This window comes from Mesitornis unicolor, unplaced genomic scaffold (genome assembly GCF_000695765.1).
Source record: "Mesitornis unicolor isolate BGI_N332 unplaced genomic scaffold, ASM69576v1 scaffold2269, whole genome shotgun sequence".
Taxonomy (NCBI): Eukaryota; Metazoa; Chordata; class Aves; order Mesitornithiformes; family Mesitornithidae; genus Mesitornis; species Mesitornis unicolor.
In genome coordinates this window covers 1-124421 of record NW_010206366.1, presented here as the reverse complement: position 1 = coordinate 124421, position 124421 = coordinate 1, and the positions used below count along the sequence as shown (strand labels likewise).

At 38.7% G+C, this 124421-nt stretch overlaps 1 protein-coding gene across 2 annotated transcripts; it reads left to right on the top strand.

Annotated features, from left to right (window-relative positions):
- The first annotated feature begins 6061 nt into the window (after positions 1-6061).
- On the top strand, positions 6062-70858 carry DCLK1 (doublecortin-like kinase 1). 2 transcript variants are annotated; one of them, XM_010191707.1, is made up of 14 exons: positions 6062-6201; positions 7125-7219; positions 24771-24855; positions 26179-26287; positions 31151-31208; positions 31869-31988; positions 38698-38844; positions 43970-44103; positions 44778-44855; positions 45501-45597; positions 47783-47863; positions 54997-55110; positions 60770-60843; positions 70173-70854. In XM_010191707.1, exons 1-14 carry the CDS (start codon positions 6183-6185, stop codon positions 70228-70230), a joined length of 1269 nt encoding a protein of 422 aa, XP_010190009.1. In that variant the 5' UTR covers positions 6062-6182; the 3' UTR covers positions 70231-70854. The 2 variants fall into 2 exon arrangements, with proteins under 2 accessions (XP_010190009.1, XP_010190008.1); XM_010191706.1 differs by lacking the exon at positions 60770-60843 and having other exon boundaries at positions 70173-70858.
- The last annotated feature ends 53563 nt before the right edge of the window (positions 70859-124421 follow it).

Here is a 124421-nt window from a genome sequence, read left to right as displayed (position 1 = left end):
TCAGGTTTGATTTTAGAAGAGTTATTTAGGAGTTTCAGTTATTTAGTGCGGCAGGTGTTAAGTGTAAATGGACTGATACACACCTATTCTGAATGACAAAGTGAATGTATGTGAAGAATGGGTAGAGTAGGCCATATTAACAAGGGCTGTTTGCTTTCTAAAAAGCTGCACCTAGGCAAGGAAATTGTGAAACTCCATGTCAAACTAAAGCCTGATCAGAACTGTAGATGTTCCCTAAAGAAAAAAAGTGGTTTAGGTTATAAAAATTGGATCTTACTGAAGGTTTCTCTAGAGCAGATGCTTGTGCTTTTCTCAGCTACTTAGAAAAAAAAAGAAGTAGATGTGTTCCTCCGCAAGATATGTTTTCATTTAGTTTGATAGTTCATCCTTAGGCCATTATCCAGAAACAGCCCTTCTTTAGCCACCTGACTCAAGAAGATCTTTTGGATCCCAAAGGAAGGAACACGACGTATCCTATTGTCTTTGGTAAGGTCTCGTGTTTTTATTCACACTGTTATAGGTACTCAGCTGACAGATTTTGTAATAAATATGCTGAAGCAAAAATCTCCTGAAGCCAAGAGCACAAACCCATGGGAGTGATGGAGTCATCCTACAGGCCCAGAGATTTCCAGATGATTTTTACTTTGATCCTGGCTTCCTTTTAATTTTTTATTTATGGTGTTTGTATTTGAAGCTAATCATTAAAAAATTAAGTTTTATCATTTTATAGCCTGTAACTAAAACCAAGACTTAGTAAGAGAAATAGATTTAGTTAGACTGAATAGTTTAACCCTCTTAAAGGATTAAAAAGTTAAACTCTGAATGAAGAAACATCCTCAGAATTAGTACTCCATTCACAGGGACTGATTTGAGAATCCTGGTCTTTCCGATTAGGCAAAGAAGTTGAAAAGAGAGATTTTCATTAAATCTTATGTATATGTAGATGCTCTCTCAATTAGGTACTACATGAAATTAGCAGCCAAGGTCATAGCTATAAGCTGTACTCTGATGAAGTGCAGAGTAAAAAACAAGAGGCATTTACCCACCTTCTAAGATTAAAAAAAAATACTTGTGGATTCCAGGGAATTGCATTTTCAAGGAAGTCTCCTGTCTTCTGAGATACTGGGCATGTCTGCAATGTCTATGTGTCTGCAGCAGTTCTGTGCTTGATAGTGCAGGCATGGCTGACTTCAGGTTGAGGTAGAAGTGCTATCAGAGCAGCCACTCCATGAAGATGGGTGTGGGCTGAGCGTGGCAGGGTTTACAGTCCCAGCTGAGCTCTGCACTGCTGAGGTTATGTTCTGTGGCTACCACAGGTACCAGTGACTTACAAGGACTCAGGTATTGGTGGCTGCTGGGAAGGGAATGTAAACCTGACCTGAAGGTGAGCCTTTCTGCTGATATTTTGAATCTGTTGATCTGCTGATGAGGTGAAAGCTCTGTATGGGTCTGTCAAGCCTTGTCTTCAGTGGCAGAGAGATGTTCTTGCATGTGCATAACTTCTTTACGTAAACTCTAGAAAAGATTGAAAGTAAACAGGACACTTTAGCACTAATCAAGAGAAATGCAGTGCTGGTTATTTGGGATTTTTCTCAACCAGTTACATGCTTAGCTAGAACCTACAAAGCCTTGTCTCTATTGGGGATTGTTAATGAGGGCACTTGCTTATTGGGATGCTTTGGATGAATTCTGTCTTTTGGAATGAAGGAAAAAATGACAAGATGTATACAAGTAGAATACAAAAGCAGAATGAACAGAAAGTCAAGGTATGTTTTGTCCCCTAACTCCTTTGCAACTACATAATCTTACAAAGACAAAAATCTTATTTTGGAAAGGACAGTGACAGTAATTGAGACAAGGTCAAGTAGTGATCTCGCATCAGCATTTTCTAGCTAAGAGTTCCACAGTATGACCTGCACATGATGTTGTGTGACTTCTGTAAATAATTTTTTAGTTTAGCCTATTCTAGTAATGAGTAAGTTGTGGCTACACAAAGCCTGCATCATTCCTTTCCTTTAGTCTCCTGTTTCCTCTTCACGCACACTCTTGTATTTGGCAAACCACTTTTGTAAAAACGCAGTCATCTCTACATGTTTTATAGAATACAAGACACTAACACAATGACAGGCAGTTTTATAGAGGAATATTATTTTAATATAATGCAGTGCCATTGACAGCTTCTCAGACTGGCACTTGATACTTTAATTCAGCTTTTCTCACTTTTTGTTTTTATTACTTAATAAAAAGATGCCCTGTCAAAATCTATTTATTGGAATGCCAGCAAAGTACTTTTTGTTTATAGCATTTTCACAAGTTTATAAACATCAACATATGAAAACCTATTTTGCATTTATCTCAGTAGATGATGCTATCTGGCTTTAGTGTTGTATTTTGTGGGGGTTTCTACCTTCATGTGTGTGCCAGGTGCTGGAAAAACAAATGCAAAGACAGATTCTTGCCCTGTTACACATTCTCAGCAAGAGAGGACAGTAAGGAAAAGAATTCACCTCTAAGCAGCTGCATACATCTGCACAGAGCAGCCACAATAATTTTGTTATTATTTCAGCTTTTTAATACATATTTCATCTGTGAAATTTTGAATAGATAAATCCTTTTCATGAGACAGTGGGAGGGTGCTGTGTGTTAAGCTGAAATCTCTGACTCCTGCCATTTTATGAATAGAAAGTGACAAGAAACCTCTTGTCTCACTCAATAACATGATTAATCACAACAAGTGATTTACCAGTTTCATATGTCTTTATCTACATCAAGATTCCCTGTAGAAACATGTGCTGTATCAGTTAGTGAGAATGTAGTACAGATACTGGATGGGAATGCAGTTTCAAACCAGAATACATTTCACCTTAAAATGGATTTTAGGGCAGTTTAGACTATATTCTTGTACTTACCAGGAATGCATTATTATTACATATTATAGATCTTATTTTCATATATGTTGCCATGTTATCTGGTCATGAGTGGCATATATAAGAATGGTATAATGACTGTAAATGGAGTTCAGGTATGGGATCAGAATCAGTCCTGCTACACAGCGCCTAATATCAACTGTATTTGCAAATTCAGTGTAATGACTCACAAGGAACTGGAGTCAGAGGTGGAATGGCCAACAAGTCATAAGTATGAAGATAAAAAAGGAGGGCCCCTGGACATTTCTTCCCTGTTGGCATGCATATCTTAAGCATTACTTTAATAATATCGGTAGCAATAGTAACATATATCTTCAGGTATGCCCAGCATCCAAAAGTCAGACAACATGATGTATGCAGAGAGTTCATTCTGCCAGAACTTAAAGCCTAAGTAGAAAAGCAGTAGAGATGACATGACTTCTCTGATGTTGTACAGATGCATATAGAGACATGGGAACAGAACCCATGTCACCCAAGCCCCTGTTCAGGTTGACTTTAGTGCAGACTCTGTATGTCCTTCAGTTATCAAAGTTTATTTAGTGGAGTTCTGCTTTTGGAATAAAATCTACCAAAATTGGTAGGTGGGGAGAATTTTGATAATTTCGCTTTATCTCCAGCATATCCCAAACTTCTAGGTGTGTGGGTTTGGATTCATCTCACCTAGGTTTAGAAGTCTACACTGCAGTGGATGCTCCTAGTATGTTGTTCATCAGGTCTGTTTTAGATGGTTGCTTGGGGATGATGCAACTGATGCTACAACAGCAACTTGGTTAAAGTAAGTTCTAGAAAACTACTTCAGATGTAGAAGCCAATACGATAGGTACCTAAAGACAGGTAAAAGGAATCTCATCCCCAGTGCTAATTGTCATCTCTAGAGTTTCCTAAGCAGCTCTCCATAGGAAGTCCTTGTATGTGTTTTAGGTACTTAGCACCTTTGTATTTTGGATATGGGTAAGGAGATGAGTGAACTCCATTTAAACCTTCTGAGGGCCTTGATCCATTAATTGTGCTCTTGATTTCACATATTACAGACAGCCAACACAAGCACAACTATTGTCAATTTCCTTTTAAAAAGTGCTGTTGGGGAGAGCACTGAAGCTTATCTTAAATGCTATGGATACTCTGGTGGTGGCAAGTGAGTAATCTTTTAGGGTTTATACTACTTTGGTTTTTAATCTCAAATAGATACTCATCAACATGGTACACAGGGGAAATACATCAAGAGTCAAATACACCATTGCATCTATTTGTCTGGTTCCACTTGGTAGACTAAAGTGCCTTCAAGACAGAATCATTGCAATAGTAATTCTAAGAAAAACTATTGTTGCAAGTTATGGGGAAGGAGTCAATCCATAAGGAACAGGAACTGGTGCCCAGTGCTACAAGGTTCATTAAAGTGTATCTGTTATCTTATATTTTCTCATAATAATAAGGCCTAGGAATATCTGCTTGATTTAAAGAGAGTTGTCCTGGTTTTTCTGGCATAAAGTCATAGAATCGATTTTCTATTCAGGAAAGCTGCATTTTTGAGAAGATTACAGCACTTGATTTAGTGGGAACAAAGTTGACAAGACACTTTAGTTGAGTTTTTGGCCAGCACTGGTATGCAGATTGCCATAGCAATCAAGGTCTTTAGCAGTTTTGAGTTAGCCAGGAGGTTAGGAGGAATGAAAGCCAGGGCAGATGACCCAAGCTGGACAACAGGAGTATTTCTATACCATAAATGTCTCACTCACTATAAACTGGGGAGTTTGTGGGGGATGGTCCTACTTCCTCAATGGTTGTCATCCCTGGAGGGTCTCGCCAATTGTTCTTCTCCCAAGGCCTGCTCCCTGGTTTGGAGTTACCATCACGCTCTTGCTGGAGCAGTGATACTCACGGTGTTTATCATGTGGCATTCACTGCTGGGAGTGCACAGCTCATGACCACTATGGGGGCTGAGTATAACTTTGTGTATTTTATATTAATACTGGTATTAATATTAGTTTCTTATTATTATTTTATTGCATCTGTTTTTATTTCAATGCATGAATCTCCTTTCCTTTTCCCAATTCCCTTCCGTGGGTGAGGAGGACTCATCGGGTGGTAGAACTGCCTAAACACACATAAGAAGACAGAGCACTAGTCGTTACTTAGCAGTCTTGAGGACTAGCTCCATGTGAACAGTAGTAGTAGTTTAGTATTACTTTCTAAATAACACCATATTTGTTTGTAAGAAGCCCTTTAAAACTTTAGAAGTTTGAGATTCCAGAAAGTTTATTTTTGATGTCCTCATCTTGCCCTTTTCCTTATTTGATCTCAGAAGTATTGATAATAACTTTGATTTTAGTCATGATTGTCCAGACCTATGGGGTGGTATTTTGCTGAATACTGTATGAACTTCAGTGACTGTGTCCATATGCATGTGCTTTCCCCCACACGCTTAGTACAGCATTTGAGTCAGTGCTGATATGCGCAAACCATTGTCCTCTGTACAAAGAGAATTCAAAGCCTAGATGAGTGGAATGGCTTTCTAGAAAAGCAGCCTATTTAAATCCAATTAGTGGATCTTGTTTTTTCTATGGTTATACAAATACATTGTGCCTTTACCTTAAACAATGCTTTGCACAAAGTGATGTTGAGATTTGATCACTCATAGAACCTAAACACTATTACATGATCACTATTTTATTCATGTATGTGGTGTGATAGGTATATGTTACTTCCTTATAATGAGCGGGCCCAGTATTAGGCAGTGAGAACAATGTATTATGTAAGAAATAAGAAAAACCTATTAAAAATGCCTACTGTATTATCCAAAGGAATTAGCATTTGCTAGATTGCCAGTCAGCCAAGGTTTTACAAGAGTTATTGTCATTTTGATTTTCGTGTGAGTCATTTGGTATATTGCCCCCAAAGGCACCTTATTATGATTCAGTGCACAGCATATAAAATTGCTTAGGCTTTTGGGGCTCCATGGAAAGCAAGTGGGGGTTGCGGTGGCTCAGCGTTGTGAAGCAGCAGCATTATGCTTAATTGACACCTTTGATGTAGCCCTAAGACAGCACCTGCACCTCCCACTGCTGCTCTGAAGACGTCAGCCTTACGCAGAAAAAGCTTCTGCTTATGAATCCTGCATCGCATTCAGCTCACTCTGAGCAGCCCCAGCTATCCTTAACTAATCCCATTGCTTCACAGTTTGGCTACAGCTTGGCTTAGTACAGAGCAGGAATTTTGCTGCTTGCTATTATTAGGTTAAACAGTAAGGTTTTGTCCATGTTAGAACTCATAGAAGGTAAGTCAAATGCCTTGTTGATATCCTAGTGTGTAGATATTCTCCTAAGATTCAGAATCTGGGAATCTGATTGTCGATTTTTTCTTTTCCTGGTGCTGACAAATGTGGGCTGTGATATAACAGTTGATTGTTTAATATTTACTTATGTATGTGATGCATGCTTTGTAGTGTTTCTATCGGTGCTCCAGTGTGAACAGTACTGATAGCCTCTCGTGTGATTACTTTGTAGTAGAATTCTGTCCTCTGCTGGTATTGTTTCGTTAATTTAATGGATAATGTCACATGCATGCAAAAGATACTTCTAAAATTACAGGCACTGACATATATGAAGGAACTTACTTCTTTGATAAAGTGATGCTTTGCTGTAAGTCTGAGTTCAGGGCTTACGTTCAATTTATTTGCCTCTACAAACCCCTACTGGGTTAAGTCTGAGGTGATATTTGGGTCAAATAGTATTGCAAAAATCTTTTCACATGAATGAGTGGGGAACAGCAAGAAACTGATCTGTTCTTGCAAGAAATACTGCTTTTTATTTTTGGTGGGTAGAGCTTCAAGCATTACTAAATGGAATGAAAAGGTTTACGTATAGCAAGTGTCTGCTAAGGTTAACAAAGCACCTCGCTCCTCATCACTTTAAAGCACAGGAACAATACAGTTTAAGAAAACATGATCATGTTCTCTGCCATTGAGTAAACAGTCTTTTCAGGTTCGTTGATTATTTGCTTGCACTCTGTATAAAAATAGGCTTCCTGAGCCAAAACTCTCAGGAAATAGTTCTTTTGTGCATTACCTTATTTAATGTTTAAAACATTAAGCAAAAGCAAATTAATCTATTCAACAGAGAATTGAAATATGTTAATTTAACTATTTATTTGCTTTTAATAAAGCCTTGTGTTTATTTTTTCAATTTATTGTCCTTTTAGTGAATGGAACCCCTGGTAGCCAGCTTTCTACTCCCCGCTCTGGGAAGTCTCCAAGCCCATCTCCCACCAGCCCAGGAAGCCTACGGAAACAGAGGGTAAGGAAATAAGGAAACTAATTTCTGAGCGTGGCTGGGGAGATTCTGGAATAGCCATTACCTGGTTGCCTTCTCCCCACTGATTCCTTGTGTGTAGAGTCATAACGTGGGAGAGCCTGGCTTCAGTCCTTGCTGTGTTTGTGCAACACTCTGAAGTGGAACGCAACTGTTCTGTGTCTGTCAAAATGTTAAGTATGCTGGGGATTGGTTTATCCTTGAGAGGAAAGCTAGGAGTCTCTTTCTCCTTCTTTACAAAACTTTTTTTGTTGTTTCAGTTTCTTTTTCCAAACCTTTCACTACTGGAAGGAAATGTTCATGTTGTCAAAGACTTTTTTTTTTTTGCTCCTAATTTGCCATGAGCATTATGTTGCTTGCAAAACCTACAAGGAGCTTTGATTTTGAAACAAGGTGAAAGAGCGTGCTGTGGAATCTAGCTGTGGCTTAGCTGTGATATCACAGACTTGTGCAGTGAAGATGCTATCAGTAGCAAGGCAGCATGAGACTTGTCAGTCACTTTGGTGACTGGAGTTAGTAGCTGTAGGTTCTCCCTAGTTATCATGTGTAGAGGAATCTACAATGTACCTAAGCATCCAGAATTAAGGTAGTGCCTGTGTTACTGCTGTAACTCTCTGATAAAATATTACTCGTTCACCCCAAAAGTCTCTACATGCTGATATAATTAATTGTATCTGTTCAAATGCAATGGGGCAGATGTCTATGTATCTTCTTTTCTGCTGTTTTCTAAGCTGTGATCAGTTCTCAATGAAAGCTTCCCTAAGGCAGTACTCTGTATCTCAGACTTGTTTATGAACACAGTTTGAACACATGCTTCTTCTGCCTTTTCAGTTTTTAAATAAAGATGTAATTTGTGTCTCAAAGTAAGGTGATTATGTACAAAATTGTCAGTGCTTGACTTTAGGCGCTGGTGCCAACCTGATTCATCAGATATCCAGATCAGGAATAGCTGTAGCATGGCATGACTCCCTTCAAGGCGGTGTACCCTTCTTCTTGTCCGGTGGATACCAGGGAGCTGAGAAATTGTGCATGCCCAAGTCTTACCTCAGGCTGGGACACAGCTATGGGTTTCTACCGTGACTTGTTTATAGATATGGAAGCCAACTGTGATTTTGCAGTATAGAGATAGTCAGTGAGTGGCAGCTTGAAGCCTCAGGGTAGTGTCATGGTTTTCATCATCTGGAACACAGAGAGTAAAGATGCAAGTTTGAGTTGGATAAGCTTATACTAAAATCTTAAATGCAATGTCTTCCACACCTGTTTGTTTTTACTCTTAAAGCTTATTAATGAATCATTAATAAGTCACTGAAGAGGGAGCAAAGAGTATTCCAAATGAATTATATACTGGTGATCTAAGGGTGTCTATTTAGTTGGTTGATATCAGTATACAGTGGATTTTCATTTGCTGTGAAGCTGTTCCTTTTTATTGGTAACTTTCCTAACTAAGCTTCCTTCCCTGTCACTAATGCTTCTCTCCACACAGTGAATAAAAGTTTTTCTGTTAACATTTGTGGATGGGTGAGTGGGAACCATGCGGTCAGCACTATTAGACACAAGAGATTTTTGGCCACAAGGTTTCTGACTTTCAAATGTGAAGAGAAGAGCAGATGGGCTTCTTCTTATCCAGGTTCCCTATTTGGAAGTGTAACAGGATCATCGAGTGTCAGTATTATGGATGCAAAGGGCTGTGTAGTGGTAACACAATCACATTTCTAATTGTATAGAAAATAAATACTGAAGTAAAATGCAGGAGAGATAAGACATTGTTAAAGAGTTTAAATCTGTTCTCAGATATTCATATCCAGTCTCCTTGACCTTGGTAGGCGTCTTTTCATGCTTGTCTGGCTTTATTTTAGACAGACTTTTTTATCTGACGAAACATGGAATACATTCATGTAAAAATAGATTGCAATCATGTAAAAATGCATTGCAATAATATTATTTAGATTACAAAATGAACCACTCAGTTCAGGGATGGAAACTTTACAGTTTCTCTGAGAATTTATTTCAGCTCCTTTCATGTTTAACTTGTGAAGTGAATGAGCTAGAAGTTCAGTGTAAAAACATGATTGTGTCATTTAAGTTCATAATGTGTATTCCAATGACTAAATTAGTTCTATAAACAGCCATTAAATGGTGCTTATTAATCCTAATTTTCCTGTTAGCAGTATAAATGGTGTTCTGTTTTGTTTTAGTACAATCTTTTGTATGTTGCCATTTAAATTTTATTAAGAGGGCAGTTTATATTATGTACCATATTGTCATTAACCAAAGTTGAACCCAAAGCACTTCAATGCCTTCAGCTACAGGAGTGACCAGCCAGCTGCAGGAGGTTTATTGCCCAGGAGGTTGTTGAAGTGTTGGTATCATGTGATAGATGTACAAGAGAGAAGAGGAGGCTGATTTCAGTGTTCACCTTGTCACCAGTGTTGCAAGTTGAGGTATTCCTACCCCAAAATAAGGATGTTCACTGCTAGAGCCATGGCCTGGGGTTGAAGGTGATGGTTGGAATTCTGCCTGGTCTGAATTTCTCTCTTTATGTGGAGTATGAGAAAGCTGATGCTTTAGAACTGAAGTAAGATGCCGAGTCCTGGAAATGCCAGCTCAGCTGTGTTATTTGTTTTTTCTCTGCCCCTCTCTCTGTTTAGTTAGACGAGTGCCTGTTCCCTCATGCCATCAGGTACATGGGACGCCAGTGATATGTGCTGGGACTGGAAGGTGATAGGGAACGTTGACTTTAGCAGAGCCTGATTCCCCTTGATGTAACTGATCCATCAGCTCTTCAGCATCCCCATCTGAGTGCTATGAGGGAGTTTTAGGCTTGGTACCTCAAAACGCTGAGGGGTCTGGGCAGGCTTCCAGTGTTTTTCATGGGAAGTATAGGTGAGAGGAAGTCATGCTTTTGGATTCAGAGACACAAAAGTGAGGTACTTCCACAAACTGAAGGATTTCTTCCTGTGAATAGTAAAGACCTGTGAAGGTAATAGGGATGGTAGAGTTTTCCAAATAAAATATTCCTTCTAATTACATAGGGCATTAGGCAACTTAAAATAGAGATCAACGATCTTGCTTACTCACTGTTCATTGCTCACCTTTTCAAAAAATAAATTCTGGCCTTTGATGGAAGACTTTTCATTGATGTAAATAAAGCCAAAAATGCTGCTGTGGTACATACTAATGAAAACTGTACTCTTGTAACCCTACAGATAAAATTTTGTACCATCAAAAGCCAGAACATAAAATAGTAAAGTTTTATCCTTTCTCACTTGCATACGTATGTGGCTGAGTTATTTCCAGAAATTCAAAAATCAGTGAAAGTTTTCTTTTTATAATCTGGATGAAATTCAGTCTATATTTGAGAAAAGTAAGATTTGAAAGATAAATTTCATGTGTGTAATACAAGGACTTGAATGTGAACTAGCAACCATTTAGCAGCTCTGAGTTAACTATCAACCAACTTCTAACTATCAACTTCAGCTTTGGAGTCTTTTAACTTGCAGGCTGTGTACTACAGTTATCCTTTCTTGTAGTTTAATTCTTTCTTTATATTCATTCTTAAAAGGAAATTAAGATTCTCATTTTTAAATTGTTATGTACTTGGTTGTGTAATTCCACAGAGGATTAAAACATCTGAAATTCAGGTTTATAGCAGTTGAAGTAGAGATTTATTTTTCTGCACATGTATATAGTCCCTACCACAGCAGAGTATGGTTAACGAAGCAGACTCAGCAAAGGTGACATGGAAATCATAACAATAAATATACATAATAACAACATCCACATTTTATCTAACTTGCCTTTATAAAGGTTTATGAGCTTGTTTTCCCACTGTCTTGTAATTAGTAATTACTTCAATTAAGGTGGACGCATTCTATATTTTATAGCTGATTTTCTTTCACTTGCTACTCTTTTAAACATTTTTTTCTACATCCCTAGAGGCTACAACCTGTAGCATAATAAATAATTAGATTTAAGGTACTTCTTGACTAATGAGACAAAGAAGTTAAATTCTGTCTATATAAGGACTTTGAGTTGTATTTTGCCAAGAAGTCTTATTCATTCAGCAAGTTTTGTCTTTTTATTACTCTGTGCAAAATGATAAATAGATTCTTCTCATACAGAAATACAGCTTTTTGGCTAATTATAGGCAAGGAAAATTTCTGCTGAAAGGAAAACTTTTAAAAAGTTTCAGATATTTAAAAGTATATGAAAAAGCAGAGAATATGTTCCTTACATCTTGTGCATGATTTTACTTTAGAACAACCACAGAGTTATTAAAATAAACACAAAAATCTTCCTTAAATATTAGAAGTCAGTTCTCACAAATATCTTCTTTGTAAGTTCTGAATGCATATATTTTTTGAGCAGCCTGGTCTAGTGGGAGGTGTCCCTGTCCATAGCAGAAGGCTCGGAACCAGATGATCTTTAAGGTCCCTCCCAGTTCTAACCATTCTCTGATATTTTATGTTCAGAGGAGTGAGCAGTCATCTAGAAGATGCTGTTTGAAAGTTTGGGGTGTTACCCTCCCTGGCAAATCAAAGTATTTTTTTTCTGTACTACATATTAGAAATTCCCAACTGTATGTGCTCAAAAGAAATTTTAATAATTAACTAGTTGGTATTCAGAATGAGATGCTATCATCTGTTTAAAATTCTTTTGTCTAGATTGTTCACAAGAAAACAGAAATGTATTTAAGATCTGATTCTCACTCTGCCACTGTAACACAGCTGCTGTTGTACGTACAAATGCCCATTAGCAGAATAAAAGCACAATAAGCATTCTAGAGAATGAAAAAACTGTTTAAGAGGCTTAAATCCCCTTGATGTCATGCCTGCAAGTAAAACATAAACCTGCATAGATTTTTGAGATCCTTTTAAATGTGAATTTTGTAAAGCATTCATTCTATGTAGTCCTTGCTTTATAGTATAATTTTTAGATGTGTTTATTTTTTGTCTCAGTTATCATTCTGTGATTAAAATTAACAAAAAAAAAAAACCCCAAACCAAGGTCAATGCCAAAACCTGGCTCCATCAGCCTTCCCATTCTCATGTGTTCCTGTTTTTTTGTCTTGTAGTTGTATTGTTGTATTTCGTAAAGATGTTTTAATCTTAAAGGATCCTCCAGAACACCTTAAAGGTATCAGCGCTTGGCTCTGAGGTGTGCTGGGCAGCTGCGCACTCAGTGCCCTTCTAAACCATCAGTTCTGCTTAATTCACCACTGCTTCTCTTTGTTGAACTTAGTCATTTATCCAGTGTTGTTGTGTATCTTGGTGAGCATTGTTGTGCTGTGTAGGCTGGGTAGGGCAATGTATCGTCCCCTAACACTGCTGGCATTCGAGGATTATCTGATCCGTCAGAGGATGCTCGGAGTGGGTGTTGAAAAGTGGATTCGTACACTCAGACTCTCCCTCTGGTGTCATGAGCTGGTTGCTTGGCTACCGTCAGAAAGAGAGGGTGACGGGGGGATTTTACATGCTGTCTTTTTACACATACACACAGACACAGAAAAACTGTGGGAGAGAAGCACCATTGTCTGTGCAATATAGGTAGTGGCAATATTCAGTGTCAGCCTACTGGAGCTCAAATGTTCCTGGATCCATGCTCTATCACCAGGGGGTGGTAAGTTTTGGTTACCTTATATCAGGTAAGCACTTACTGCTTACTATTTGCAAAACAGCAAAAAGGGAAATATATTTTCTTCAAGAATAAATTCCTATTGCCAAGTTTCCAAACATTAAGGAAACTCTCCAGAACAGACAAATATTATTTTGATAGCGCTTAATAGGAAAGAATCAAAGAAAAACTAAACCTGGAATATGGTGTATGTTAAAACTCCAGCTTTATTTACTAATAATTGTTGATTAAAAAATAGTTATATGATATTAAGCCAAAAATCTGTGTATGTGGAATATGTGTATTTTATGTTAAACAGTATCTTCTGGTCCACTGTAGCAAAAAGAATATAAGACTGTTGCAATGCAACAAGTCAAACACAATAAACAAATCTATACTGCACTTCATCTTACAGGACCTGTATCGCCCACTCTCTTCGGATGATATGGATTCAGTAGGAGACTCAGTGTAAAAGAGAAAATGGAACAATGTTTATGGTTTGTTATTTGGTGAAGGTTTAACATTTTTAAAGAGAATAGCTGCTAATTTACAGTAATAGTGAATTGCACAAAAGAGTTTTGCATATTTAATATTAAAAACATGGGGCCAAATTAATTGTAGTGTGGGGGTATTTTTGGCTTTACCACTGCATTTTAATGCAAGAATTTGTAATGAATGAGCCATTAAATACAAGACAGCATTGTGCACGCTTTAAGGAACAAAGATTGGATAAGATTAATATAACGCACAAATCCATAGTTGGCACACTTATGAATAGCGCTTTTTTTGCCATCTAAGGTACTGATTATATGTTCTGTTTTTAACATAGGTATTTTTATTCATTTTGGTATGAACAGTTAATGAATACTTTGCTTTTACCAACGAATAGGTAAATGCAGAAAATAAGAAAACCTACCATATTAAACTGCTTGCACCACGCTGTCTGATCCCGACACGCACATTTGGAACACTCTAATTTTAGTCTTTTTATCTGAAGAAATCCTGTGTGATCACAGGACAAAAAGTAAATGCTTTGAAAGCAGTGTTCAAGTTCTCTTCACTGCATTGCCATCTGATGACTGTAAACAGAAGGGTGTTCACAGACAACGTGAATGTTTTACCTGGCAAGGGCTGTTAATACTGGTCAGCCGTGTGTTGCAAGTAAATATGGACAGATTTCTAAATTAGGAAATATGGGGGCCTGCTGGCTAGCAGTGTCATCTGACACACATACGATGACACCTTTGGGAAAAACACATTTTGCCTCAGAAACCAGTGATTATTTTCACTTGTGTTAAGGACAGGAACATCATTTTTTATTTGCATAAGACATTATGCATTTTAAAATTATAAAATGAAAGCCTACAGAAATGGTGGTACTGTAAAGCATCCTCCTATTGACCTAATTTCTCTGTTTTTATAATTTCTAGAGGTGGTCATATTGTACAGCATGAATATGCAAAACTCCTTTAGTGTTAAAGTAGGTCACCCATTATAACCAGTTGCTTAACAAATACCTACTAATTTTATTTGTTTTCTGCTGCTTTATTGTGAGAATCTTAGTCTGCTTCAATTTACATAATAGCAATATTTCCCTCTGTATGTTGCATATTGCTTTAAAATTTAGCTGTTCTTTTCAAGCCCATAGTGTAGTGATCACACTCTTCTACTGTCTTATACCTTTCCTTTCAGCATCTCAAATACTAATGATTTAAGAAGTATAAAATAGTGTGATTCTCATCCTCAGCAAAAACCTATAGAGATTATATTTTTGAGCTATATAGTGATGATTCAATATATTTTGAAATCAGGAAAATTCACTTAATAGCAGAAAATTTTCAGCTGCCACATGTCAACTTTTAAATGTAGTAAAATAATTCCTTTATGCTGATTTGTCCACAAGAAAATTCAGCAGCTGGAAAATGTTGGCATGTGATGTTATGGCTTCACTGTATCAATTTTATTTTCTTTTTGGAGGATATTTGCAAAAAGAAGGAAAAGGGCAGCAGAATGCAAAACTTACCTTCTCTGTTTTCAATACTTGGTTCCAGTATCACCTGGAGAGAAAGTCACTGATCTGGCAGGTTTGCTGAAGCAGTTAGGTCATTACATTTTGAAATGCATGTTTTGCCATTCGTGCTTCAGACTTCAAACCTAAAACCATTCCCAGAAACAGGAACGGTCCTCCCCCATACCCTGATCCTAAGGGTGTCCTGTTCTACTGAAACAGTTCACAGCTGTGAAGTTACTTGCATTTTTGCCTGTTGTGAGGAAATGTATTACTTAGTCCCAAGAAGTGCATATCATGTAGAAGTGCATTGGGATCAGTTTCCAAAATTTCAGACAACTCCACCAGACTAAACAAAATACTTACTGGTGTTTTGAAAATTGTTTTTTCCTGTAAAGGAAATAAATTCCAGGAATTTTATTTTTCTTCCCCTCTCCCATATAGGCTACTGCTGCTTAAGGCAGTTTATTGAGAATGTTTGTTCTGCGCAGTGAGCACAGATTGCCAGCAAACCTGAATGCCACGGCTTTGCTTAGCTGTGGAATAGAAAAATGGTCCTTATATCAGTAATTGTTATCATAGCGAGTTCCCCATGAAGACCTTTTCAAAGAATATGCTAGTCCATAACATTTAATCATTTCAACATATGACTTGTATTAAGGGGCTATTCAGGGGCAATATGTATCATTAATATTTCATTTAAGGAATGGAAGTCCCTTAGAGATTGAAAAGGTACACTGTTTATAGACTTCTGAGATCCCTTTTGTGTGGAATGTAATTCCCATTATACATGAGCAGAAATGAAATGTTTCTTTTGAGCAAGACCAGAAGGTTTCAGTTTATGGGTGAAACTGAAATTGTGTTTCTTGATGCTGTAGTTCTGCTTGCAGCAGCACAGGTTTTAGTTTGTCCCTAGGTTTCCTCACCTTCATTAAATAACAGCGTAGCTTAAGCAACTTTATAGTGTTTGAACCTCTTATAGTTCTCTGTATGCTGCATTATTTGTGCCTATTTTAAGGTGATTATGATGTAGCTAAAGAGTCATGTATAGATTGTGAATGCTTTCTTCCCTTTGAGCTTTATGAATACTTGTGATTATTTCCCTAATGCTTTCTGAAACTTTCTGTTGTTTTTTTTAATCTCTTTTCTTCTTCTTTTATGCAACAGTTCACATGTGAAGCACAGAATGTGTATGTTTATACACACATACATAGATTAATGGCTTTGAAACCCATGCATAGTTATGTCACATTTGTGGCTTTAAACAAATATGTGGGGAAAATGTATTAACAGGAGGATGTTCATCCAGTGGGATTTGCTATAGCTCTGTATAGCACCAACCTGTGCTTGCTAAGCAGCTTTCCCGAGGAAGTCTGTACAATTTTAAAAGACCTCATGTACAACCAAGGGCTAAGTTCTGCTCAGTTTAAAGTTAGTGGCAAAATCCTGATTGATTCCAAAATGGGAAGGGCAGGATCTTAAGCACAAACATTAATCATAAATTAAAAATGTTATTATTTTGACATGTCCAGACTTGTGTCTCCTCTTGAACTGCACTGTTCTGCAGTGTATTAAGTCATGTAATATTAGAAGTTAACAGAAGTTCTTTTCTTGAAATCAGTAAAATCTTTAACTTTCATTATCCGATGTAAAAGTTGCTTTTCAATTTGTAAAATAATTCAGAGACAGCACATTATATTTAGGGGGTTTTTTCCCATTAAACCATTTTCACAGGGCATATATGGCTGTAAATTGAAAATTCTGTGGCATTATTATTGTGGCTATAAATGTATATTACAAGAAAGGATACATAATGTTAAACTGCCTTGAAGAACACCTGGGTCGAGATTGTGTGGTATAACAATTGAAATAAATAATAGTGTTTGCTTTTACAGTTTCATACTTCACACTGCAATGTGAATTTTATACAGTGCAGTATATTACAAAAAATGTACTCCAACTCTAATTGTTAAAATGCATTAACAGTAATACAGAAAAGAACCTCTGAGCAATCCAAGTTTACTCTTTTGTCAAAGATAGTAGAGAAATGAACAAATGGAAAATCTTTATGGTGCTAAATTACCTCATCACTTGATGAATACTTAGATTAATGTTGTGTGTGCTTTTTTTGCATCCAATTAATGGTATACAACTGAATACAGGATTGTTCCTTATCTAATCTTCACTTTCAGTTTATCTGTTAGTGATGGGACAAGAACTTGTAACTACGAGTGATCAATAGGAAAGTAACCTGATATCGCGCAGCCAGCAGTAGCTTTACATGCAGAGCAAAGCAAGCAAGGGCTTGTCACACTCTGGAAGTGGGTGTGCTGCCTCCCATGAAGCCCCTTTGCTCAGAAAGCAGGGCTTGTTGAGCAGAGCAGAGGCTTTTTGGAGCTGTGTTTGCCGTCATAACACCTTTCGGCTGGCTCTGTTTGCCTCTTTCACCAGGCACCTGATCTCAGACTGAGTTGAACCCTAACTCCCCGCAGAAGGCAATGGGTATGTAGATACATGTGTTGTGTATGCACACCTTAGTGAAGGGTTACAAACACGTGCAGTGCACACATACATATTCGTATGCAGTTTAGTGTCTGTATTTGTGCATGTTGGTTATATACAAATTTGCTTAAATGAACCCTCAGCAGTGAAATATGAAAAAAGCTGTACTGTATTCAGTGTGTACTTGTTGTCTGATGTTCTCTGAGGTAATTAGTTTGTGGTTTGCCCTGCAATACAGTGTTTTGGAATTTGGACTCTAGTGAAAGAGGAGCTAACGATGTTTGTGCTAAGGCCTCTTCATTTTGTTAGTTGCACTATGATATTGTAAATATTGGCACATTTACAACATGAGTTTAAGATTTTACAAAGTTATGCATACAATTATTTTTTTTAAAGAAAAGTGCTTGGATATTTGCTTTTTAAAATATACCATTTTTGTATTAATGTGACGCAGGAAACCAAAAAGAAAACTGTTGATTTATCAACAAAAAATGTAACACATACAAAAATAAATGCCGATGAATGTTTTATTTCATATAATCAGTTGAAGAAAATCACCTTCATTTTTGTGCCATTGTTTCATCATACTGTGTTGTACTTGTGTTTCATATTTGACCATGTCATCCTGGTTGCAATTTGTTGTTCTGCTAGATCTAACATTACTGTAGATTATTGTAAGCGATGTAATAAATATATTTAAAAAATACAGACTGTTCAGTGAGTTTATTTTGCAAACGTGATTAACAGGCTTTAGAAAAACACTTGCAGTTGGTATTTCTTGTTCATTTTGGATCAGCACTGTCCATCTAAGAGTTCACTTAATATAAGCATATTCATAATCTCAATTCAGGCATCCTAATGGGTTCCTTTAAATAATAGATGCATTCAGAGCTTTTTTAAATAATAAACTCTGGGCTCTAGCATGGAGTTGCAAAAGATCCTTCAAGGAAGAATTTGGTTTCTAATGGGTCTTTTGGAGACAGTAATATACCTGCCTTGAATTGCTTATGGGTAAGTTTGTGTGCATGCCATGGAACAGATTTGAAGTATGAAGTGGGAAATATGTAGGCATCCAGAGCAAGGTATCAGCTCCATCCTGACACCTCAGCTCCAGCAACACTCCTCTCAAGACAGGTATTGGGAAAACACACCTCTAAAAAGCTAAGAGTACTGAAACATACCCACAGTGTTTTAAAATCAGTACCTTGTTTTCTTGATATATCTCTCCACTCTTAAAAATACATCTCTAGTTTTATTTTTTGTTTGGCGGGGCTGGGGGAAGAGAGGCATTACAATTTCTGACGTGTCGTCTGCCAGTCTGCTGCTTCAGCTGATGTTCAGACACTCCTGTGTGAGCCTGATAAAAGTTCTAGTTTTGAAACCTTCTTGGTTCCTAGTAAATAGGTCTGCCTAAAAAGGGTGTACAGACATAGAAAGGAAACAGTCCTATACAAATGAGGAAGAGTAGATGCAGAATAATTGAGATTTCTGTCTCTACCAAGTAACAGTTAAGAATACCAGGAGAGCTTTTACAGTACAACTCAAATAGATTAAAAATAGAAGTGGTGATTGTGTCATGCTCTTAATTAGGTGGAAAAAATAGAAACCTCCTTTACTGGCCTTACAGTTTGTATTCTTTAGTTGAGACAAAATTGTTACCTGTGTGTAACTTTAGAAAAGAAAAAAGGAAGCCTTCACATAGCATCACTGCACATGTAACTTTTTACATTAACCGCAGTATGGATACAGTAATGACAGGTCAACTTCCGATACCATGAATCTGATACTTTTTATTTTTCTTAGCTCATCAATCTTTTCTGGATGAAGCCAAAGGCTGAGTGAGCCCACTGTCTGAATTATGGCTCAGCTTTGGAAGCAGCTGTTAGAAGCTAGTGGAGGTTAGATTTAAGTTTACTGTTAAATACCATATAGGAAACTATGTTGGTCTTTCAGACTTGCCTTGTTATACAAATCAGATGAGTGTATGAGCAGTCGATGCTGCAGCTTAATAAGAAGATCCTAATAAAACAAAGTGCTTCAGCTTGAAAATTTAACTTCAGTCTGTCAGCTCCATTTCCTTGCAAACTGTCCCATTTGTCCCTCTGTCCCTCAAAGAAGAAAACCAGCATAAGTTCCTGAATGGCACACACCAGATTATTGCTTGTGTCATTTGAATTTATCTCTTCTCCAGGCTGTGTAAATCCTGAATTGCATAAATGAACAAAAAATATAATTTCCCTGTGTAGGTGCTCTCTTAAGTCAAGTGTCTAACAAGACAGGGCAGGATGTAGAACTGTAGATAAGTAGCAGGTTTGCATACATTTTTTATTGTTCCTTTCCAGATGAAGCAGTTTATAAATAAATTTAGATTTTATGGTTCGGTTTAGGGCAATGTTCAAATTTGAAAGGGTAACAATTGCCTCATTTCTTTTTCTATGCATTGAATTCCATTGGTTTCCATTCTTTCAGCATGAAGATTGTGGATTTGATTTTTCTCCATGAAGTAATTTTTTGCCAGCTCTGTACTGTTTACATGAAAACTTTTTCCCCCATTTCAGTTGGCTGGGTCAAAAAATGTTAGCAATTAATCAAAAGAAAATCAAAATAATTTTTCACTGGAGAGTGTTGGGAGAGGGAGTTTCAGTGTAACCTTTTGCTTCTCTCTAAATTGAATAATAAAAAATGAATTTGCCCTCTTGAAAGTTGCATCAAAATATATTCTTTTACTGTTTTAAACCAGCTCTCTCCTGCTGTATCTTTAGTACTCTGGAGATGTACCATTTTGTTGTATTGACTTACTTATTTCTTGCTTAACACTGTTACATACTACAGGATTTTTCTGAGCCTTTCAAAGTCCTTCAGAGCTAATACCTACACTGGACTGTTGTCTGTTTTACCAATAACCATGATGATTTTAGGCTAAGGAATTGACTTTGTCAGGAATTCCTGACCACTACTTTGCAAAGGTTATTTATACCCAGACTGAACACCAGTATGGGCTCCAAAAGAGGTGAGCATGGTTGTTTAACTGTTTTGTTTTAATGCTTTTTATCCTTCTTGAACTTTACGTATATTACTGACACATACAGCTTTTTGTATGTTTTTGAAATTGTGTAAGATTCTTTGGAATAGGGAAAATCTTAGGAGGCATCGTTTAAAGACATTAATAATTCCTCTATTCTGAGCCTCCTTCCTGAATTTACACTTTGTTTACTAATTTTAATCTTTGCTTCATTAAGCCTGTTTCTAAAAGAGCAGAACTCTGCATGAGATCCAAACTTAGCATTACACCTGTGTGCATTTATGTTACTCACATTTCATCCAGATGCTTCCTTCATATTGGGAAAATACAAAGAAATCTATTGTTGAGAGACTTTGTAGACTCCATATGTACTAATAAAGGTTTTGAGAGGTTTGGAAAATACAGTGCAGTGTTCGGGATCTGAACTGCAGTAACAAACTTCTTAGTCATACTTGTTTAACTTTTCATAACTACTGATACTGGTAGTCCACAAGAATTACTCATTCTGTTTAACTGTAGTGAGATTTTAAGATTATTTCAGGACAAAGGTGAGTATGGGGAGAGAGAAATTACAGTACTATTTATTTTACTGCCTTTTTTTCATGGATTTAGCACAATTTCCACTGAGATACATACTATTTACAAAACAGTTGCTAAATAAATCTCCCAGTGAGATGTGGATGAAACTCTATAGCGCTCATGTTTCCATTCACATCAATGAGGTGTGTGGTGTGCTGGCCATCTGTTACATAAACCTGAATAGTACCTGAAATCCTTACACCAAAGACCTGATTTTTTTATGCCATCGCTTTTATGGAGGTGTGCCATAAAAATGGCCATGTGCTGGCAACCTGTGCAACTGGACCCCTTTAAATCTGTGTAAAAGTGATGACATTTCAAGCACCTCAGCATCTCTTAAAATTAAAACAACTAATTGCATTAAGGTCTGTGTGTTGAAGAGATTATACTTTTGTTTAGAGTTTGTTTCCCTCCCCCTTCCTGCCTGCAATATCCCTGATGGGGTCTACAGCTGTGAGAGCAACAGTGTGCACGACAGACTGCCTCACGATTGGCAAGCCAACTGGAAGGAACACTGAGACCCACAAGGATTGCTGGACCCGGAGGGCTTTCAGCTTGTGAGAACAAAGAGCTAATTAAAGTCTAAATAAATGGAATATCCTGCTAGCTGAAGTACAGATAAATAAATAAATGCCTGCGTGTTGTTCCAGAGGATTGAATAAAGATGGAAATATTTGTTTCATGTTTAATTGTGAAGGGGGGTTGTCAGCAAACTTGGTGAATATATGCAAATGTACAGCTCCTGATTTCTCTTTAATCTGTTGTTTTAATAGGAGACGTTCAGCAAAGGTAATGAAAAGTATGTTTTATTCATATTTTTTAAAAATTAATTTTAAAATTTTAAATTTTAAAGTTGTAAAAAGCCCACTATGTATTTTTAACAAATGTCTTCTTAGCTACTGCTTCCTTGTTACTGGTGAGTTGTGCTTCTGCTCACACGCTGGTGCTTCACACACAGACCCCACAAAGGGATTGTATGCTTTGTTTGCACATCTATGATACAGCATATGCTACTAATGCATCACTTTAGTTCTTCCTTGGTTATGAATATCATCTTAGCCTTCCCATCCTTGTATAGTGTCAATAAGAAAGGAACTAGGGGCACTTGAAAAATTGATCTCATATTGATGTTTTATTTCCTTTAAATTTTCTATGGCCCACTTTTTTTTCAGTTTGTTTAACTAAACCTTGGCTAAATGCACAGTTAGGGATCTATACTATACCGTTATTTAGGAGTGAATTTAATTTCAGTCATGTGTAGGCCATTAAGAGAATTTTTATTTGAAGCAAAACACTTCCTGAAGCACTTTGCTGAAATGAGCCCTCAAAAGTGTCTAATTCTGGAAGGACTGAGCAGTCGCAGTTCTCAGCTGAACCTCATCTCGAGGGTCCTTGAGAAATTAGGTTCCCAAATAGAACTTTGAGTCTCTCTAGACACCCATTCTGAGAAGATGTGGCCACTGAGTTAGGTCTCAATTTTCATATCTCCCATTCTCAAAAATGAGAACAGTGGGTGCAAGACTCTGTAAAGAGACCATCAGACTGCTAAAGCAAGCTGCAGTGGTGCATAGTCAGCAGTCTTGACCTAACATCTGCTGAAAAGTGTAATCTCACTTTTTAAAAGGCAAAAAAATGAATAAAGTAGTTGTTTGATAATCTAGGGAAAATCTAGCACTAACCTTTTTGTGTTGTACGCCTTAAATGTTGCAAGGATTCATTCTGGATTGTATATGTAACAAGTATTAAACACATTTGAATTGTAATTCCCTTAAGAAAGTACTGTGGAGTGGGAAAACAAGTAAGAAATTGGATGCCAGGTCTAGGAAAACAAGCAGACACAGCAAAATGAATAGAGAAAACATGTTTTTCTGGTTATTTTACAAGCAGGAGTGTAAAGAAAACAATTCTCTCATTACATGTGTATAAAAATAGACTTCTCCAGGCATGAGAACTCCCAACATTTTCCTGTTACCTTGATCCTCATCTGCTCATTTGTTCAAAAATGAACAAGAGGTAAGTTTTTACTGAGACATCCCACAGAGTTTAGCACAGGAATAGCACATACATAAACACGTCCTGATCATGAAATGAGGGCAGCGATATCTTGGCAAACTGCATAAAATCAGTCAGTGCTGACTTCTGTTGTCAAGAGACAGCAAAAGCAGTCCAAAAACTGATTAATGCAATTTTTAATTCTGATCAAAGCTCAGAAGAAATGCTTGGATGGATGGATACAATGAGCTGTGGTTGATTAAAAGAAAAAAGGGGCAAAGAATCTCCTGGAAGATGGGATGTGCAAACTCTTGGGATTATTTAGTGAAAAATAGGCCAAGTTCAACCTTTGTCTTAATCATCTGACCTTAATCTATTGTGGGAGAAATTAAAAGTCAGTCTGCTCAAATGAACTCAGTATACTGGCCAGTGTTTAACTCTGCTGACTGTCTTCTCCCTGGCTCTATGCTCTGCAAAATCCCCAACTGCTGCACCATTGGTTATTCTTGCTCCAGTCATCAGATTTGGTCTGTGGTGGCAGTGGAGGGACATCATTCTAAGGAAGCTGTATTGAGTGTGTAAAACAGATTGGCACCCTCATTGTGGGCATCTAGATACCCTGCAAACACAGATAAGGAACTGATAGTGTTAATTACATGCAGTACAGCCTGATGTTATGTAATATATAGATTGAAGGAGGTAATTAAATATTGCAACATTTTGCTACCTTTCAGTGTGCAAACTATGTGAACCCCAGAAAGTTTTAGTTTTGGAAGTCCTCTGAATACTTCTCACATATGTTGGAACAGAAGGACTTGGGGAAATGCTCAGTTTTGCTGTAAGTTTAAAGGACCACTGTTACATTTGTAGTTTCTTCTGGTTTCCTTTGAAGATGGGAGAATCCTGAAGATACATTTGTATAATTACGCATCACAGGTTAAAAGTTTTGGGTGAAATCCAGTTCGTCTCATACAGCTGTGTAGTTTCATCCATCTAGATGTGCAATGAATCAGTCTTCCTGAAGCACATGCCTAGAGTCCATAGGTAACTGATAGACTCTGATAGGTGCTTTGGAAGACTTCCCTGGTGAGATCCTGCCTGCTACACTTTTGGCATCCAGAGTGGGTGGCTCCAAGTCTCCTTCTAGAGACCATAGAGTTACCATTGTCCGCCCATTAACCATATAGGCAAATGTAGACACTAGCTGTACAAATGCTTATAAACAAGGTACAGACTCATGGCTCAAGTGAGTTATACCCAATCAAATGCTTTTCAAAAAAAGCAAACAGTATTCACCCTGTCATTTTATTTTCTTTGTAAATTACCGTAATGATTTCTCCCTTCTAGAACACAATTGGGAAGGATTTCACCAGAGGGAGGTTTGCAAAAGTGAGGACTTCTGCCTGTTTAAAAAGCCAACTTCCTTCAGAACAGACTGTGCTTCTGGTGCCTGCTGGGTTAACGATGTCACTGAGAAAACAGACTCCTGCCTGCAGAGGGCACACAGCTCCTCAGTTTTCCCTGACAAAATGTGTGGGGAATAAGGAGAAACTAATGGACCATACATAAAAGCATTGCTGCATATTGCTACGCATGATGAATCAGGGATATCTCCATATATGTGGGGGCACCAAAAGTGTAATTTCAGTGGAAAATTTGGACTCTTCCCAAATGTACACATATCCTTCCACCGAAGTAAAGTGATACCTTACATAGGGAACACTGAGGCCTCTCCAGGACGTGTGTCCAGCAGGAACGTGCTGTGGGTATCCGTGCTCCTTAAAAATCATCTGTTTTCATTTCTGTCTCTCCATTTCCAGAGCTCCCAACACAGTGGCTCCTCTACCTCATTAGCATCCACCAAAGTCTGCAGCTCTATGGATGAAAATGATGGACCTGCAGAAGGTAACATTTGAAGGCTGACATTTCAAAGCAGTCAATGTAGTGATAACAGCAGCTGTGTAGGAAATGAGTCATTCTTCCTGCCGGAGAAGGTGGCAATGCTGTGGGCTGCATGGCTCTCTGTGAGGAGGCTCGTCAGTCGTAGCAAATCAGTTGGGTTCACGCCAGATCAGATTTGATCTGGACCTCGCTACTCGGAACTGTTTTTGTTGCAGAATACTCTGGATAGGAGTTCTGCAGGTGACACAGTGCTGACTGGATTATTTCACTAATTTTTTGTCCCATCTAGCATGGTACTAAAGAAAATGTTGCAGTCTTGGGTCTTTACTCAGAAATTTTGTCTCATCCTGTGCTAAGGCTTTGAGCAAGTTGGCTAAAGGATAGTGTCTGCTCAAGTACTGCCAGTTCACACGCATATACACGTGTGTGTCTGTGTTCCCGTCTGACAGTGACTCTTCATGCTGCCTGTGATTTCAGGCAAGTCCAGCGTCTTTGTATCATAACATTCACTTTTTACACTAAGCTGGAACAAAGCACTGTCTTAAAGAGTGTAAATTCAAGTCACATTTCTGAGAGGCACTTTTTTAATATCACAATATTTATATAGTAGATTGTATCAGCTGCAGTTTACAGTCAGCTTTTAGAGGCATGTTAGGTATTTGTAACAGGCTATTTCAAATACATTTTAAAATAATGGTACATGAATGAGCACTAAAACACATGAAACTACAAACTTTCTTATGCTTAAACACTGTAATGCAATTTTACCTAAACATCTGGAGCCCAGGTTGCATGTGAGGTAGTATTATTGAGAACATTTGTTTGAAAACTAAATATTTAATAATGGGGGAGGGGAAGAACTAGCACTTAGCACACGAGGAGTTTTATGGATGTCTCAGTTTACAGGATGTAATAAAATAAGTGCTTGAGTGTTGGACTTCTTTGGTACATATATTTAATCATGCTGTGTCAAGGAGTTCCAACCCTTTCTGGAAGCTGGTCTGCGCTTGTGCAGATCACAGAGGCCTTTTCATAATTAAAAAAATACAATTTTGGTTTTGTCCTGGGGGCATACTGCAATGGGAATGGTAAACTATGTAGCACTCAAATGTGTTTGAGCCCCCAGAAGTCTTATTTTTCATTATTGTATCTGTGTGAAACCTGTTGAGTATATACAATGTCAGCAGCACGGTTTCACTGTACAGTAAGTGAGATACTGACTCTGAATGGTTTCCAGGCTCCTAGACTACAGACTTAACGTGCATGTTATGTGCAACATCTGTGTTTCCTTCACTAACAATAAAAATGTACTAATGATTCTTTCAGAAGTGTTGGAGGAAGGTTTCCAGGTTCCAGCATCGATAGCAGAGCGATATAAAGTTGGAAGGACTATAGGAGATGGAAATTTTGCTATTGTGAAGGAGTGTATAGAAAGGTGAGGAGGATAATATACTTATTACTGTAATATTAATGTCATGGTTTTCCTTGATCATTACTTTATTTGTAGAATATAGGACATGTAACCAGGTAATGTTTCAATGCTGCATAGAAAAACTAGACTAATACCCTCTCATATGAAAAAAGAGTGAGTCCAAGGGACAATCTATTAATTTAATTTTTGTGGAGTTTATATGTTGTTTTTTTTTCTGCTGCAGTCCACATGATTTTATCAGTTCTTTGTTTAACATCTTTCTTGTTGCACTGACATAGCAACTCTTCCGGCAGTATATTCTTACAACTTTCCCTTGACAGTAGACTGATTAACCATTTCACATGTAGAAGCATTCTGTAAAGATGTCAAGAAGTTTTGTAGTTGTGGTGGTCAGCACAAAAAGCTGACTTTGGATCCACCTATTCTGCTATCTGACATTGAGTAATAACCTGTTGCTTGTTTATATTTAATTAAATGTTTATCTCCTCCTTGCTTGTTTTATGCAATTATATGAGCTCCATCCAACTTTAGGAGCCTACACTGTAGGCATCAAGATCTAGCTGCTTTGGTGCCCTTTACTGTTAAGAAATGAGAACAGTCATCCTTATAGACTGCCTTTAGACATCCAGTCCAGGTTAGAGAAGTCACAAGTCACCAGAAATGTCACTGTTGCTGAAAGCGTCCAGGTTGACTAACGTAGGTGTTGGTTTCTAAATCTGGTCAGGCAGGTCATGAACCAGGTTTGAACTGGCTCTACCCAACATTAAAAGTGTAAAATAAATAGGGTACAAAGATAGAAATGCTCTGAGCAGAACTGCAGGTGCCTTTTGGTAGTATTGTTAAAAATAGCAGAATGTGGGGTAAAAAAGACAAGGTGAAATGTTAAATAATTGTAAGACTCCTCATGTTAGATAGTAGCAGTGCAGAGAAGACAAAAAAACACCAGAGCCAGAGATGTCCAAAGGAAAGAACAACAGAGATGTTAAGGTCTGATAATGAAATTCCATGAGTGAAGTTTTGTATCCCCTATTACCCTATTATATCCTAGAGAGAAGACTCTAACAGAAGACTATAACCTGCTCACCTTTGGGCTTAAAGAAAAAACTTTTGCTCTTCAGCCAGTAAAAATGTGATATCAACCCTAGAGAGTAAGTCAAGATTAGATCTTATGTCAGATTATGATAAATTAGCTTGGCTGGTTTTACACTAGAGTCTCTTTGGAAAAAGACAGGTACCACTCTGCATTGGAAAGAGTCTGACAAGTCGGAGGCCATGAAGGGGATAGAGTGGATTTTGTGTCAGCTGACAGTGTGCTTTAGTCAGCTTAGTGGCCTTTAGAGCTCTGTCAGAGGGAGTTCATGGTGGAGCTGGTCATCCAGAGGGTGATAGATGTTCATATCAAACTCCGGAGTCTGAACACTAAACTAGGAAATAAGAAAGCCTAAAGGAAGCAAAGCAAAACAATATGAAAACAAGAAAGCACTGTAAAACTTTATGGAGGCAGCATAACTGATGAAAAACATGGGTCAAAATACTAACTAAAGAGAAAAGAGCAAGCTAAAAGTAAAATGAGTAGTGACTGAAAGAAGCAGCTTAGAAAGCAAAATAGAAAAAGGTTGAGGCTTTGATATTCTGTCATTCAGCTGAAAATGCCAATTGTGCTGAGAGACAGTTCAAATGTGCTAGTTGGCATTTCACAACTCTTTCTCCAGCTGAGAGAAAAAATATGAACAAAATTATAGATCCCACCATACCTGAAAATAATACTGATTACAATGTCCTCGAGAGCTTAAATGAAAACTGTTTCCTGTCCACTCTATCCTCCTGGTCCCAGAAGTATCCGATAACACGATGATCAAGTGAATATGTGTTCAAATAGCATGATTACTCAGGTATTCCCAGATACACACTCTTACGGTCTCTAAGCCATACCATTTCATAGATCCCATTTATATCAGAGAGTGACTACTTTGAGAGAGCTTAAAAATTGAAGTAGAATTATTTCTGTTAGTTTCTGCTTCTAAAGCAGTATACCCTTGCCATCACAAGTGTGGAAGGAGAAATTAAAGGGTTAGAGGGAAAATTAAAGCCAGTACATGTAAAACCCCTTCAAAAACATTCTTCACAGTCTTTCTAGGCAGAAAACACCTCACTTAGAAGTCTGATAAATCCGTCATTTGTAGAGCAAGAATTGATGGGGTGGTACTTGGGACAGAGGACTTTTCCATTTCTGACTTACAATTCCTGTGTGCCTTAGACTTCAAAGAAATAACACCGTGAGGTGTTTAGCAAGTAGGAATGGGTCTTGTTACACATCTTCACTGATCACATGGATACTTCTTCTCCATAGCCGTGGAGACCAGCCTGTGTGCACGAGTTGGCCACTCTGATGCTTTAAATGCCTTCACAGGCATTTTCCTTTGTCAACAAACAGTCTGAACAGAAATCAAATACTACCTTCAAAATTTTCACATGGGTACTTCTAAATCCCATTCTGTGCATCTGTGAATGCACAGGCACACGCACACACACACACAAATACATTTAATGCACACTGAAAACTAATAAAGATAGATTTTTGTCTTCAATCTAATGGAAATCTCTGTGAGCTTTGCAAAAGGTTAAAACATCCAGGGACTGTGGCACAGAGTTCTGTTATGAACTAAGGGTCTAACTGTGTGCCCTGGAGTAGTGCTGTGACTCCAGACTTCTATAGAGCCATAATATGTTTCCTACTTTGTGTGGCACCTTTTTATAGTTTTGGTTGAGTGATAGGTGAGAGGTGATATGCCCATTTCACTGAGTTCCTGGCATGGCTGTGCATATTTTTTGGCAAGTATGTAAGTTGCAGCACTGCTGACAGCATGCGGTTGTGCAGCTTTTTAAGGGAAAGGATTTGCATTATCTTAGCTTCAATTTTCTTTTTACCAAAACAAAAAGCAGTCAGAGTTGTCATCTGCTCATTACATATCTGCTCCATTGTATGCGCAGTTTGTCCTGTGGTGTTTTTATATGTGTTCATTTAAAACTTTCAGATACTTCCAAATTCTGATATTTCCTCACTAGCTCAGATTTCCCAGTGTTATGAAGTACATGGAGTCTCCCATGGCCAACAAAACCCGTCAATTTCCTTTCTTACAACTGAAAGGAAGCATTCCTGGGGCAACTGAGCAGCTTGAAAGAGACTCCTATTGAAAGAGGGCATATTTTGTCTGAGTTTGAACTACAGATATTGTTATTTTTAAGATTCCTTCTCCTATCTCCTCCTTCCATTCACCAAAAAATAGTGTCCATATCTCTGCCTGTCCCCTCACTGAGCTGGGACTGTAGCCGCCAAACAGCAGCACCGGGAATGGGTACCCCACATGGAGTGTGGCCCATTGCTGGGGGCTGTAACTTTAAAACCCTTTTTAGGGGAGTACCGATATAGAAAGTTCTTAATTTTTCTCTGCATAAATCTTCAACGCCCATGCTGTACTTTTGTCCCAAGTCATAAATGTCATCATCCAGTGCGATTTCTTTGCACAATCTTTTAACTGATGTCTTAATAGAGACTGTCTTTGCTCCCTGCTGTCCTGGGAACTCAAACAGAATTATTATTTTATGGGTCTTTTTCTTTTTACTGAAGTCCTCATTTTCCTTTTAATTAATACCTAGTAATACATCATTGCCAGAGGAAGTCTCCATGCTTAAATATGGCAATGAAAATGCCCAGTCGTTTTCCTAATGCAATGCTTTCAGTTTATGACTCACTCTGCATGTCCTTCTTGACAGACTGTGCACACTTTTAGGCATGTTCATTTCTCTATTTAAATAGTTATATATCAATTTACTGTATCGATTCAACTATGATTTGCTAACTGAAGAATGAAAAAAAAAACACCCCATGTGCTTGAGAGGTCATTTTTTTCTTTATTTTTTTTAATCAAACATATGCCTAAGGACAACATATTAGGCTTCTGTAAAGTCTTTTGATTATTCTTTTACAAAATGAAAACATTGCAATAAGAGCTTTTTCTTATATTATTCATTCTTCATTTAACCTTATAGTGAAACTTGAGCTTGTGAACAGAGCTTCTTGATATCATCCTTACAGCCATCATTTGGTTTTGTAACTTGGTTAAGAAACAGAAGTTGTGAACTTGTCTCCAAGCTTAGTTTTCTATGTTAGCATTCTATGTAATAAATATCTATGTATGTGGTAGTGGTAAATATTACATGGTTTCCAAAAAACAACACCTAAAAGGAAATGTCTTTTCATCCTGAAATAATTCTTTATAATTTCTTGTTGTCCAGAACCTTTCTCCAGAACCTTTCATTTTCTGTCCCATAAACATCATATTTAACTATGCTAGATATCTTACTGAATACATAAAACTTTATTCCAGTGACTGACTTTTTATCTTAGCAGTTGTGAGTGCTAATATAAAACAATATAGTCTTCATTTTAAGTTAAAAAAGTATTTTTCATGGCTTGTATTATTTTTGTTTAATAGAAAACAAAACTTTTTGGTTTTGAGAAGATTTGGATCTGTAAATACTATATAATACTTTTACATAAACCTGTGGAAGAAATAACAAATACCACTATAAAATGGAAAAAAACAAGTGATTTTTGTTTCAAAAACTTTGAAATGTCTTCATTTAAAAAAAAATGCTTAATGCTTTTTTCTTGGGCACACATATTCAATAAATTTGGCTCAAGTTCACAGTCCCAGACAGATCCAAGCTTCATTTCTTGACAAAACAAATACTTGAATGGAATTCTTGCCCAGACCTACTGTGCTCAAATGACAAATGCAAACTCAACTGAGAAAAATATTCAATGTAATGGAACATACCATTTCTTCTTTTCTCCTTCCTCAGATCAACTGGCAGAGAATATGCTCTGAAAATAATCAAAAAAAGTAAATGTAGAGGAAAAGTAAGTACAAAAAAAACAAATGAGACCAAAAGATTATAATTTTTTTTTCAAGAAACATTTTGTGAGAGGTCACTTTGGGAAGCTGTTGCTATTTGCCTTCTCCCTGGCAAGTGTTAGCATCTTTCTGGTTGAAGCCTTTGCCTGACCTCTGGAGACCCTTGGAGCACCAGAATAAAAGGCTGCAACACACCTTTCTAGATGCGTGTGCTGATTCTCCAGTTGCTTGATTGTATGTGGGTTCACTCACTCCTCTTTCTCTTTACCCCTGTAATTACATCCTCTAGCTTTCATTATCCCAGATATTCTAGAAAACAGAAAAATAATGCTAATAATTATAACACCACCAATCACTATATCAAAACAGCATGCAAGTTTGATGTCAGTTTTATAATAAAAGAATTTCTGCTAGCTTTTGAAATCTATAACAAAAGATTCACTGAGAAGGTGCTATCTGCTATCATATTTTTTAAATTGAGATTCTGCATTGGAGAAAAAATTTTAGAAGCTTGCATGTTTAGCTTTTCTCTGCATCAGAAACATGTCTTTTCCTCCATTTCTTTTTCTGTATTCTACACTCTGTTCTTTCAGTTATCACTGTACAATGGAGGTGAATTTTTTCCCACCAACCCATAGTCATTAAAGATTTCTTCTGTGTGACAGGAACACATGATCCAGAATGAGGTATCTATTTTAAGACGAGTCAAGCATCCCAATATTGTACTTCTGATTGAGGAGATGGACATGCCAACTGAGCTGTACCTTGTCATGGAACTTGTAAAAGTGAGTATTTTGGAGACAAACTGCTTCTTAAGAATTACTTACACCATACTGAAAAATTTTGTTGATACTAAAAATCATGGAATCATGGAATAATTTAGAATGGAAGGGGTCTCTGAAGGTAGTCTTGTCCAGCACCCTACTGAAATATCTGTAACGCACTGTCAGATTCCTTTTTCTAGCTTTTAAATATTTCAAATATTTGTCTAAGTTTCTGTAAGCCACACTCAGAAGTGCTTAGTGGACTGTACTTTGGAGATCACCAGTTTTATTTGTTTCCCAAAAGAAGTCTCTCTAAAAAGTTTTATCTCAAAGTAACACATCTGCCTTGGGGTGAATTCAAAATACACAAAGTCCAAATAGCTGTAAATACCAGCCTTCAAAATTCAACATTCTTTGATAAAATAGAGTTTTATTAAGTTTTATTAATGTATGTTAAATTTAAGCAGTATTACCTATCTTTTTTTCCTACTAATTTATATTAACAAATTGTCAGGCTTGCCTTCTTGATAATAATCTAAATATAAGCTGGAGGAGAGGGAAAGTGAAAGAGGAAAACCTGCTGTTTAAAGCATGGTTTTATTCTGAAAAGTTTGCGAATGCAGTATTTTATATCTGGGACTCTATTTCTTAATTTTAACTTCCAGATCTCATGCATTTATTTCAGTCACTGGTGGAATTACGTATTCAAACTGGATTATGAAACTCAGACCAGGTCCTCCCTTTCCCCAATACTGTCAACAGTGCAGCGCAAGAAGTACAGCCCTAGCTCTCGGTTCTGGTACTAATACACAAATGTGTCACTGTACATAAAAGATGGTAAAAATACACTTGAGTGAATTGTACAAATTAGGACAGAAAAGCTCTGAGAACATGTTGTCCTTCATACTTTATCAGAATACACCTGTTTTTTCACATTCACTAGTGGGATTAGCTATTCTCTTCCTTCCTCAGCTCTTCAGTGGGAAGGAGACCTTTCCAGCAGCCACCTCCATTTCTGTATCTTGATCAACACGTTCTCCTGGAGCAGCCTATCATGCCTACACCTGGGAAATCCAGTTTTAAGTGTTTAAGGACAAATATTACAATAAAGCTGTGCAGCAGCAGCATTTGTGTGCAGGCCTGTTGATGTGCATGCTCAAAAATCAGGCAGTCTGAAGCCTGGCAGCCAGATCACTTCCACTTACCTTACATTCAAAGTGTAGTCACCTTCAGTATCACCTTAATGTATTCATGGTTAGAAACAGGTGCCTCCAGAGGTCATGATAGAATCACAGAATCACAGAACGTTAGGGATTGGAAAGGACCTCAAAAGATCATCTAGTCCAATCCCCCTGCCGGAGCAGGAACACCTAGATGAGGTTACACAGGAAGGTGTCCAGGCGGGTTTTGAATGTCTCCAGAGAAGGAGACTCCACAACCTCTCTGGGCAGCCTGTTCCAGTGCTCTGTCACCCTCACTGAGAAGAAGTTTCTTCTCAAATTTAAGTGGAACCTCCTGTGTTCCAGTTTACATCCCTTACCCCTTGTCCTATCATTGTTTGTCACTGAGAAGAGCCTGGCTCCATCCTCGTGACACTCACCCTTTATATATTTATAAACATGAATGAGGTCTCCTCTCAGTCTCCTCTTCTGCAAACTAAAGAGACCCAGCTCCCTCAGCCTTTCCACATAAGGGAGATGCTCCACTAGATAGAAAGCAATTTTGGCAAGCAGGATTGTTATTTGTTTTGCACTCGGTGTAGATGGAGGTTGGGGGTGCTCTTAATGTAGGCACCTTGTGGAGATGTTAAGTAGGATGATCCCAGGTCCAAGTGTTTCTTAAAGAACACCTCAAGCTCTGGGCTGGAATAGGAGAACAAGGTGAATGAAAAATGTTTCATTTGATCTGTTTTCCCCTGTGCTCCAGCAGCGCAGCGACACAAGATGTGTTCCCAGTACAGAGCTGCACATCCTTGCTCTTCACAAAGCTGCTGTGCTGTACAGGCAAGGGGGACTGTCAGGTAGGGCCCATGGATGTGTGGACACAGATCTTCCCTGTCTCTGTGGCAGGCTGGGATGGCCTTGTTAACCATAGGAAGCTCAAACTATGCTCCACAGCTTGGGAGACAGCAACATTATCCTCTTAGTTTTGAGTCCCTGTGATGCCCTCCCTGGCTTGAGTGATGCTGTGGAGCTTATGGTCCAGTTAACCCTGGTGTCCACCACTTCCAAACCCTGAGGAAGAACACTGAGTCATGCTGGTGGCAAGGACCTGACAGGGTACCTGGCATCCCTGTTTAGTCTCTGATGGAGAGTTTAAATTCTAAGGAAAAACAAACAAACAAACAAACAAAACCCCACAAACCAACAAAAAAAACCCAAAACCAAAAAACTCAAACCAAAACAAAAACCCAAACCCAAAATACTGGCACTCTTCCTGCCTCAAATCCCTCTGTGTCACAAGTCTCAGAATACTTTTCCCACCTTCTTCATAGTCACAGCCCTCTCTTGCACTTAGGAGTGCAATGTGAGATAGCACATTGCTTCAGATCAGATGCCATTAGCCATCTAACACTGTTTTAATCAAAATTACTTCTCTTTTTATATGATTAGTGAGCTCACTCTGAGATCCATGCTACTATAGGTTATTCTTAGTGTCTGTAAGAACTCAATACACTTGTACAGTGTTGTAATCTAGTGTAGTGGGAGCTTCAGCCTGCATTGACAAATCCTTCATCTTAGCCTCATGACATGTGCTGAGAAGTAAAAGCTGTGCCTTGTCTAACATGCCAAGACATAAGCACATAGCTGGTTTTATGGGTGCAGCCTGCTGTGCTATTCATGCTTGAAAAATGTTCAATGTCTGTAGACTCTGGTGGACTTTTAATCAAAGTCCTACTCAGCTAAATAAGGGAGGAGGGGACTGAAAATTCTAAAAAAATAACTAGCCTAAAAGACGTATATAAAGAAAACCATCCATTACATTCACTTTCTGGAAAAATCTGTTGCACTCTTCTTTACTCTTCATGATTGCTGCACATACTAAGATATTTATGCTTTTGCTTATGCTATAGAAGGGCTTTATGGACATCTCAGTAGTTCAGATATCCTAGAGAGCACTGTTTTAAAGTTCTTTACTCTTAAGTGCAATAATAGAAGAAATTTAGAAGAATCCTGGGAAGTTAATTTTGTTTCTTTGAACCGAGCATCTATTCCTTAATATTTAATTAGGGGAAAAAAGCCTTGTTATAGTCCATGGGCAGCAGGGACAGTATTTCTGGAAAGACATTAATTGTTAATTCACCGATTGCTGACTGCTACCATTCTGTAGTGTGCACTGTTCAAATTGATTAACCATCTGTTTTTGACTGACTTTTGAAGACCTGACTTTAAATCAAACTCAGAGACAGGAAAGAAATTCAAGGAGAAAAGGCTTGATACTGCAGAGCACAGTTTCAGTTAATACCACCCTGCATTAATTGGCTGTAACATGTTTGACATAAGTGGCTGCTGCAAATACTGCCCTCACCTCATGGCACATAGGCCATTCATTGCTTTGTAAAGTGTAAGAAAAAGCACTTCATAAATACAAATATAAACACATTGCAAGTGGTGCTTGTAAAAGGAAGCAAGGACCTCGTTTCTGGCACGTTGCCTTTTTACACAGAGAAACAAAATTGTTATTCAAACCTAACAGGGGTTTGGCCAATTTAAGAAGCAAGATTTATTGCAGAGTTTCCTTTACTGCTCCAGGATATGATTTCACTTTTGCAGAAGAAAAGAGAGATTATATCATTTACATAACAGGGTAATAAATAAATAACTGGTTACTGAACTTCCAAGTATACTTCCTTATGTGCGCAGATGATAAAAACTACATTCAGATGTTGTTGGTCCCATTTCGCTCCAGAATAGGGGATTTAAGACTGAAATGTCATCCTGAACTCACCCCTTGTGCCTGAATAAATGATAGTGACCTGCTGTGTGAATCGCCTAAGCAGAACCTTGCAGGTTAAAGTGCTCTTCAGGGAAAGGGAAGTCTGAAAACAATTCTGCCTGATATAGCTGTCAGCTCTGTTAACTCTTTCCAGGACATCACCTTTCTCTTAACTGCAGAGAATCCCACAGACTAAATATATGCTCTCTTTTTTCACCAGGTTACCTGGTAAGAAACTTTACAGATAAAAGTAAATGGCTTAAATGGAGAAAATTATTCTGCTTAAGATTGGCTTGACCATCTTTTTCTGAGTTTAGATTTCTCTTGTGCATAAACGTTTGTTCTTTTTCTTCTGACTTTAAGCCAAAATTTTCCAAGCTCTTCTTAAGGTTAGGCTTCTTTCCTTCTCACCCCTCACATCTCAGCTCAGGCTGTTTGGAGGCAGATCCTTTGCTGATGTTATTGACACTTCTCCTGAGCATCTGGAACTTATTAGATAAGACCAAAGATCTGTCTAATCCACTACCTCATGTTGAAAAGCAGCTGGTACAGGGGCTTCACAGGAAGGAGCTTAGGGAAGATAGATTATTTATTCCACATATTTTGCCACATGCTGATATCTAATACTTAGGGATCAGATAAAGCCATGAAGTACATGGTGTTGTACTTTTGCCAAATATTTGGTCTTTCCCTCAAATCCTCTATCTGGTTTAGCTTGGCCTTTTATTCCTCCTCTTCCTTGACACTACGTATCTTGATCAGTCACCAGCCAGACCAAGAGGTTTTGATGTGGTCCAGATTTGGCAATGGTTGGCTGCAAGCAGTTTCCAAAGCTGGGCCTTTGCATCTACAGTGAGAATAAACCTACCATGGCAGACTTCAGCTGCACCTCAACAACACAAAATTTTTAATAGTTTGTTTGGGTTTTTTTTAATCAAGTAATATCTGTTTGAGTCTTTGGTGGTTGCCTTTTCCTACCTTTTTTTCTCTGTAGCTGTGATGACAGGAAATTTTTTATGGGGAGTGGAGTTTTCCCTCTCCTCCTTTGTCTAAATGAAAACAGTGTTTACTCAGGAACTGAACCTTTAAAAAACCCAGCAAATAACTTGAAGCTGTTGATAAATTCATAAGAGTTGTCAAAACTTGGACTCCTCTGTTGCCTTCAGAAAATACCTACTTTTCCCTTAAAATACAGTCTCTGCTTTTGCAGAATTATCCTTTCCCTGCTCTCTTTTAATTTTTTGTTTTATTTTGTTGGCTTTTTTTGGTCTGTGTTTTCTTTATGGTTCTGCTTTGATTTTGGCCAAAGGCCCAATACCTCTAAGTAGGAGCTCTCAAAAGATGTTAGTTTTTTCTTCCTCTCTGTAAGGCTTACTCCTTAATCTCTTCCTTGAAATTATTTTTTGGTCATTCTCCAAGCACCTACGTGTTCTTCTTCCCACTTGCCAGCTCAGCTCTTGTGTAGAGAAAGTGACTTCTAGAATCTAGACTTCTAGAATCTATTGGGTTGGAAGGGACCTTTAAAGATCATCTGGTCCAACCCCCCTGTAGTAAGCAGGGACAATGTTACCAGATCAGGTTGCTTAGAGCCCCATCAAGTCTGATCTTGAATATCTCCAGTGATGGGGCCGCCACCACCTCTCTGGGCAACCTGTTCCAGTGATCTACTACCCTCATATTGAAGAACTTTTTCCTAATATCCAACCTGAATCTACCCTTTTCTAGTCTAAAATAGTCTCATCCTATTACTACATGCCCTAGTGAACAGCTCTTCCCCAAATTTCTTATAGACACCTTTCAGGTACTGGAAGGTCACTATAAGGTCTCCCTGGAGCCTTCTCTTCTCCAGGCTAAGAAGCCCAAACTCTCTCAGCCTGTCTTCGTAGGAGAGGTGCTCCAGCCCTTTGATCATCTTTATGGCCCTGCTCTGCATGTGCTCCAGCACTTCAATGTCCTTTCTGTGTTGGGGACTCCAAAACTGGACGCAGTACTCCAGGTGAGGTCTGACCAGAGCAGAGTAGAGGGGCAGAATCACCTCCCTCGATCTGCTAGCCACACTTCTTGTGATGCTGCCCAAGATGCGGTTGGCCTTCTGGGCTGCAGATGCACATTGATGGCTTATGTCCAGCTTTTTGTCTACTAGTGCTCCCAAGTCCTTTTCCTCAGGGCTGCTTTCCAAGCACGTCATTTCCTAGCTTGTATCAGTAATGGGGATTGTTCTGACCCAGGTGCAGGACTCATGAGGTTCACCTAGGCCCCCTTCTCTACAATCTTATGAGATGGAAACAGACTTTTAAAATACTCTAGCTGAGATGACAGGTAGCTTGTTAGAGTTTTACTCAAAATGTCTTTGTAATTCTGGAGTTCAGTCAGTCTTTGGGCAACAAGCCTGTTTGTGATTGTAATAGAGTGGCAAGGGTCGATGCGTGACACTGTAACAGGCAAGTATGTAGGCATGCCAGAAATTTGCAACAGGGACTCTGAACACACAGGTTGGCAAGAGCTGGACATATTACAAAAGCAGCAACAGGTGGGAACTGGTTACAGTGTGGCCTGTAATCTCTGGCCTCTTGGCTCATCAACTAAGCTATGACAAATGGTTCTGAATCACTGATATGTTCAGTTGCCATTATGGGGAGTGCCATCACAGTACCCAAAGTTTATAGCCACAAGAAATTTGTGCTGCTCCTTCCTTCTCCTCTTTCTCTATACATGATGGTCCTTGATAATCCCTATTTTTTTCCAGTCATTTCACAAACAGTATTACTCATATGCTATGGTTGTTTTGCTCCAGGGAGGAGATCTTTTTGATGCTATTACTTCCACCAACAAATATACAGAGCGGGATGCCAGTGGGATGCTTTACAACCTGGCTAGTGCCATCAAATATCTTCACAGCCTGAACATTGTCCACAGGGATATCAAACCAGAGAATCTACTGGTAAGTGAAGATTTAGTTTTTGGTGTTGTTGATAACTTGAGAGTGTGTGAGAGAAGGTCTGCACTTCTTCCTCCTTCCACACAACCGCCAAGTTTATTTCAGTCTCTTGAGTCATTGGTGTTTTAATTTTAACCTTAGCATTGTAAAGCTCTCCTAAGAATGACAGTTATCACAAAAAGTCCAGTAACATAAGTTGGCATGCCTAGACTGTTCCCTAGGACACAGCAGCAGAGTTGTTCCATGATCACTAGAAGTGACCTTTTAGTAAGCTGCAATATAATGACAAGCTTCCTGTAAATAATAAGGTGTTCTGTCCTCAATAGACCATTGTGTTCTTCTGCAGCTGCCTATGTAATTAGCAGCAGTTCAGTTTTACAAATGTGGTGAGTGTAAATGTTGTGCCCTAATTATGTAGTACATCAGACCACAACCAGGAAGAGACTTCAGTGTCCTTCCTTTCCTTGCTGCATGTCCCAAATAATCCTATAGCACTTTTTAATTAAGCCACTTTCCCAAACAGACAGCCTAAGTCTTCCTTTTCCTGACTGAATCAGTATGAGCCCTATCCATTGAAGACAATGGAAAACTTAGCCTGACAGTTAGCCCTTCTGAAAATTTTGTGTTCTTCAATGTGGCAAATGTGTTCTCCAACTGACATAATTTTATTTCTTCTGAGAAATTAATTTCTACCAATTATTTCATTCTCTCTGAGTTTTCCCAATTTTGCTGACATGTTCCAGTATCAAGACGTCCCAATTCTCCATATATTCTGTAACCATAAAAGATACCTTAAATCTCAGTTCTTCCAGTTGTGTGCTCTCTGCTGTAATTTAGAACATTTAGTCCTGCTTGATACTGAAGAGGTTTTATGGGTAAATTGACTCAAATAAATCTTACTAAACTTTCAGTGAATTTTACAGTTGAGGTTCCTCTAATGGCAGGTGCTTTATAGTTCTGGATGAGGAAGTAGCCTGGCCTTATTTTCCTAGAAACTGCTAAAAACCAGTTGGGTAGAAGTTTCACAAGACATTAATGATTGGTACTCCATTAGCAGCCTTAAGTTGATGTTCATAGGTGGCTACATGCAGAAGTTATGACAGGCACATTTCAGGATTCATTAATGCTGTGACTTGGACTATGCAGGGAGGGGCTTGGTCTGGGGAAAGGCTTGCCCTGCTGTTGTCTTGACATGTCTTGAAATGCCTTAAGTCAGGCAACAGTAGAGCCAAGCTTTTAGGGGAAGAAAGAAAGGTAGGCAAGAGGTGGAGGCAACAAGGAGAGGATTAAATTTGCCTGCCCAGCTGACTCTGGTAGTTACCCATCACCAGGAATGACTACACTCTTTACCTTGTAGCTGAATTGTTTCTGAGTGATTTTTCCTATGTTGTCCCTATGAAAAGGTCCTGTGCTGATATTGATACTGAGCAGTGAGGATGCAGCACTTAACCTTTTGCAGCATCGTAACTCTCAAAGGCCAGCATTTGATTTAGAAATTTTTTTAATTCTCTAATTTTTATCAGGTTCTTGAAAGAAACAAATGCTGTTTTAGAAGAGGACTTTGGGACCAGCCATACCTGGGTGCTGCCCCTGTCTCTGACACTGGCTCGCTGTGCCCTTAATGTCTCTTGGCCTTTCTACTTTTACCTTCCTATCTGTCAAAAGGAATGGGTAGTTCCTTTTATCACAAGATTGCAATTAGGGTTATTTTCATGGCATTTATAAAACACTTGCAAAATGCCATATGGGTCTTAGCCTTTCTGCTGCTGAAGGCCTTCTGTTGCCTTCTGTAGCCTGCTTTTTGCTAGCAGCTCTGTAACGCTTTTCTAAGTGGTCATGGCAGGATTTTTCCCTTGTTCTTGTGCTGTTGCTTTCACACCATTACTGTCACGGTTTTAAACCTGCAAACCCCGGTAGTGTCACAGCAGGTTCTTCTGGACACCAATGTGAGAATCAGCCCTTTCTCCTCCCTTTTCCTACCTGTGGGTTGTAGCTTTAGGTTTCTGGGAGCTTATATGAGGGTTGCCCAAAGCAGAGGAACTAATGAGGGGACAGCATTTTCTCCAATCAATGTGTGCTCCCAGACTACCAGCCCCATTAGCAGGAAAAAAAACAACAGGGAGGATGAGCAGGGCCTGTCAAAAGTTATAGAAAAATATGGGTGTGCGAAGGGGAATATGCTGCTCTTGAAGGGGTGCCCAGAGGAGGATGCTCATTTGGAGCCTCCTCTTTGCATCTCTGCCGAGCTGGCCACTGGGGAGAGCTTTCCCTTTCCCTTCCTTCTTTCTCTCCTTTGTTCTTTCCTTTTCCCCAAAAGTAACTTTCACCCCTAGAGCTGATGTGTGCCATTAGCTATAGACCCTACTGATAAATCTTTGCATGTGCGAACCTGCCTCAATGTTCTATGTGCAACACCAGTTGTTTCTATAGGTGGTTAAATAATCCTTCTATCCTCGAGGCATGCAAAGCCCACCTAACAGTCAATTCTCCAAGAGTTTAGGGTACACTGAATATCTGTGATTTTTTTAGTTGTTTTTTTTTTGTTCTATAACGAGTGTCTTCCATGTTTTAATTGGAACATTTTTCATAATTGCTGCTATTTAGCACGTTTATTTTGTCAAGTCATGGGATGTCTTTATGGCCATATAATAAACCCTAGAGAACAACTGCTCTGACTGTTGCCATCTGCACTGATCACAAGAGCAGCTTAGAAAATACTGACAGTCTTTATAGTAATAGGATACATATGGTGGCACACAATTATGTGTGGCTGCATTCAATTAGTGTTGTACAATTACACAGTTTTATTGCTTAGTTAAAACAGTGAAAGCACTACATAGTGGGTAATTTGCACTAATCCCCATTTCTTTAATTGCCCTTCAGTATTTAAATGCAGTGGAACATATATCGCATTTGTTCTGAATAACATGAGCATTAAATTATCTTTCACATTCCTTGACTGGCAAGTAACATACCACAGCTTCACATTGGGCTCCTTTTTATATGGAGTTATAACAGGGTGAGGAAAAGTTACTTTCTTCAGTTTTACAAGTCAAATGAAGTAGTTTTCCAAGGAAACCAATTCCTGGAAACAGATGAGGCAAAATACTAGAAAATGCACAGTACCAAACTTTGTGCATTGGTAAATATTGCCAAACAAGCCTTTTCCGTAATTAATTTCTAGGTTATATGAGCCATACAAGGTGTGATCTGTTGAAGGAAGGAACTTATGAACATTCACTAGGTTAACACAACTCATAGAGAGCTTTGTAAATGATAACCTCATGAAATAGAATATGAGATGCTAATTAGACTAGATTCAGCTCAGTGTCTAAGTGCACACTTTACATTTTTCAGCAAGTGAATATTTAAAGCTTTAGTGTCTAGCCTTTAATTAAAACTGTTGTTGAAATTAGATTTATCACTGCCGTTTCAGAGAGCACTTTCCTTAGTTTCAGGAACCAGATGTATTTAACAATCTGTGTTTTTAATAAAACCATAATTGCTCTTTTTCTCAGTGCTTTTCTATAAGCCTATCTTTTTTTTCTGGCTTAGTAGCAAAGAAATGTGAATCCAGATCAAGCTTCTGGTCCTCTTAAAGATCCAGTAATATTAAAAATAACATAAGGAAAGGAGAATAATTTTGTGTATTCTGAATGTCTTCTTGTGACTGTACCACCTGGTAGCAGGGATTCAGGACAGAGAGGGGTTTTCTCTCTAGACATGACTAACATTAACAAATAAGAAACTGGGAAAACTATATATTTCTGTAGGAGACTATAGAGGAGAAACTATATATTTATCAATAATACTGATTAGTATGAGCTGTAGCAGATCTGTAGCAAACAGTGGTGAATGACTCCAGGGTTTCATTTTTGCACCAAGTGAACTGTTCAAGGGAACATAGTAGAATTTATTGTATTTTTGTAAGAAAAAAGTGAGGATTTTCCTCTGCAAACAGTTGTAGATAACAGGGATTTCTGATGTAAGAGAAGCTAGTCAAGAAGGGCATTAAGAATGATTTTGGGTTTGATTGTGAAGTATGATGTCTTCTATTTTTGTGCAGTGTTACTGCTAATTGTTATCAGGATATCACTATTGGTTAGCCAGACTGCACAGAGCTTTGATTTGGGTTGCAAAATAACAAAGTGATGTGTATATACTTTAAGAAGGCCTCCTGTAGGCTGTTTCCATTCTTTAAGGTGCTGGCTGCTATGGTAAGCAACATTACGCAGCAACATAAACAATTTCAAAATAGTAAACAAGATCCCAAACCAGCAGCTGGATTAAAGCCAGACTAGACACAGTCTAGTGTTTAATTTAGATACATGTTAGTCTTTTTTCATTTTAGACATTTTTTGGTAAGTTTTCAATGTTTGCAGGTTTGGAGTTGTTCTTTTGCATTGAGCCAGCTTTCAAAATTTTGTATTTTTTAATGATGTTTCTAGCTTTTTTCTTGTGACTAGATCTCCCTTTGCATCCATAAAAACACATGAAAGATCGTGTTGCTGCTGTGAAGACCATGTTTTAAGATGGGAAATTCACTTGTACTCATTAACAGCCCTACCTGTGTTCATTGATGATGATGGTAACATATCACTAGGACACTGACTGGTGTTTAACAGTCACTGAGGGAGAGGACAGAGTTTCTAGTTGAAATAGTCCAGCCAGGTTTGTGTCTTGTGACTGCAATACACAGGGAAGAATCTGTTGCTGCTATCAGTGCAATCACTGGTCTGTTATCTAAGAAGTTGAATTTTCTCTGAGTCTTTAATCTCTGTGCAAGTAAAATTAATAAACTCAAAAACCCTACACTGTGAATTGACTGTCAGTGAGTACTTAACCTAGAAATGTCACTGCTGGAAGGCTACACCTTTGCTTCTGGGCTTTAGCTTCTAGCAAGTAGTATGTCCTTTGTTGGCCAGGTAACAAGGTCTTTCCCAAGCACGTCCAGGGGAAGTTGTCCACATTGTCTGTGAATTTTCAAATCATGCATTGAAAATAGGTTGTAGGTGAGAAAGTGAAAAAAGACTGTAAACTAGAAGGAACATTTCAAGTAGTTAGTAAATTATATAGTAGTTACCTTGATGTTATTGTGTTAAACCTTTTAATTTTCCTCCTGATTTAGGTTTATGAACACCAAGATGGAAGCAAGTCCCTGAAGCTAGGAGACTTTGGTCTAGCAACAATTGTGGATGGACCTCTATATACTGTCTGTGGGACCCCAACATATGTAGCTCCAGAAATCATTGCTGAAACTGGGTAAATCACTGCTAGTGATGATTCATTAGTGTTTACACAGTGGAGGATGTTCCTGCCAGTGTGCCAGGCAGGAGTTCTTGCAATTAAGGTTTTTATGCTTAATTATTTAAAAAAAAATTTAGTTGGAAGGGACCTCTGAAGGCTATCTTGTCCAAACCAGCTCAGCCCAGGACAAACTTTGGAGTTTTATCAGCTTCCTCTGCCAGTTGTAGACCTCAAACTTCTCAGCTTAACTCTGAGTTACTAAGTAGCCATTTGCAGGTACAATAAAAGTAATTCTTAAGCTGTCCCAGAGACTTCTAACCACCATTTACCTAATTTTAGTTTGTTATCACACAGTGTCCTCTTCTTCTGATTTGTTCCACAGAGTAAGTTCTTGTTGGCTTGAGCAGCCTGTGACACTTTTGCAGGTTTTGTGTTGGTAGACATCACTGTCTAACTCAAGAATACAGCACAACATCTACTGTGCTCTCCTACATTCTGACCTGATGTGGTTTTAAGTTGTAAATGTAAAAAAGATTTGAAAGCAGAATTAGAATAGATAGGTAAGACACAGAGAAAGTTCAGATGAGAATATATAAGAAATTATTAATAATTCTGAAAATTTTTCTTCTGATCCTGTACTGTAGTTCATAGAAATTGGATGTCTATAACCATGTCTCTCACACTTCTAGATATGGCTTGAAGGTGGACATCTGGGCAGCGGGTGTGATTACTTACATCCTGCTCTGTGGTTTTCCTCCATTCCGTGGGTATGGACTGATCTATTCAACCATCCTTGTTCTGTGAATTGATGCCTGTGCTGCTTTTGCATTAAGCACAGAGATTCCCACTGGAAAAAAGTTCTCTGCTTGTAGGGCTTGTTTTTTCCTGTGCTTTGCATAGTAACTTACACAATCCCCATAAATGTCTGTGATTTCACTGTAAAATCTCTGTCTCATGTTTGTTTATTTTAGTTTAAACTTCATTGCATTGCAAAACCAGAGCCTCCATTATGGGTTCTGGGTGCCTTTGCCTGATGTTTAAAATACACAGTGAAATAAGCATCTTCTTTCATGGCCCAAATACGACATATTTTGTAGTCAGTAAAAGGTAACTAAAATGTAAGCCACTTAATAAGGACATGGCAGATCTTTTCTCTCACTCAAAAGAATTGCAAAGTTGTTAACAATCCTAAAGACAAGCAAGTTACCTCGGAAAGAATTTACCAAATACACTTTGTTTTATGATCTCACCATTTCAAACCAAGGTTGCATGCTTGGAGAGAGCCAACAGCTTCCAAAAGCATACAAAGGGATCACCAATTAAAAGCAATTTCAAGAAGCCTATTGCACCCAGCTCTGGAAATAATTTCTTTGTGGTTTTTGTTGTTGTTTTGTTTGGTTTTTACTTTACAGAAGTGGAGATGACCAAGAAGTGCTTTTTGATCAGATTTTGATGGGACAGGTGGATTTTCCATCTCCATATTGGGACAACGTTTCTGACTCCGCAAAGGTGGGTTTTATAGTTGATGATACTTTCTTCTCCAATATTATTCCAAGTGCCAGTATCTAATGCATGTTGTTCTTTCAGTATGTTGTTGTTTGATCACTGTCTTCCTGTTAGACTCCAGGTGGTTCTGAAATGGACCCCATCTCTGTATGATGTCTCACACAACAGAGACACCAGCAGCCTTTACTGATCAAGAAAAAATTTAAGTAACTTTTCCTGACCTAGACTTCTGAGCCTGAAAGCAGCCTGGGACCATGCTTTATATGTAATTATGATGGGGACCAGGTACCAACCTGGAACCTTTGAATATTAGGTAATAATATTATAGGGAGGCTGTTTTCCACTTATTTATCCCATTTGATGATATGTCTGTTGATTGTTTCTGTCAAAGAACCAGGCCTGCATTGCCTGTAACTCGTTAATGTTGTCCATGTGGTATGAAATACAGACTTGATCTGGCCACCAGTTCATGGGCTGTAGCCTTTTGGCACATAACACAAAGGAAGTAGAGCCTGAGGTGTGCTAATGCATATACAGTCCTTTTCAGATACAAATCCTGACATAGTCCAGTATAATTGCAGAGCAAATCAAGTGTTTTAATTCTCATTAGTGCACAGGAACAACGGTTGAACTCAGATTTTCTAGGAATCTGACATTCACCTTAGCCATAAGTATAAATAAATATATATGGAGAGAAAATACACACGTGTATGTAAAAAACAAACAAACAAACAAAACAAAACAAACCCATGAAACTATTCATATGGTCATCCAGTAGATAATTAATTTCTGCCAGTTTACTTCTGTAGCCTGTAACATGAATCCAGGCAAAATTGTCACAGAATCACAGAATCACAGAATCGCTCGGTTGCAAAAGACCTCTGAGATCATCATGTTCAGCAGTTCCTGTTTACCCACTAAACCATGTCCTTAAGTACCTCATCTACCCGCTTTTTAAATACATCCAGGGATGGTGACTCCACCACCTCCCTGGGTAGCCTGTTCCAGCTTCTGACGACCCTCTCAGTAAAGAACTTTCTCCTTATCTCTAACCTGAACCTCCCTTGGCACAGCTTGGTGCCATTTCCCCTTGTTCTATCCCCCATCACCTGGGAGAAGAGACCAGCACCCACCTCTCTACAACCTCCCTTGAGGTAGTTGTACGTGGTGATGAGGTCTCCCCTCAGCCTTCTCTTTCTGTATCTTTCAGTGTGACAGTGTTTAACTAATAACAGCAACAAAAAAAAGTGACATTTGGAGATTGAAGCGTGTAATGAAAGTAGCGTTCTACATGCTGAATCTCCATTCTTTGGAAGGTTACATCCTGCCTTTATAGATGTGTGGAGGGTGATCAGGACTAGTGTTCTAGCCTGTTTATATAGTGAGGTTAACAAACGAGATACAGCCATGGAGTTGGAAGAAGTCCTTTAAACTGCATCGTTGTGTTATAGCAGGCTTTATTTCATAGCATCATTAATGAGAACTCTGCAAGTCTTTTGCCAGTGGTGTTCTCCTGTGAAACTCCTTCTTCCAAATAGTTCAGTCTAAAATTTCTGGTTTGAATTGTTAGCCTTCTTAGCTTCTCCTTGTCACTAAGAATTATTAACTTTAGTCTTTGCTGATACCCCTTTATTTGCTGTCATACTTGCCATCATGTTTTCTGTGCACTCTACTTACTGGTGGAATTAGATATATGTTTATTTACATGCCAGTTGAAAACTAGGTAATTGCAGAGGAAATCAGAGGATGAAAAATAATGTTTTAAAGTGTTTTTATCTTCTATGTAATTTACACAAGAGCTTAAAGTAAAATTCCGGATTTGCTGGCTTTTTTCCTATAGAGAAATTGGTTTGTTTTTTTAATGGGAAGCTAACGTAATTTCATGCAACCATCTGTTTTGTACATTGTGTATTAAGTGCTTTTCTCTTCAGCAGTGTCTACAGAATGGTAACTCAGAACTATCTTCTAGCTTTTCAAGGTACTGTTAGATATTGATTTAAAAGTTCAGCTTGAAGTTCAGCAGTTCATAGTTGTTCTTTATTTTTTAAATAATGTATTTCTGCAGTTGGTAATTCATTCTCTCTTTGAGCACTCTTACATGATCAGTTGAAAAGCACTTTACTGAATTAAATGTTGATTTGTTCTTTAAACATGTCCTTTAAATTTGACCCTATATTCCATTTCTCAGGAACTTATCACAATGATGCTTCAAGTAGATGTAGATCTGCGATTCTCAGCCTTGCAAGTTCTTGAGCATCCATGGGTTAATGTAAGTATTTTCAGGCTTGAAGATGCTGCTTGTAATTTGGCATCTTTGAGCTCTTTTCTGTCAAGTCCTTTCTACGCCCTTTTGGAGCCAGCACATTCTAAAAATGCCACAGATTTAACTGGAAATAAGCTGGGTTACAGGCTGGTTTAGTATATCATGTGTACCTTGGAGTATTCACTATTTTATGCAAGCTCAGCTGCATTTTCTCTGAAATATTTTGGGCCAGTTTTTCAACATATCTCAACCACACTTGACAGATTTATACCTCTAACAACCAGCTTGTGAGTTCACTGACACATTTTGCTCTCCTAAAATCAAATGGACACAAAAATCTGACAGTCATCACTAAGATCTATTGAAACATAGTCCATAGTGTTAAGCCTACTTGACCCACCATGAAACAGGTAAATCTTTAGAATCATATTTAGCTTCTGTGTGTGCAGTCATATCCATTTAATCTGAGCTACCATGAAATAGCTATTTATGTATCCTGACTTGTGTCTAAGCGACTGGACATTTGCCATAAAAGTGGTAATCAGCAAGGTGGCATACAGATAAATCTTGCGGAGAATGAAGAGATTTCTCTTTTACTAATGTTGAGACAAGGACACTACTTAATATTTGTTATTTATTTCATACTATTTAGTATGTCTTAAAATATTTGGATAACAAGAAAGAAAAATTGGAGAAAATCCAGATTCTACTTTGGAAGGGAAGATTGAGAAAAGAAATACAATTGGGAGAAGAATTAAAGGAGGCAGAAATAATATTTCATTTTGTTTGTTGCAAGTTTGAGTGTACAGTCCTCTCTGGAATACTCTTTGGTCCCTTAGCTGCCGTGTTCAAAGTCTTTTTCTCACTAAAACATTATTCTGAAAATTCAAATACACAGTAACCTCAAATGTTAATCTTTTTTTTAATTAAAGTGTCCTCCATATAACCCAGCATAGTGGTGACCAGTGTTTACCAAGTGTTTACCAAGTATACACTTTAGTCTTGGAGTCTCCCTTACTGCCCAAACCATTTTTTTAAATTGCAAATACTGTTATCATGCACAGCACTGCTGCAGTGTACAAAGAGTGCAAGGGTCCAGGACAAAATCTTTTCATTTTTAAGATGACATTCAAGCAGCTGAAATATTAATTTTCATTAGTGCCAGGTGCTGTCCTTGGACACAGGGTTCTTTCACAGCTTTTAATGACTTTTGGTGACTGAGGTCTTTGAGGGAGAAGGGTGGGTGGGGATTTCTGGAGTGCTGTCGAGGAAGTGATGGGAGTGACTGATCAGAAGCCTCAGATAAGCCAGGTCACCCATGATGTTAGTCTGCACACTGCTGCTGAGTTTACTGAAACATCACTCGTTTACACCACATAAGGATGTGGTTACTAATCTTCCCCTTCTTCTGAAAAATACATTGGAACTGTTAATGCTCCCCTCAAACACCTTTTTTTAGGTTTGGTTTTTTTTTTTCATCAATTACACCTCGATATATTTTAGGAAGCCATTTTAGCATGACACAAGGGTCTGCTCCTTGCCCTCACTAGTGTCTGCTGATGGGAAGAGACAGGGAAAGGGGCCTGGGGCTAAACACTCCAGAGCTCCAGGAACCAAAACATGAGCTCTGGTTACTGAAGCACCCTGGCAAATTCCTGGCTTTCTGTGCTATAAGTTAAAATGTGGAGCCCTTTGCCAGAGGATGCTGTAGAGGCCAAAATAAATGGATTCAAAAGGGAGTTTGATACATTTTTGGAGGATGAGCCCCTTGATTCCTATTAAATATGGTGCTCTGGATACAACTCTTGACTCACAAAGTACTTAAGTACTTGGTTGGCAGAAACTAGAGGATATACCAGTGAAAATTCAAGATCTACTTATCTTCCTTAAATGTACTATTTCATAAACAGTGACTATGATGCATTGTTGGAAATGGGATACTGTGTTCAATTCACCTTGGGTCTAGCTCTGCTGCACTTCTCTTGATTTTATGCTGATTATAATGAAAATCTGTAGTAGTTCTTTCCATAAATAAGTGAAATGAACATTCCATGACCATTCTGTAATTTATTCTTTTCTGTCCAATTGCTGCTTTTAGCAACTGAAATGAGTTGGTATTTTGTGTTCAGCAATACACTAATGGAAGTTCATAACGCAGATCAAAACCTCTTTTGAATTCTCTTATGTATCCTCCAGATATTTTTTCTGGAAGCTGAAAGGCCAGCACTGGGACCAGTTCAGGAAAGTGCTTGATTTAACACATTCCAAATGTTGCTCCTATTTCAAGGGATCACACATGGAAGTGCTTAATATTAGGCATAAAATTAACTAGATGACACTAAAATCCTCACTCACTTCGGGAGGAATAAGAACATGGCTGAGTTGAAACAGGTGCTTAAATGCTTTCATGAAAAAGAACACTTTGCTGAAGTGGGTCTGAGAAGTATGCAGTAGGTCCTAGCAGGGACAGCCTGCCTGTGTACAGAGGCGGGATGGTACATCAGTGTGAGATCCAACCTCGCATCCCCATACCATCACCTGCTTGGCCAGCTGCAAGTCTGTCACACAACCTCCCTCATTTTCCCAGCTTCAGGATGGGGAATTAATAGACTAATGGAATCATATACTAATCTCTGTTTGTAAAAAGCTCTGTGATCTATGTGTCATAGTTACCTGAGCAATTATCTGCAACTTTTGTAAAATACTGTCTTTCTGAGAAGAAATGGCATGTGGAGTTTTAACCTAACACTCCATTTCCCCATATAACCTGTTTAAATACTTTTCTGTGGCATCAAATGCTGGACTTGACTTTTCCTTTTCTTATTTTGGTTTTGAACCTGTTCATAGAGTTGTAAACTTGTGGCTAAAATACTGCATAGGACAGTTGGCTTGAAAGGCAGGCATGTGCTTTCTTTAACAATTTTAAGAAATATTTTCTCTCTTTAATCAAACCTTTGCTAGAAGTGTTCTAACTGCTTACACTGTATAAAACCACTTTGTAGATTGTAGATAACCATTCTGCTTTATAGCTGCTTACTCTGTGATTACTCGGTAAATTGCTGAGATTCCTGGAATGTGCTTTGACAGTTTCAGTAGGAGCCAACCCTCATTTTGGTTTCAGTTTTTGCTATAAAAATAGCTGGAATCCTCTTGGAAACTGCAAAACTTGTTATGGTCAGAGTCAGACCAGCAAAGTAGTTCCTATGTCAATAATATCCCAGCTGTTTTCACTTCAAAACAACAAAACCTGAAAAGATGTTGGCTACGTGCCACTGCCACAGATGGAGATCTTGAATTCTAAATGCAATTCAGCAGCGGTTCCTTGCCCCCTCCGTTTAGTTTATTTGGATTTGTCTCTCCTATGCAGTACACTTAGACCTGGAAACAAATCCATCAGTTGATACTTCCCCTACAGGGACCCCAGCTCTTTCCATTACCTGCTCAAATTCTTTGCAAAAACGAAAGAATTGTAAAGGAGGCGGGAAGCTTGAGGTCTGGCATTTTAAACATTAATGATATTGATAACCTGAATTATATTATACAAGTTACAGGACAAACCTACTCTCTTTTTGCTGTATAAGTAGTAAATATTTCCTAATATGGCTTTGAGCAGTTAATGCTGAAAGAGATGGATTGCATTCTGTAATTCCTTCTCTGTTAAAAATAATCAATATAGAACGTGGTACATCGTTGCTGGAGGAGGATGACACACAACAACCTAAAAAGAATTAGGGAAACTGGAGCTTTTACATATTTCATTAACCATGTCTGCCTTGGAAATTTGTGTGCATAAGAAATGTATAGTAATAAACTGAACATCTGTAAGGAAGCTAATTCTAAAAGGCATTTCTTATTTGGCAGCTGCACTACTTTTGGTTACACCCTAGGACACTGCCCAAAGAAAAATTTCGTTGTAATCCTTAAAGGAAGCAGAGTCCAAAAGCTTTTCCAGCACTTCTATTTGCTCCAATTTTCTGCTATAATTTATATAATGACCTATTCATTTGACACTTTTAGGCTTGGAAAGTAAAGCTCTTGTGACCAACTTGTGAAATGGATCTGAGTGCTTTAGGGCAGTAAGGGTCGGGGAATCCTGAACTTCATTCCATCTTTTTAACACTTCTTTTTGCTTTGAGTGGCAATGTTTCCTGCCATAGAGAACAATGATAATATGAAAGCTGTGTTTATTAATTACTCAATTGTCGCCAAGACCCTCTGCCTCCTTTTTTTTTTTTAATTTTTATTTTTATTTCATGCAAATAGACCATGAAAGGTATTTTGTGGAGGCTAATTAAAAAAAATATGTCTTAAGATCCCAAGCAGTTTACACTGTACAGGTGAAAACTCTAATTCTGGACCAGTTTTCGAACTATCAAAGGATTTTGACTGCTCAACTTGTGAGACATGCTCAGGAGAGCACTTTCAGAGCATTAGCAGTTAACATTTTCTGGAACTCATGTCCCTTTAAAGATCCCAGAGCTGAGTACCAAAGATCATACTCGTCATCTTTAAAAGAGCTTGTCCTGACTGCTAAAGCTGAGATGAAATTCTGTGATCCTAACCCACTGCAAGAAGTAGTTCCTATAGCAAAAGTTTAAAATAAGGGAAAGGAACAGTTAATCTTGTTGGGGGCTGACATCCTTCCCATTACAACAACCTGATGAAATTCTTGTTAGCAATGTTTAGCCTGTTCTCGAATTCTGCAACTTACCCTGCTGATTCTAGTGAATCTGATGTTTTGGAGTTTTTTTCACTCCTTGCCTTTTTAAACTGCAGAGCAGCTTGTTTTGTATGTAGTTCAACAGCTGCCATCTTTCACCCTCAATATCTATTTTACTGTTGGCCGAAGTGATTCCAGGAGCCAGCTAATATATATTAGCTTGTTTATAAAGCACATTAGAATAAAATAAATAATAAAGAAGAGATAACTACTAAACATAAAGTAGCACCAGCAGTAGTAAGATCATTTGATAACGATAGAGTAATTTCCATGCATCCCTATGCTGAATCTTAAATTGAGCTGGAAAATATTTCATCTAAAAGCTGGAGCCCAAACTATGTGCCTCTGGAGTGTTGCCACTAGAACTGTGGGTGTGGTGCTTCACCACTAAAATATTACCAGAGTCTTGGTAACTATTGTCTTCTCCATAATTTAGTCTTTTGACAAGATGACATGAACGTTTGACAGGCTTTCATGTTAAGAAAGCCAAGAGAATTCCTCCGCCCTGCCTCTAGCAATGAAGAGTTCTCTTTACAGACCAGCTTTCTTCTGGGAAAGGCAAGGTCAGCGGAAAGCAGGTTATTTTTAGGGGTCATATACCACTGAGCCAAGACTCCCCAGTGCTAGACAATAATCAGCTACTGGGTTGTATTGTTTTGTTTTGTGTTTTGCAGATGTGTGCACTTGACCATATTTTGCCAGCTGAGACATTTTGTTAAGGGGTGAGTGAGGGATCTCTAAACACAAACTCCCCAAGCTAAATAAATAACAAACCCTAACCAGCCTCCCTAAAATTCCCACATGCTCACTGAGCTCATGATTTACTGCAGCAACTCTGTAACTCCTAAAGTGCATTCAAAATTGCTGCAAAGCTAGAAAAAAAGTGTCGGACATCTCTCTGTATTCTGATCTTGTCTCTTGTTTGCATGTATTCTGCTAGGATGTCACTTAAGTGGATTTCTAAGAGCCTTTTTCCACTGTTGATAGCTACACATACCATACAATACTAGCTTAGGATGACCACTGCAGTTGGCCAGAGGCCTGATATCCTCCATATTCTTTCTATTATGCATTTTGTTGCCTGAAATCCTGCATATTCAGGTAGCAGGGAAGTCTTATTGAGCGTTGGCTTTTTTGCACTTTTTTTTAAGCCTAAGGGCCTTATTTGCAATTTCTAAAAACTCCTTTCTTCTCTTGAATTTGTACTGAACCTGCTGTCTTGCACAAAACTGCAAACTCCCATCTTTCTGCTAGAGTTTCGCTCCAAGGACGAGGATGCCTGCGTGCCTGGGTGCATATAGACAGGTTTGCTCTGCAAGGTGGTTGTTTCAGCCGGGAGGAGGCATCTCCTGGTGCAGCTTCACTGCTTCTGTGCTGGAGGTCATGCACAGCCGGCTTGCTTGGTGCATGTGACAGCAGAACATGTGTCTGCCTCTGCTTGGCCATGTGGTTGTGTGCCTGCTTTTACCCCAGGTTAGCTCCAGTTGAGAACACGTGTCTTTCGGCAAGGACAAAGGAGCCACCCACAGCTGGCCCCAGCCCTTCTCTTCTTTCCCAGGCAGTCTGTACTTCTGTCTGTCCTTTCTCTGCAGCATCCCAGGCTTTTGTGCCTTGGAAATGGGGGAAGGAATTGCAGGCCCTTCTTATCAGTCAGTCAGAGATTCAATTTGCAGAGGTGGCTTTGTTTAACTATGGTTTTAATCCAGTACAGTCATAGTCTGTGAGAAATGCCACAGCAAGTCATAAACTCGTGCCTAATCTGGCCTGCAAACATGCAGTGACACAACTTGGTGTTGGTGAGGTCCTGCACTTGCCTACACTGAGGGTCTCGGCTAGGGCATATCTCAGCTCCCACCTTGCCTGAGTTTCCTTGCCATGCAGCTCACTGAGTCGTAGCTGGAGCATTTACACAACCCTATAGTCTCTGAGTTTGTAACCTTTATGATGAGACAAGGACCTTATTGATGTCTTACAGGACTTTTGGAGATCCTTTCCTGCATCCTACCAAAACAGGGCTTCTCGTTTCTGTAGTCTCTTTCTACTTTTGAGGTCATTATGTGATGAGTAAACAGAATTATAAACAGGTCCAAGCCTATCAAGTTCTGAAATATGAATGATCCTAAAAATAAGCAGGCAGTGTTAGTTAAAACATGGTAGAAAGAATAATAAAATATCTAACAGTTATTATTAATTAACATTACCTAAGGTTTGAGAGGAAGATATTGGCTAAAGAAGAAGAAAAGCTGGTTCATGGCATAAAGTGATATAGATGTCGCATTGGAGACAATTACTGACACATATTTCATTACAAACTTTTTTGTAAACTTTTCTGTATTGACAGATGCTGTCAAAATCACCTCACAATTTCTTCATTTCACCTTTTCTCGCTGAAGTTTTATTTTGCTTTATTCCTCTACAGGACGATGGCCTTCCAGAGAATGAACATCAGCTCTCAGTAGCTGGGAAGATAAAGAAGCATTTCAACACAGGCCCTAAGCCGAACAGCACAACGGCTGGAGTTTCTGTCATAGCAGTAAGCATCTGAAATACATGGCTGAAACACTTAAAGATTTGTCCACAAGACAATGTGTGTTTAGGGCATGCCACCAAAAGATACCAGAGAGGGTATATTTAGATGATTCTAGCATTTTTAACAATATAAACATAGCTAGGGTGATATTCTGCACAATTTCTCCATTGATTCTCCTTGTGAGTCACATTGTTATTTCACAGCCCTAGGAGATCTAACAGCACCTACACTCCCACATTTTACCAGAAGATCCGTGGACCTAACTCCAATGTATATTCAACAATTTGAACTATAGGATCATGACATTTTACTTGGCAGCAGAATCATCACATGGATTGAGGCCACACAGAGGTTGTAGCAGAAGAACAGTACCAGTTTAAAATAGAAATTACTTCAAAATTGTAACGGAAAATCTGTATGGCAGCCTAAGCTCCTCTTCTCTGAAGACATCAAAGAGAGCTATGATGCCTCACTGCTACCTTCATAGCTGATGTGAGTTTAGCCACTTCAGATTTGGTTGAGCAGCAGCATTTTATTGCACTGCTGCATGCAAGCTGCTTCCCTATAGGCAGAAGGACTTTAATTGGGTAAAGACTTAATGGAGCTACTTGCTGCCTTCTGTCATGTTGCGATTCCAGTCCAGGCATTCCAGGTTAGACTGTGTCAGAGCTTCTGAAACCAAGCTTGACCAAACTTTTGACCAAGCTTTACTGAGGTTTCAATGACACCCTTAGTGTAGCATACATCACATACATTTGTATTTTTTTCCCAAAGATGAACATGTGTATTGATATACATGCGCACAGAATATATTCAGTGTTTTATGAGATTATTCATACTAATGCCATTGAATAGCAACATGCACATCCTTTACATTTTTTATACATCTGCCTGTGTTTGTAAGCTTTTCTTTATTACTCATGGTAACGTTAATACTCCAAATAGTCACTAAAAATAAGTGACACATTAAACATAACCATTCCCATATCAGATTAGTCAGTGTTCATTCTCAGCTTCCATAAATTGCAGGTGGTGTGACTGCACATGTACACTTTCTTGTACTGTTTCCACTTTCATGTTTCTCAGCTCAGCCCCTCCAGTAGTGAGTTAAATAAGCATGAAGTAAACTCACATGCAATCTGGCTCACAGGTGTGAACTGTTTGTGCAGCAAAATGGATACTTTCTCAAAGTTACTTGTTAGAAGTACTTAAAATTTCAAGCTGTGCCTCTCTCATATTTTTTCTTTATTCTTTCCAACCCTGAACGTCCTCAACATGGAAGCAAGTTGTTCCTCATGCTTTTCTTAGATTTTCTCAGCCATCAGCTAACAGCATCAGCATTTATTTATTTTCATTTTTAAGCAATAATACTGCAACAGCTCTCCCACAACTAAAACATCACATACCCATTGCTCATCTGAAATGCAGGTATGTTCTGTATAGACTAGCTGAAACCGTGTTCCTTTTGAATGGACTGCCAGCACGCTTGTCCATGAGAATTACTGCTCAGATCCTTCATGCTAATGACTTGAAAGCTTAAAAGCGAGAAAGGATGCCTCTGTCCTCATCCATCCTTGCCTCCCTTATGCTTTTAATTTCCCCGCCCTTCTTTTTTTTTCTCTGCCCCAGTTGCTCTGCCAAGGAATTGTTTACAGCAGTTTGACACTTGAATAATGAAAAAGGCACTGTAATGAATCTTTCCACTGCAAAACATTAAACATCAGGGAAAAAAAGTATATGTTTAATTATATTCTTAATGGCTTTTATTTATTTTTTAGTGTTTAAAAATTTAACAGATTTTTAGTGATCATCTCTATATGGGTGAACAACATACTCTGGAACGAATAATCCTGCAACTTGGCCTAGAAAGTAGAAATGTTTGGAGTCTTTTTACAGAATTCAGAAAGTTGTTTGATTAGCTTGTGTCAATTATTTTCTAAAAACTTGGAAGAGATGGGGAAGTATAGATCTCTTTAGTATTTTGGCAATGTTCCAGAAAGCTAGATGATTTTAAGAATAAATTACCTTTATTTTCTACAAAACTCATTTAATGAGTGAAATAAAGCCAAAAGCAAAACAACAAAGACTTTAATTGTTGTTTCTGCATTTGAAAGCATATTTAATATACATTTGAATTGCATGTCATCAGGGTTTTACATTTTGGAACCTTCCTTTAACTGTGCAATTTCAAATACCATAGAAGTAAATCTTATTAATGAAGCCTGCTCTACATTTAGAATTTTCAAAGTATGTATGGATGCTGTAACAGCTTGTTCAGCACTAAAGACGTGCACTAAGTATATATTCTATGAAACTACTGTTTTATTGTGCTTGCCTGTATGCTTACTGTAACTTTTTGAGAGAGTGCTTGTGTATATAATACATAAAGCTGCCTTCCATGTATTATATAGCACATCTGTGTCTGTGTGTGTGCATGAAAATGTGTTAATATGTGCATATATTTATATAGTTTACTTAACAGTATAAATGATAAATATTAGCATTATTTTCAGTTTTATAACTCTGTTTACGTACAGAGATAGCTAATCTGTGGTATTTAGTTCTTAATTTGTCCTCACATTGGTATGATATTATATGCCTGTTTTCTTTAGTGGTTTGAAGTAGCACACCTCAAAGATCTCAAGCAGTATTTATTATGTGCACCAATTAAAACTGTAATATGAAAAATAAGCTCCTAAAGATGTGTTTGTGGTCAGCTTGACTGAGAGGAACCTCTACAGTGGCTACTGCTTCTCTCAGCAGTGTCCAAATACATTGAATTAACACGTTCAGACTTACATCTGCTTTGTTGATGTGGTAATCCTAAGTAGAAGTTGTCTCTGACCATTCAGGGCAGAGATTTCCTGCAAGTTCTTATGCATGTGTCCAGACTTCAAGTTTGTCCACATTTGAAAGGATTTTTCACTTTGGACAAACTACCTTAATTAATGTGTTGTGCATCCCTAACAAAGTAGTTCCTTTGCTGATGCAGCAGAAGATGATTCCTCAAAGAAAATTAACTATACAGGCAGAGAGACTTTTCTATTGATACATTAATATATCATTATAAGTTCTGCCAGCATAATGGTCACTTGGGAAAAAGTTCCCTTAAACAAACATAGCTTTGCCAGCAAAATTTTAATTGGAGAGGCAGCTTTTAAAACAGCAAGAGAATTAACAAGTTCCTAAAAACCACTGCTTGCTGATGGGAGAATATGTACGAGAAAGATCACTTTACTTGCCATGTTGTTAACCTCTTGTCATAAGCATTGACTACTGGCCTCTGTAGGAGACAGGGACTGGGGGAGTGCCCCTCCGGGCTGTGCTTGAATGGCCACGTTACTGCTAAATATGTGCCAAAATATTTGCAGGATCAGGTTTCTCGTACAGCTTTCCAATAGGAACAGTATTTTGTAGTTCTGTGATGGTGTTTATAAAAGATACTGCAGTAAAAACATAAAAGCAGACTTTTACTAAATAGTCACCTTAAAATCTGGGGATAAAATTTTTCCTCCAGTTCTCCAATGATGTCATCCCATTACTTTTTTTTCCTTTGGCCACAAAACAATAACCTGTGGCTGTACCCTCTGGGTTTTAGTGTCAGTGGTTAAAGTGATCAAGAGACAAAATCATTTTTTCAAGAACGCTTCTGCGATCCAGAGCTGTGCTGTGATTCCTTGTATGAACTGAGCATCGTTTAATTTGTGTTCTTGTCTGAAGTGTTAAAGCTTTGCTTACATGTTGTCACTTTTGTGCTTGTATTTTTGCCATTGTTAAGACAGAGGAAAAGACTAATGATACTCTTCTGCTAAGGCTGGATGAGGTCTCTGTCTTGGCAATGGGACTAAACTCCAGCTGGAGACTCAAGGGACTCGAGTAGGACAGCAAAAGAGAAAAGCTGCTCAGGAAGCTGGTGCAGCTCTGCCTCTGGCAGAGTCCTCCTGGGCTGAGAATGCTGCTGTGGGGCCGCTGCCTGCAGTCCAGCATGGGTTGCCTTGCCTTCTACCGATTTTAACATAAAATTACAAATTTCAAGTGGCATTTTTAGTGGTGAGATTTCTTGGGTGGTGTGGAAGAGGAGCCAAGTTTAGTCCGTGAGTTTTGGTTGGCTTAAAGATTAATCTGTGCCTTGATGTCACTTCCCATCTATTGTCTGTGTTGTCCTGGGATCATTGTCCACAGACAGGTTTCTCATGACAGGATTTCCACGCCGACGAAATTGTTTCAGATCATGTTAGGAAGCAACTCTTTCGATTTTCTCTATATTACTTTTTAGCTATTCCATTTTAGGGCAATATTTTTTTTTAATCTGCTTTTTAAGAAAACATCCCTTTTGTGTATTTTATGTGCAGCATACAAGGAAGCCAGTAGATGGCAATAGTAGACCAGTGTAGTCGAGCCAACAGAAAATTGACTCTAGGTACCAGATTCTCATGGTTTTAAACAGGAAAGGTCTTTTAAATAATTCTAAATAAGATGAAAGCGGTATTGTTTTAACAAAATGGACTAAATTATTAAATTCTACACTTGCTGGGGAGTCATCAAGAAAAATTTAAATTTGCAGTTAGCACCTAGCTACCCTTGAAGTGGTTGGTAACTAGAAATGTGTTGAACTGCTTTCCTGAATTTAGAATTAGAAACTGTCATCAGTATTGGAAATATATGCCATGCTTTTATTGAAGCACAAAATGGCCTTTTCTCTTCATAGGGCAAAATGTGAAAATCATCACAACTAACAATTTTAAAGCAGGCAGAGTGTCTCCCTCAAGCTATTTTCCCCTAAAATTTTATTTAACTTGGCTAAATGATGTCTCCACCGTCTGTTAGTGCAGCACAGAAGGATTAGAGAAAACAACACATTTTCTTTGTTCCCATGCACATTATTCTAATGATAAACTAAACTTCAAAGATCTGTATTCCTTAAGTAATATCATGAGCACACTTTCCTGGACACAATGTTAAGTTCATTTCCATTTTGACTTTAATTGGTGCAATTTTAAACTGAATAGTTTTGTACTGTTATCTTTTTGAGCATGAGGTGTAAGCTGAAATGATAAACAATGTTATTCATGGCTCTGAGCAGTCCGACTCTCCAAGGTTAACGCATTTTTAGAAATGAATTACCATGATTGATGGGGTATCAAAACCTGATTCTTTTCATCTTTACACATTCCATGATTATGAAGCAGTCTAATTTAAGCCTTGTGTAGTCTGTCTAGCCTGCTCCTTGTGATGGTTGCACTGCTTTTTTAAAAAAAATTCTTAAACCTTTCACTTTAATTGCAAAAGATAATTTTCCATTACCGGTTTGTGCAACTTAAAAGGGCACTTCTGTCTTTGGACAGAACAAGATATTTCTCAGACTTTTGGATTAATGCATTATGCATTAAGTGACCTATTTTGCAAACTCCATTTTAGTTTGAATAAATTGACTTCAAATTTAGCAAAACCAAATCTAGAGTTAGTCTCTTTCTCTTTTAATTCTTTACTTTTTCTTTTCTTTTTAATTTTCATCTCTGGTACGTAGCTTTAGGATGTTAGATAAGTGCCTTCTGAAAGTGAAAACAGTAAATATGCACTAAATAAGGAACAGCTTGCTCTGGAGTCTGAATTCTTTAGCCTAATGTCGATCCACTGAGTTGCCCCATTTCTCTCTGCTCAGCTGGACCACGGGTTTACCATCAAGAGATCAGGGTCTTTGGACTACTACCAACAACCAGGAATGTATTGGATAAGGTATGAGATGGTGCAGCGCCAACAGTCAGTGTTTCCATGGCAACGTGCTGGCAGTCTCCATTAACCAGTTCCTTCAGTGGATAAACATGCTTTTTGATTTGTTATCCGGTCCATATGCTGCTTTATCAGTTTCGTTTTAATCTTGATTGAGATGCCACACCCCCTCATTCCCTTTCTTCACCCATCCCTCACACCCACATCACCAGCTTTCTCTTCATCGCACATGCTCAGTACCAATCTCCCCTATAGTTAAAAGGACAGTGTATATAGAAAATCTACGAGATATGCTGAAGTACGCACCCTCCCCCTCTCCTATTGCTTGTTAAGGCATCTGCTTCCCTTGCGCTCCTGTTTGAAACACATGGAGCAGCAACAGGCTCTCAGCATATATTTTCCTCTTTTGCCATACAAGATGTGGAGCTATATACTGTCATTTTAAACCCACTAAACACAATCCTTACCTTAGATTGAACAATGCATTTACATAACGCGGTGTGTAGAAACTCTCCCAAGTTGAATGAAATACAATGCATTGTATGTGCTGGTAAGCTTGTGTTTCTAACAATGCATTCCTTCTCTTTTCGTTTTAAAACCCTTCTGATACCTATTTATTTTGATTTGATTTTTTTAAATATTGCATGAGTCTTTTGAATATATTTTTCTTCATTGTGTAACTGTGCCAGGGTTGTCATTAGCTGGCTTAACCTGTATGATAAAATGGGACTCTGGGCGGGAGGGGGTTATTCTGGAGTGGGGGCAAGGAGGGATCCAGGTCTGATAACTCACACGAGGCCCTGTGCACCTCCTCAATCAATCCAGAGCCCTGGAATTTACATCAAGTGGTTATTTGCTGGCTTTTGTCCTTCTTGTTACTCTCAAGACCTGCATCTTGGTGGCTAGAGAAATTTATATAAGTTTCTTGCAAAACCTGCGTTCTCTAACACTGTAGTGATTGAAGCCTTCAAAAGCTCGTCTGTGAGGTATTTGGAAAAAATCAGCAAATTAACCACATTAGCAAAACAGCAGAGATGGTCTCTGCAAGGGTTTCCAGTAAACTCCAACCCTGCATAATTTCACTAAGTGCATGGATCAGGCTACAGCACAGTATCCACAAAACCTAACACACTGATGGTTAAGTAGATTCTGATATGGATGTTCTGGGGGAAAAAATAAATAAATAAATAAAAATCCTACTTTTCAGGCAAGGAGTAGAAAAGAAGTTCCCATCGATCAGCTGAACGCTGACTAGCAAGAATTGAGAAACACTTTCACTCCAAGTGCTCGACTGTATAGCAGTACTTGTAATTCCAGCACTTGTGTTGGTGGCTGTAAACCTACCACCACCTTCAAGAGCATACTCAAATCTGCTTGGGGTCTGTCTTGGCATTTGGCCTCCTCCTTCGCAGGTTCTAGCCCTATGACACAGCTGAGAGCCGGCAGCACAGTATCTGTGCTTTCTCCTTTTGAAGAAAGAGAGAATGAGGACTGAGTGTGGGTTTGATAGTATTAGAGGAATTTTTCTTTTCTGCTTATGAAGGAAGGATGGCATTTTGTGTCAAGGAGGACTTTGTCAAATAGTTGCAAATTTAATGCCTCCTCTATAAAACGGGGAAAGCTCACATGAGCTTTATCTTCCCAGAGTTTAATTGCTATCCATGGTCAGCCTACACTTCTCTGCTTTACTATTTTAATTTTACACACACAAAAAAAAACCCCAACCAAAACCAAAAACCACCAAAAACAAAAAAAGAAATCTGTCTTTCCATTTGCTATCCACAGTGTTTGGATCTTTTAAAACCCCGGCTTCAGGGGGAGCAGACCACCAGAAACAGGAGCCTGTAATAAAAGAGAAGCGAATCCTCTCGGATTGGCCTTGACTCAGTTTAACTGCATAGCCCAGATTTTGAAACAAACCGTATGCATTTTGAGGAGGTAGGGAGGGAAGGCTCTAGTTCTGCAACTCGGTGAATAAATAAAAGCTATTAAAAAAAGACCATTTGACTAAAGCACTAGTAATGGCTGCCATGAGCATACAAAATGACACATTCCTGAATAATGGGCTGGAGCAGATGGGCGATAATCTCTCTTATTCATACATAAACTGCTCTGTTTTCCAGCTGGGGGCAGTAACAACAATGTTTATAATTAGCGCTTTCTAAACAGGGCACCTAGTGTGGAAAGGCAAATAGGGAGAGCAGGGCTCCTAGGCGTAGATGCTTAATTAGGGAATGGTATAACAGGGGGTACCGGGACCAAGCGCTGCCCTGGGTTTGCTCTTCTTTCATCTGCAAGAAACAAGCAACTGCTATGGTGACCAACATTGCAGTTTAAATGAAACCATTTCTGTGTAGCAAGTGTTTACATTTTAGTAGGGCAAATGCAAAGCATATGAAAAGGGTCATCAATTCCTGCCTATAAAACAGTTAATTTATCGCAGACCCATGAAAATTAACCTGAATTCACAACTACAGCGAAAAATGAAAGCAGGTCCCAAGGAAAATGTAATGCTCCCTTTGTTAGTGTTAAACTCTTCGTTTCTCTCCACTCCTTTGATCGCTTTCATCCCTAGTTTCTAGCAGTCTTCTAAAATATCTTTTTAAATGGCACTATTTCCTCCTTCAATCAACCAGAAAACCTTTCCCTTCTCTGCCTAAAAGACTTTCCTATTCAAAGTGCCTCAAAGTCCTGATTTTGTGATCACTCATTCTGCATCCTGTTTCATTCCCTTTCAGTAAGATGATATGTGCATAAGCGACATGACTTTTTTGAAATACTAAAGTACAACAAACCTTATGCACAGTACTAGTTGTTGTAGCGGATATGAAATATAATGCCTAGAAAATCTTACAGTGTTCCTTGGACATGAGGAACAGAAAAAACACAGATGCCAAATCAGTAAAATGAAATAGACTCCAGACTGAAACGTGTTTTAAAAGCAGCCCACCTAATGCTAGCGGGACATCAGCCTTTTGACTGTAGGGAATGAGACCTGGAGGTCCCAGTTAAAGTCTCGCATTCTGCGCTGCCCCAAGGCTGGTGAAACTTCTTGATCTTGATAGCCAGGAAAGCGAGCCTTGATGTAGTTGGGTAATGCCAATGATGCACTTGCATCTTCATTCATCCCAAACTGCCAGTGTCAACTCAAGTCAAAGACAGCAGAGATCACTCTCTGGGCAGAGATACTATGTTTGGAATTTTTTTTTTTCTTCTCCAAAGTCAGCCCATTCTCTGATAGATCTCTGTGTAAAAGGGCTAAAGCCTATGCATTTATCTTTTATAATTTCCCTTCTACTGGAACTTAGCAACAGTGACCACAGAAAATCCAACTGGCACCTGCATTCTCCTTCAGAAATATAACTGCTAGATTTACTTATAAGGAACTTTTCTTTAAGATATGCTTAACTGAAACTTTTAACACTTTGTGAGACTCAAGTTTTTCAGCTTTCTTGTAACAAAGCCAGAATATTGAAAGTGAAAGTATTTCAAGCCTTCTCTTTAGCCCCAAGTGTTACAGTGTCTGGTCCATAGCTGCTTTACCTGTTCCTCCTAATGGCAGCACATTTTGAAGGCAGTACTTTGCATAACTTACCAAGGTTTTCTTAGACCATGAGTTTCCTTACTGGTCCTGGTTTTTGTTTGAATCTTAACATTATTTTTATCTGCAACTGACAGGATGGCCTGAATTTTCTGTCTTTTCTGGGCTGATTCAGAATATCAGGGGAGCACCAGAGTGGGTGTGTCTAATGTAAAATTTTAGTAGAAAATATTAGTATACGTAGTATAATATATAAGACTAGTATAAAATGCTACCATTTGTTGTTTTTTAGATATCCACAGACACTATATATAAGCAAAAGGAGAAAAATAAAACCCAGGAAATGTATAGGAAAGTAATTAATGATCTTACTCATAATGAGATGAGTTACATTGGATACTTAATGAAATCATCAATCCAGTCACTACTGAATTCATAAAATACTGGAATTATCTTAAAATATAGTTCTCACTGTCACAGTTAAAAAAAATATCTGAGTAGTTCATTTGAAAACCTGTAGTTCTAACCTCTGTGTTTGGTTCCTAATTCCCATTACTTTGCATATGCCAAGTTACTTACACCTGTCTGAAGTGGATACAATACACTTTCAAGTCAAAAGTTACAGCCAGACATCTTGACAGTGGGCAAAATAGTTGGGAATCGGGCTACCTCTAAAGTGCCATTTTAAATACTGTAAAATCCTCTGTAAACTGAATATTGGTAGAAATAGAAAAACATCTAAACTCATTTAAAATCTCTTCTCCTGCTCTTTGACTAAGAAAACCACAACTGATTTACAAACTATAAATAAAATTCGCCCATGCAAACAACTTGGCCCTAAGTCTCTTCCACGTGTAATTGAAACCATCTGAGGAATCGCGTCTGTAAAAAGGGGGGATGTCAAATAGTAAACACAAACTTAAATATAGCAATATGAATTCAGCAGTTATACTGTAGAATACTTGTCTTTGTATTCACTCACCAATACAGTATAAAGCATACATCAAATTGATTTGGTTTTCTTTCTTTTTTACTTTCATTTTAGTTGAATTCCATGCCAGAAGTTACACGGTGTGCTAAAGCGCTGGCCTTTTGAATTTGGAGGTCTAGGTTCAAATCCACTCGATTAATTTGTGCCCTCGATGTGGTCATTTGCACGTCTCCAAATCACCGTGTAACTTGACTTAGTTATAGCTTGTGCCCAAGGGGCTAAAAATAACACGTGTCTTTCGCTCCTGGACTGAGGTGCATTGCCAAGTTTGAAGTACTCTCCAAAAAGTGTCTTGAGTCATGAATCAATCACACACATATATATATATTTATATATTTTAATATATATATATATATAACCTGAGAAACTCATGGAAAAAATTAAAGAAAGGTCAGACTGAAGGGCTGCCTGGCTCGTGCCATGAGCATTGTTTAATAGTCATTTTTACAGTAGAGAAACCTGCCATTGCATATCTCAACATATCGAGGTCTAGCCAGAAGCTTAGAGAAATAGGATAAAATTACCTAGGTGTGAACATTTAAATACATGCATACACATACATATATATAGAAAAATGCACTGAAAGAAAAAATGCCAGTGTTTCAATATGTATGTCCATGCAATTCCACACACTAAACATCACGAAAATTGCAAACAAATTGCAGAATGAAAGTGAGTGAAGGAAAAGGTTTCTTAGATTAATCCGTGAACAGCTGCATCACCAGTTCAGACTCCTGGCTGGTATGAATAATGGATGGGCTAAGAGGCAAAATGCACAATAATGTTCTTTTATTAATGAAATGAGTATATATCTATATTTGGTGGCCAGCAGTAAATTAAGACAATTGAAAAGAAAAACAGTCACTGCTTGCATTCATAAAATGCAGTTACTTCAATCCAATAATTACTGACCTGACAGAAAATATCACCCCACAGCTAAAATAAGATGCTTCCCACTGCAAATACAACATTTATATCAAAGCAGTTGTAGTTGTTGAATGTCTGTTCATAAACACAGAGTTCAATGTTTTTCCAAGAAAAAAGAATTTGCATGGCACAGGAGTCCTGTAACATCAAGACATAGAAATCTGGAAGAAAACACTCCCTGTGGCAAAATCCTGGAAAAATGCTAACTACACCTTACTATATAGGTGACAGAAACAATGATTTTAAAATAATGCTCCATTACTTCAAATTAAATGTATTTCCAAAACTGGCTTGTTAACCATTTGGTCCTGGGTGTCAGGATTGCTAAATGTTGATGCAAAATACATTAGCGGTTAACGAAGTGCTTCAGACCCATCAGCACCAAACTATTAGAGGCAATCCACTTAGCTGCTGCTGAATAAGGAGCTCTACATTTCCTCATATGGATTGTAAGAGGACAGCCACATATCTTAACTAAGAATGCTATCCTTACATTTTAGTTGCCATTACTATCATACAGTGCTCAAAGTTCTCACTCTCTCACCTCGAGCTGGGGAAAAAAATGTCAAAATGTGATAATGAAAATCTGGGATTTGCAGGCCTGTGAAGCATAAGTGCACTTCAGATCCTCTTATTATTTATTGAAAGAGTAGCTTAAAGAAGAAATGCACTGGAAATCCATAATGGACTGGTTCATGCACCAGCAAACCACCCAGCTGAATAGTAGACGAAAGAATAAATCTATTAAACCAAGGCAATGTGTATAAGAGGCCTTTGTTCCAAAAACAGTAATAATAATGAAAAGGCTGATTTCTGGAATATGCCCACGTGCACAAAGGGTACAGTAGGTGAAAACTGGACTTACAAAACACGTGCAGTCATTACTCAAATGTTTCTTACCATTTCCCCTGCATTCCAAAGTATTAATCTAGGGTATTTTGAAATTCTTTAAGAGATAAAAAAATAACTGTGACCTCATTGAATGAAAACCAGCATCTGTGCAGAATGTGGAGTGGCCATACATCCTGGAAGTGCCATAGACACCTGAAGTTCAAAATGTCATCGTAACACCGGGTCGATAAGCTTGGTCTTGCAGGGGCTTGCAAGTGCTCTGTCTGTGGCCAGAACTGACCTGTTTTCTGTTTCTGACATGTTAAATGCTACATGTTAGAACAGATCTGTATATTTTTGCTTTTGGTGGATAAATACTCCCTTCTTCGGCTCTCTGTGAATTTATAAATTTTTATTCCATAAGGGTGAGAAAAGCTCTGAATGCCTCTGAGCCCAGGAGAATAGCCACAATAGTGCTTCGCAAGTCTACAAGAGTGCCTTTATCTACCAATTAGACCAAATTCAACTTGAGAGACTTGGAATAAAAATGTAAAGAAAAACAGTCTCAAAATGTCTCAGGAAGTTTTTGAAGGGTTCGGAAGGTAGAATTATTTGTTCCTACAAACTTCAGCATAAGGTGCTGGATTAGGTGGGATGATCAGGGATTTTTGCTTAACACTTTTGATTAATGAGGCCTTTATATATATTCAAACAAATAAATTTTTTAAAAAAGCCCCTGAAACTTCCCCCAAACTAGTACATAAGTAGTATCTTGGGGTTTATTTTTAAAGATATCTTTAAAATGATGTCCCAATATTTAATTATCTAGCTAGTTTTTAATTTTCATAATTTTGCCCTTTTATAAAGCAATATCCTAGGCTAAATTTAAAAAAATAGTTTGTTTTTTTTTGCAAGAGTATTCACTTCTGTGTAACTTATCTAATTTTAAATATCTTCACTTTTACATATACAGTTACCATTCTCATGTAGCAGGTTTTAAAAATAAATTTTTAATTTAATACAAATATTTTTATTTATTAAACCATAAACGTTCAACTTTCTCAGAGGAGAGTATCTATTACCACAGGATGATGTGATGTGGTTTAAAGTTTAAATAAATGCTTATTTCCTGTAAGCATAAAAAAATCTTTTAAATGGAAATCTGTATTTTATAGAATGGTAACATATGCCATTCTTTTCAATTTTCACACAGAATTAGATACTGTATGTAGTATATTCACTGTGTGTAGAAGATCTAGGTATTCTTCTGTTTTGCATTGAAAATAATAAAAAACTGAATCGGTTCAAGGCTACAAAATGTAGACAGCGTTGAAAATGCTAATTAGAGCTCTTAACCAAAAGATTAGCAGTAAACAAAGAAATTCTCAACAGATGAGAAGTGTTGGATTTTGTAGCAATTATTATTTAAACTTTAGGGATGAACTTATCAAAGTTAATTATTTTACCCCTTTAAGGTAGTGGTATGTAGGTTAAAGACACAAAAATAGTAGTTCGGCAATTTAGCCTAACTAAATCCATTTGCTATAGTAGCTCTGTACTCTTGTCCATCTTTCTGTCTCTATTACACCATTATTGAATGCTGATTGCATTATTTTAGAGGAGGGATTGCTATAATGCTATTCTGCACCAGGATGATGGATTTATTTTTCATTTTGTTCTCAAAAATATGTTGGCTATAAATACATCTCTGCTCTCCTATGAGGCTCACTCTATAACTGGTAAATTTTCTAGAGAATTCTCTCATGTATGTCTCAAGAGAAAACAGTAAATCCTTTGAAGAAGAATAACCTTTTGTATTCTTTTAAATTCTTTTTTCATACTAAGGACAAATTTTACAAGGCTTAGCAGTTAAACCCATTCAGTTCTCTTTGCCTCCAGTGGCACAATCAGAATTTGATTGCATTTTGTAGGTCATCTTACTAACCACCTGCCTTTTCCTGTTTTGTTTTTTTCCAAAAAAATTATAAAAATCACAGGCCATGTTTTAAGAAGGCAGCCCTGCTTCAGAAGGCAGTTAACTATATGTCAAAGTGCTCCTGCTTAATCAAGACCATCCTTTTGAACTTGTAATTTTACAGCAATTTCAGGGACTGCAGCCTAATACCCTGGAATCAATAAAGCAGTGAAACCCAGTTCTATGCTTGAAATCATTGGCCAGATTGGGCTGCCCTTACCTGAACTGCAGTTTCCCCTTGCAAATGTGCCAGACAAAGCAGAAGAAAGGATATGACTGGAAGTCACAGCCATCATATTAAGACTTGCAGTCTCGGCAGTGGCAGCAACTGATCAAAATATAAAACCTATCAAGTAAACATTCATTTTCCCAAATTCTAGACACTCTAGTTAGACCTAGATAAAATTACTGGAGTATTTAATTCAATAGACCTTGCTTAACAGGAGGAGACAGGGTGGTCAGGCTAAACGGGTCTTTCTGTCAGAGCTCTTCAGTGTTCTCCCTAAGAACATCCATTGAGCAGCATGAGGAGGTGTCAAAGAGCTGAGCTAGCTCCCTTCGGTGTTTGTTTTCCTCTCCTGTCTGACAACTTCATCACAATCCATCTTTGTTAGCCGATTGCAGTAACTTTAACATGGGTGAGTGTGTATCAGCCTTCATTAGGGCAAATCAAAGGCAAGCATACATCTCTGCCTTGCCTGTAGAAACAGAGCTATGCTTTGAGAGGGGTGGGGGGGAGGTCAGTTGGTATTTGGCTTGAAATTTGAATCTATTAAAAGATGAAATTAATAGCATCCAGAAGTAGAACATATGGCATCCATATATATGGTACTGTATCTGCTTGATGATGTCATGCTACCTCTTAAGATTTGGGAAATGCACTTTTTAAAGCATTTAGCTATGTTGTGGGCTCAACCTTTCAGACCTGACTGAGACAGAACAGGTTTAATTTGATCTGAACATTTATTATCCTTGGTATTTGCAGGCCACATAAAAACTTATGGTTTTCATTAGCTTTTCGTCTCACACACAGCCTAATTTCATTTATTCTTATTTTATGCCCCTGCCAGACCACCGCTCTTGATAAGGAGAGGCAGGTTTTCCGACGAAGACGCAACCAGGATGTGAGGGGACGTTATAAGCCACAGCAAGCTCCACCTGAACTCAACTCCGAATCGGAAGACTATTCACCAAGTTCATCCGAGACTGTTCGCTCACCTAACTCACCCTTTTAATAAAACACTTTTACTCAGAAGTTTTGGCTTTAACCCTTTGAGACCCTGAAAATCCTTCAGACCTATGTGAAGTGATTACAGCTGATGTATCCAGCAGTAAATACTGGGATGGTGAAACACAAAAGGGTGCTCACAGAATCTTTGTAAGAATAATTTCCTAATTGATTCAAATACTTGTTCTCTGTTTAGATTGCAACTTGCTGCTAATATGATCCTCAAAGGGTTAAGGCTATTTTGCTTTTTTATTTAAAGATAGAAGCAGTGAATGTTTTCATCAGTGAAGCTAGGAACTGCAGTATGTAATTTTAGCACATGTTAACCCTCTGAGTAAACGATCAACTTAAATTTTGACAACCCACATTAGGGCTTTATTCTGGCTTTTTTGCTTTTATACGCACATATCTTTTATAGTATCCTAAAGTTCTTTGCCTGCTTCTGGCCAAAACAATATCAAACACACTGTTGCTTAGGGGTTACAAATACAGACTTTAAAAAGTGAAAATAAAATTAGACAAAGAGTATCTTCTACAGCAGCTTATTCTAGACCTGCATTGTACTTCCACAGAGAGTAACTGTTGTTGAAGGGTATTATGCAGGCTAAATGGGAAATTCAGTTTAGGGGAGCCTCACAGTTTACAGAAGATGACATGATGATGGCCACAAAAGGTTGCTCCTGTACTGTTTGCTGCTAATGACAATGCAGAGTCTTGGGAAATGGCTTGAGGACACATTCTGTCATGTAATGGTATGTAATGATGTAGTTCCTGGTTCTTTTGCCTCACATTCGGAAATGTACAGGCATCCTCTCAGCATGACCTGGTTACTCCGGGAGAGTCACTTTTGAAGATTAATGCTGATGAGAATTACCCTTAAAATAGCTAGAGTACTGCTAAGTCAGGGAAAATACAAGTAATTTAATATATATGTAAACCCTAAATTTAATTACTGAAAGTTTTGTCGTAGAATGGAACTAAAAATGGTTTACCAGTTCTATTTGTAATACTTAATAAAATGGGCATTTACACAGAGTATACATATTTCCGGTTTGTTGAAACCTCAATGCAGCATTATAGCATTTAATTTAACTGTTATCCTAAAGTTGGCTTCCACAGAAATATTATGCTTTATAGACTTTTGCTTCAGATATGATAATGTGAAAGAAAGATGAATATAAAATCACTTGGAATTTCACTTGAATGAGAAAGGTGACTTCCAAAATCCTATTCTAGAATAAAAACCAGACATTATGAAGTATATACTTTCTCTTATTACTCTTATAAAATGGAAGTTTTCTCCTCTAAACTTAAAATTTTCTCAGTGTTTTTAAAAAGTCACATAAATGTGGTTTCCTTCCTTCTTTCTTTCTCTTTCTTTCTTTCTTTCTCTTTCTTTCTTTCTTTCTTTCTTTCTTTCTTTCTTTCTTGTTCTATTAATTTATTTCAGGAGCACTGCAATTAAAGATATCACTTTAAAACAAATGGATGGATGAGGTGACTTCTTCAACTCTTTGCCCATTCTGCCCAATGCCTCCAATATCTTTTTATCAGCAGCCCTGTCGTCACTTTTTCCTCTTTCTTTTCTTTTCTTTTCTTTTCTTTTCTTTTCTTTTCTTTTTTCTTTTTTCTTTTTTCTTTTTTCTTTTCTTTTTTCTTTCCTTTTCTTTTCTTTTTTCTTTCCTTTTCTTTCCTTTTCTTTTCTTTCCTTTTCTTTTCTTTCCTTTTCTTTTCTTTTCTCTATCCCTCTCTGCCTCTCTTTCTCTCGCTCTTTCTCTCTTTCTCTTTCATCCCTTTTTCTTTCAATATCATGCAGCTATAAATATCAACATGCTGCCCAAAAAGATATGTATACTTTTCTGATCTTGCTGGTAATTATAAATAAATTTGGGAGGAACAGGGCAAGTTGCCCACAGTTGCCCAGCATTTCCATTCTGAGTTGTGTTTGCTCATGGCATTGTCCCTACAAGCAGTTGTGGCAGCGAATGTGTACCTGCAGCTTACTGGAGCTAGTGTAATGCTCTTTAGTTGGAAGTATCAGTTGAAGCATATATAAAGAAACATTGGAATTCTTTTGTTTCTTCATCCTCTAAAGTGCATCCTTCATCGCTTCTGTCATAAAAATTTATGTAATAAAAGCTCTGAAGATTTTAGATACAAGAATTTAATCTTGTGAATCTTCACACAACCAGTACAAGTATTTCATACAAAATTATTTTTAAATGACTCAATGTTAATAATCTAGAATTGAGACATTTAGTCAAAACTAGATCTCCAGATTTCTTTGGTAATACAGACAGATGAGCATTTCAAGGTTTGATTAATTTCACCTGTCATGCACACACATTTTAGGCAAGACTCATGCTTTGATTCACCTATTGGTCTTACTCCATTGACGGTAGAAGGAACTGCTGGTGGGAGCTTACATCAGACACCAAACTTCAGGTTATGAGTCTAGTAGAATGAATCTCACCCTGAGTCAGCAGGAGACTATCTCTGAATGTACGTTCATGGGTAGAAGACCGGTGCACATCCTCAGTTACTCTGTCTGGAACCCGAGTAACAACATCTTAACCCAAGTGAAGCAAATAGATGTATTGCAGAAGAACTCCACAGGAGCAAGAGGTGAAGGCATAAAAGATCTCCCATACAAAAGTTCTCAGATTTTAGGTTTTGGGAAAGGACTGTGTCTGTGGCAGATCCTTGACTATGCCCATCTTACCATAGTGTCATTGCAGAGAGAAGACCCTTGGTAGATAGGGCACAAACACCACTGCTGTGATGTTAATGACTGTAGTTTGATAACATCTGGATAGCACAGGGATTGTTTTTCCATAGACTCAAACCCTCAGCCAAGGTAAAGCCTCCCTTGCCACTCAGTTTATAGTAGGTCAGGATTTGGCACATGTTTTTCCAGCATTGCCTTTCCCACTATATATTTCAGCCATCCCTTTAGAAGAAATGCAACTCGGCCATGTAAATGCAAGACATACATTTGATAATGAAAAAGTGTCTATTAATACCACATGCTCCTTGACTATTAGGAAAACTTGGAAGTCTTAAAGTAAAGGCCAATGTTCATTCTTCTTAATTAGAGAGAGAAGTCAGGAGAAAAAAAAATATAAAAATATGCTTCACCTTATGCATGAGAAATATTCAGAATCCCATCTGTGATTTTCCTATCACCCTTGCTTTGCTTTGGAATACAGAGGTACCATTAAAATAAGATGTTTGGCTCCTTCATCTTAGACCATCTTGTACTACTTAAAATTTATGTAAAAATAATCCTTGATCCTGAAATCTCTACTCATCCTCAATGTCTTATATGTTTCTGATCTTTGGTTCATGTTTTATGAACATAACTATAAAAATATTTTTTAAGTTATTTTTAGGTCTGTGAGAGACTGAGTTTCAAATTGCTGATAGCCCGTTTTCAGTCTTCAAGGAAAGGTATCTGAATATTTAAGCTGTTTTAAAAGAGTCTGCATGGTTTTAAATATATCCATATATCCATATAAATTTTTAAATATAACCTTATATATATGTATGGTTTCATGGAAAAAATAATGGTTCAGGCTTGTTTGGCAGTGACAGCCCTTTTTCCTGTCTAACCTCTGAATTCCTGGGGGTAAGTGAAGACAGAATATGTGGCCTTAAAAATACTTGAAACACAAGTGAAAAAAAGAAATCAAAGATAACAGACTATTTCTAATGTGATAATCTGGGAGAGCACATAGCACACTGTGGTCATTTGACTGTAATACATACCAGTCCTCTTGACTTCTTTCTTCATTTCCCTTTGAATCATTGCATCATATTGTTGCAAAATGTGACAACAATTTTTTTTAATGCTTGCTACATATACAAGGCAAATTTCTTCCCACCGAGCCTGTGTAGTTAGCTCAGATAAGTGGCAGTCATGGTAGGCATGACTATCCCATCACCAAGGAGATGGAGAGAAGCACTTCTGAAGGGTGATTCAGCTCATCTAATATTTGGTCTCTGGAGATGCGTGGTGGGCTGATCTCAGTGTTAACAGGAGAGTAGAACAGGGTCACTTCCAGCATATTTCCTCTCAATTAAATGTAAGTGGGGATAACGTAGACCCCCAACCTAAGTGCAATATTCTAGTGAGCTTACATGCAGTAAGCAAATTTTGATGTGAAAAATGTAGTACTGCTAGGTGACAGCACAGGATTAGTTAAAGGGTACCGAGCTGGGCATTGGCTCATTTAGAGGTATCCATCTAAGAGTTAAACATCTAATCTAGGGCAGTTATCTAAACTTCCCTTATAGCTGCTAGAGACTGGTTTCTCTTGTGGATAATTAAAATTCTAGGATGGAAGAATTACTCACTAGATGAGGTGCCTAGCCCAAATATATTTAGAACATTATTTATTAACTCATGATATATAAATTAATATTTCTGTAAGTTAAAATTTGCATAGCATTAATGTACAAAAAATCCAGAATACTATGGTACTACTCAGAGGGTTAACAGAAAAGCACTAGGCATGCTAATTACATTGGTGTATCCAAACTGCTTTGCTTTTTTAGCCAGTGTTTGCTGATTTTTTCAGAAAATTCTTGAAAAATTTCAAGTTTGAAATAATTTAAGTGTTGTTGTTTAAGGAATTTCTATAACCAAATTAATCTTATTTTTAGCTTAACTTACCACAGGAATAATATGTATCATTGATGCAGTGTAAGTCTGTAGTTATCAATTTTATTAATTCCACAAGTGATTCCAGAAATCTCTCTTTTTTTAAGTACTTAATATAGAGCTTACAGTGGTGGCATAGGTGACTGAGACTGTCTTTCTTATTGGTAAACAAACAATATTGTAATCTCAAGAAAGTCCTAAGAATCAGCTTTTCAGTTTGGTAGTGTACTAGTTAGGGGAAAGCTATCTCATGACATGCATTGTGTAAATCATCTTTGTAGATGAAGATTGTTCATATTAATGAACACTTTCTTTTTTCCTTGACATTGTAGCAGAAACTGTTTACTTGTTAATGAACAACCAATACATTAATTTGCTTCAGACTGTTAGAGGGGAAAGTGAGATTCCAGTCATTGACAATGTTACTGCTTTACAGTAGCCCTCATCTAATTTAAATGTGGTGCATACTACAATAAGCAAAGCCAAACCTGTGAATAAACTCCTGAAAAAGCCTGGTGGGTCTTTATTCAGTTGGGTGCTCCCATACAGTAGCATGTAGCAGCAGGAAGGCTTTCAAGGATTGTCAAAATGAAAGTGATATATCCACAAATAAGAGCTAAATTGCAAGCCTTTTCCTATGAGGCATATACGTTTAAAAATAAAAAAAAAAAGAAAAGAAAAATTGGCTCAGAGTTTTGCAGTGCTACTGTATTACCACAGGGCAAGTACATTAAATCATTGTTATTTGCTAGCCTGGGGTATATGTTAGAAAATGGCATCTTTTTTATTTAGTTTATACTGTGGGCAGGGAGAGCTTTCCTAATATTATTGCAGTGCCTGCTAGTGCTGCCATGGTTAATGCTGTGTTAGTATTTCCATTATAAACTCCTAGTCTCAAAGGTTTTTAATTTGATCGTAAAAATTTGCTTCAGGCAGAAACTTGGCATACGATTTTTCAGCTTAGAGTGATTCTTCTCCTAAAATATGAGGGAAATCAGCTTGACCTCGTCAACATTTATTTTCCAAGTGTACACAAACATTCACACAGAGACACAAATGGGAGTGGCTTCAACAAAGGAGATTTTTATGTAGCCCATTTCAGATGTGTTACATTTTCAGGCATATCTCGCAGTTTTCAACTGCAAAGGTGACAGCTCAGAACTTTTTGGGCATTTTGAAAACCAGGGAGAAAACTCAGTGATCAAGAGCAAAGGTGTTCCACATGTGGAAGAGTTTTATTTCTACGTGACAAGCATTTAAAGTTCGCACAGTAACATGTATGTATATACACCCTGCTGAGTGCTTGTGCAATTCCTAAATCCACTAGTTTAAGTCATGCCACATAGCAAATGCTAAATGTGAATATGCTGAATTTTCCTGTAAGTCTGGAAAAAAGAAGCAATTTCATCTTGTGTTTTAGAGTAGCATCGTGGACAAAATTGAGGTTACACCAGCCAAAAGGGTCCACAAAGAGAGGAATCAAAGGAATGTATTTTCTCTTAAGGGGAGAAAAAATGTCTGAATAAGACAGGGTTGAAAGCTCACACTGAATACGAGAGGTATTAAAAGCAGTTTAAAAAGCATAAGTATGGAATTATTTGAAAACTATAAAAGTGCAAGGGAGCCACTTAGTGAAATGAATCCATGTGTGGAGTCAATCAGCTACTAATCTGGAGCAAATTTACAGCTACAAACAGGCATAATTAATACACAAATCAAACACACCCAGCGGCAGATGGAATTGAAATCCTAGTTCTTTTAGCAAACATAGTGCAGACCTTTTCCTCATTCACTAAATGAGACCGTGTGTAACTGTTTGAAGTAGTGTTACATATAGGCCAGTGGGGAAAGTGGGTGTTTAAAAAATGGCTGTAAATTAATTTTCTTAAATGCCAACTCTGCAGCGTGCTTCTACCTTAAAGGTTCATTTTAGGAAATGACAACTTTCAAAAAAGTGATGTTTATGCACTTATACTTGTCTGCGTATATACTTGGATAGTCCATATCAAACAGCTTCAGTAAGAACTGAGTTGCCATGTTGAGGCTTCACATTACCTGCAGTTTTCTGCAGCTGTGGCCAGAGGAAGGAACAAAGCATCCATGAAATAAAGAATTCATGGAATGATCTACCTGTAATTGGTGATTCCTCATCCTTCTCAGTGACTGGCTTGAGCCATGAACCACAGAGCGCCATCATTTCCAAAGTGTTCAACCTACCTAAGTGGGTAGGGAGAGAACACTGGACAGAGTTGTTTCATTTCTTGTCATCCACCTGCCTGGGCACCCAGGACCTACAGAACGGTCTAATCCATCACCAGCAGTGCTGCGTATTCTGCCGCCAGTGCTGCACATTTTGTCAAACCATGAGTAAATATCAGATGGGGAAAATAACTGTTTATGCTAAATGACACAGCTAGAAAAAAAGCATATAGGAAGAAATTAGCCATGACAAATGTAGACTAACATTTGAAAGATGGTTTCTGACCAACTGACAAAAGAGTATTTTAGAAATCTGTCTAATAAGACCATTGGAGCCAAGAAACTCCAATTGATTTTCCAGTGGAACTTGGTGAGAAAATGTCTTCTTGAGGTGTTTCTGATATGCCCTAGTATGTGTTTTCCTGATGTAGGAAGACAATGGACTTAGAAATCCAGACGATACCTTGTATTTCTATGCTTCTAATAGATTTTTAAGATAGTGCTGAGAGTTATTCATACATATCTAATTTTAAGTGCCTGGAGAAAAAAACAGCAATGAAAAAGAAGCCTAGCTTACTTGTCTGGAGTTACTCTCAAGAAAAGCTGACATTACTACTATGACTGTTCCTGCTGCTGCTGCTGCTACTACTACTATTACTACTACTACCACCACCACTGCTACCATTGCTTTTCAGAGGTAATTACTTTTTTTACCTACACATCTCCATTAGGTGCCTGGAATGCTTCAACATCTGCTAACATGACCAGAAGAGTCTTATATGAGTAACAACACCTATACATTTATGTTCTTTACAAACAGAATGCCCACAGCTATTGAAGCTGGGATCCATAATATTGTGAGAGTTTGAGAACTGGTAAGAGAGAAATTGGTAAATTGAGAGAGAGGATTGTTTAGAACATATAAATGCAACAGATCGTATGTCCAAGGGAATTCCTGGTGCTGTATCTTGTAAAGGAGAGCAATAGATTTTTATATGTTTCTTCAGCAAATCCAAGCATATAGGAAAGGGTAAATAAACCTTTAAGACAGGAACTTCTGACAATTTTGCTTTCATCGCAAATCTTAACTAGATGTAGTCTTTGTGAAATTACTTCAGTGTAATAGGGAGTTAAAATTTAAGATGGGTAACATCGCATCTTGACAACTTTTGCCTTTGATAGTTAAGGGGTTGGAAGACTCGAATTGACTGATGCTAAAAACAGAAGTAGTTCAGGAGAGGCATTTCCAGAGAGAACTGATGTGAAAAAAGGGAGAGGGGGACTTCTGAATAATTCCCAGAGGCCAATTTATCACTTGCTGTTCATGCCGATCTTCGGTGTCTCATCTAAAGGAAAAAAAATTACTCAAACTGGTCCAAGGTTAAAGACATATCCACTATATCTTATTTTTTTATTTTATTAAGGAATTAATAATAACCTTTTATATTCCGCCTGAAAGAAAATTGTTAAAAGATTAGTTGAGTGTGAAACTAAATAGCACTTCTCTCATGCATGCTAAAAAGCTATCTAAGGAAGTGGTGGCCTTTAAAAAACTTTCTAAATTATTTCAATTTACAAAAAACTTTCATTTTTTTTGAAAAGTAAGCAACTTAGGAGATGCTATGTGGTTTGCATGGCATAGGTGAATCTTTAATTTTCAAGGTACTAATTAAATAATTTGTAGATAATACATATTGCTGCAAAAATCAGAGGGAAGCCAAATGGCATTTTTCAAATCCTACCATTTATGCTAATAAATGAAATTAAATAGGAATGAGATCTGATATTATCGCCTTACGAGGTAAGTTTTTAAGTTGTTGCTTAATTTTATGTAAAATATTTTCTCCAAAATAAGTAGAAAAGGACAAATCACACAATACTTCAGCCCTAATCTCATCTTCTAATGAGCTCATGTTTCTTGAGCAGAGAAGCATTACACTATATTTCAATTCAGTCATCACAAGCAAGCCACTGAGGAGTTACATCCAGCTGCATTCCTGAGAAGCTGTGCACAGGCTTTAAAAATTAGTCATGCATCCACATCCTAGTTTTCCCACATAAACCTCTGCACCAAAGTGAGTCTTGATGAGCATGATTATAAAAAAGAAAAAACAACTATTCAAAAAAAATTCATGCTTCGTGTGTTAATTTCCCTGCACAGGAGGTAAGTTTGGATAAGCGTATGGAAATCAAATATAGTTGTGTACTGACAGTCTTTGTATCTGGTTCCATTCAACATCATACATACCAACTCTCGTGAGAAATGTGAATACTATTTTACAGTGGAAGCCTGCTAAATCCCACTAATGACTGGAAGATTCATTGTAAATGACTGGATTTCGGGCATTAGCAGGTGAATGAAGAAATACAATAAAGAACCAAAGGATAATGCACTGCATATTGTATTTTTTCATTTGTTCTGACAATTGATTTAGTTTTAATTTCATACTTCATATATTATCAGCAAGTGTGCTGGAGTGTAAAAGCTACAAATAAGGAATCTGAGTAATATGAGATCCCACCAGGGCTCTCTGATTATTTTTGCTGAAAGGCAGAAAAAGTGCTATTTTTCTATGTTGATAAAAGCAAGTATTTTATCCTACTCTCATTTACAAAGTAAGAGTTGCTATTTAACAGATGGTTCATGGAATTATACTTGATGCAGGAGATAGCTGCAAAACTAAAGACTGGTATTCAGTCTTTCTAGAAGATGAATTTTTACGTTCAAAGAGATTATACAACAGGGTTAAAAGAATGTGTTACTTTCCTTTTTGTACTTTGTTTTTACAAAGAGTGTGTCCTCCATCTTACTGGAAGTACAAGTTTCTGGCATCCAGAAATGAAGGCTAGTGATTCATGAACACCACAAACCTTCATGAAGATTCACTGTCTTCAAACAAAACTGTCCCCTTCTTCTCTGCCCCCTTTCACACTTCCAGCCCCTCAAAGCCACTCATTTCTTTCTCTTTCTATCTCATGCAGTGTAAATCTTGTACATCTGTGTAGTAAAACAGATCAGGGAAACTGCTCCAGGGGAATACAACGACCTGCATTAGTTGTCTGATTCTGTTCATTGCTCCGATACACCAGTATGCAAGGAAAAAGGATATGAAAAAGTGACTCCTGCAGTGGAAAGATGAGACCACTTTCAGCAGCAGTGGTGGCTTCAGGTGTAAATGAGAATAAGGGCTAGGGTTCAAAAAGTATGTATTGTGCCTGTTGGGATCAAGTTCTACACTGTTATTCTTCATATCTGGATCTTTCAAAGCCTTTTTATTTTGAATAAACTGAAAGAGTGGGGTGATGTGAAAAAGTTATAGTAACAAAAGAAAAAGCTTGGAAGAAGTTGAGACATGATCATTTATGTTTAAACATTTAGTAAGCTCAGTAAAACAGACTGTGTGGAGGGGAGGCATCATGTGTTGCCTTCAGATTGCCTACATGCTTTGGGTTTTTTCAATGTTTTCTAAAGTGCAATGATGGAAGACACACACAGGCTTCATCTTGTAGTCGCTTGCCCCAGGGTGATAAATGACATATAGCTTTATTATTTGTTGCCACTTAACTTCTGAGATGGGAAAAGGCAGTTGCTGGAAACCTTAAGTCTAGATGCTGCCTTGGTTGCAGCTTTTTGTTTTGCCCCAGAGCTGTGCTGGCTTGGAAGTGCTTTCCACTTGTCACGGTGTAGGTAGGAGACCAAACCCTGGCCCTCTGGGTGCCACTTCTGCAAAAGGGAGACCTTATTGCAGCCTTCCTGTTCCTGAAGGAGTCCTACAGGAAAGCTGGGGAGGGACTTTTTACAAGGGCAGGTAGCAATAGAACAAGGAGTACTGGTTTTAAATTGGAAGTGGGTAGATTTAGACTAGATTCTTTATTGTGAGGGTGGTGAGACACTGGAACAGGTTGCTCAGGGAAGTTGTGGATGCCCTGTCCTTGGAAGGCTTCAAGGCCAGGTTGGATGAGGCTTTGAGCATTCTGGTCTAGTGGGAGGTGTCCCTGTCCATGGCAGGGGGTTGGACTGGATGATCTTTAAGGTTCCTTCCAACCCAAACCATTTAATGATTCAATGATTCTATGAAAATGACTGAAAAATGCAGCTATGGGGGTGTTGGTTTGTTGCACCTGTACTGACTGTGAGCATGTGCTGGGCATCAGGCACCAAGCAGGGACCCTGTAGGCAACTTGCAGATCAGTAGTAAATGGTCATAACCAAGCCTTCCCTGAAAAACAGATGGATTTGGTTTTTGCATTTTGCTTTTGTCTTTCTAAACAGAAAACTTGTTCAAAACTCAAACTTGCCTCCTGTTATATGTTTCTGCTATGTTCGGAATAATAGGATTGGGAACATTAGAAAAAGGTAAAGAAAAAGAAAGATTAACAGTATCACATCAACGAACTATCCAAATTTTATCATGTTTCTCCTCCTTGGGTAAGAGACAGATAAGAAAGATAGAATCTAGATAATGTCCAACTGCTTGTACTGAAGTACAGACATTGTGCTCTAGGCAGAGAAATCATTTGAATGGAAAACTTGGTAATTCATTGTTTATATCTTTTTATGTAACATGCAGCTTGTTATTGTTATTTTATGTGTAATTGCCACATAGACAAATCTATGGTACCACAACATTACAGAATATCTCCCAAATTAATATATTTTAATACCAGCTGTACATACGAGAAACAAAACACAAGGTAGCAAATTTAACGAATGACATTACAATTAAGAAGTTAAAGTTTTAGCACTGACAGGGATGTCTGTTATCAGAAGTTGCTGGATTTTTAATCAAAAACTTGGATTTGCATGTATTTGAGTAGATACTGAACTTTGAAACATAGCAAGTTTAATTATGCAATGTAGTAAAAAAATAGACATCTCTTGTCCAAGGCTTCTCAAATCACCTGCATAGAGAGAAATTAATTTATTCTTTTCTGTAAGACCCCTGAAAAGATAAATTCACTGACCCTGAAAATAGATCTCTTTTTATTCTTGGCCACATCCATAATCCTCCTTTCTTAATAGCTGTAAAGAAAGTCATAATTAATATGCCACTAGAGAATTTTCATTATTTCTTCAGAATTACCTCTTAATTTACTAGATTAGCCTGATTAAGTAATGAATTTGTCAGTTCCAGTTTTTCCTTAAGAATATAAAATATCTCATTTTTGACCAGGCAACGCTGAATTAAACTGCAACCGAGGAAGACATTTTGGCCTAGTTTTCTTTTGTTTGAAATTCTCTAAAGCCATTTCCTTAATGCACACCTAATTACTGAAGGCTGCAGAGCCCCACGGGCCCTTTCTATCTGCAGACTTTGCAGCCACAGAGCTGGAAGTGGAGCACAGAGGCCTGGCAAGCTCTTCCCCTTGTGCTGAGAGCCACCACACAAAGGGAGGAAGGGTGTTGTAGGCCACAATCCTGCTGCTACGGCATAGCAATCTAGTCATTTTCTGAAATGTTGGGTTGAAGTGCCACTAACGATGTACAATCACTTTCCTGCAGAAGCTGGAGGCTTCATTGGCTGGATGAGGAGAAAATCTTGAATTTTTTTTCCTCAATATAGCTCAAATTTTCTGTGCATCAGTGAACACCATCCTTCCTTAACCACTGTGCTGTTCAAGTTCCATGCTGTTTCTGTGTTCGTTTTTTAATAACTGTGGACTTTTTCCTTTGGTATTCTTGTTGTTGCTAAGAAAATATCTGTGGGTAATTAATTATAACATTTTCTTCTAATTGGGATTCTGTAATGGATCAGAATGTGTCATCCTCTTCTCTTTACATGTCAGGAGAAACTGGTTCTCATTTTCTGCAGCCTTTCCTATTTCATCCAAATGGATCAGTTAAGTAGCTAACTCACTGACTGCATGTATTAATGCGCTCAGTAGCCTAATTTGTGTAAAATACGCAGTGGTGCCATTAAAATGTCAACCTTTACCCCTTAGCAGCTGTACTTGGAAGAGAGACTTGTAGGTTCCTGCCTGTGACTCGAGGTTGATGGTACCATAATTGCCATAGGTGGAAATTTTCTGAGGCCCTTGGAAAGGTTTAATGACTGGCTGTGTGCCTGCATGGGGTTGCAGACTGGCAGAAATTGGCTGCTTCTGCCCCAAGGCTGCTGGTAAAACCCTGAGAGAGGCTGAGAACTCATCAGACTCAGGAGCTGGAGAGGGATGGAGACCGGTATACGTACATACATATATATCTCTCTCTCTCTCTAAAATGATAGATGGAGAAAGCCAAACCACAAATAACCATGTGGCACTGAAATTCTTAGAGACCAGCAGTTCACAAATCAAGAGAACATACCCAGTGAAGAGTGATGAGCTGAAAAGGAGAGCCCAAAAATCTGACACCATGCAGATGCCATGATCCAAGCAAACATTTCCAAACTGCAGAATCTCAGTGACTCACGGTCTAGAAGGTTTGGTGGTGCAGGAGCTGGTGAGAGAGGGCCAGCTTCTCTGACTGCAGAGCATTTCATGCTGCCCAAGTGAGCAAATGATGTAGTGGTGACGAGGTGCAATGCTGTATGGGGAGGAGGCTGGCTCAGGCAGACCATAGCAGGCATTGGGGCAGGAGCTGACTGTCCCAGCTTCCTACTTTGATGGACTAGACTCCATGTTTTCTGCTTGATTCCCAAACCCATGGATTTTTCTTTTAGGGCAAATGAAGAAGTGACAGCTGCTTTTGTTTTAATTTCCTGTCTGCAGTTCTGATGTTGTGTCTGCACTACAGGGTTACGCTTTGCTCAGGGGAGACTTCACCACGGCTGGTGTGGAGGAAAGGCTGAAATACATCAAACACATGAAGATTTTCAGAAGCTCTAATGGCCTCCAGTGAGCATGTGCAACTATTGTGCCCAGAAAATATTCAGCTTTTCCAAATCACAGGAGCAGCACGTGGCCTCTCTCTGACCCCAGCATCAGCTCAGTGGCCAATTTTTTGCCCTTGCAGCAGAGCACAGAGGTACTAGAGGTCTTCAAAGAAACTACAGGAAAATGAGCTGTCAGCTTAAACAGCCAAGGCCTATGTGATGGCCAAGATCTGGTTTATTTGTTAATTTTTAGCTTGCATGATGTGTTCTTTAGCGAAGCAGTGGTCTCCTCTATCATGTGGAGGAGCAGCAGCCAGCTCCTCTGAGAGCAGGGCGAGCTGCTCTTATGGGCCACAGAGCATGCAGAAATGGGAAAACTGCTGAAAACAGAAAGGAATAGACATGATCCAAACTTGTGGTTGATGGAAAGAGCATGTGGAGGAACAAAATGGGCTGGACAGAGTTTGCTACAACCAAAAAAGCCATGGAATTGGCTGAAGCTGAGACTGAGGCTGAGAGAAAGAATCCATCTGCAAAGATGCAACGGACAGGGGGAAGTGCATTAATAAACCTGTTTTATTTCTGTTCTGTCCAGCATAATCACTTCGAGTTTAAAACTAGTTGCTTGGCCATGTGCATGTTTGACTATAACCTAGCTGGACAGTTTTAGGGCTCCTTCTGGGGCTTTTCCTTGAAAACAGTAACTTTTAGTGGGGCCACTTCACTGCTGTGCCTGACTTGAGACAAGCGATGTACAAGAGAGACCTTGTCTCTCTTTAAAAGTTTACTCACTTTCAAGGCCTTGTGCCCTATTCCCTGCCTGCCATCCCAGTGACTGGGTGCTGCTGCCCAGTTCAGCAAGAGGAGCAGGAGAATGTTTCTTTGCTCTCCCATTTCTGGAAAGAAAATGGAAATTGGACAAAGGCAAACCTTTCAAGGCCCATTCAACCCAAACACTTTTCTGGAGAGTGTTACTGAGCCACGGATGCTAGTGAGGGAAAAGTAACAGAGACAAGTAAGATAGAGAAAAAATGAAAGTAAATTGTGAGAATTTGGAGGCAAACTGGCCACACATTTCAATGTGAATGCACAAAAAGCAGCAAGCTCCAAGCTGTGCTGTACTCCCTCACCCAGCTGTTTCCTTGGGACACCAAGGCTTTGTGCTTACTTCTTCAGTTATTAAGGGTTATGCTGTAAATGAGGTAATAGAAATTTAGAGTAGTCAGAAAATTGAATGAGATAGCCAGAAAACAAGGCTCAAACTCTTACTTTACTACATACTTGAAATCTAAATATGGAAGAAATATCTCCCAAAGGACTTTCATTCTTACATGTGCTGCTTTTCACGTGTGTCTCAAATTACACTCAAATGAGGCTCCTGTGCCTACAGAGCTGTCAACGTACCACCGCTTGCCTCCGTCTGTGGAGAAAAATTCATTACTTTGGGTGCCAGAATACTGTTAGTTTAAATTTTACCTCTTTTCCTCTCTGCATGTCCCACTGTCATCAGCCCGCTCCTCGCCCACTCCTCCCTTCACAACTTCTGAGTCTCTTGGCTGGTTTGAACTAATTTGGAGAAAAGAGGCAGAATAATCAAAAATAATTAAGGCAGTACAAGTATTGTGAAAATCAGCAGCTCAGTAGCGGAGAGAAGCCCAAATTAGCTGTTGGCCCTTGTGCCACAGAGAGGTGGATGGGATCTGGCAGTGCTCCTGCCCAGCTTGGTGGTTGTATCTTGCTGCCTTTCTTCAAGGTGTGCTGGGCAGGGGGTGGCTGAAGGGGTGGGTGGAGGCCTGGTTTGGTGCTGCTTTGAGCAGTATACAGTATGATAGACCTTCAGGAGGCAGCTATTGCAGCTTCGGTGCCATCTTTTACCTCTTGCAGCTGGAGGACTTGATCTCACTGCCCTGCAATATAGTTGAATAGCAGAAAAGCCCTCATCATCTTCCCCTCTGCTTCATCCTTCATTTTAAAGGGTTGCTATTATTGTTCCTCTTTTTCTGCAAGAGAGAGAAGTGTTCTTTAGCCTTCCCCCTCTTTTTTTTTGTCTTGATGCACTGGCATTAGAGATGAAAATGGATATTTCTAGGCATTTTATCCTAGGTTGAATTGTATTATTTTAATTTTTCTAACATAAAATGTGCTGCTTTGAAATTTTGTGACATGAATGTAGCTCTCATTGAAACATACCTCTTCAATATTTGACTCCTGTGTCTATTTTTGGAAAAAAACATTCCCTTATTCCATAATTCTGATTTTCCTCTCAGAAGAAACATTGATTTTCCAGCAAGATTTCCTTAAAAGCTATAATTAATTCCTTACCAAGAAAATAAAAAAATCAAAGAAGTGGAAGAAAGAAAACCCTAAACAAATAAAACATCCCCTGAATAGTTTACACATCTTTTACATTATTCTTAAAAAAAATCCACACAGGCTGACAATGGAAGTGGCACTGCCTTGCAAGCCTGTGTGAACAGTTCCTTGGCTAATGCTCATCAATCTGAGGAAGAAGCCCAGGCAACACACTGTGAAATGCTGACCCTGCTGCTTGTCCCCATGCCATATGGTAGCAAAAGCTGGCATTGTTCTTTGGCACTTAGACCAGAAAGCTCTTTTGCCCCAGCCCACTCCTGTTTACAGAAAAAGTGCTTCAACCCTGACCATTAGTGATGTGCATGTGTCAGATGACAATGCTGTAACCTGCAATAACCTTGTGAACCTAGGGCATAGCACAAACACTCCCAGGACAAATACATTGCAGCATCTAAGTAAAAAGGATTAAGTCTGATGTGGTTTAATTTACTGGTATTGAGTAAAAGGAATTACACTCTGGTTTTTGTAGGAGAAATTTGGCTGGAAAGAATCACAGCTCTGTCTGGTCTGGGCCACTGACTTTATCAGAGTGAATCCGCTCCATACAGAAATGTTATAAGTCTCTCAATGCTCTTTGGTTCCAGTGTTAAATTCTTTGATAATTGTGTCTTGAACTATGTCGCTTGGCAGCCTGATCTTTAACCCAATAACCTTGTGAGTTGGATTTTTTTCTGTCATCCAATTTAATCTCTTCTTCCTTAAACTGAAGTTCATGTCTGTTTCCCTTGCCTCTGCTTCTCCTGCTGAGCCCTCAGGTTTACAGTCTGAGTCATTCCTACTTGAGGTTTCTTCCCATTCTTTTCTTTGATTTTTCTGCTAACTTAAGCAGCATGTTTCTCCTTTGTTCATGTACAAGAACTTAAAATTTAAGAAACTCTTTTTATCCTCACCATTCATTTGTACTCTTCATCATCTCTCTAACCTGTTGTGCAATTCAATCCTTCACCAGTGGCCTCAGTCAGTTTTATATAGAAAAACTGTATATAGGGATGTGAATGATCCAGAGCTTCAAAAGCAAATTCTTGAATGTTCACGATTCTGCTTTTTTTATCTCCAGGATGATAGACTTGTGATATCCATATCTATGAAACCCTTCCTACCAGTAGGTTACTATCCACTTCAGCTTGGCATTAATTGTACTATTTTTATGACTTTTAGCTTAAAGGTTTGTTTGTGGTGGTTGGTTGGTTGGTTGCATAGTGAATCTTTTCCCTCTCTTCCTCTCCTTTGTTTTTGATTGCCCTTTCAATCAGCTGGTAGATTAAATAGATAACTATTTTTCCCCCGACCTTCAGCAAATCCTCCTTTTTGGAAGCATGATCCAATAGGTACATAACACAGACTTGGGAGCATTTGAGTCTGTTCAGGGTTGCATAACTTGACATGTCTTGTACCTTTGTAGCCCCTTATTTTCTACGTTCTGTAAGGTATGAATTGGTCTATATGCCTAATCTGAAGCAGTGGAGAAGAGCTATTTTGGTCCTTAATCCATTCTGAGCAAAGGATTGTTTTCCCTCACTAATGTTCTTTTACAAAGATAGACCTGCAATCCCCATCTTGTGATTTCCTGGTGTGTGCAAGGTCAAAGCACCCACTTCCTTCTCATAATTAAGTGACTGTATATACAAAATATGGTTTTGTTACAAAGGGGAGAAAAATAACTCAGTAGTCAAAGTTTTCTGCTAAAAAGCAAACGTAACTAATTAAACCAATTCTCCTTTCTTCTAAATCCATGAGCACCTACAAAGCTCAACATATGGAGATTCATTTCCCCATTCTCATCTTCCTTTCTCAGATCCATACACAGTATGTGCCTCATCTTTCTCTGTAGACGTTTAAGACCAGTCACCCAAAACACATTGCTGCTTCACTGTGGTTGATTGCTGTCTTCTCTGGGCAAACATTAGTAATAAATTATATACAGCCAGTGTGCTACAAGCATGCAGATTTTAAAGTACAAAATGAATGGAGGATGCAGAGTTCAGTGTAAGATGTACTCCTCACTGAGTCACACCAACAAGCTGCCAAAAGGAGAGGGCAAGAGGTTCAGGGTCCATTTAGCCACAGTAGTCTACTCACCAGTTAGAACAGGTGACTCTAATACAGTACTCTTTAAAAATTAGTAAACTAATCATATAACTATGAATACACTGTAACTGATTCCATAAATTACAAGTAAAACATAATAGTGGACTGAGGTTGCTATAACATTGCTGCAGTTGAGAAGAAACTTTTATTATGCTCATGATGGTCAACAGCCTGTCTCCTACTTTAGGCACAAAAAGAATCATTTAGGGGTGAAAGATGAAGCCAGTCTTTATCCTTTTGGAGATTTCGAAGGACCTGTTGGCTATAAAACCAGAGTTATCCATTCAAAAAGGAGGCATGGGCATAGGCAGAGACTGTCTGTCATCTCATCAGGAGGTAAACAGCAAATCTCCTGAATAATGGAATGAGGGAACTTTCTGCTTATACAGTAGTATAAGCAGATTAAGCATATTTTAGCTTTTATTTTTTTCTGCCTACATCTTTTATAAACATTTGTGACTGTGTTGTCTGTTTTGAATATTATGAATAAATGCATGTTTGTGTTTTTGCTCAGCCTGAGGTGTGGGAAGCGCAGCTGGCTCGCACTCACATTTCAAGCATTCCTCTTCCTGGACTGTGGCAGAGCCAGCCCTGGACCTCAACAAACTCTCTGTCTCTACTGCACCTTATCCACTGCATCCCAGGGATCCCACAGGTCAGGCCTTTCTGAACCATGTGGGGAGATAACACAGTGATCAGAACAGGCAGAAAGACCTTCCAGCTCCCTGTTAGGGAGGTAGTGGCTCTCTGCTATGCTGGAAGGTGGCAACAACATCCCTCTGGCCCAGGCCCTGCCATAGCAGAGAGGGTTGCACAGGGAAACAAGGGAATGAAGTTTTTTTCCACCATGATAGTCATCAGGCTAAGGGAGGAAAAAGACTCACAGGAGGCAAGGCACAAAGAATAAATGCACAGTCCAGGCCTGCACTAAGCTGTGCTGCCTCACCATGGAGCTCTGGTACAGGCAGAAGCAGCACTGACCAGTTGCAACTGCTGCTAAATAAATTGGCACTCTGTGGATTAAATGAGGCACACTCAGAAGTAGAGACACACAATAGTCGTTGGGGAGGTTTTGTGGCCCAGAAGCAAGGCAGGTCTGCTGCTTCATGAGGACAGGTTCACAAAGAAACACTGATCAGCAGCAAAGGAGGCAACACATGGATATGTCTACATCGGAGTCTGTCACTCCAACCTGCATTTGTAGTCAATGCAGAGAAACAGGCTCTTACAAGACATGACTCTTCTCATCCCAAGGTCACATGAAATATGTCAAATAAATCGCTAGCTGTATGACTTGCTCAGATGCAGACATTTATAAGGCTAGCATTACTTGGGAATAATCAATTCCAATTTCTCTGCTTTGGTCTACTATGCCGTTTATCTCCTGAACTCCTGCATGATGTTCCCATAATGTTTTCCCAGTGGCAGAATTCCTTTCTTAGTGTCATGTGTTGATGGCTCAATGAACAATCAGATGGAGCCTGCTCAAACCACCAATAGCTGTAAGCTTTATTTCAGGATTAAAATAATTTTGTACCCTCAAATGTGATATGTTGTGTGTACAAAGAACAAACATCAGTCAGCCAGTATTTTGAAAACATGATGTGAGAAATTAGTAAGTCTCAACCAAAAGTCTGCAAAACAAAGGATGTTTCTCAAAGGTATAGATACTCATTTGCGCAACTACTGTCACTGTGCCTTGACTCTCTATTTTGCCTTTGCCAGTGCATTTTAAGAGACCTAAAAAATGCAGGAAAAAAGGCTTTGGGAGCAGACACTGTGCACAATGTAGAGGAGTAGTATTAAGGGAAATGGAGGAAAAAAGCAGGTAGGACTATTCCTTTTCCTGATATCTCTGAAACAGGGCACACACAAACCCAGAGAGAAAAGTGGAAAGCAGTAGAAGTGTTTTGGGATCAGGGGACAGTACCATGTCTAGAAGAAAAGCAAGGTAATAAGAAAGATGTGCAGCAATGTCATGACTCTCCTGCTTACAGGTGTGAAGGGCATGGCCACACTTTGGTTACTAAGGACAAAGGAGTCAGTGCTTGAGGTCTTGGATCTTGTTCTGAAACCCTTTCTACCAGCACTTCAAACTAGGCAAAAGTAGGCACCAAAATCTTTGTGTACAAACCTCTGACAGGAAACATGTGCTGAATAAGCCCTGTGTAATTTAAGACAATAACCTTGTGCTAGTGAAGTGCCCAACAGCAGTTTTGTCTTTTTTAATAATTTTGGTTGGGTAGATAAAGCATATATCATTCCTATACAGATTCTGCAGTAACTTCTGTCTCTCATAGCACTATTACTGAAATGTGGAGTTATTTCCTGTATCTTTATGTTTATTACAATTCTTTTTTAAACTTCTTTTTTTCCCCTGTGTAATCTTGTTTCACTCCTAACAGTCTGTGACATATGTTTTATCCTGGCCCTACAGAGAGAACTAATACTATATCGTCTTTTACCAGTCCATATGTATCACTTTTTTCTCCCATAAAAGTAGGAAAAGAAATCATTAAATAAGAGCATTTCAAAGAGCCTTAGTCCATCTTATCTAAGGTATAATTTTGTATGGATAGTATATTTTCCTGCCACAAGCATTCAAGGTAAAGGGTATTTCTGGTACAATCTTCAGAGAGCCACGAAGCATACAGCTCCAGGGACACTGGGACTGGAAAAGGCATACCAAGGGGAGCACGACGCCAACATTGCTGACTCCACACCTTTCTAATCTGGTTAGGGTTAGGGTTCAGAGAATCGCGAAGCCTTAGGCTCCAGGGACACTAGGGCTTTTCACATCTTGATCTGAGCGAAATGTCTGTTTGCAGAGTCTGCTGTGAGCTTAGCTCTGTGATGGATCTCTTTTTTTATTGTTTTTCTCCTCATGACTGAGAAACAAACTGAAGTACATCTGCTTTAGTGCAAGACTGAGGTTTCCAAAGGCATTTTATTCATAAGAACTTTTTTTTTTTAACTTTCTGTTAATTTTTTTTTCAGATTGAGTTACCCCTGTATGTCCAAACGTAAAGGGGAAGGTTGAGTTTTATAGTTCTTCTCAGGATTCTAAGAGACTTGGAAAAATGTAGATACCTTTTTTTACTTTTTTAATGTTTATTCCTTAAAAACTAAAAAAACCCAAACAAAAAAGAAACTGACAAGTTCCATGAAGAAAACAATGTTTCAGCAGTTTCTGGTGAACATTGGATGACTTTTGTGAGTCAGCCATGGCTGATTATCGTTTCATGTGGAAATTGTGCAAAACCCTGTTTTTCATGAAGTCATGCTTCACACCTACATTAAACACAATAGTTTTAGTTGAATTTAATTTACTTTCTGGTTTCTTCAGTTCTGAAGTGCTATAAAAAGAAAACACTATAAGGGTGCATGACCCCTGTAGAAAGGAAAACACAACAAGGTCTTGCACTAATAGCTGTAAAATACTACTGCTGAGTTCAATGTTGCTTCAACAAATTCCCTAAAATTTTCCAGACCTTATTTATTAAAAAGTAAATAAGGGTAATTCTTCTAATCATTGCACCTGCTGCTCCTTTGCAAGTAATATACATGTACTTACACAGGTGTGCATATTTATCTACACACATATGTATATGCATGCACGTGCACACACACATTTATATATAAGTATATATTATATGTTTGTATAATGTATTTATCTTTCTGCTTGAGTATTGATGCTATTGATGATCAACCTGACATTGATGATCCAGCTTAAGTAGAACAAATGTCCAGGAGAAGAAAATAAAATGGTTTATGTGTTTAATACATGTAAAGTGCCATGACACTTTAACTGAATTCATAGTTCAGACAACTGAGCAGTCATCTGCTTACCCTTTCCAGGCATCACTTGGGCTACCTATGAATCGATGATACATACAGGCACTAAAAAAAGAAGAGGTGAGTTTCATATTACAACTTCTTATTTTCTGATGGCTTCCTCTCAAATACACATTCCTTTGCCATGACTCCGGGTTGATGTTGTCTTCATGAAAACTAGCTCTTTTGGTTCTAACTGAATTCTTTCTCAGAGGAGGTTTTCAGTGGATATATAACAAAAAGTGTGTAGTCTTATCCATTGTATATTAAAGTGCAAATGAACACATCTATTCTGCTGATGATGCACATGTGTACTCCACTAAGACCGTGGAGCCTACTAGAAGGTAAAATTGAGCTGAGGAAAAGCATTCAAGTATGATATAGTAAACTATAGCCTATGTTGGCTAAAAAATCTTCTGAAATAAATCTGAAATGGGAAGCTTTTGCTATTGCCTTAATGTAGTGCACAAAAATATCAACCACAAAGCAGGACCTTGTTGCAGTTGCTACAAAAGAGAATAAAAAGCTCATGACTGAGTTCTGAAAAAGTCATAGGTAACTGTGAAATTAACATTTTATTGTGTATTTAAGTAGAAGTCTAGGAGAAAGAGACAGGAGCTAAGAAGGAGCTGAGATTTCAGCTTACTATGCAACAATTTAATCATTATTTCTTTTCTCACATACAGCTTCTTCCACCTGTCTTTCTCCCACCCCATCCTCCTGTTATGTTTGTCAAGACGGGGTCCTAGATTTAGAAGATCTGAACTTGGATCTCTTAGTAGTTTTCTTTTTCCTCTTATTTTGCTGATGCAGTGCTCTTTAAGGTGCAATAAGACAAGTAATTTTTACATTAGTTGTTGATTTTATATATATGCTTAGAGATGAAGTGAGGCTGGAAAGGTGAGAAGAGCAGAAAGCTTCCCTGCATGAGGAATAGAAAATTATAGCAGTTCCTATGTGCATGCAAAGGAGAGGAAAATCACTAGGCTGCTGGAAAAAAAGGTCATTTGTAAGTAAGGGCTGGGGAAATAATTTGCAAAAGGATAAATTATCAATGTGTGTATATGTGCATGCGTGTCAAAGCTCTGTATGTATTCTGTTGCAATGGGTAGCTAAACTTTTACATCTGAAACTTAGTTTTGTTCCTCAATTTTCTGAAGTCTGCTTCTTCTTATGATTATAGTGGGGACTGCATCATTTATTTTGTTAGAGTGATGATGTAGAGTAATGGACAAGTATAAGGGGGATGAAGTGACAGTTTTCCTTATTTTTGCTACTTGACTTTGCAAGCTTACTCAAATTACTTGAATACAGCTTTTGTTTAGTTTTATAAATGTTTTAATCTTTTTAAAAGCATGATAAAAACACAGTGTTATGGTGACCAGCCATCTCTGTTTTCCATTTCAGTCAGTAAGTTAAACAACAGCTCCTGTCTCTTCTAGCTAATATTAGAAAAGGCAGTAATGTTTTAGGAAACTTGGAGATCAGATGGAGAATTCTCTCTTGCCAAAACACCTGGCTTTTATGGAGTCCCAGCAGGCTTATGTAAAGATTTTTCACAGTTGCTTTTCCATCTGATAGTAAATAAGTCTAGTAACTCTAGAGAAAGTGGCTGTTCATCACGCAAGAATTTAGCATTTGAGCTAAATCTAATAAATGCCCAAAATATGATGCTTATTTCCTGATTTCAGTAAGTAATGTAGATGTAAAGATTTTTATCAAGGATACTGGCCACTAGTCTTCAAGACACTATCAGAAAATCAATTCATCAAGACGAGATTGGTTACGTTCACCACAGACATGTGTTTGGTAATGTCAGACAATTAATATACCCTGGGTCTCCTGTAGATTTAATCTCCTCTCCGTCTGCGTCTCATCTCTACTGATGCTGAAGAAATATTTGACAGTGCATTTCTATTTATAACTTCATACTGCTTTTCAGTTCCAGAACCACGTTTTGTTACCTGCAGGGTTTGTGATCTTCTAAGTTTATAAGCGAGAATCAAGTGAATCCAAGACCAGTCTGGCTTTAGATAATCACATTGCATAATCTCTTCCCTAGCCTTTTATTGTAAAATTTGCCTCAACAGTTAAAACAACTAACATTAGATTGAGGGCTATGGCTTCTGCATTTACTTTTTTAAAAAACTAAAAAAATAATATCTTTTGTTCATTCTATACACTTGAAAGTCTAAGATAAAGAAGGATATACTTTTTAAAAATTTAATTGCTTATCAGAGAGTAGGAGCATGGCACAACTGACATACCCCACAGATCATTTTTCTGTATATTTAAAAATGTCATAAAGCCATTTATGCACAGCCCTCAAGAGTATCTGATTCTTAAATGAAGTTTTAATTAGTCATATGCCTTGCTGAATTCTAAACTAACTCAGGAAAGACACCTGGGTAATACTATAGGCACATAATTATGACTTCTAACCAATGTGCAATACTACTAAAAAAAACCAACCTCAGCAATATTTCAGAAAAGGGACAATGATAATTCTGGAAGTATTATAAAGCCATCTACATGAATCAGTAGTTATTTCAGAACAGAAATATTACTATATAATATGTTTAGTTCATGTTATCTCGTCAGGAAGGGATGTATTCATCACAAACACTTAGAAAAAGGAAAATGATTAATTCATACCCTGACCTGTTTCCTTTAAGGCAGAAGAGAGAGAAAATAGTTATTATTACTAAGATATTTTAGTATTATTTAGTACTATTATTAGGATTATTTTATAGATTATTACTATTATTAATGTACTAAGAAATAACTGATAAACACAAGGTGGACAAGCACTATTTTTACACCTATTCTCAGAATACAGAAATAAGAGTATGTTCAATTAAATTGCAAGGCACTACACATCAAATGTACATGAAAAAGTATTTCCTCTTGCTGCACAATCTGCAGTTATTCTACAAGGTAAGAAATACCTGGAAAACCTGCAACAACTTTGTTAAACAGAGTTTACAGATCATCTCATATAGAGCAGGAAGTTCTTAAAGAAATATCTGAAATTCTCTGGAGAATAATTTTAATAAAGTTTGAAGGCATAATATTCCTGTATGCTTCAAAGCATGATCCAATTTTCAAATGGTAGTAGGCAGAAATAAATGACACCAGTAAGTCGGGCCATGCATGGTTCCCAGATAGTTTCTTCTGTCTTTATTGACTGGTATGGCCATTGATACAATTAGCAGATTAATTTCCTTATAATCTTTCTAAGCCTCACCAGTCTTGAGAAAACCAATGGAAACTCAATGAGTTAAGGAATTCGGTAAAATTGTAGAGTCACACAATTGTCTCCAGTGTTAGAGAATTTACTAGGATTCTACAAGCATTTACTATAAAGAATGTAAATGCTATATTTACTGTAAAAGATTTTACTCTAAATAATATCTGCAACTGTAGAAAAGGCATCTATATGTATTAGGAGGTGTTATCAGAATGTATTAATTATATACTATCTTTACACAATTTCTTTTCTCCAAACCTCACAAAAGTACTCTGTGATTGATTCTTTCCACATTGGCATCAGATGTTGATGATGGTTAGGAAATACCCAGCTCTGAATTATTTGTTCAGAGGACACACTCCTACCTTTTGTATATCATTTATTTAACCTTGTTTTCATTTACCTAAAAATGAAAGTCTGCAAACTGATTAAGCCATTTACCACATCATAGAGAACAGAGTTCACTGCTATTGGGTCTGCTGAAGCTATAAATCAGAAGCACAGAGTACAGCTGCCTATTAACTGGAGATCCTTGCAGGAAGTATGCTGCACCTGTTCTCTGTAGCATTTACTAGTTTTCAAATTGTTTATAGCAGTATAATAAGGAATTGCATTTGATGCTGTAAACCCCTTGGAAACCAACAATTCTGGTTGTTCTGGGGATTGCTTTTTCTACCTGTCTGATTTCAGTATGGTTGCAACTCATTTTGCATGAAAAGTGACTGTTGGTGCACAAGAGTTTCTGACAAGGATTCTTTGATCTCAGACTTTTATCCCATCTTTTAATCTCATTGTGTCTTAGTTTGTTTACTTTGTTGGTTTGATGGCAGAATTTGCATGCTTCTCTGTATTTTCCTGAGTCAGTGAGGTTTAAATACTGTTACTGGTTCTGTTTGAACAAGCAGCACCCATACATGACACTCAAATCCAAACTAATGTCTTAGCCAAAGCCATTTCTTTGTAAGACGCTAACAGCTCTAGTGATGCATAATCAGTGCATCACCTCGCTGGCCTTTGCAGAATGGCAGATTCGAGCAGTTTACTGAGAGCATAAGTAAGTAATTATTTGATAACTAATTTTGTAGACTATGAAAAAGGAAAAGATTCATCATGCAATTGCAGAAGTTAATTGAGGTGAGGAATGTAGAAGGCTAGACTTGCTTCTAATCAGTAGAAATTATTCCAGGGAGACATAATATTTGTGAACTTAAAGACAAATGGGTAAAAGTGAGGAAAATATTTATTAGAATTCTTAGACATTCTTTGTCTGAAACATTCTACCTAGATAAATCTTGAGGATAAACACTATAAAGAAACTTTCATTCTATAAAAAGAATTTGTGCCATAGAAGTACAGGAAAGTTTTGTCTAAAATACAAAAATATTTTCAAGACAAGAAACTCAGAGATACCTGTTAGTTTTAAGAAAGCTGCACGAGTGACTGTGCACTATTAGGCAATGAGGAGTCAGCTGGAAAGGAGACTTAGCTAAGAGTGAAGTCAAACAAATTTCCTGCATCTGTGTTTTCCATGGAAGGTGCTGTTCACAGGGCATTTCCTATGGGAAATCAGACATTGGCCTTAAGAGAGATTGCAGTCTCTCAGGAGGAAGTTATCAAGCAACTTGAGAAAGACAAATGCATTGAATTACAAGAAGCAGATGGTATGAATCTGGGAAGTCTGAAAGAAATAAACTGTGATATAGTGGAGATACTGATGAAGTCCTTCCATATACATTGATTGTTATTGGGGACTTCAAAGTCATTTGATTAAATTAATTTGATTTTTTTCTTTGCTTCAGCAGAAGAGGGTTTGTTCCAGGATCTACTGCCTGGATGGGCTTCCTTGTTGTTTGTGGGCTGGGAGGATCACTAAGGTGCAGGATGTAAGGAAGGCTGATTCAGTTGGCTTAGACCAGTGTAGCTGCTGCAGAGAAAAACCTTCAGTACTTAAACTTACAGGCAGACAAAGGAAATGGGGAAAAACTGCTTCCTAAGTTAAGTCATGGGAAAGGTTTTCCAGTGAATGGCTGTTTGCTAGTGTCAAGATGTCAGTAGTGAATAGGGAGTTGAATAAATCTAGAAGATATGCACTCGTGGGAACTGAAATTATAAAGAAATGGGAAATACGCTAAGCAGATTTGCATACATATATGTGGGTTGAGAAACAAGATGTCAGATAAGGTAAAATCAAATAAGTAAGGGTTAAGGAGTAGATCCAATATAAATAACAGATCTCCTCACAGAGCAATAGTTGGTGAATTCATAAATGAGACTGTGCAAGAAAAATGGAAAATGTCAGAGAATGCTTAAAAATATATCTGTGGTGAAGAAAGTTGAATTGCAGCAACTTCTTGTATGGAATGCATTAGGTGAGCAACACACAGTTCTATGCAGCAAATGAGAGTGACAACTGGAAAGGTAAAGGTTTTATTCTGATGGCTATTCACATAGATGTTTCCTGTGAGCAGGAAAACCATAGCAGTGAAGAAAAGTCTCGGAAATTATTTTCACTGAATCATAACAGTGGCAAGATAGTGATAAACATAGTATTTATAAATTATATCACTGTTGATGTTTTCTTTGAATGTTCAGCTATGATATTAAAAGGAATGCCCCTTGTAAAACTGCCATTTTGCTGTGCATGACTTCGGATTATATGTTTTTAATGAGATACCATACAGAAAATAGGGAATGAGATTATTTATCTGAAAGACACTAAAAAAGTATTTGTGGGATTTTCTTTTCAAGTTTAAGAGCAGGAATTAAGAAGAGAAAGATATATGGCTACTGAGACAAAAACAGACTGGATTTGAGGAAGCAAAAAAAAATAAAATAAAATGGGTAGGTCTACATTCTTCTGAAGTAGGTTTCCGACACACATTTCCTAAGCAAGAGGTGCTCCAGTAGTAGATGAAAGAGGTGCTAGGACAGTGGTTTTCATGGATTTTTGAAGAGGGTCTGCAGACAAGCTAAGTCATCTTCCAAATAAGAAGATGTGAAAGTCAGACAGCTAGCTAAGGAGAGCTGCATGTGGCAAAACATGGTTATCGGGAGAAGACAGAGTTTACCTACTGAAGAAAAATAAAATTAATGGATAGTTTTGCTGCGCAGAAGAATGACAGGGGCAACCAGAAATAAGATAAGTGACAAAGGAAAAACAGAAACCAGCTACAGGAGAAAAGGAACAGCCTATGTAGTCTGAGAATGGAGTATAAAGAACACAGATACTATTCAGGTAATTGTGACACTGAGAGAGATGATAAGAGAGAATAATCCGAGGATGGACAAAAAAACATTAAAGAAGAACACAAAATTTGCTTGAATATAAAGAACAGAAGTTTTTATGAATCAAATGACAACTCATTACTGTGAGATGCTCGGCCTGCACTAAATAGATGCAGAGAATAAAAGGATGTGCTGTGGACTCACAAAAGGCTGGAAAGGATTCTGAAAGAAAATCTATGGGTCAGCCTTCAAATGAGGCAGATGGTATTCCCAAATTCTCACTGAAACATCTGAAAGATAATTACTTAGGTTGGCAAAGTTATTCAAAGAAATGGAAATTCCATTGATCCTCTGAAGAATCCTTCTTTTCTTCAGAAAAAGCAGAGCCTAAGTTTGACAAAGCTATGCGTACAGTATTCAGGTTTGAATTTTTAGAGAAGCTTTGTGATATTGACTGTTGAGAAGAATTCATAGAGGCAAAATACTTTACATTTCTGTGGACTCTCTTTAAATAACCAGATTTCAGGCTTTTGGGACTCAGGCTAGCACAACCGGCTGTGAGACCTTTAACCTTGGAAACAGAAAAGCAAACTCAGCAAACACTTTTATAGTCTCCATGCTTAGATTTAATATACACAAATATGAAAATCCAGCAAATGTGAAAAAAACCCTATAAAGAACTCCTGGCATCAGAAGTGCAAACACATTTCAGAGGGACAGGAGAAACATGTTAGAATGGCTACATTGCCTAGGTCAGCCGTTGAAGAGTACATACAGTTCAAAATGACAGATGTAAATGGGAAGTTAGAAGGGTAAAATGTATGTGATGATATGGTAGATAATGACAATATAACAAATGATCGTATGGACAAAGTTTGAATCAAAATTATGTGAGTCAAATACATCCTCAAAAATGATTATTTCTTGGGGTGCTGCTGATTCTTGTAGTCACCCTGGAAGTGGTCCCACATCATTCACTGCTTTTGATCAAAGCTGACAAAAATGACACTTGCAATTTGTATAAGGTCATACACAAAATCCTAAATTGGGACTTTCTTGAATACATTCTTGTGTGCAATCCAACAGCATACCACAGACATGAGAGGGTAGGTCAAATAAAGTGATGATAGATACTTCCTTGTGACTTCAGAGATGACGTGCAACCAACAATGTGAACAGTTTAATTTTATGAGTGCCTGAAACCTTTATCACAAAGCTAGAGATGGTGAAACATTTGAAATGCTGCATCGTGTTCCTTTTAATAAGAATTTCTAAATCATTTTGGGTCATGTCTGTGCTATAAAGAGGCTTTCCTTCTTGAAATTCTACAACTGCTCACATACTTGGTTTGACTGATTTATCTGCTTTGTTCTGTTATAGCTTAATTTTCCAAACAAAAATCTATAAGCCTGCATTTGTATGATGTCAGCATCTTCTCCAAGAGATTAATAAGATGTATCTGATTGGGTTTTGCTATAAATTTTTGCTTGATTGGTGGATTTAAAACATCTTCTGACCCAACAGCTGTGAGGTTAGAGAAAGGAGGAAATAGACCTGTACTTGCTCCAAGGGGACTGTAGACATCTTGCTGAATCAACCAGCAGGATGCTCAGTACTTTAACTAATCCAACTTGTTTATAGTCCCATCCTCAAGATGCAGAGCTTTTCTCCAGATACATGCTGGAGGGAGGCCTAGTTACCATTATGAGAAATCTCTGCAATTGGGCTATTTCTTCCCCTGTGCAAACCCAGTTGCTCTTACTTTCTGTGCTCGCACTCTACCTGTGGGGTAGAACCAGCTCAGCAGTTCATGAATCATCTCTCATCCCTTTGTATCGTGATGAAGCTTGGTGAACTATAAACTATTTCTGGGTTACTCAAGTAAATTTGTGAACATGTTTTGTGGCAAGTGGCTGATATTGCTTAACAATGGTAAAATTTTAATCTGATCCATAGTATTGGAAACCTGTAGATTTTTAGGTTAATCTGTGTGTCTGACTACCTTATCTGGACATTTTAATGAACTTCAAACACAGATGTTAAGCTGAATTGTCTTTTGCCTGGTTATTATCAAGAATTTAACAGAAAATGCAGGAGTCTGTTAGGGATGTGAAAAGTATCTCCTTCTGCAGTGAATGGGGATATTTCCAGAAGGGACATTTTTTATGTGGAAGTTAAAACTGCCTCACACCCAGCTCAGACAGAAATAATCAGTTTAATGTGAGTCTGTTCTGTCATTTGGTCAAGCTTTAGGTGAGAGCAGATTAACACAGAGAAATCAAAAGGAAATTACAGGAGCCGTGTCTTGCTGAATTCTGTGACAGTAAGTGGCCACACAATGGAGAGCTGCCAGATTTAATCTCCAGTCTTTTCTCCATTCTCAGGAAGTGCTCTTTCTATTTACAGAATATTAGTTTCCAAGGTACACTTCTTCATCTGTTAAATATTGCTTATTTTTTTCCTTCATAACAAGAGACGTATGTAAACAAAGAATCCATATTCAAAGGAGCTTAAATGCTTCAGAGAATTATATTTAGTGTCAAAATTTAGAAAGACAAGTCACATACATTAGTTGCTAGAAAACATGGTATTTGAATAGTTAAGGTGGATAGACATCTCAAATCTACAAATACTTTAAGATATATATGTGAGAAAGAATGGGGAGGTGCACTTTAGGCATCTTGGAAGAAGCATAAAGAGAGAAAGAACAGAGTGGAAAACTGTGGCTGCTGAGAAATTTTTTGACAGCTGAGAGGTAATCTCCCCAGCAAAAGGTTTGAACAGTCAAAACCAGGCCAGACAAAGGGCTATAAAAAGTTCAGAATTATGTGCTGAGATATAATGGCTGTAAATGCATTTGCTTTCTTGTTTGTTTTCCTCTCTCACAGCTCTTGGGGTGGGCTTTCCTAGGGAGCGTGAGTTGCTGCTGGTAGGGACAAGAACACAACACTGTCATCTGCATGTCATTGGCAGCACTCCTCACTCAGCAACACAAAAGGGAGGGTGGCAATGGGAGGCCTGTGTGAGGATGGCAACACTTTCTTCCAGCAGCCAGATGTGGCTTGATGGTCCTGGCTGCAGGCAATGGAGATGGAGAGAAGAAAGACCACTGAGAAGGTTGTTGCAGGAGTGGACATCTTCACAGGATCCTTTGCTAGCTGCAGAGATGTGTCCTGGGAGCCTTCAGGCAGCTCATGTGAAAACTCCTCGGCCAGCTTTCTTTAGTGCGTCTGTCACACAGAATTCAGGAAGCCTCTATCCTGCTCCTGTGGAAGCACCCAGGGGTGTCCTAGCAGCCCTGGCGAGTAGCGGTGGGAAAGGTAGGCTGTTCAGGAGTGCTGCTTTCCTTGGGGCAGGTCTTGGTTTACAAACCATATCAGAGGCAACTACATTCAGTCCCTGCAGCAACCCTGTGCAGCACAGCTCACCGCTGCTTTCAGCAATCACCTCAGCCTGTGCTGGCTGCTTGTCACAGATGCCAGCAGCTGGCTTCATGCCTGCCCTCCCCACACTGCCAGCAGCCAGCTAGGTGTGACAAGGACAGGTAGCCAGGAGAGAGTGTCTGGGAGCAGAGCAGTGGATTTGTTCCACACTGGGCAGAAATAGGAGTGTGGTGGGAGGGTGGCAGGGGCATCTTGAACAGTCTCTATACAAAAAGAATGGCAAAACGAAAGGAAAAAATAGGGTAAGATTGGGAGTCATAGTATTGCAATAGATTTTTGGGTTTGGGGTTTCTCTTTAATTGCTTGTGAGTAGAAATATTGCATGTGTGTGGAGAAAAGAGTGGCAGATCTATAAGACATAGCTCTCTGTAGAGGGGTCTGTGCATGGGGCTAATGTGGACAAGGGGCTGTCATCTGCTGCAACGCATTATGCACAATAGGAATAGCGATAGGTCATGTCTTTGGAAAATTATTTCAGAGAGGGAGAGAGATCTAATTTATGCTCTTGGGTACTCTGATGCAATGTTGCTCAGTGTGGTACCCGGGCGCGTCTCGGATGTCTTCAGCTTCTGGGACTGAGACATTCACAAGTAAAGTGAGACAAATGGAAGTTGGGGAGGGTTTGCTAGGGAAGACTTTCCAAAATTAGATTCTTCCCCTGCCTCATGTCTCACCCCACCCCCATGCATTTTTGTAAGGTTTTCACTTTATATCCAAACATGCACCAGAGAAAAGAAGCAATCAGATCTCAGGGTCAAAGGGTGAACTCTGCTTGTTGCAACATCTGTTCTTGCTTACACAGGGAAGTTACATGGGTGTAAGGAAGAGAAATCAAAAGAAGTACTTAAAATATGATCATGAAATGCGGGTGAAAATAATTTCTTGTTCCTGTCAACTCTCTCCTCCCCTCTGGCCCTGCCCTTTTGGAAATCCTCAGTCACATTTTTGACTGAAGAGTAAGAAATGGATTTGCGGAGACTGTGACTAAATGCAAATTGGCAAAAGAGGGGAAAAGGGATTTTAGCAAAAGAAGAAAAGTTCCCATTTTTAATAGAAAAAATCAAGCTTCCTTCTTCAGAGTATTTCATTAATGCATCCAACTGAGGAGGCGACATATGGTTTACATAATAAGTTGAAACTTTATTAATACAGAAAGCAGTAAAAATGAGACAGACTCATTTTTTGTGGCTCTAGGTGGAGTTAGATCTGATAGTGCACTCCTTGATTTTCATGATCAGCCTGTGCCTTGCCACCCAACCCTCTGAACCCTTTGCCCAGGTGCTGGATTATCATAACAGGGAAACCTTTAGTACTAACATCACTGGCTCATCCACTGACTACTGAATTTTGGAGTCTCTTTTGGCCCAAAACCCTGAGTTCTAGAGCAAAGGCAGAGCTTGCCTAAGAGACCAGTCAAAAAACCTTGTCTCTGGGAAAATAAGATTAATGAAGAGAGCAATTCAGCACAGTAGGCAGTGATTAGATGGCAAAATAGATAGTTATCTGCAATGTGATTGTCAGGAGAAAATCCAGTAGACGACTGTCCGACATGACTGTCAGGTGTCTTAGCATCAAACACCTCCCTGTTATAGGGCTGATTAAAGGGTCGGACACAGCTTCACCGTCCTTGTTCATAGGGAGAGATGCAAACTAAATGGCTTTACCACGCTTTCAGATATCAAACAGCTGTGTTCTTCACCCAGAATTTAATTGTTTTACCTACCTAAATTCATGTTGCATTTTCACTTTCCCTCAGTTTCATACTTTGCCATTGACTTCACCAGTACTAGACTGACCTGTTTAAAGTCTTATTTTCACTATGAAAACTTCTGCTTTACCTTTTAAGTGTACATCTTCACATGCAGACATGCAAGAGCCTTCTCCCAGGTACTTGGTGTTTTATTTCAGACTGTTCCCTCAGTTTATTACAGTATTCCCCAGCCAACCCTCTGTCTGTCCTGTCTGAATGCTGGGCTGTACCTGCCTTTGCAGTTGTAGGACTTGGCTTTTCTGTATGCAAACATTATGCTAAAAACATCCGGCCACCCAAGCCAGAAATAGCAATGGGCTGATTTTCTTGGTTCTGCCTCACAAAAATCTGCATACTCCATTAACAAAATATGTGCTGTATTTCTATTTAATATGTTCCAAATAACTTCTGTTACATCAGCTTCTCAGGAAAAGATCAGTAGTAGTTTAATTCAAATAACACCACTGATATGTGAGGAGAAATGGAAACAGCAACAGTTGTGTATATTGTCACATAACTGAAAACTGCCCTTGTAAAACAGTCACAAATCCTCACTCATATGGCATTTGCTATGAAGTTTCATGGCTATGTGTCTCTGTTGCGGGGCTGCAGTCTGCAAAGTTTGGATGGAGGCAGCCTGAGACACTTGTACTGAGTAGTTGTAACTGGATATACTTCCACAGAGAGAGTAGCAGACTTAGATGGGCTCATAGAAACACAGAATATCTCAAGTTGGAAGGAACCCGTAAGGGTCACTGAGACCAACTCTCCGCTCCTCGCAGGACTTCCTAAAGCTGAACCATATGACTAAGAGCATGATCCAGATGCTTCTTGAACTCTGACAGGCTTGGTGCCGTGACCACTTGCTGGCAGCCTGTTCTAGTAAATGACCACCCTCTCAGTGAAGAACATTTTCTTAATGCTCAGTCTGAAATTCCCCTGATGCAGCTTCATTCCATTTCCTCGTGTCCTATCACTGGTCACCAGAAAGAGGAGATCACTACCTCCCCCTCCACTGCCACCCTTGAGGAAGCCATAGACTGTGATGAAGTCACCCTTTACCCTTCTCTTCTCCAAGCTGAACAAACCAAGTGATATCAGCCACTCCTCATACGTCTTACCCTCGAGACCTCTCACCCTTTTGGTGTCCCTCCTTTAAACTCACTCTAATAGTTTGATGTCTTTCTTATATTCAGGCACTTAAAACTGCCCACAGTACTAAAGGTGGGGCTACACCAGTGCAGTCTAGAGCGAGACAATCACCTTCCTTGACCTATGCCTATAAAGCTATGCTGTGCTTTATGCACCCCAGAGCACAATTGGCCCTTTTGGCTGCCAAGCATGGCTTGCCAGTTTTAAAGCTTGGTTTTGCTGCTGTGCTACCATGGACTAAGCAGTTTTCAAACCATACTTGCCTTCTTGTCTAGGTGCCCTGGAGGGAAAGCAAGGTAGGAAACAAAAAACTCTTCACAAAAGAGTTTTTCCTACATCCTCAAGAGCTAATGCTAAAACACACGGGTGTAATTTCCCTGGTGCAATGTATTTTTAGTAATCACGAGCCAATAGACATAACTAGGAACCAGCTAAATACATACACGCATGCAAATGCACGCAGTTACAGAAACAAACCACATCCCTAATGGCGCATTGTCACAAGGAAGAGACGAAGCGGCACCGAGGAAACCTACCTGTTTGTAACACTGTAGGTGAGAAGGTGGGCTGTACCTGCTGCCATCGTGCTGCTCTCTGCAAGGCCTCTGTGTTCAACACAGCAGCACCCATCTCAGGTGCCATCTTGTGGGTTTCACTGCTAAAATGCACAAGCCCTGAACACTCAGCTTTGCGTGTGCTGAAGTGGGAAACTCAATATTTTCAGTCTATTCTTACACTTCCCAGGATGTCCACATCACAGGTGTCAGGGAGAGGTGTAGGTCATTTTCCTTTGGGCCATCATCTCCGTGATTATAATACTGGTTTTTCTTTTTTATATTTTTTTTCTCCATCTTGAGAAACTGCCTATCTCCAGGTCACTGTTCTGGTTTAGTCTTCTTATATGTGCACTGGCAAGGTGAGCTCCATTCCAGAGTAGATCACCATAAATCTTATATTTTAAACACATTGACAAGAGTAAGAAACAATTGGAGTATCTGAAGCATCAGAGAGATCTAGCAATCTCTTTTTCGTTTGGGATAAAAGTAGGCAATTGCATAATCCCACTGGATATTATTCTCTTTGCTTGATCTATTTATCTATGTGACTATTGCTTTTTTACAATCTTTTGCATGAAGAAAGTCTGAGATGTGAAGAGAGAAAATAAATATATTCCATGGTTCACTGCTGCTCTTCAAATTATTTCTGTAACTTAGATTAAGCAGTGCAGCTATCCTTTCCCTGTAACTCTGCCTTTTCAAGTCCCCTGGTGCCTGTGTTTATCCAGGTTGCACAATGGCTGAAGTATATGGCAAAGAAAAATGTATGATTGTCAATGTCTTATGCAAATAATGCAGGATGAAACAGAATGGACAGAAGGATATTTGGAATACAGAGATGGTATAGAGATGATATTTGCAATCTCTTTCACTTCAAATGTTCCTATAATGTAAAACAGAGACAGAAAACTTGTGTTTTGGTGTAGTAACTTTACTGATCTATCTCTGTTTGTAAAACCAGCCTGTTTATTTCTCAATTCACAAAACTAATCTCAGGGTCAGATTTTAAATTGGGAAGACCAATGTTTGAAACTTCAAAGTGCTTTCCTGTAGAAGTGGCTAAACATTAATTTTGCTACTGGTATGTGTGTTCAATCGTTTAACATGGCTGTTCACTACTGAGTGTGAACACACACCAATGCAAGACTGTGAGTTTCTTGGGTCTAGAGCGCTTTCTCCGGAGCAGAACTACTAAAAAAGGGCTTCAATCTGCTGCTAAATAGAAATTCTTGCTGGGTGGGCTTTTCAAAAAAGGTTTTAGGTGCTATAAATAAAAATTAGCTTCCACCAGCTCAACACTGATCTGATTTTAGTAAAGTCTTACTTCAGCACAGTAATATTTCCTATGCTGAAAAGTGACAAAATTGGAAAGTTTCATCAGCTACACATCAGCAGGTTTTCAGTATTTTCCAGCTACTTTTTAAAGCAGTGATGTTCCATCTTGTGTGACCTTTTGCTGTGACTAACAATCAAGAGTAAATTCATAATGTGAAATGAAAGGACAACAAGACAGTTGACAGTTAGTGCCTCAGACACAGGGTAGAAGAGGGTGTGATAGGTAAATATTTAAACATCAGCTTTTGTATTGGTAGAGCAAAATAAGGTGGAATCCGTGTCTCACACCTTGCAGTGGCCACACAGAGGAGTAAATGTACCACCTGAGCTCTGTGGACTGTCTGCAAGCCTTGGAGCCAGAGCTAGCCTAGAACTGAAGGCTGGCACTGCTGCAGTGACGACTGAGCAAGCTTTGGCTTGACCTCAGGTGACAACTGCACAGACTGAAGCACTGAGACATGCACCAAGACAACTGTTCTAATGCCGTTCTTGTAGACATGGTCATGCTTAATGCACTGATGTCACAAGAAATATCCACTGGGTGAGCTCCCTGAAGCAGCAGTGGGTGCTGTAGGTAGAAGCCAAGAACCTCTTCAGATGCTGTTTTAGGTCTGAATTCCCCTGAGAACCACAACAGGAAATGGACTGACATGGGACTTGCATGTTGGTTTGTGTGGTCTGAGGTTCATGTGAACTGTCACTTGACCAAGCTGTAGTTCTGCCGTTGTTTTCCTTAATCCGCTTTGTCACATCCTCTGAGTGTTCCACTGAGTCTCCTGGCCACAGTTTTTGCTAAAGTACTTCTGTTTTGTCTCTCTAGTGCTGCTGCTATAAGTCATAATTTTATTTCTATAAAAACTAATTAGTTCCTATTTATTCTGTGTGCAATGATTCATTTCCCCATGCCTCTCAGATTAAAGTTCATTCCATTTTTGGCATTTTAATTTACTCTAGTTCTTACAGGATGGCATAAATTGAGTCAACCTCTATGTGTCTCCAGTTTCAAGACTCAAGTAGCACCTGGATACCCAAGGATTTGATTTTGCTGGGGTGACAACAAGGAAACAAGCCGCACCATTATCGGTGGGCTTCCTATAGCCAGTGCCATGAGACAGGAACTGTCTCAGCTCAGGCCCAAGAGACAGCCACACACTGCCAGCCCCTTGCAGTTGCCATTCGCAGATGCTGGTTATGGTGATCATACTGACTGACCTGCCAAGTATTGTTTACTTTCATTCTGCCAAAGTCTTGCTGATGTTGCTTGGTTCCCGGCTGAACCCTGAAATGTGCAGCTTTAAGTACTTGCCCTCATTAACAAAACTGACATTGCCATAGGTTCAGCTGCTGTTTTCCAGCTCACCCTGTGGCTAGGTGTGCCAAAGGCACAGCATCCTTTGGGACTGACAGTTGGACATGTTGTTCTGATCCTCTCCTGATATATTTTGGGCTCAGTGTTTTGAACTCTTGGATCTCAGTATTGCTGATTATAAAATGTATGTGTTCCATCACTGCTGCACAGTTTCATCACTTCGGGTATTGAATGGATCAGTCAAGCAAAAGCTACTGGAATCTGAACCCAACTCATGCCTCCTGGTATTTTAGGGATAGAGTTTTTATTTACGAGTTCAGTTTCTATTCTTAGCAGCTATCCTTGTTTGTGCAGGGTAGCACATCACTGGAACCACTTTAGCAACATGTATAATGAACAGTTCTGTCCTTCAAATATTAGATCCTTGATGGCTTAAAAGTAAAGGGTAAAGCTTTATTCTGGAGTGATGCTTTTCACCCAGTGAAAGACATAGCTTGTCCCTTTGCAAAGAGCAAAGAGGGATAGATGTGAGGTAGAAAAGGGGGAAACATACTCTTTAACTCTACCCAATTAGCAATGCACCTGAGATCCACATGTGGTCCTTCAGGAGGAACAATATGAGCCTTAAAACACCTTATGCCTTCCTGATTTCAGATTCAGTGAGCGGAAGGTCTTTGTCCTGTCAAAGTGTTCACACCATAGCCCTTGCCCAGCTCAGTCTGCTATGATCCCACCTTCTGAGAGAGCCGATGGGCAGGCGCACACACTGATCTTGCCTGGGGAAATCAGGCTGGATGGAATTCTTCTTGCCTGACTTCTGATATCCACAATGCAGACCTTATTTTCCTCCACTGACTAAACAAATACTTAAGTAACTAGTCAGGTGAATAACACCCGGTCATTTGCACCCTGGGTCCTTCTGGATGTATATAAAGCTGTTATAATGTGTGAAGGGAATGACACTGTATGTTCTGCATGACACTCAGATGTACCATAAAATCTGCTGATTGCCAAATATCATCAAGTCTCAGAGTATAGTTAAAGATTGAAAGCTTATGTACAACACATTTCTTCAATAGTATATGTGTATAATGATGATCTGAAGATCAGTTATTCACGTACATAGCACTCTACTTGAGAATAACTACATTTTCTTAAAGTAAAAGCTAGCATCTCAGTGAAAGGCAGATTTTCATAGAAATCTGATTACATGTAGACTTAATACAGGCCACCTGCTCTAAATATTCATCTTCTTGAATGCTAACAAACAATGAAAAGTCAAGACAGAAATCCAGGTATAGAATGCATGTTTACTCTTGCTAGAAATGGAGAAATAACTTTGCTTGAGGAAACCACCATTCTGGGTTTTGAAACCATGCTTGAAGGTTTCATGAGTAGTCAGGTAGATGGTCAGAGGGGAAAACGGTGATGAAAGGACCTGATGTTTAGAAGAAACCCAGCAAATGCCCTAGGCTGAAACTTAGTCTGTCAATGTAACTCCTATTTATGTTCTGAAAGACAGTGAATGGATCAATAAACCAGTGCTTGTAACTCACTAATTCATCTAGTCTAAAAGTGCTTTCAGAGCTTCTTGTTCACTGGAGAACATATAACATATACATACGTATAACATATCTGTAGTAAACAGGGATATTCATAAGGCAACCATTGTTAACTCTTTTGTTTTAGAATCAGAGAACCATTTAGCTTGGAAAAGACCTTTAAAATCCTGGAGTCCAACTGTTAATCTAACACTGCCAAGCCTACAACTAAACCATGTCCCTAAGGGCCACATCTACACATCTTTTAAATAACTCCAGGGATGGTGACTCAACCACTTCCCTGGGCAGCCTGTTCCAATGCTTGACAACCCTTTAAGTGAAGAATTTTTTCCTTATATCCAATCTAAACCTCCCCTGGTGCAACTTGAAGCCATTTCCTCTCATCCTATCCCTTGAAACATGGAAGAAGAAACCAGCACACACCTTGCTACAACCTCCTTCCAGGTAGTTGTAGAGAGCAATAAGGTTACCCCTCAGCCTCTTCTTCTCGAGGCTAAACAACCTCAGTTGCCCAAGCTGCTCCTCATAAGACTTGTGCTCTAGACACTTCACTACCTTTGTCGCTCAATGAACATGGCTTGATCTACTTGTCTGGCATTCTTTCTCTTTTGGAAGCTTGCAGGCTCACAGAGCAGCTCCCCTGCGAAGTCAGCAAGTTGTTCCCATGGCGTCCCCATTATGAAGTGTTGAGCTCTCATCTCTCACTCTTGATGAGGTAGAAACTTCACTTTTGCAAATCAGAAGCAGTACAATATTTGGTTTGAGATCTGTGCTGCTGGTCTTCTAACTGGGCATTTCAATGGGTTGAGTGTATGGAGCCCCAAATGACAAAATAATAAGTTTGAGGACATCCTGAACTTCTGCAATATGTAACAGGAAGGGTCCTGATTTGCTTATTCAAGAAGTTTCCCTATGCAGAAAAGCAAATATTTTTAGCGACATTTTAACTTTAGTGTTAGAAATGGTTCACATATATTGCTTCTGTCACGTAGTGATTAGATCTGCAGCTGAGTCTGTGAACAAATATTGAGATATAATGTGGATGTCCCCTTCCTGGATGTGTTCAAAGCCAGGTTGGACAGGGCTTTGAACAACCTGGTCTAGTGGGAGATGTCCCTGCCCACAACAGGGGGGTTGGATTGGATGATCTTTAAGGTTCCTTCCAAGACAAACCATGATTATAAGTAATATGGAAAGTGTGTTTGATCCATTAAATAAAAGCGAGAACTGGATTTCACAGTGTAAGTCTGCTCTCTGCGTTTGCCTGGAGCAAACAAGCAAGGAAGGGAAAGCATTCATGTGGAATGTGGATGCAAATAATTCAACAAGGTTAACTGTAAATACTGTAGAAAAGCGTTGGTGAAAGCAGATTAAATTCCTATTACAGCCAGGTCTCAAATGCTGTAACACCTAGGCATAAAATACAGAGCAGAAACAAAATAGTTTGGTTTAATAGCCTTGTATCTATGCTAAAAGTCTGTCCACTGTCAAGTACCTTCAACAGTTTTCAGAGCAGATACAGAAGCTGTCTCCACAGTCCTCTTTCAGGGATAGCAAAAACTCTTTCTGCGGGTTATTTCCAGCAGAATATTACATAAGTTATTCAAGATGAGGCAGATGTGTTTGTTTTCAGGTTCCATAAAGCCATTGTCCTGGATATTTAATATTTCCATTTATTTCCATTTATATTTCATATGTATAAAGATTTATATATATCTAATGTTTCCAATTATCAAGGGGAAAAATCCAATATTAACAAATTTATGCTGTTTTATTCTTCACAGTTTAACAAAAACTGTATAAAATCCCTTTCACTACACAGAACTGCCTTTAATTTTCCTTTTTGTGGAAACCATTTCGTTCATTGCAGTACCTGAAATATTTCATGTACACAAAAGAATTGGCTTACAGTCTAATATGTTATTTTGGTAGGGAAATAATAGAATTACAAGATTCCTTCTTTGAAGACTTACAGATGTTGCTTGCAACATAGGATTGGAGATATTCTTTATTTTTAAGAGAAAGGACATGTTTTCGACCAGAGTACTTGATTATGGAAGCATTGCAACTGCATTTTGGTACTGGTTTTTCTGTACCTACTCCAAGTTATGGCCAACAAACTGTGAAAACCCATCTAGCTGATGAAACATGAGATACAGAATGCTTCCCAAGGACACACAAGTGCTACTTGGTAGGATGTGTGCTTTGCATCACAGGCCACTGGTGTGAGTAAGCCAGCCATAGCTGACCACAGCATCTGCTATGTGAGAGCAAAATGTGGCAGGTATCAAATATTGTTTGTAATTTTGTTTTCTTGATATTGAAAACAGTGAACTCTCCTCTGTGTGCTCTTTCTTCTTCGCTTCCTTTCTCTGTGTTTCTCTACATGTAATTTTAAAGTGAAAACATATGACTCACAGCCTAACTCTGTTCATTTACTCAGCTGTGCCTATTTAATCGATTTAAATTGCAAGGAGAGTTTACCAACTTTCAAAAATAAATCCAGGACCAGTGCTGATTATTATATAAACAAAGGTTTAATTTCATTTTCACTTCTTTAAAAAAAAAACACCAAAAAAAACCAAAACAAAACATGTGGGGAGAAAATTTTATAAATTACCTTTATGCTTAAAAAAAAAGAGAGTAGGCAACATGGTGGTTCTTTACTTGAATTCATCCTCTTCTAAGGCCACAACAAAATTAACAAGCCCTGAAACAAAACTGAGAGTTTAAATTAATCGCTTCTGGCAAACTGTCAACTGATATTAACTTTATCATTCAACACAATGTCAGTTCGAAAAGCTTGAGGATAGGGCATTTGAATGTTTGAATCCTGATTAACAGATTAAATGAATTCCACTTTATCTCTCAGCCCAGTACTGTGGACCAGGACACCTGATTTACTAATCTGCTCTGACTTTTGGGTAAGTCTCACTGACTGCAGCTTGGACTCAGACCATCGTAAGACAGATGAAGGCAGCATGGCAGATAGCTTAGCTGCTGTTTTCTAGCAACTATTTTGTTATTTTGGCTGGCCAGTTTAGATCTCATTAATGCTAATACGGGAATAGGCTCATGACACACAATCCTAATCTATGTTTCATGTGGCCTGAATTTTCTTGGAAGTGGAGACTGTTAAATATTTATATTATATCAGCATTTAGTGTCACTAAGCTCTGTGGGCCCATCTTGCTATGCTCTGTAAAAATATTTAGTTCATGCAATCCTTTTCCTAAGGTGCTGCTGCACTTTGTCAATGGCAGAAAGCAGTATGCTCTTCCGCCCAGGCCACTGGCTTGCTTATTAGTATGTGCTCACTCCCATTTTTAAGTCTGAAAATTTTATAGTTTGCCAGCAAATACCAGCAAGTTTTTTTAAGTCATTGTTAAGCAGGCACTGTTTCATATCTAACATCTTACAGTTTTCCCAGGGATTTTTTTTTTGCATAAACAATAGCCTCTTGTAAATTCAAGATCCTTTAGGTTTTCAAATGTGCTTAGACTTCAGACACATAGTTAAGCTGGAGATTTTCATGCAGGCACATGAATAACTGAATGCAAAAAAGCTAAAGACTATTTTCGCAATTAATTTTGGTGTGTGCTTGGAACAGGAACATGGAAATAATAACACATGGAAACTATTAAAACCATCCTAAGGCCCAAACACCTTTGTTTGCAAAGCACCTTTTTCAAATTTCCTTTCTTTTGGTAGGCAGGAATACTCCCAACAGCTTCATTTCTGTAAGGAATTACAATGTCATTGAGACAAGTATCACTGTGGCAGGACAACTGGAAGAGGAAATTGATCTTGGGATGAATCTTGGGATGCAATTTGTCATACCACCTTAAGCTGTCTCCATTTGAGATAGTCGTCCTGAACTCTATAGACAAAAGAGAGAACAAAACATTCTAAAGCAGCAGATCTCTACTTTAGGTATTTGCTTTAGAATGAGAGGAATTGTGTTCTTGAAACTTTTGTTTATCTCCTTTGTCAGTAAAGGGAACTGAGAAAAAGTAGCTCTGCTGTGGATGTCCACAGTGCACACGAGTTTTGCAAACTGAGTCACGCCTGAGCAACTTCCATTTCTTGCCCTGTTGTCTGTTCCCAAGGACAGATAGGTCTCACTATATTCTTCCCATTCACCTCCTCTTTGTTGATTGATCTGTTGCTGAAAACAACAGAAGCTTAAAATTGTTAAACAGATATTTCCAATTATTCAGAGTTGTCCCTTGCATCTCTGATAAATGAGATCTGCATTTTCACCAATGGCAAACTTGCAGGTTTGCTGTTTGGTATCTAGCTTCTCTTTCAGGAATATGTGCCTGAAATGCTGTTCCTTTTTAAGGTTATTTTTTTCCTTTCCCTTTCCGAGGAGGGTTATGTGTGCTGGTGAGGCCATGACAGTTGATTAGCTCTGGTTATCAGGATGCTCTCTTTATTCCTGTGAAGTCTCTTGCAGACACGCAGTTCCAGCTTATCACATACCTTTGAAAGGAGTCACACTGTGCTCTTTTGACCTTTTGACCATTCTTCATTAAAAATTCATTGTTATACTTCCCCCAAGAAATGTATATTTCTTCTTAACCATGTTTCAGCCCTGTAAAACACTAAAATGCATTTTGAACTCTTTTTGTCCATTCAGAAAAGCATTGCAAATCCGTGCTTCTGTAGCACCTCCTACCTAAGAATGCCAAAGCCCTTCACAGGTGTGAATACATGAGAGAAAAGGAAATATCATACTCAAAAGACGGACAGTGCAGGAAAAGGTTTTGTTAATTGCCACAGATCACACAGCAGCATCATGATGGTATATAGTACCTTCCGCGTGATGCTCTTTTTTTTTCAACATCCACTCTTGTGCCTTAACCACAGAAGCCCACAGGAGCACATTCCTCTCTCCTTTCTGAGAACTGATTTATCACCATAAGGATGGTTTATTATACAGACTCATGCCGTAAATCTTTCCTGCTCTAATGGCTGATAGGAGTCTGGCACCACAGTGAGTTCCTGTTCATTTACTCTCTGGACATCGAATACGCTGCTGATGTGAGAATGAGCTTCCTGGGAAGTCTCTCTTTACATAGAAATGTGAGAATCAAAGAATTCAATTCTGCTGGGATTTTTTTCCATTAATCAGGGTTCTGAATGGTTTCACAACCCTTTGTTTCCTTCATCTTCATTTTTATTGCATCACAAGTTTTATAGGGAAGCATGTTTTAAAATAAAATAAAAAACAACCAAAAACAGAAAACAAAGAATCTGGCAATAACTGTGAACTACTGCCTCAGTAGGACTTTGTTCAACACAGTCACACAGAGCCAGTCTGCTTTAAAAATGTGTACAGCTTCAGTTCTATTAAATGTAATTTATTGTAATGCAGGCAATAACCAGTGCTGCATACATGTATGCATGTGTGCAACCTGGCTTTGAACACTTCCAAGGAGGGGTCACCCACCACTTCCCTGGGCAACCTGTGCCAGTGTCTCACCACCCTCACAGTAAAGAATTAGGGCTACAAAGATGATTAAGGGAGTGGAGCATCTCCCTTATGAGGAGCGGCTGAGGGAGCTGGGTCTCTTTAGTTTGCAGAAGAGGAGACTGAGGGGAGACCTCATTCGTGTTTATAAATATTTAAAGGGTGAGTGTCACGAGGATGGAGCCAGGCTCTTCTCGGTGACAAACAGTGATAGGACAAAGGGTAATGGACACAAGCTGGAACACAGGAGGTTCCACTTAAATTTGAGAAGAAACTTCTTCTCAGTGAGGGTGACAGAGCACTGGAACAGGCTGCCCAGAGAGGTTGTGGAGTCTCCTTCTCTGGAGACATTCAAAACCCGCCTGGACGCCTTCCTGTGTAACCTCATCTAGGTGTTCCTGCTCCGTCAGGGGGATTGGACTAGATGATCTTTTGAGGTCCCTTCCAATCCCTAACGTTCTGTGATTCTGTGATTCTTCCTAATATCTAACCTAAATCTACCTTCTTTCAGTTTAAAGCCATTACCCCTTGTCCTCTTACTACCTGCCCTTGTAAAAAGTCTCTCTTCAGCTTTCTTGCAGGAACCCTTTAAGTACAGGAAGGCTGTTATAAGGTCCCCCTGGAGCCTTCTCTTCTTCAGGCTGAACAGCCCCTACTCTCTCAGCTGGTCATCATAGAGGAGGTTCTCCAGCCCTCTGATCATCTTCATGGCCCTCCTCTGGACACGCTCCAACAGATCCATGTTATTTTTATGTTGGAGGTCCCAGAACTGGATGCAGTACTCCAGGTGGGAGTCTCACAAGAGCAGAGTAGTGGGCAGAGAATCACCTCCTTCAACCTGCTGGCCAAACTTCTTTCAATGCAGTGCAGTATACAGTTGTCTTTCTGGGCTGCAAGCACACATTACTGGGTCATGTTAAGCTTCTACTCAATCAACACCCCCAAGTATCTCTTCTCAGGGCTGCTTTAATCTATTTTCTACCCAGCCTGTATCTGTGCTTGGGATTGCCCTGACCCATGTACAGGACCCTGCACTTGCCCTTGTTGAACTTCATGACGTTCACATGGGCCCACCTCTCAAGCCTGTCAAGGTCCCTCTGGATGGCATTCCTTCCCTCTGGCATGTCGAACGCACCACACAGCTTGGTGTCATTTACAAACTTGCTGAGGCAGCACTCGATTCCGTTGTCCGTGTTGCTGACAATGATTTTAAATAGTGCCAGTCGCAATACCAACCCCCTGAGGAATGCCACTTATCACTGATGTCCACTTGGACATCAAGCCTTTGACAGCAATGCTTTGAGTCCGACCATTCAGTCAATTTCCTATCCACTGAATGGTCCATCCAACAAATCCATGTCTCTCCAATTTAGAGACAAGGATGTTGTACAGGACAGTGACAAATGCTTTATAAAAATTCAGGTTTATTTAAAAACCTGAACTATTTAAAAATAGCTCCTTTGTGTTTGTCCTCCTGCTCTTCTCACAGCCCATCAGACAGAGTAACTATTCTCTGTACCTACCACATTTTGAATCAATTTAACCTAAGAATGTTTGGCCAGGAAATTGTACCACACTTCTGATGAAATCTCATTACAGTACTTCTTCTAATGGCAGTAACAGTGCCTCACTCTGCTGGAAGCAACTCACACAAGTGGTGAATCTGAGAGTGTATTTATCTCTTTTACAGGTACATCACATTGCATGAGAACAGGAAGCTGATGGCAGCTGGGACTTGTCACGGGCAGAAATTCAATATGCTTTGGCTGTCTTGCCTGAAGTGCCCCATTCTGTATGTGTCCCCAGAGCAGGCATGACAGGCTAGGTCCTGTATCAGACAGCATGTGTCTGACCCCCTCAACCAAAGTATCGTGCTCTTGTTTGACCACATCTTGAGAAGGAGAGTCATGTTACTGGTGTGGAAGGGGTATATCTGAATTTGTCTGATCCACTTCTCCTTGCTACTGAGATGGACATTTTCCTGTCTAGTTTGTGCATCAGATACAGTTTAGGATGGAATTAAATGCCACAAAGCTTAGCACTGCTTGGGCAGAGTCACTTTTTTGTGTGCACAACAGAAGTGCAAGTACCAGGAGGGTTTCAGCAGTGGTAAACTGAATGCTGAAAGTGATGGTATCTAGGGGTTTGAGAATGGTAGTGGAAGGGGTGCACAACTGTAAATACCTATGGTTTACCTTAAGTATAACAGAAGCACTGAAGAATAGATCCACAGTCTAGCTGAATTTGCTTTTGTGCATCTTTGAAGTATGGCTTATCATATGGCAGCTTTCGGACAACTCCTCTGGGATAAAAACCTCACTTCTTTCCACAGGAGTCACTGGAGCTCCACTGCCTATGGAGGCAACAGCAATGTGCTGTGTTTACCCAGTTGTGAGCAACATAGTTTTCTGCATAACAGATTTTGTACTTTTTTTAAGAAGGCAGAGAATGTTTACATGTTTAAGGTTCTCCCTGCATATGAAATAACAGCTTTCAGAAAGATAAAGTCCACTGAGTTTTAGATAACTCTTGTTACTATTAAAGGGGGAAAAAAGTCAATTCGGTTCATATTTAAATGTAGATTGGTACAGGATTTACAATGGATTACTAATTTCCCACTGAGTTAATCTTTATTTTATGAACCATCAGGTCAGAACATGAAAGAATGAACAGCCACAATGGAGATTACTTGCTGAAGAAAGCCATGCATATTTGTGTCACAAAGTTATGGACGTTCATTTCCAGTACTGCAATTTGCAGGAGCTTCATTACCTGCTGTGGACCATGGAAATGACAGTACTTTGAAAGGCTTAGTAGTACTTTACTTCCTTTTCTGCATCAGTTTAGACATGCTTGTTGGTCCACACACTGCTGGAAACATGCATGCTTTCTAATGTTCAGAAGTTCTATGTACAGTGGTATATATAGCATTAAAATTATAAATAAAAAAAAATAAGAGTCAGCAAGGGCACGTACAGTTTTGCCTGTTTTTAGTGTTCCATTTAAATGCTTGTTCAACAGTGGTTTTGTCCTCTCCCCCTGGTCTCCTTCCCCTTCTATGTTACATGTGTGTGTTGTGTGTGCCCTGCCCACTAGCACTGAAAATTACTAAATCTTGACAATTTGGGGGCAGACAGAGAAGGCATCTGTTGTATGTCGCAGTTGTGGGTTTTTTTTTAATGCCTGGTGATAATGTTGATACAGATACTTTGATCTTTAAGCAGTTTGACTTCATGGAAGGGATTCTGGCTGTGTGGACGTCCAAGTAACTTCCATCAGCTCATAAATCTAAGTAATTCTTAAACTCTCTTACTGCTTTTATGATCTCCTAAATTATATAGTCTAAAGTATTTTTCAACTGTTCCACATCTCTGCCCAACTCTTTGGAGATGATAAAAGCTGAGTCTTTAGTGTCCTGTTTCTATGGCAGGAAGGGTGCAGGCAGTATTCGTAGGCCTGAGCAGATGAAGATGGTTTTGACCTGCTTTGTTCTTGGGCAGATGTTTGTCATGCTTAGCATCTATTCTCCTTTTAATCCTTTATTAAAAACCTCCGCTCCACACAGCATAAATTTTGCAGCCTTCTTGAGCTCTCATTGGTGTTGCAAAGGCCTTTCCACAGAAGATTTGAATAAAGGACAGATATTTTAATATTTTTTTGGTAATAACTCCTGTGATTTAGGAGGGGTTTTTTGTTACCACTGGAATGCAATAAAAGCCTCTTTTTGAAGGTTTTTGAGGAAGGGTGTACTCTTTCTATGCCTGTATATGTGCAGGGAGTATGTGAGCAGTACCTGCCCAGGAGTCAGATCCTCCTCAATCTTCCTCAGACTGATCTTGACATTTCGGAACTACTCCCTCACATCCCAGATCAGCACCTTACAGACACTGCTCTGGTCTTCCTTTCTCTGGTAAAATCTCAGTTTGAAAGGATGTTTCTAACAGACTTCTCAGATTTCTGAAAAAAAATGTGATTTACAGAAGAAATTACATTTTGCCAGCAGTGTCCTGATTAAGCAGAGAAGGAAGAACAGGCATAGAAGGAGGAGGAGGACTTTACACATTGACCTCTCCTCCTCTTCTGAGCTCTGTGTTAGGCATTGACTACTGAGTTCTTCTGGTCTCATTCAGACCAAATACGAGTTTTGGCCAGATTTTCTCTGTAGAGTGGCTCCAAATAGGGTTCTTTTCTTGTATTGTATATATGCAGGTTGAAATTGCTGAGGCATCTCTTGTAGCACAGTAACTATCACTGCTTTCTCTTATCCAAATTCTGTGTGGCCAGCAATGGCACTTTGCAGCCAGAGGTAAACAAAGAGCCGTTACTTTCAGTGTGTGCTCCTGATCAGGATATATATTGATAGTTATGCTAGGAAGAAGGGTTTATGAGTGCCTCTGGCAACTGGTGATGTAAGCCGTGCACCTATAAATTCTAAGCTGGCAATATCAAACAAAAATATTCTTCAGCTATAGCCTGAGGTAACAGGGAGTGGGAAAAGCCAAGCTGCACTCCTAATCCATAACCACAGAAATGACCTCCATTCCAAAACAAACACTGCATAAAATTTTAAAAGCTGGCCAGCCCAATATAGTTAATAGAATCTCAATAGAATAATTCAAACCAACCTTAGAAATTGTGATATATTGCACACGGTCATTTATACACTTCTAAACTGACATTAGCTAAGAACAAAGGTTGACAGCCATTCAGAAGCTCATTCTGCCCAATGAATATTATCACCAAACCATTCTGCTTTGATAGTATACTTGTTAATTATGAGGCATCACCTACACAATAACAGAAATAAACTAATTTTGCAAATTTAGTTTCATTTAAAATGTCATTAAAAAAGTGTGAATTTCAATGTAGTTATTGTGGATTTCACAATGTTGTAGCTGAGAGAAGACTCTAATCTTAGAGATTTAGCAGCATTTGCATTTAAGAAGTGATGAACCCATTATATGCTCAGTAGATATCCCCCCCATCTGTTGACAAAATAAAATTATAGAAAATGTTGGACTGAAATCAGATGTTTTTAATAACCCTGTTTTCCCCCCTCAACCACAAACCAAATTCAGTATAACAAATAAAATATAAAATGCACAACAGTTTACACAAGACAGTTTTTACAGTTTCATGGGAGAATTTGAAATTTTCTCTGTGGAATTTCTCCAGATATTCCAGGCAGGTGTTTGTGCTATCTATAAGGCCCTCTTGGCATAATGAATTTCATTTTGTGGAAACCTACTTAACTCACCCTGTTTAGTTAAATTATTTATCAAATTAATTCTGCTTTGTCTCTCTAACTATTTGCTGCATCTGTGCCCCATAGCTAAGGAACAAGAAATGGAATAGTGCTGGAGCTGTATACTTCATTAGCCAATCAAGTTTAAAAGGCAGACAAAACATACAGAAAATATGTGTTATTTTCTGACTTCTCATTAGGACATGGTGCTGTAGGTTTCATTTTTGTCCTTCGATATGCCTCCTGTCTTTAGATCAAGAACTGCTGGGGCATGCTGAGTGTTCTCTCCTGTCCATGCCTCCCCTCCTCTTACCCGACTGTGGGTCTGGCTTCAAACTCCTGCTGTGAATGCAGTACTCCCCAGTTTGTTAATAAAGACATTCCCTTAGATGAATGTGTTGAATTGTTAGAAATTGCACAAGGACATATCTCTGGGTTCAAGCATGCTCCTCAAATACTGCTTGGATTTTTTCTGGCTGTTACTGGTATCTGGAAGACACTTCTTCGCTTGATTCTAGATATTTGTCTGTCTTCTGCAACTTTTATGGAGGTGTGCTGAGCTATTCTTTGAGTTAACTTCAGGCATGGCTTTGGTGAATTTGGCACTTATTCCTGTAGCCCTCAACCTCGTGGTTTAGATTTTTTGTATCCTGTGTGAGGAATTCTTTGTTGTAAACAGGTTGTATGAAATCATTCTTAATTCAATTGAGGATACAGTAAAATGCAAATCCATTTATTCGTTCAAATCATGCTAACAGAAATCAGTTACAGGCATTAAGAAAGAAACACGGGAGAAAGAAAATCATGCTGAAGCTACGGCCACCAAGATCCAAGCAGAAAAGCCCATCTCCTTGTATTTAGTTGACTTGCAATAGACACTTTTCCGATGTATTTCTTTGTACATCACCTGCACCTCAGGCTGTCCTCCCTAGGGTCAACCCATTTTTGGCAAAGCATGCCAGGTTTTATAGCTCATTCCTCTCCTGAGGTCCTTTGTATTCCTCCTCCCTTCCACCTCCCACTTCTCTACACATTATCTCTTTCTGTCTTATTCCAGGGATGATTGTAACATAGCTCAGAGCAGAGCTGGTTGGACAGTATGGATAAGCTTTAATCCATCTGAAGAACTGATCCAGCCAAGATTAAAGCCAGTGGGGAATAAAAAAGGGGGAGAAGGTAGCTCTTTCCAGACGGATCTGCTTCCTGACCCACTTTACCTGGCAGATGGGAGAAGAAGTCATACCTGCAGGGAGAGTCAATTTGACTGGGCCAAATAGAAAGGAGGGCCTGGATAGTCAACACTGGTTTAAAATGCATTAACTACAGCCCAAGTTGTGTAGGTGTGAGGTGTTTATGTCTGAGCCAGTCATCCCAGGGTGCGTTTGTTACCAGTGGAGAGAAGTAAGTATTACAGCAGGAAGATTTCTCTTATTAAGTATTCTAGATACCTAAGACAGCTGTCTCAAAAGTTCAAACTACTGTCTCCATGAGTGCCTGTTTAGATCTTTCCATTGACAATAAAGTTACCCTGGAGTGACAGGTACAGATTTGGATATCTGATCTTGGACAGCTGAAGCACTGGATGAAACAAATCCGAGGTTTATCATAGAACCATAGAATGGTTTGGGTTGAAAGGGACCTTAAAGATCACCCAGTCCAACAACCCTGCCATGGGCAGGGACCCCTTCCACTAGAGCAGGTTGCTCAAAGCCCTGTCCCACCTGACCTTGAACACTTCCAGGGAGAGGGCATCCACAGCTTCCCTGGGCAACCTGTGCCAGTGCCTCACCACCCTCACAATAAAGAATTTCTTCCTACTACCTAGTCTAATGCTGAGCATGTCCCAACCAATGGTCTTGAAGCCTATCGACATATCGGTAAATAACTAAATGACAAATGTATGTACAGGCTCCTTACTTGATTTGTCTCAGTGGGAATCCGTTCATCTGGGGACACAGTAGACTAGAATTGCTAAGCTTTGAGACTAAGCCTTCAGGAGATGTTTTTACAAGATGTTACACTTCAAATTCTAATGAATCAGATATTTAATTCAGGGGATCACACCAGGCTTTTGTTAGAAATTCAGGCTAGCCTAGTTCTCTTCTCCCCTGGAAGACACAGAGAAAATGATGATAAATTAAGTGTCAAGTGTGATATACAGATAAATATTGCCATGAAGTGTGTTTCTCTGGAATTTAACCAGGCCTGTAAGCCAGTGTATCACTGTAACTTAGATTTAGTAGTGGCAAAGTCAATTCAAAATGTCTTCATTCTGTATCTTAAATACCTGTCAGTCTTCTTTTGCACGAGGTCTGTGCGATTGTAATTTTTTTTAAATGTATGAAACAATTTTAAAACTTCAAAAACCATTTTGTCACAACTTACTTTTAGGCAAGTGTAGTTTTCTACTGTAAATAGCACTGAGTTTAAGTGTCTTCTGTAATAAGTGTCTAGAGCCCCTTTAGCCTCTGCATTCTAAATTACACATTGATTTTTAGTGTACTGGATAGATAAGGAAAAGTGAACTTGTTAGTGAAATCAAGGAAAGCATCTAGTCTTTCCTTAATTCAGATATGGACTTTCTGAGAAGCATTTAGCCTAACATTACCAAGTGTCACTTTCTACTTATCAGCTGGAACCATCGTGAAAGTGGGCTCTCCAGCTCCGCTTTGCAGTTACAGTTATTGGTTTCTGAAGATAGAGAGTTCGCTCAGGTGATCCACTCAGGGCGTTACGACAGCTGTATTCTTATTTTCTTCCCTGATTTCACAGCAGTCTCCCTAGATAAGGCTTTGAAAGACAAAGCTAATAGGGTGCTTGTCTGCAACAAACCTTTGCTTGTTAAGAACCTGGGGGCACTTGTGTTACTCAGATGATGGTGGTGCTGCTCCCAGTTTCTTTCATCTAGATATTCCTACTTCAGAGAACAACGTGTTGAGCAACGGTGTTTTGTATGATTTCTGCAGTGCAGCTTAGTTCCTTTGCTTTGAAAAGAGGATATGGTGCTTTTAGCAAAGTTTTGGAAAGCTGTGCCAGGGTGTGAGTTGTCCCTTCTCTCTATCTCATGGCAAAATTGAAGCCCCTAGTTGTGTGCTTCCAGTTCCTTGTGTTTGTTTTCTGTTTAATATGACCTGGTGTTTCTCAGCCCAGGTCCTGTTGACACATCTAGTCTTCTTGGGAAATGTCTTTTGGAAATCAGAGCTATATGAACTACTTGCATGCTGCTTGACAAGCATTGCTGAGCAGCTTGTTGATAAAGTTGCAACTCTTATTTGTCCAGTCCCTCACCATCACCATCAGAAGATAATTTTAAAAGATTGTATAAAAAAGCTGCATGTAAATTTTGGAGTATTTGATCACACCTGCACTTCCATGATAAAACCAGTAAGATTGTACAGGTTTTTCTCTAGGCAACTGCCAATCACAAAGGTAGACTTACTGATCTTATGACATTTGAGTGATATTGGCTGGAAAACATTGCTTATCATTGTACCATTTAAACATAGCTGTTGCATAACAAGTTTTGTACTAAGTACACCCTAGCAGCTCTAGGTGCATGACTATTTTTTAAATAGAGACCATAATCTGAAGTATTTTCAATAGAATGTCTGGTTTGCAAAATATAGACAACTTTCTCAAATAGAAAAGTGCTTTTCTACTAACTTGCTTTTCTTTTAGTTGTTTTTGTTTCTGGGATTTGTGTTATACCTGTTAGGTATGATTACTTTCTCTAGCAATACCTATTTTAACTAATAATAACCTTAGGATATGGTGTAACTGCTTTGTTTCTGGCTTGCTGCATTATATAATATATA

Excerpts from the sequence above, each read along its gene's own strand:
- DCLK1 (XM_010191706.1), top strand. Across the intron at positions 24,856-26,178 it reads AAATGATGGACCTGCAGAAG|AAGTGTTGGAGGAAGGTTTC; the intron begins GTAACATTTGAA and ends TGATTCTTTCAG. Across the intron at positions 44,104-44,777 it reads GAAATCATTGCTGAAACTGG|ATATGGCTTGAAGGTGGACA; the intron begins GTAAATCACTGC and ends TCACACTTCTAG.